General features: G+C 45.7%; 1 protein-coding gene and 1 pseudogene across 1 annotated transcript; both read right to left on the bottom strand.

Annotated features, from left to right (window-relative positions):
• Positions 1–47331: 47331 nt before the first annotated feature.
• On the bottom strand, positions 47332–130862 carry LOC126203463 (glucose dehydrogenase [FAD, quinone]-like). The gene is made up of 8 exons (XM_049937780.1): positions 130834–130862; positions 128753–128969; positions 96577–96726; positions 90978–91301; positions 88682–89026; positions 67744–68054; positions 55280–55463; positions 47332–47911 (listed from the first exon to the last, which is right to left on the bottom strand). Exons 1-8 carry the CDS (start codon positions 130860–130862, stop codon positions 47381–47383), a joined length of 2091 nt encoding a protein of 696 aa, XP_049793737.1. The 3' UTR covers positions 47332–47380.
• A 736-nt stretch (positions 130863–131598) lies between these two features.
• Positions 131599–131716, bottom strand: LOC126204494 (5S ribosomal RNA; annotated as a pseudogene).
• Between the last annotated feature and the right edge of the window lie 12463 nt (positions 131717–144179).

Below are 144179 nucleotides of genomic sequence, written 5' to 3'. Positions count from 1 at the left end.
CCATTTTGGTTTACGTTTGCTGTCGCTGCTTCTCGTGAATCAGTTTCGCCAAATGCTGCGGCTGTTCTTTCAACTAGACTAGTGGTTCCCAACAGGTGGTCCGCGGACCGCCAGGGATCCGCGAGCTATGCCACAGGGGTCCGCAAGATGCTATTAGAATAAAACATATATTAAATATATTTCGCATGATAACAGATTTTTTGTTTTGGCCGCTTATTTTTCACACATGTCTACTCAATGCAATTTCAACTGTAGTACACTTGAAAGACCAATACAATCAGTTTTAATTTTTTTCTTTCATTTTCAGTTCATACTGAATTTTTATTTTTTTAAGAATTTGTTATACTAAACACCTAGATTTGAAGACAAAGATTTTGAGCAATAATCAAAAATTTAACAATAACAATGGTGTCTAAATTGAAAAAGTTTTAAGCTCCTTATTTTTTCAATAAGGAATATGTCTGTTTTTTAAGTACCAAAAATAGAAAATGTGTAAAAAGACTCTTAATTTGGCTTTTTTAGGTACTTGATACTGTGATATGACAAGGTACCAGTCATGCTCGATGAGGGGGGGGGGGGGGGGTTCCTCGAGAAAATTTTGTTGGGAACCCCTGAACTAGACGATAAACAATTTCCTCCCTCCTTCCTTTCCTTCTACTCCCACCCTCCAGCATTCTTGGCCAGCTCAGTCAATGCTCTTTCCCCGACGAGCCCAAAACCCACGCACGTGAAACTAAACGGCTGCAAAAAAACTTTTCTATTATTATTGAATTAGGAACGCATCTGTAGCCCTGTTGTAGGTGGCAGGGGGCACACTTTATATCTACACACAAGAAGATGAACAACTAAATTTAACGTTCAGAAACTAAACTCGAAGTATGGAGAAATGAAAACTGTTAGACACCTGAAATGTCTTGATGTAATCCAAAAACCAACGAGGCTAGGACAAAAAACACACTATTCGATTATAAAAGCTCGATAGAATACAGAATGCACGACAACTAAAAAAAAAAAAAAAAGCATGCATGGCCACACAAAGATTACACATTACATCGCGGTGATCAGACCTGAAATTTTGTACAGGAGCGAAATTTTAATCGTCGACGGAACAGGCGATCTGGCAAACGCCCTGAAGGGAAAACGAAGGATGATAAGGGATCATTTTGGCCCAGAGAAAGTGAAATACGAATACTGACTGAAACCCCGTAAAGGAACAGAAATTTTCAAATCTGGCAGCAGATATCGGAATACTAATCGTAAAGTTTCATGGACATGCTCAGACTCCCAGCAATGAAGCTTACGGGCTACATTATAACATGCATCGGAAAATTAAGAAACATACCATGACTCTAATAAGTTAGAAAGGACCTCGAGAAACCCAGATAAAAGCGGTGGAATTAGTAGACAGGAGTCTGTTGAATGAAAATGTGAGCTGCTGGGCAGTACAGCCAGACAATGAGGTTCCAAAAAGACCAGGCACAAAGCAGAGCGAAGAAAGAAAAACAACCACGGGGAAATAATGAGATCCGCATGGAAGACCTGAAAAAATAATCTAAAAAAAAACAAATGGCATGGAGCCAAGTCCGGACTTGGGGACGACGATCGGTGACAGTGAAGCCAAGGCGTCGGACTGCTGCAGATTCCGCAGCGCTCGTGTGTGGTCTGGCGTGGTCACGCTGAACGAGAGGGTGCTCCATCGTTGACGAACTCTTCCAATTCGTAACTCACTCACAGTGCGCTGTTTCTCACGCATCTCATAGTTAAGTTACACACCGCCGTCTTACGGGCTACAATTCGGAAACTTCTAGCGGTGGACGGCCGCACATATGTGGACATCAAGAATTAAGATGTAGAATGTTAATAACGTTTGTTTTATTTCAAAAGCTTCGGGCGTTTTCACATTAAAAATTCGTTGCCATTACATTTCAGAACGCCCTCTTACGTCCATTATGTATTACGTTCTATAAACTGTGACTGTTAATTAAAATAACATCATACGCTGCAGTAGCCACCAAACCTTTACATCAACTACTACATATTTCGATGGTTACACCACCACCATCATCACCACCACCTGGTGGAAGGTATGTTTGAAACTGCCGTTTTCAGTGGCAAGCACATTAGGTAGCCGAGATGGTAGGCAGTCATTTGTCCTATTAATAAATAATTGAATTAGCCAGTGCAGCTATAGAAGTGACGTGGCAAGTAGTTTAAAGATGGAAAAGCTACTTACCGTGCACGAAGAACAGTGACAGACATCCACATGATTAGTTTGCTATTCAAAATAAAGTGCCTGGCAGAGGGTTCAATGAACCACTTTCAAGCTGTCTGTCTACCGTTCCACTCTCGAACGGCACGCGGCAAAAACGAGCACTTAAATTTTTCTGTGCGAGCCCTGTTTTCTCTTATTTTATCGTGATGATCATGTCTCCCTATGTAGGTCGGTGCCAACAGAATGTTTTCGCAATCGGAGGAGTAAACTGGTGATTTAAATTTCACGAGAAGATCCGGTCGCAACGAAAAACGCCTTTGTTTTAATGATTGCCACTCCAATTCACGTATCACGTGACACTATCTCCCCTATTTCACGATAATACAAAACGAGTTGCCCTTCTTTGTACTTTTTCGATATCATCCGTCAGTCCCACCTGATGCGGATCCCACACCGCACAGCAATACTCCATAATAGGGCGGACAAGTGTGGTGTAAGCAGTCTCTTTAATAGATCTGTTGCACCTTGTAAGTGTTCAATGAATCGCAGTCTTTGGTTTGTTCTACCCACAATATTATCTATGTGATTGTTCCAATTTGGATATTTGTAATGGTAATCCCTAATTATTTAGTTGAATTTACAGCCTTCATATTTGTGTGAATTATCGCGCAATCGAGGTTTAACTGATTTCTTTTAGTACTCATGTGAATAACTTCACACTTTTCGTTATTCAGGGTCAATTGCCACTTTTCGCACCATACAGATATCTTATCTAAATCATTTTGCAAGTCGTTTTGATCATCTGATGACTTTACAAGACGGTAAATGACAGCATCGTCTGCAAACAATCTAAGACGGCTACTCATATTGTCTCCTATATCGTTAATATAGATCACGAACAATAGAGGGCCTATAACACGTCCTTGGGGAACTCCGGATATTACTTCTGTTTTACTCGATGACTTTCCGTCTATTACTGCGAACTGTGACCTTTCTGACAGGAAATCACGAATCCAGTCGCACAACTGTGGCGATACTCCGTAGGCACGCAGTTTGCTTAGAAGACGCGTGTGAGGAACGGTGTAGAAAGCCTTCTGGAAATCTAAAAATATGGAATCAATTTCACATCTCCTGTCGATAGCACTTAGTACTTCATGAGTATAAAGAAAGAGCTAGTTGTTTCACAAGAACGATACTTTCTGAATCCGTGCTGACTGTGTCAATAAATCGTTTTCTTCGAGGTACTTCATAATGTTCGAATACAGTATACGTTCTAAAACCCCACTGCAAAGCGACGTTAGTGATTACTCCTACTTCCCTTTTTGGGTATTGGTGTGACTTGAGAAATTTTCCAGTCTTTAGGTACGGATCTTTCTGTCAGCGAGTGGTTGCTAAATATAGAGCTATTTTATCAACATACTCTGAGAGTAACCTGACTGGTATACAATCTGGACCGGAGGTCTTGCCTCTATTTAAGTGATGTAAGCTGCTTCGTTACTCCGAGGATATCTACTTGCATGTTTCTCATCTTGCCAGTTGTTCTTGATTGGAATTCAGGAATATTTACTTCGTCTTCTTTGGTGAATGAGCTTCGGAAAACCGTGTTTAATAACTCTGCAGTTTGTGCTGCGTTCCGATTGCGATTTTCCGCGTGAGAATGGGGACGCTTCTGTTGTCAGTGACTGATAGCCGCACATGTAATCCGTAAGTCCCGAACCTTTCTTTCGAAAAAGAAAACACCATAGATTCTCGTTCTTGAAACAAATAAGGTAACACATAGTTATCCACCTTTTTCGGATCCCGGCACACGTTGTCCTGCAGTGATCGGATGACGTTCTTCTTTGGTTAACGGTGTTGTAAGTATATACTGGAAGAAAGGTCGAGTTTTGAAAATAACTATACTAAAAGGTGCTATTAATATTGATACATTGCTAAAAATGAGTAACGGATGTATACTGTCCATTATTTTTTTAAAAAAATGGATTATTGATCATAGGCCTAAGCTTGATGCAGTGACTATTTTTCGAGCTAATATATGAGGGTGATTTGAAAAGTTCTCGGAATCACCACGAGAGGTCAGCGCTAGCGCAGCGAGTTGTTCACGTGATATTCATTGGACTGTTGGCTGTAAACACGAGCCACGCCAGTGCTCTTGGAAGAGAGCTGTGGCGGTGACGTGGCTCTGTTGTTGCTCCCGCGTAGTGATTTGCGAAGATGGAAAAAATCGAGATTTGAGCAGTGATTAAGTACTTCGTTAAACAAAAGTATGAAAGCAAAGGACATTCATGCCGATTCCCAGAATACACTGAGGGACTCTGCTCCTTCATATTCAACTGATGCCAAGTGGACAGATTAATTTAAATTTGGTCGGGAGAGCTTAGATGATGATGCGCGCAGTGGTCGGTCAGGATGTGTCACTACTCCAGAAATCATTGCAAAGTGCACAAAGTAGTCAAGGAGGATCAATGTTTGGCCCGTTTTTGGAGAAACGAACAATATTTTTTGCACCGGTTTGTCACCACAGATGAAACTTGGGTGCACTACTATACCCCAGAGACAAAACAACAGTCAGAGCAGTGGAAACATGTGCTGATTCTCCGCCACCGAAGAAAGCAAAGACAAGAAAGGTCATGGCATCAGTGTTATGGGATGCGAAGGGGATTCTGTTTGTAGATTATGTCCCCACTGGGCAAACAATTACTGGGGAGTACTATGCTAATCTCCTGGACAAATTGAAACAAAAGATGCGGGAAAAAAGACCACGTTTCGTAAGGAAGAAAGTCATCTTCCGTCAAGAAAATGCGCGCCCGCACACATGTGCCGTCACCATGGCAAAATAACACGAACTAAGAGATGACTTGTGCCACACCCGCCTTATTCACCCGATATGGCTCCGTCAGACTTCCGTCTCTTCCCAAAATGAAAATTTTTCTTGGTGGACGAAAATTCACTTCAAACGAAGAATTGATAGCCGGAGTTGACAACTATTTTGCAGGCCTGGAGGAAACTCGATTTGGGTAAATTCACTGGAACATAGTTGGACCAAGTGCATTAATGTACGAGGAGACTACATTGAAAAATAAAGAGTTTCGGTGATGTAAGTAATTCTTTTCTATTCCGTTCCCAGAACTTATCATACAACCGTCGTAATACGCCAGTTACCTGCTTTTAATAAGAACTCATCTCACTTAAAAGATGCAGTACCTGGTCAGAAGTGCCCAGACACCAGTGTGTAATGCGGAATTGACCACTAGATGCCACGAGAGGCGGATCCGCCAGTACAAAAGGAGGCAGGGGTGTTTTGTCGTCAGTAGAGAAGCAGTAAGAGGAGAGTGGGTTGGTGAGAAAGCTCTTTGACTAGGACCTCGGACTAGGCATTGGATGACAAAAGTTGTCTGGCTATGGTACCGCGCCATATTGTACATAACTACTGCTGGAGAAAACCATCATATGTGACCTGGTTGAGTTGTGCCTGACTTCAACGTACTTCAAATGGCAGGGAAAATACCACGAGTAGACAGACGGCGTAACAATGTGGTCTCCCCTATCTCCGCTGGCAGCCGATATATTGATGGATGCCTTTGAAGCAACGGCCCTCGGTTCAGCTCCTTTACGCCCACGTTGCTGGTTCAGATACATATACGACACATTTGCTACATGGCCTCAGGGTGAAACGGAGCTACACAAGTTGGACGAATATTTGAACAACATGCACAGGAAGATACAGTTTACGCTCGAAGTAGAGAAGGGTGGTGCAATTCCATGTCTAGACATCGAAGTATACAGGACGACGGAGGGCACACTGGGGCACAGAGTATATCGCAAGCCTGCCCATAGAGACAGGTATCTGCACGTCCAGTCCTACCACCAGCCGGCGCAGAACAACTGTCATCCGTTCTTTGGCAATTCGTGCGCAGCGCCTAAGTGATGCTCAAAACACCGCACCTGAGCTTAAAAGGCTACGCACAGCGTTTCTAGCCAGTGCCTACAGCCATAAGTCGGCCCACACAGCCTTGTCGACGGATACAAGTCAGCAGGAAAGCAATAAACAGACAAACTGTAGCCACCAGTGCGCTCACGTTAAGTGAAAAATGTTACTGACCGACTAGGCAAACATCTTCGCCGGGTTGGGGTACATAGTCTGTCTTCTATAGTGGTCGCAGGATCCTGGACGTGCTAGACTCCACTAAGGGCAAGGTGGATGCATTACACACTGCAGGCGTGTACAAGGTGGAATGCGAATTTGGAGAGGCATACATCGGCGAGACTGGCAGGCCAACAGCAACGCGCATTCGGGAACACGAGTGTTGTATTCGTCTAGGGCAACAGAACAAATCTGCAGTGGCAGAACATGAGCAACATTGCGGAAAAGAAATAAAATTCAGCCAAGTGTGTGTGTTGGCCAAGCAGCCGGTTATGACGAAACGCAAAATCAGATATGCCATAGAAATACTTAAACACCCTAAGAACACGAATAGAGGGGATGGACTCAGTCAGGCTTGCCCCACCTCGGCTGCCAGCAATCAGAGCCCAACAGACCGCACTGTCAACACGAGGCGCGAGCGCTGCCGGCGAGTAACTGCCGCCCCGCGGCCGACGTCCAGCAGTTGGTAAACAGCAGCCAACTTCTCATTCGCCGGTCACCACCAATCATGGCACGTAGCACAAGAGCCAATAGACCACAGAGGTTACGTCCCCCCCCCCCCCCTTCCACCGCAGTAACTTATTAAAGTTCCCTCTCCTCCTTCCTTAAATGACATCTACATCTACACCTTCATGAATACTCTGCAAATCACATTTAAGTGCTTGGCAGAGGGTTCATCGAACCACGTTCACAATTCTCTATTATTCCAATGTCGTATAGCGCGCAGAAAGAACGAACACCTATATCTTTCCGTATGAGCTCTGATTTTCCTTATTTGATCTTGGTGATAGTTTCTCCGTATGTAGGTTGGTGTGAACAAAATATTTTCGCTTTCGGAGGAGAAAGTTGGTGATTGGAATTACGTGAGAAGATTCCGTCGCAACGAAAAACGCATTTCTTTTAATGATGTCCAGCCCAAAACCTGTATCATTTCTGTGACACTGTCTCCCATATTTCGCGATAATACAAAACGCGCTGCCTTTCTTTGAACTTTTTCGATGTCAGTCCTATCTCGTAAGGATCCCACATCGCACAGCAGTAGTCTAAAACAGGACGGACAAGCGTAGTGTAAGCAGTCTCCTTAGTATGTCTGTTACATTTTCTAAGTGTCCTGCCAATAAAACGCAGCCTTTGGTTAGCCTTCCCCACAACATTTTCTATGTGTTCCTTCTAATTTAAGTAGTTCGTAATGGTAATACCTACCGCTTTTAGATTAGACTGATTTATCGTGTAACCGAAGTTTGAGTTCCTTTTCGCACTCATGTGGATGACCTCATACTTTTCGTTATTTAGGGCAAACTGCCCCTTTTCGCACCATTCACATACCTTTTCTAAATCGTTTTGCAGTTTGTTTTGATGACTTTATTAGTCGATAAACGACAGCGTCATCTGCAAACAACCGAAGACGGCTGCTCAGATTGTCTCCCAAATCGTTTATATAGATAAGGAACAGCAAAGGGCCTATAACACTACCTTGAGGAATGCCAGAAATCACTTTTGGTTTACTCGATGACCTTCCGTCAATTACTACGAACTGTGACCTCTCTGACAGGAAGTCACAAATCCAATCAGATAACTGAGACGATATTCCGTAAGCACACAATTTCACTAAAAGACGCTTGTGTGGTACATTGCCAAAAGCCTTCCGGAAATCCAGATACGGAATCGATCTGAAATCCCTTGTCAATAGCACTCAGCACTTCATGTGAATAAAGAGCTAGTTGTGTTTCACAAGAACGACGTTTTCTAAACCCATGGTGACTGTGTCAATAGACCGTTTTCTTCCAAGTAATTCAATATGTTCGAACACAATATATGTTCCAAAATCTTGCTGCATATCGACGTTAACGATATGGGTCTGTAATTTACTGGATTACTCCTACTAACCTTCTTGAATATTGGTGTGGCCTGTGCATCTTTCCAGTCTTTGGGTACGGATCTTTCGTCGAGCGAACGGTTGTATATGATGGTTAAATATGGAGCTAATCCATCAGCATACTCCGAAAGGAACGTAATTGGTATACAGTCTGGACCAGATGAGTTGCTTTTATTGAGTGATTTGAGTTGCTTCACTACTCCGAGGATATTTACTTCTACGTTACTGATGTTGGCAGCTGTTCTCGATTCGAATTCTGCAATATTTACTTCGTCTTCTTTTGTGAAGGCATTTCGGAAGGGTGTGTTTAGTAACTCTGGTTTGACAGCACTGTCTTCGATAGTATCTCCATTGCTATCGTGCAGAGAAGACATTGATTGTTTCTTGCTGCTAACATACTTCACGTAGGACCAGAATCTCTGGATTTTCTGCCAGGTTTCGGGATAAAGTTTCGTTGTGAAAACTGTTATAAGCATCTCGCATTGAAGTCCGCGCTAAATTTCGAGGTTCCGTAAAAGATAGGCAGTCTTGGGGGATTGAAATGGGTAATGAAATGAACTACCTTTTTTAAAATTATGACGTAATGGCATGCGCAGTGAACAGTAATAACAAAATATAAGGGACACTGCACAGCTAGAACGTACCAGTAGACCCAGAAGGAGGCCGCTGCAACCGTGGCCGAAACATTGGTTTTCTCTAGCAGTAGTTTCATACAATATGACGCTGTACTTTTATGTCTACTGACTCTGGCCGTGGAAGCCAAAGCAGTTACATTAGTCTTTGGATGTCACCGGGCTAACAGATTCATTAGGAACATTTCAACCCGTCACGAGAGGCGAATCCACCAGTACAAAAGGAGGCAGCGGGTACTGTCGTCAGTAGCGCAGCCGTAGCGCCAGAAATGGTCGATAAGGAGAGCTCAGACAGAGACTTGGACCGTGGAACAGTCTTTGGATGTCACGCGACTAACAAATCCAGCTTTTAAAGCTGGCCAAGTCGCCAGTTGGTGATGTGACTGTGAGGTGGGAGAGCGAGGGAACGACCACAGCGAAAGCCAGACTGGACAGACATCTTGCACTGGCGGAAAGAGGCTGTCGAGCGTCGCGGAAGGTACTTGTAGTGAATCGCACAAAATCGGCGGAAGCAGTCACTCACTGGTGAGTTGCGAAGTGGTGCTGCTCACGAGACACACACAGACACACACACACACACACACACACACACACACACACACACACACACACACACACACACACTTCTGCAGTCAGTGTTAGGCGACGCTTGAGGTGCGTAAAGTGCGACGCTGCTGGGCAGTCGATGACTGGAAGTCAGTGATCTGGAGTGACCAATCACGCAATAGCCTGTGGCAGACTCAGGGACGGGTTTCAGTTCGGCGAATGCCTGCAGAACGCTACCTGCCATCCTGTGTGGTGTCAACACTGAAGTGCGGTGGTGGTGGTGGTACAGTGTGGGGGTGTTTTCCGTGGTTGGGGTGTGCTCCTCGTACTGCACTTAAGAAAACTGTAAATGCGGAAAGAAACGAAGGAGGACAGTAGAGGAACAGTTCGGAGACGAAGACTGTTTCTGTCACCGTGACAGTGCACCTTGTCGGAAGGCTGCGCCTGTGAAGCAATGGTTTGTGAACATCATGATTAAAATGTACTGACCTACCCGTTGTCCAATCCTGAACCCAATGGAACGCCTCTGTGCTGAGTTTCAACGTCGCCTTCGCTCCAGACCCCAGCGTCCAACATCCCTACCTTCTCCAGTTTCGGCTCTTGAAGGAGAATGGTCTGCCACTACTCCACAGATACTGAGTCACCTCGTTGAAGGTGTCCCCAGCAGAGTTCAAGCCGCCATAAAGCCGAATGATGAGCACACCCCGTATAAATGTCTACTAATAGGTGTCTGGATACTTTTGATCGTACAGCATATTCAGAACTATGTTTTGAAACAAACAAAAAAAAAAAAAATGGTCCAAATGGGTCTGAGCACTATGGGACTTAACTTCTGAGGTCATCGGTCCCCTAGAACCTAGAACTACTTAAACCTAACTAACCTAAAGACATCACACACATCCATGACCGAGGCAGGATTCGAACCTGCGACCGTTGCGGTCGCGCGGTTCCAGACTGAAGCGCCTAGAACCGCTCGGCCACTCCGGCCGGCTGTTTTGAAACATGCATACAATTGTTCTTAATACTGCTGGGGCATTTCACCGCATTCTTGCGACGATTAATCTACATTTATATCTGCGCCGATATTCCGCATGACACTGTACGGTGCGTGGCGGAGGGTACCCTGTACCACTGCTAGTCATTTCCTTTCCTGTTCCACAGTGCGGGTAAACGAGTGCCTGTCTCTCTCCGTATGAGCCGTAACTCGTCGTTTCCTATCTTCTCGGTCCTTACGCGCTATGTTTGGTGGCGGCAGTAGAATAGTTCTGTAATCAGTTTCAGATGCCGATTCTCTATATTTTCTCGATAGTATGTTTCGAAAAGATCGTCGCCTTCCCTCCAGGGATTCCTATGTGAATTCCTGAAGCATCTCCGTAACACTTAGGTGTTGTTCGAACCCACGGGTAACAAGTCTAGCAGCCCGCCTCTGAACTGCTTCGATGTCATCCTTCAATCCGACGTGGTACGGATCCCGAACACTTGACCACTACTCAAGAATAGGTCGCATCAGCGTCCTATATGCGGTCTGCTTTACAAGTGAACAACTCTTTCCTAAAATTCTCCCAATCAACCAAAGTCTAGCATTCGCGTTTCCTACAACAGTGCTCAAATGCTCGTTCCACCTCATATCGCTTTGCAACGTTACGCCCAGATATTTAAATTACGTGACTGCGTCAAGCAGGGCACTAATAATGGTGTATCCGAAGACTACAGGTTTGATCTTCCTATTCATCCGCATTAACTTAAATTTTTCCTCGACTACGGCTAGCTGCCATTCATCACACCAACAGGAAATTTTGTCTAAGTTGTCTTGTATCTTCCTGCAGTCAATCAACTTCGACAGCGTATCGTACACCACGACATCAGGGGTAAACAACCGCAGATTGCTGTCTAGCCTGTCCGCGAAATGATTCACCATATGTATAGAGAACAACAACGGTTCTCCCCCCAGGGGTCCACAACTCTTTTGTGGATACGTGCGTGGCGAGCACGGGGCCCCGAGCCATTGCAGCCTTCTTTCTCTCCCGGGCTGCATTTCCTTTCCCTTCCCCTCCTTTCCCCTCCATGCTCCTTTCCCCTCGCCCCCTCCTCTCCCACTATTGGTGTCCTTGCTTATGTTGGCCCCGCTATCCTCCTGGTTCTGTTGGTTTTACACTCCGGCTTTGTTGCGTAATCATCTCCTCCTTTTGGCATTCCTTGGTCCCCCTCTGGGGTTTGACCTCCATTACAAAATTTCTCCTCCGTAGTGTGAGCCATTTGGGGAAGAGCACCTTACCTAGTGTCTCCGACGTGTGCCCTCCTAGTACATTCCACCTTTTCTTTCACTTCGTTGTCTGATGCTAGGGTGCATAGCCAGCACGGTAGCCAGCCCGTGTGGTGGGGTCGCTATGTACCCTTTTGGTTGAGCCCCCTGAACACACAGGGATCACACTTCTGATACCTGAGCTGTGACCACCTCGTGCATGCCTTGGAGTGGTTGCTCGTCATCCTGGAGCATCGGAACTCCCGGCAATGGCCGCCGTGCCAGACGGCCCTTCCTGTGGCTGGGTGGCGCCCGTGAGGAGAGCCCCTGATCGGAGTGGGTGGTATCAGGGCGGACGCTATGCAGATGAAACGCATACAGATCCAAAACGCTGGCCGTTATTCTGCGGCCGTCTCTCTGCGTGGAACTGATTCCTCAAGTGCTGCTTCTCTTGGCCCTTCGGCCTTCCCTTCCATGGCTACCCTCTGGGAAGAGGGTCAGGCCCGTCGTCTAGGAGCAAAACCTTTCCCCTGTTACCTAGTTTGCACCAGGACTGATGGAGATACTTTCACCAGTGTCAAACCTTTATTCTTTGTGGAACACATTGAAGACAAGTTTGGCGAAGTGGACTCCCTGAGCAAGATGCGGTCGGGTTCGTTGCTGATAAAAACTGTTTCAGCTGCCCAATCTGCGGCCCTTCGTGCCTGTACCCATTTTGGCACAATTCCTGTGTCCATTACCCCTCACCAGTCTCTAAATATAGTACAAGGTGTGATTTTTCACAGGGACCTCATCCTTCAAACTGATGAGGAACTGCGGGACAATCTCGGACGGCGGGGTGTTCACTTTGTTCGGCGTGTTCAGAAGGGTCCTAAAGATAATCGTATTGATACTGGTGCCTTTATCCTAGCCTTTGAAGAGGATACCCTTCCTGAGAAAGTTAAGATTATGGTCTATCGATGTGATGTGAAGCCGTACATCCCACCTCCTATGAGGTATTTTAAGTGCTTGCGTTTTGGCCACATGTCTTCTCGCTGTTCCCAGGACCCTCTCTGTGGTGACTGTGGACGTCCACTCCATGAGGGGAGTCCCTGTGTTCCCCCTCCTGTATGTATAAATTTTCATGGTAGTCATTCTCCACGTTCACCAGATTGCCCAGTATATAAGAAAGAAAAAAAGATACAGGAGTATAAGTCCCTCGATCGTTTAACCTACACAGAGGCCCGTAAGAAATATGCACGACTGCACCCTGTGTCCATGACATCTAGTTACGCCTTGGTTACATCTTCACCCCTTCCTCCCCCTTCCTTACCCCCATCCCGGACCCCTCTCCTCCCCCCCCTCCCCTGCGGCTCCCACACCTTCTCCTATGGGCGCTGCTCCCCCTCCCCAGCCGGAGAAGTGTCCCACTCCTTCGGCGTCTGCCGGTCAAGGGCGCCTCTCCCGCGATGCCCCTTCCCGGCACCTTCCAGGTCAAAGGTCTGCTGCCGCGCGGCGACCGCGAGAGCCGCGGTCTGTCGGCCCCCAGGTCGCCCGGTCTCTTTCTGTTCCTGATCTTGCTGCAGCTGGCTCCTTTATGCCAAACAGCCCTCCTCGATCTCAGCCTGAAAAGAAGAAGAAACATAAGTCCCGGGACAAAGAGCCTCTCGTGTCACCGGAGGTCCCTTCCCCGACTTCACAACCGGATTCTGACCTGTCGTTCATGGATATCGCCCCCTCCTTGTCGGTGACGGGTGGGGACCCGGCGGTATGACTGGATTTCGCGAGTTCAGCCCTCCTTTAAACCATCGTTCTGTGGTTCTCCAATGGAAGTGTAATGGCTACTATCGTCACCTTCCGGAATTGAAATCCCTTCTTTCGTCCTACTCTGCAGCTTGTATGGTTCTCCAGGAATCTCATTTTACTGATGCTCACTCACCGACCCTCCGTGGGTTCCGTGTTTTCTGTCGAAATCGGGTCGGCCCCTTGCGGGCTTCTGGTGGCGTTTGTACGTTGGTCCGTAGAGACATTGCTAGCACGTGGATTCCTTTCCAAACTACATTGGAAGCGGTTGCTGTTAGGGTCCACTTAGACTCTGCAGTCACGGTTTGCAATCTTTATCTCCCTCCTGACAGGACTCTTACACCTGCTGCCTTAACCACCCTTCTTCAGCAACTTCCTCCTCCCTTCCTCCTCCTTGGGGATTTTAATGCTCATCATCCTTTGTGGGGCAGTGCCTTTCCATCTAAACGAGGTCTTGTTATAGACCAATTTATTGCAGACCACGACCTGTGCCTTCTTAATGATGGCTCCCCTACTCATTTCAGTGCCGGTCATGGTACCTTTTCTGCCATTGATCTTTCTCTTTCTTCTCCCTCTCTCCTCCCTTCATTACACTGGTCGCCGCACGACGACCTTTGTGATAGTGACCATTTCCCGTTGATTATCACGCTCCCTTCCCGCTCCCCGATGGACAGGGTACCTCGTTGGTCTTTCCAACGTGCCGATTGGCCTCTATACACTGCACAGGTAGAGTTTTCTCCCTCTTTGTCGGGTTGTATCGATGACGTCCTACGTGACGTGTCTGACGCGATTGTTCGCGCTGCTAGCCTTGCTGTCCCGCGCTCATCTGGACCATTTCGTCGCCGGCAAGTCCCGTGGTGGAGTACGGCCATTGCCATTGCCATCCGTGATCGCCGTCGAGCTTTGCAACACTTTAAGAGGCACCCATCCGTAGCCAGCCTTACTACCTTCAAACGCCTTCGCGCTAAAGCCCGTTATTTAATCAAACAGAGCAAGCGGATATGTTGGGAACGATTCGTTTCTTCCCTTGGTTCCACTGTCCCTCTGTCACGGGTATGGGCTACACTTCGCTCTCTCCAAGGTTGCCATCGGCAGTCCACCCTCCCAGGCCTTCACCTCCCAGATGGCATTTGTACGGACCCATTAGTTATCGCAGAACATCTTGCGACCCATTTTGCAGTGGCGTCAGCGTCAGCCTCCTATCCAGCTGCTTTCCTTCATCAAAAACAGCTGGCTGAAGCTTCCACCTTATGTTTCACCCCTTGTGAGTCAGTATCTTACAACGAACCTTTTACTGAATGGGAATTTCTTTCTGCTCTATCTTCTTCTCATGATACGGCCCCTGGCCCAGATTCCATTCATAACCAACTGCTTCAACATCTCAGTGCTCCACAACGGCAACGTCTTCTTCGGGTGTTTAACCGTATCTGGCTCCAGGGTGACTTCCCTTCTCAGTGGAGGGATAGCATTGTGGTTCCTGTCCTTAAGCCTGGTAAGAACCCCTTATCTGTTGACAGCTATCGGCCAATTAGTTTGACCAATGTTGTTTGTAAGTTACTTGAACGGATGGTAGCCCGTCGGCTCAATTGGGTCCTCGCATCTCGGGATCTATTTTCCCCTTACCAGTGTGGCTTTCGAGAGGGACGATCTCCAATCGATCATTTACTTCGCTTGGAATCCGCAGTTCGGCAGGCTTTTTCCCAGCGCCGCCATTTGGTTGCAGTGTTTTTTGACCTTCGCAAGGCCTATGACACGGCCTGGCGCCATCACATCTTACTTACCCTTTATCAGTGGGGTCTTCGGGGCCCACTCCCGATTTTTATCCGCCAGTTCCTGATCCATCGGTCATTCAGAGTTCGGGTTGGTACTGCTTTTAGTTCTCCACGGACCCAGGAGACGGGCATCCCACAGGGTTCTGTCTTGAGTGTCCTTCTTTTCCTCATTGCTATCGATGGACTTGTGGCCTCTGTCGGTCCCTTGGTCGCCCCTGCCCTGTATGTGGATGATTTCTGCATTTGGGTTAGTTCCTCCTCGATGGCATCTGCAGAACGGCAGCTCCAGGTGGCTATACGGCGTGCCTCTGCATGGACCCTCTCACACGGGTTTCAATTCTCTCCTTTAAAATCGCGAGTGGTCCACTTCTGTCGCCGTACTGCAGTCCACCCTGATCCAGAGCTCTATCTCGCTGCACAACGATTGCCTGTGGTCCCACAGTTTCGTTTCCTGGGTCTTCTTTTCGACAACAAGCTCACTTGGCTGCCCCATATCAGACTCTTGAAGGTAGGATGTTTCCGTAAACTCAATGTCCTTCGCTTCCTTGCCCACTCCTCTTGGGGTGCGGACCGTTCCCTCCTCCTCCGTCTTTATCATGCTCTAGTTCTGTCTCGTTTGGACTATGGTTGTCAAGTTTATGGTTCAGCTGCTCCTTCCACACTGCACGTGCTGGATCCAGTCCACCATCGTGGTATCCGTTTGGCCACCGGTGCCTTCCCTACTAGCCCTGTTGATAGTCTCCTGGTTGAAGCTGGGATCCCCCCCCCCCTTTCTGTTCGGCGGTCCCAGCTTCTGGTGTCTTATGCCCTCACTATCCGTTCTTCTCCCACTCATCCTTCCTATTCTATTCTGTTCCCAGACCATGGACGTCGCCCACCCGACTCCCGCCCTCGGGCGGGTTTACCGGTTGGGCTGCGCCTTGCGTCTCTTTACCGTGATTTTCAGCTTCCTTCTTTGTCCTGTCTTCCTCGCTCCCTCTCCTCCACCCCTCCTTGGTTAGTTCCTCGGCCTCGAATTCGGATGGATCTCCGCCGCGGTCCGAAAGATTCCATCCCCCCGGTGGTGTTCCGTTCCTTTTTCCGCCAAATTTTATGGGAGTTTCGGGATGCTGTTGTTTTTTACACTGATGGCTCTAAATCTGCTGATCATGTTGGGTATGCCTTCACGTCCTCTGTTGGATCGGAAAATCATCTGCTACCACCTACATGTGGGGTGTTTACTGCGGAATTGATGGCAATTTCCCGGGCCCTTACCTTTATTAAACAATTCCCACACAACCGCGTTTTGTTATGTACGGACTCGATGAGTGGCCTTCTTGCTATTGACCGGTGTTTTTCGCGCCATCCCTTGGTCTCTGCCATCCATGACCATCACGCTGATATTCACCGTGCTGCTTGTTCCATTGACTTCCTATGAGTCCCTGGCCATGTGGGTATCCCGGGTAATGATCTCGCTGATCGTTTGGCTGGGGGAGCAGTTACTTACCCCCCGTTTTCTGTAACGCCTCCTGCAGCGGATTTACGGCTTCACATCAAATCCCACTTCGCACAGTCATGGGCCAATTCTTGGGAGGCTACTCCACTGTCTAATAAACTTCGTGCAATTAAGGTGACACCAGGCCCGTGGCGTTCTTCCTTTCGCCTCTGCCGAAAGGACTCGACCACACTGTGTCGTCTCCGCATTGGCCATACCAGGCTGACCCATGGTTTTCTTTTGCGTGATGAGCCACCCCCGCTATGTGGTTGTGGAGCCTTCCAGTCAGTGGCCCACATTTTGGTTGAATGCCCCCTTCTTTTGGCTCTGCGTGCTAAGTACAGACTCCCCCACACTTTACCTTTGATGTTGGCTGACGATTCCCGGATGGTCTCTCTGGTTCTCGGTTTCCTCCGGGAGAGTGGTTTTTATTCTCAGTTTTAAGGTTTTTAATCTCTCTCTGGTGTTGGGGCAGGGCGGTGAGTGTTTGGGTGTCTCCCACTGTAGGCAGTGTTCAGAGATTCCCGATTCACCTCCCTGACCGGAATCCTCATTTCTTCTCCTTTTACTGTTTTTACCCTTTTTTTTAAGGCTTGGTTAGTCTTTCTATTCCCATACGTACTTTCTGGATTATACCAGTTGTACCTTTTAAGTCACAGGTGGTCTTGCCTATGCTGCTTCAGCATAGTGTTGGGGTCGTTCTCTTGCCGACTTCCCTCATTTGTTTTTTACCAATGACAACGTGACTGCCCTTTTCCGTTTTTCCCTTTTTCCGTTTTATTGTTCTGACTTTTCTGAGATGTCCCGTTAGCAGAATGGAGTATATTTGAAACAAGGGACTGATGACCTTGCTGTTTGGTCCCTTAAACCTCAAACAACCAACCAACCAACAACGGTTCTATCACAGTTGCTTGGTGCCTCCTTACGATACCCTTGTCTCTGATGAAAACTCGCCGTCGAGGACAGCATACTGGGGTCCATTATTTGAGAAGTCATCGAGCCTCTCACATAATCTGCGAACTTATTCCATATGTTCGCACCTTCGTTAACAAACTGCAATGATGCACCGTGTGAAATACTTTCCGGAAATCTAGAAATATGGAATCTGCCTGTTGCCCTTAATCAATAGTTCACAGCATATCATGGGAGAAAAGGGCACGCTGAGTTTCGCACGAGCGATGCTTTCTAAAAGCATGCTGATTCGTGCACATAAGCTTCTCAGTGTAAAGAAAATTTATTATATTCGAACTGAGAATATGTGCAAGGATTCTGCAGCAAACAGAAGTTAGGGATATCGGTCTGCAATTTTGCGGATCTGTTCCTTTACCCTTCTCATATACTGGAGACACCTGGGCTTTTTTCCGATCGTGTGGGACTTTGTGCTGGGCGAGAGATTCACGATGACTGCGAGCGAGGTAAGGGGCCAATACTATAGAGTACTCTTTATAACATCGAACTGGGATTCCATCTGGACTTGGTGATTTATTTGCTTTAAAATCTTTCATTTGTTTCTCTGCACCAGGGATGCTTATTACTGTGTCGTCCATGTGGGAGTCTGTGCCATGGTCAAATGACGGCATGTTCGTAGGATTCTCCTGTGTGAACGAGAACGCGAAATTTAAAACTTCACCTTATTTTTTGCTATCTTCAGCTGCCACGCCACACTGGTCAACAAGGGAGTGAACGGAAGCCTTAGACCGGCTTAGCGATGTTACTTAAGCCCGCACGTGGGGCTGACGGTGCGGTGTGGGATGCTGATTCCATTTCCCCGCTTCATCAGCTTTTCCACGGACCAGGAACGCTCCCTTGGATGTCTTCAACGCCCACCGTTAGCTGGCATCGCCACCGGTGGGAACCTTGATGCAGTTTTGTGCACGATACACACCTTCCTTCCCGCACCGCACTATCACGGACGCCTGGTGACTGTACGGTGGCCGGGCTCGGGGAGAGTGCGCAGCGGGCGTGGGATGCGCGCCGACGCGCCGCAGCCGCCTCGTGACGGCATCCTAACTGCGCCTCTGTGACCCCCCTCCCCCCTGCCCCGCGACCTTCCGAGCTGCCGGTAGCAGCGCGCCGTCCGTCTTGCGGCGGCCGACTCGTCGCGAGCAAAACGGCGCCACTGTGACGTGTGCGACGCCACTATACGAATGTACTGCAATATTTCTAGACCATGCGGCATCGGACGTCTGGATAGTGGCTATCGCGTGTAATAAGCCTGAATAGCTTTGCTATGTAGTTCAGACTACTACGCGGAATTACTGAATAAATATTGGCGATGGCGTACAAGAAATAGAATTTTAAATGAATTCTGATTTTCATTCACAAAAATAACCTCTTTGAAGTGACTGAACAGAATGCACTAACTGGTGTACGTTAATCACGCCTAGCAGGCGAACAACATTTACGAAACACAACATACACACACATACGATAAACACTTGAACTTGCTGTAAGTTACATTGATCCACACCAACTGTCAGTAATGATTTTAGTGTTACTGAATTTCCGTTGTACTGAAGGTACAATGAGTACTGTGGTGGCAATAAATTCTTTGAAACTTCCTGGCAGATTAAAACCGTGTGCCCGACCGAGACTCGAACTCGGTACCTTTGCCTTTCGCGGGCAAGTGCTCTACCAACTGAGCTACCCAAGCACGACTCACGCCCGGTACTCACAGCTTTACTTCTGCCAGTAGCTCGTCTCCTACCTTCCAAACTTTACAGAAGCTCTCCTGCGAACCTTGCAGAAGTTTGGAAGGTAGGAGACGAGCTACTGGCAGAAGTAAAGCTGTGAGTACCGGGCGTGAGTGGTGCTTCGGTAGCTCAGTTGGTAGAGCACTTGCCCGCGAAAGGCAAAGATCCCGAGTTCGAGTCTCGGTCCGGCACACAGTTTTAATCTGCCAGTAAGTTTCATGTCAGCGCACATTCCGCTGCAGAGTGAAAATCTCATTCTGGAATAAATTCTTTAATTGAATAATCAGTGAACACTATAGAACTGATGGTTACTAGACATGTTAAAAACATTACCTTAGAATCATTTTGTTCTAATGAAACTGAATGAGTTTTTACGTTCATAATGTACTGAAAAGCCACCACATCGAGTTGAACTGTAATTAATGTGGCACAGTTGTATAATCTGGCGTTTGTTCGAAATTTTCGGCGTTAACTCCGATCATATCCTCTTGTTGCATTAATACTCCGATACTCAAGTAATATAGCTTTTTTACTGGTATTGCTGCGCGCACGCACGCACACACGCACGCACGCACACACGCACGCACACGCACGCACACACACACACACACACACACACACACACACACACACACACACACACACACACACACACAGTGATGGATAAGGGATAAAAATGAACTATTTTCTGTAAATAATTGATGACACTCGTGGAGTGCACATTGAATCACAAACTTATTATTTCACTCAGACGTTACACTGTAGAGAACTTGACTTGATAAATACATAAACTGGTTCGCTACGGATAAATGTACTTGTTATGGCGGCGGTATAAAATGCACTCTTCATAAAAACACTGTCGTACGATAACTACTAGTTCGTTGCTTGTGCTGGCGTGAGCTCATCAATGGATCTCATATGGTAGTAAGATCACATTGCAACATTAGCTGCAGACACTGGTCACTTCATACCCCGCTGCTGGTCGCTGCAGTCCGTCGTAAATTACGCAGACTTCCACAAGGCGTGCCATGTGCTTTTTGAACGAGAACAGCAACTATATTGCTCACAAGCCGTCTCCGTCGAAATGTTGCATCCCGCAAGCTTTATTGTCCATTTGACTTGCTGACACGCCATAAATCCAGTTCGTGTTTGTTGTAAGCTCACTTTTAACTGTCTATAAGCAACGTTTCTGTACCGCGCTTAAACCGTCACTTTCGCGCCGTGTAATCTCTGTTCTGCATCTGAACAGTCCCAGCACATCTCTCTCTCTACTGCCAAATTCACGCGCCAACCTGCATTGTCCGCGTTCTCGGGGATTTCCCTCACATTTAAAGATTAATTTACACTATGCCAAGTTCTCTATTTACAAATTGACATACCATAACTCTACCATATTCAATTACAGTCGTTATATACACTCCTGGAAATTGAAATAAGAACACCGTGAATTCATTGTCCCAAGAAGGGGAAACTTTATTAACACATTCCTGGGGTCAGATACATCACATGATCACACTGACAGAACCACAGGCACATACACACAGGCAACAGAGCATGCACAATGTCGGCACTAGTACAGTGTATATCCACCTTTCGCAGCAATGCAGGCTGCTATTCTCCCATGGAGACGATCGTAGAGATGCTGGATGTAGTCCTGTGGAACGGCTTGCCATGCCATTTCCACCTGGCGCCTCAGTTGGACCAGCGTTCGTGCTGGACGTGCAGACCGCGTGAGACGACGCTTCATCCAGTCCCAAACATGCTCAATGGGGGACAGATCCGGAGATCTTGCTGGCCAGGGTAGTTGGCTTACACCTTCTAGAGCACGTTGGGTGGCACGGGATACATGCGGACGTGCACTGTCCTGTTGGAACAGCAAGTTCCCTTGCCGGTCTAGGAATGGTAGAACGATGAGTTCGATGACGGTTTGGATGTACCGTGCACTATTCAGTGTCCCCTCGACGGTCACCAGTGGTGTACGGCCAGTGTAGGAGATCGCTCCCCACACCATGATGCCGGGTGTTGGCCCTGTGTGCCTCGGTCGTATGCAGTCCTGATTGTGGCGCTCACCTGCACGGCGCCAAACACGCATACGACCATCATTGGCACCAAGGCAGAAGCGACTCTCATCGCTGAAGACGACACGTCTCCATTCGTCCCTCCATTCACGCCTGTCGCGACACCACTGGAGGCAGGCTGCACGATGTTGGGGCGTGAGCGGAAGACGGCCTAACGGTGTGCGGGACCGTAGCCCAGCTTCATGGAGACGGTTGCGAATGGTCCTCGCCGATACCCCAGGAGCAACAGTGTCCCTAATTTGCTGGGAAGTGGCGGTGCGGTCCCCTACGGCCCTGCGTAGGATCCTACGGTCTTGGCGTGCATCCGTGCGTCGCTGCGGTCCGGTCCCAGGTCGACGGGCACGTGCACCTTCCGCCGACCACTGGCGACAACATCGATGTACTGTGGAGACCTCACGCCCCACGTGTTGAGCAATTCGGCGGTACGTCCACCCGGCCTCCCACATGCCCACTATACGCCCTCGCTCAAAGCCCGTCAACTGCACATACGGTTCACGTCCACGCTGTCGCGGCATGCTACCAGTGTTAAAGACTGCGATGGAGCTCCGTATGCCACGGCAAACTGGCTGACACTGACGGCGGCGGTGCACAAATGCTGCGCAGCTAGCGCCATTCGACGGCCAACACCGCGGTTCCTGGTGTGTCCGCTGTGCCGTGCGTGTGATCATTGCTTGTACAGCCCTCTCGCAGTGTCCGGAGCAAGTATGGTGGGTCTGACACACGGGTGTCAATGTGTTCTTTTTTCCATTTCCAGGAATATATATATATATATATATATATATATATATATATATATATATGATTCTTTTCGGACCTCTTGATAAGTATGGAGGTGTGATTACACATGTCAATCACACCGCGATTACGGGCAGCATGGGGTTCACGCCTGAGCCTCAGGACGTGCGCTAGCAGCGCATGTCGGGTGTTTCAACCGTCAACTTCGCGTCTCAATATCTTGGGATGTAATAGGAATACTGCGATGCAATCAACGCCAATGTGTATGTGCTTTGTCATGCTATGGATTGGTGAAGAAAAAATATGGGTGTTCCATAAGTCTGTGTTAAAAAACACATATGCTTTCTTTTTAGAATGTTTCCAAATATGTACATTCATGGACCCCACCCCTACATTGATACCGGTGGAAGTCGTTTTCCAATAGCTGTTATTGTTCCAGCGATAATATGGGTGGACAAGATAGCTGGGACACCCTATATATTTTTTTTAAACTAATATTAAGTTAATAATTTTACTATACGTAATAATATCCTAGTTTAATGCTTCTTCAGGCACAGCACTATTCAGATACTGTCGCGGAAGCACCTGTGCCTTTGTTTGCGCAACTACCCAACAGATGGCATGAGCGTTCACTTATTCAACTGCTCCGCCTTCGGTATGCTTCGTTGTGGCATTACACCTGCTCACTGAGATTGTGCATCTCCACACACCCACTAATGTTCACACCGTAGATGATACCCACGTCACTAATACACTGAAGCGCCGAAGAAACTGGTGCGGATTCATATTCAGAGATACGTAAACATGTGGAATACGGCGCTGCGGTCAGCAACGCCTGTATAAGGCAACAAGTATCTGGCTCAGTTGTTAGATCGGTTACTGCTGCTACAAAAACGGCAGGTTATCAAGATTTAAGTGGCGTTATAGTCGGCGCACGAGCGATGAAACACAGCATTTCCAAGGTAGCGGTGAAGTGGGGATTTTCCCGTAAGACATGAATATCAGGAATCCGGTAAAACAACAAATCTCTGACTTCGCTGCGGCCGGAAAAAGATCCGGCAACGACGACTGAAAAGAATTGTTCAGCGTGACAGAAGTGCAACCCTTCCGCACATTTCTGCAGATTTCAATGCTGGTCCATCAAAAAGAGTCACCGTGTGAACCATTCAACGAAACATCATCAATACGGGCTTTCGGTGCCGAAGGCCCACTCATCTACCCTCGATTACTGCACGACAAAAAAAACTTTACGCCTCACCTGGTCCCATCAACACCAACTGTGGTGACTGGAAAGATACTGCCTGCTCGGGCGAGTCTCGTTTCACATTGTATCGAGCGGATGTACGGGTATGGAGACAACCTCATGAATCCATGGTGCCTGCGTGTCAACAGGCGACTGTTCAGCTTGCTGGAGTGCAGTTGCAGTGATACGTCTACACACGACTGACAAGTGACACGTACGTAAGCATCGTTTCTGATCACCTGCATCCATTCGTGTCCATTGTGCATTCCGACGGACTTGGACGATTCCAGCAGGACAATGCGACACCCCACACGTCCAGAATAGGTACAGAGTTGCTCCAAGAACACTCTTCTGAGTGTAAACACTTCAACTGGCCACCAAACTCACCAGACACGGACATTATTGAGCATATCTGGGATGCCTTGCAACATGCTGTTCAGAAGAGATCTCCAACCCCTCACACTGTTACGGATTTATGGACAGCCCTGCAGGATTCATGGTGACAGTTCTCTCCAGCAGTACTCCAGACATTAGTCGAGTCCATACCAAGCCGTGTTGCGGCACTTCGTGGTGCACGCGGGGGCCCTACACGATATTAGGCAGGTGTACCAGTTTCTTTGGTTCTCAAGTGTAGATGCTGAATCACTCCAGTTACATTGTTTGATCTTGACGGGAAGTTTTACATCTACAGTGAGTTCCAGAAGGAAGGTGTACAAGTAACGCCCGCAGCAACGTCTCCGGTTATCGTTTCGAATCTGTAATCGAGGCGCTTCTGTGCAGTGTATAGATAAACGGTGTGAGAGTTGAATGTTTTGTTTTGTCGGTTCTAGTTTAAAATGAGTGCAAAATATCTGAAACGCCACGAGGGAGTGTTCGTTGTAAATCATCCTTATGGGATTAAGCTTTCATACGCAGCAGCTGCTAAAATTCTTCGAAAGTCAAATACATTCGTTGCGAAGTGGGTCAAACGATATTTAGAGGCTGGAAACGTGGATGATTTGCCGGTGAGAGGGCTAACGTGCGTGACAGCAAAATAGTTATCAGAAATGCCTTCTGAAGTCCGTTAAGAAGCTATTCGGTTCGAACGAGGCTAACTGGCTGCTTCAAGAGGATAACGATCCAAAATATCGCAGCCGTCCATGTACAGCGTGGAAACAAGACAATGATGGATTGGCCTGCAATGTCTCCGGATGCAATCCGATCGAAAATTTTTGGTCGTATATTAAGATGAATCTTAAAGAAAAGCCAATATATACTTTGAAGCAGCTGCCATATAAAATCCATATAAAGTCAGGATGTTATGGAGACCGTTAGCGAGAGAATATGCAGAAAATGTCGTGAAAAGCATGCCAAAAAGGTGCCAAGCTATAATCGATAATGGCGGCGATTCGAGAACTACTAGGTAATTGCACAATTAGTAATAACATGTCTTCCATTTTATACAGATAACGGCGTACACTTTCTTGCAGAACTAACTGTACATACACAGAGAGTACCAGATGTACAGCTATAATTCACTTGAATATAACATCCAAATTAATAACAAAATTCAGAAAACGCTGAGGAATCAGTCTGTTGCCTCCTCGGTTCGAAAGAGGACACGCAAATGACGAGAGGCAAAAGTTAGTTAGCATTCGTGCTTCTGTAAAGAGGTCGGTGGGCGAAGCATACAACAGGTACCACCACTATACTTAAGCAGAGGATCTTGCCGAGAACTCAAGAAAATTCTGGTCTTACTTAAAATCGCTAAGCGAGCTTAAGCTTTGTATCCAGTCACTCATTGACCAGTCTGGTGTGGCAATAGAAGACGGCAAAAGGAAAGCTGAAGTGTTAAGTTTTGTGTTTCAGAAAACATTCACGCAGGAGCATCGTACAAACATACCGTCTTTTGTCCATCGCACAGACTCCCGTGTGGAGCACATCGTAATACGCGTCTCTGGCGTGGAGAAGCAACTAAAAGAGTTGAAAGCAAGCAAGTCGCCAAGTGCTGATGGAATCCCGATTCGGTTTTAGAAAGAGCACTCTACGGCAATGGCCCCTTGCTTATCTTCGATTTATCGCGAATCTCTCGCCCAGCGAAAAGTCCCTAGCGAATCGAAAAACCAATAAGTAACTTTCGTGTATAAGAAGGGTAAAAGAACTGATCCGGAAAATTACAGATCAATACCCTAACTTCGGTCTGCTGCAGAATTCAACATCTTCTAACTTAGAATGTAATAAACTTCAGTCACATGCAGAAGTTTTTGTCTACAAACCAGCGCGGATTTAGAAAGCATCGCCCCCGCGAAAGTCAGTTTGTGCCCACATGACATCCTGCGAACCATGGATGAATGGCAAGAGGCAGATTCCGTATTCCTAGATGTTCGAAAAGCGTTTGACACGGTGCCCCACTGCAGACTCTTAACGAAGGTGCGAGCAGACGACGGCCGGCCGCGGTGGTCTTGCGGTTCCAGGCGCTTCAGTCCGGAACCGCGGGACTGCTACGGTCGCAGGTTCGAATCCTGCCTCGGGCATGGATGTGTGTGATGTCCTTAGGCTAGTTAGGTTTAAGTACTTCTAAGTTCTAGGGGACTGATGACCTAAGATGTTAAGTCCCATAGTGCTCAGAGCCATTTGAACCATTTTTTGTGGGAGCAGACGGAGCAAGTTCCCCAGCGTGGAAGTGTGGTAGGACGGCTGTTATTGTCTGTTTACATACAGGGTGTTTCAAAAATGACCGGTATATTTGAAACGGCAATAAAAACTAAACGAGCAGCGATAGAAATACACCGTTTGTTGCAATATGCTTGGGACAACAGTACATTTTCAGGCGGACAAACTTTCGAAATTACAGTAGTTACAATTTTCAACAACAGATGGCGCTGCAAGTGATGTGAAAGATATAGAAGACAACGCAGTCTGTGGATGCGCCTTTCTGTACGTCGTCTTTCTGCTGTAAGCGTGTGCTGTTCACAACGTGCAAGTGTGCTGTAGACAACATGGTTTATTCCTTAGAACAGAGGATTTTTCTGGTGTTGGAATTCCACCGCCTAGAACACAGTGTTGTTGCAACAAGACGAAGTTTTCAACGGAGGTTTAATGTACCCAAAGGACCGAAAAGCGATACAGTAAAGGATCTGTTTGAAAAATTTCAACGGACTGGGAACGTGACGGATGAACGTGCTGGAAAGGTAGGGCGACCGAGTACGGCAACCACAGAGGGCAACGCGCAGCTAGTGCAGCAGGTGATCCAACAGCGGCCTCGGGTTTCCGTTCGCCGTGTTGCAGCTGCGGTCCAAATGACGCCAACGTCCACGTATCGTCTCATGCGCCAGACTTTACACCTCTATCCATACAAAATTCAAACGCGGCAACCCCTCAGCGCCGCTACCATTGCTGCACGAGAGACATTCACTAACGATATAGTGCACAGGATTGATGACGGCGATATGCATGTGGGCAGCATTTGGTTTACTGACGAAGCTAATTTTTACCTGGACGGCGTCGTCAATAAACAGAACTGGCGCATATGGGGAACCAAAAAGCCCCATGTTGCAGTCCCATCGTCCCTGCATCCTCAAAAAGTACTGGTCTGGGCCGCCATGTCTTCCAAAGGAATCATTGGCCCATTTTTCAGATACGAAACGATTACTGCATCACGCTATCTGGACATTCTTCGTGAATTTGTGGCGGTACAAACTGCCTTAGACGACACTGCGAACACCTCGTGGTTTATGCAAGATGGTGCCCTGCCACATCGCACGGCCGACGTCTTTAATTTCGTGAATGAATATTTCGATGATCGTGTGATTGGTTTGGGCTATCCGAAACATACAGGAGGCGGCGTGGATTGGCCTCCCTATTCGCCAGACATGAACCCCTGTGACTTCTTTCTGTGGGGACACTTGAAAGACCAGGTGTACCGCCAGAATCCAGAAACAATTGAACAGCTGAAGCAGTACATCTCATCTGCATGTGAAGCCATGCCGCCAGACACGTTGTCAAAGGTTTCGGGTAATTTCATTCAGAGACTACGCCATATTATTGCTACGCATGGTGGATATGTGGAAAATATCGTACTATAGAGTTTCCCAGACCGCAGCGCCATCTGTTGTTGAAAATTGTAACTACTGTAATTTCGAAAGTTTGTCTGCCTGAAAATGTACTGCTGTCCCAAGCATATTGCAACAAACGGTGTATTTCTATCGCTGCTCGTTTAGTTTTTATTGCCGTTTCAAATATACCGGTCATTTTTGAAACACCCTGTAAATGATCCGGCGGACAAGGCGAGCAGCAGTCTGTGCCTGTTTGCTGATGATGCTGTGGTGAACAGGGAAGTGTCGTTGTTGAGGGACTGCAGGAAGATACAAGGTAACGGAGAGAGAATTTCTAGTTCGTGTGCTGAATCGCACTTAGCTCAAAATGTAGGAAAAACAATTCCGTAATATTAGAGTACAGTATTATTAATATACTGCTTGACAAAGTCATTTCGATTAAACACCTGGGCGTAACGTTGCAAACCGATATGAAATGAAACAATCTTGTAAGGGCCGTGGTAGGTAAGGATCTCGTATAGTACTCTGGTACGAACCATTCTTGAGCATAGCTGAAGTGTTTGGCAGCCGCACAAGGTAGCTGTTAAAGGAAGACATCGAAGCAATTCAGAGGCAGCCTGCTAGATTTGTTACCGATAGCTTCGATCAACCTGCGAATATTACGAAGATGCTTCAGGAGCTCAAATGGAATCCCTGGAGGCAAGGCGGCGTTCTTTTCTTGCAACACTGTTAAGAAAATGTAGAGGATCGCCACCTGAAGCTAACTGCAGAACGGTTCTACTGCCGTCAGAGTACCTTTTGCATAAGGCTCACAAAGATAAGGTAAATTAGAGCTCACACGGAGGCGTACAGACAGTCGTTTTTCCCTCGCCCTATTTGCGAGTGGAACAGGGAACGAAATAAATAGTAGTGATGCAAGGTAACCTCCGCCACGCACCATACGGTGGCTTGCGGGATATCTATGTAAAAGTAGAACAGAACCAGGGACCTCCAATAATGTTTTTTACTGCTGTAATCCATTGTCGGCACAGAAAGAGGCAGAACTTGGAAAGGTGCTCGTAGTGGCGAACATGGACAGTGATGCACTGATGCACGCGTTGGTTGAAAGAATTCATCACTGGTTCCAACGTTGCCCGCTGAAGCGTATTATAAGCAAGCGTCATACGTTCCGGCATGTTCTCTGCAGTCGTGGGAATATGGCGTCCCCAAAGAAGAGAGGCCGGAGGAGTTAAATCAGGACGCCGAGTAGGCCGTTCTACTGTTCCTCCACTACCAAACCATCTGAGAGGATACCCTCGGTTCAGAACACGGCGTGCACACACGGCATTATTTACTCGACATGCATCGTGTTGGTACCACAGAGGCATTCTCGTTCTTAGCGGCACTTCATCTGGAAGACGAGAAAGAATACATGTGAGAAAGTCGGCGTTTACCCCGCCGTTAAGATTTTGCTGCGGTTGTGGTCTTCAGTCTGGTCACTGGTTGGATGCAGCTCTCCATGCTTATCCTGTGCAAGCCTCTTCATCCCCGAGTACCTACTGCAACCTACATCCTTCTGAATCTGCTTACTGTACTCATCCCTTGGTCTCCCTCTACGGTTTTTACCCCCATCCCTCCCCACTCTTCCTTCCAGTACTAAATTGGTGATCCCCTGACCTCTTAGAATGTGTCCTGCCAACCGATCCCTTCTTCTAGTCGTGCCACTAATTTCTTGGCTCACCAGTTCTGTTCAGTACCTCCTCACTAGTTACATGATCTAACCCCCCCCCCCCCCCCTAATTTTCAGCATTCTTCTGTAGCACCACATGTGAAAATCTTCTATTCTCTTATTGTGTGAACTGTATCATCCATGCTTCGCTTCCACGCATGGCTACACTCCATACAAATACTGTCAGTAAATACTTTCTGAAACTTAAATCTCTACTCGATGTTAACAAATTCCTCTTCAAAAATGCGTTTCTTACCGTTGCCACTCTACGTTTTATGTCCTCTCTACTTTGGCCATCATCAGTTATTTTGCTGCCCAAATAGGAAAACTCATCTACTGCTTTAAGGTCTCATTTCCTAATCTAATTCCCTCAGCAGCACTTGATTTAATTCGACAACATTCCGTTATCCTGGTTTAGCTTTTGTTGATGTTCATCTTTACCCTCCTTTCAAGACACTGTCCATTCCGTTCAACTGCTCTTCAGCGTCTTTTGCTGTCTCTGACAGAATTACAATGTCATCAGCAAACCTCAGTTTTTATTTCTTTTCCGTGGACTTTAATTCCTACTCCAAATTTTTCTTTGGTTCCTTTATTACTTGTTCAATATACAGACTGAATAACGTCGGGGATAGGCTGGTTACAACCATGTCTGATTCCCTTCGCAACCACTGCCTCACTTTCATGCTCCTCGACTCTTATATAACTGCTATCTGGTTTATGTAGAAGTTGTAAATAACCTTTCGCTCCACGTAATCCACCCCTGATATGAACAGAACTGCAAATAATGTATTCCAGTCAACATTAAAACTTTCTCTAAGTCTACAAATGGTATAAAGGTAGGTTTGCCCTTCCTTAACCTAATCTTCTGTGAGAAGTCGTATGGTCGGTATTGCCTCGCATGTTACTACAGTCCTCTGGTATCCAAACTTATCTTCCTCGATGTCGGCTTTTACTACTTTTTCCACTCTTCTGTAAAGAATTCGTGTTAGTATTTTGCAACTGTGACTGATTAAACTGATAGTTCCGTAATTTTCACACTTGTCAGCACTTGATTTCTGTGGAATTTGCATTGTTGTATTCTTCCTGAAATATGAGGGTATTTCACCTGCCTCATACATCTTGCCCATCAGAGGGAAGAGTTTGGTCATGGATAGCACTCCCAAGGCTATCAGTAGTTCTAACGGAATGTTATCTACTCCCTGGTCCTTGTTGCGACTGAGATCTTTCAGTGCTCCGTCAAATTCTTCGCGCAATATCACACCTCCCATATCATATTCATCTACTCCTTAGATTTATATAATATAGCCCTCAGGTACACCTCCTCTGAATAGACCCTCTATATACTTCTTCCAACTTTCTGCTTTCTCTTATTTGCTTGGATTGGTTTTGCATTTGAGCTCTTCATATTCATATAGGTGGTTCTCTTTTCTCCAAAGGTCTATTATTTTTCCTGTAGGCGGTATCAATCTTTCCCCTAGTGGCATGCTTCTAAATCCTTAGATTTGTCGTCCAGCCATTCCTGCTTAACCATTTCGCACTTCCTGTCAGTCTCATTTTTTAGACGTTCGTATTCTCTTTCGCATGATTCATTTACTGTTTTTTTTTATATTTTCTTTGATCAATTAAAATTCTCTATCTCTTGTCACCCGAGGATTTGTGATGGCCCTCTTCTTTTTACCTACTTTATCCTCTGCTGCCTTCACTATTTCATCTCTCAAAGCTACCTATTCTTCCACTATATTCCTTTCTATCGTCCTGTCAATCGTTCCCTAAGGCTCCCTCTGAAACTCTCAACAACGTCTGGTTCTTTCACTTTATCCAGGTCCCATCTCCTTAAATTCCTATCTTTTTTGCAGTCTCCTCAGTTTAATCTCTAAAGTTCATAATCAGTAAATTGTTGTCAGGTCCATATCTGCCCCTGAAAATGTCTTAAAATTTAAAATCTGATTCCGAAATCTCTGTCGTACCAATATATGATCAGTCTGAAACCTTCCGGTGTCCCCAAGTCCCTTTGATGCATACATCCTTCTTTTGTGATTCTTAAACCCAGTGTTAGCGATGTTTAAATGACGCTCTGTGCAAAATTCTACCAGGCGGCTTCCTCTTTCAGTCCTTCCGCCCAGTCCATATTCATCTACCATTTTTCCTTCTCTTCCTTTTCCTAGTATCGAATTCCAGTCCTCCATAACTATTAAATTTGCGTCTCTCTTGAGTATCGGAATAATTCCTTTTACTTCATCATATGTTTCTTCAGTCTCTTCATCATCTCCGGAGCTAGTTAGCTTATAAAACGTAAACGGTTAGCATTGATAAAATACGTATTAATAATTGTATTACCAAGATCCCACACCAGACTAAACTCTGCACTAAAGCTGATGTTCCACTTGTCTAAGTCGTCGTGGGATTTCGATGAACTAATATATAATGTCCTTTGTGTTTACCTGTCATTGTGTTTGGGAAGGAACATAAATCGGTAAAACGTCGGAGAAGTATAAATAGTTGTGGTTGGCGAAGAGATACTGCTGTGCCCTCTTTCAGAACTGTACACATTTCTTCAAAGTATTCCCCTGCAATTTTTTGTGTAAGTTCACATGGTAAAGATGGAACTGGTGATGTGCTAGAAAGCGATGTACATTGGTCTTGGGAATGCCAGTCTCCTGTTAGAGCTGTCGTGTGCTCGCCTGGGGATTCATTGCGACAGAAGCGAGACCAGTGACTTCAGCGTCTCCTTCCGTTCGAATCCTACGACGACTGCGTTGCCTTGAGTTTAAAATGCGCGTTACTTGAAGCGCGTCATGAAGACGAAGAGACATGCGTCAGGAAGGCAGCTCGTGGCAGGATATCACTCTCTATGGAGCTATGTCTGCGAGAGTAACGTTACATTTAAATTCGACCACAGTAAATGTAGTGGTAATGATGCAGTTTTTCATCAAGGACTGCATTTGCTACCCACAACATATCGTTTAGTACATGTAACGGTATTAGAAAACATTATTGCAATTCTGTTCTTCATAGGTAAGCAGCATTGCTACCTTCTGTTCGTTGGTGTTGATTGTAGTAGCACAAACATTCAACTGAAGACGTTTCGTTAAACAAATGGTGTTCGTCAGCCTTGTGTTCACACCTGCTACGGTCTTCTCCAACAGGTGGACGAGTTAAGTTACCCAGATACCTGCACTGTGTGCCAGGACGGAGGAGTCCGTCAGTTTTGTGTCACATTCCCACTAATGTCTTGTTTACGTGAACGGTACACTGTGATACGTTTTTGAACAGGTCTTGAGGAGAGGAAGTGCATTACCGAATAAAAAATATAGGGTTCTATTTAAAAAAGACGTACTGCTGTTTATATCTTCGTAAGTAACAAAATTAAAAGAGAGGCACTTACGCTGGTTAATGTCCCTCTGATACCTAAACAACATTTGCTTCGTAGATTTTTTTTATTTTGCTTCTGGACAAAATGTTACATAGAGTCGCTAACATAAACCCGACAATCTGTATAGCAAAAACTATTATACAATGCACGGCGGAAAGTACATAGTACGAATATTATCAATTTCCTTTCCTATTCCGTTCGCATGTTGAGTCACGGAAAAATGACTCTCGGCTTGTCCTCATAATTCAAATCTTTACTTTATTTTACACTTCTAGTTTCGTAGGACGAAATTGAGGAGCAGATCTCCGTGATCATGGAACATGTGAGAACATAAAATTACAACAGAAAAGTAGTAATAGATAAAATAAAAGTTTATAAATTCTAAAAAGACGACAAGCTATAAGTTTATATAAACGCAGTCAACAATGTCACGCAGGAATGCCTTAATTTTTCAAGGAACTCCTCGCCAGAATAAGAGTTGACCATAAGGGAACTCTTCAATTTAGACTTCAAAGCGCTTGGATTGCTGCTTCGATTGTTGAATTCCTGTGGTAACTCATTGGAAACGGATGCAGCAGAATTCTGCATGTCTCCCTGCACAAGAGTCAAGGTGGTGCGCTCCAAATGCACATTGCAATCGTGTCTAGTATTAATTGAGTGAAAGCTTCTAACTTTTTGGAATAAGCTGATACTAATAACTATATATATATATATATATATATATATATATATATATATATATATATATATATATATATATATATATATATTTGAGAGGCCAATGTCAGAATACCCAGACTAATGAACGTGGGTCGACAAGAGGTTCGCGAACTTGCATCCCTTATTGCCCGAATCGCCCGTTTCTGGGCCAAAAATACCCTTTGAGAATGGGAAGAGTTGCCAAAAAATATAATACGATGCGTCATAAGCGAATGAAAATAAACAAAGTAGTCTATTTTTCGTGTCGAACTGTCACTTACATTAGATACTGTTCTAATAGTAAAAATGCCAGCATCAAGTTTTCGAACAAGATCCTGAACATGGGCTTTCCACGGCAGTTTATTATCTACCTGAACACGTAGAAATCTGAACTGTTCAGTCTCAATAATCATATGCCGAATATGTGTAATCAGAACGTCTGTCTCACCATCCCAGCGGGAAGTACACGACACGACGGTGGCAGCATATTGGCCGTGCAGTCTTCTTAGAGTAAAAGTTCTCTGTATGTAGACAAAAGTATTTCGCGAGAACTACGTCGTGTTTCTCCCACGGATTCCTATTTAATTTCTCTGAGCATACCTGAGACTCTTTCGTACGGGCCTGTAACGGCTGCAGCGAATGCGTTGAAAATCTAGGCGAACGTGTAATTTCTGTTTCGGTTTCCCTCTGTCATAAATACATCGCAAATTGAAAGTATCAAGAACGAAAATTTTGTAATCTGTATGGGTAGAACATACTTTTTTCCATGTAATTATTATGTGCTGAATGACAGTTTTCTTAAGAGTCCATATAAAGCAATGTTTGGGTAGCTTTTCCTTATTTTCATTTCTTTATACCTTTTCAGCAGGAATTTTGGTCATTACGCATTGTTTCTTTGCAAATTACACTTTCTTGATTTGAAGCTTTATTTGTAACTTAGGGAACTTATATGTGGCTGTTCGTGTTTTGCAATCAACGCTGCGTTGTCTCTTGATTCGTGTTCTTCTGTTCCGCATTTGATGCAGTTTTGTTGACGGTTTTTGTAGACTATGACCAAAGAATGTCTTAACTGCTGGCAACAAATTTCAGCTGTGGTGAACACGCGCTTTGCAAACTGCTCGCAGTACACAGCGCCGTTTGTGTGCCACCAGATGCAAAACATTACCTCTTCACCCTGCTCTTCGATTGAAGAGATGTCTTTTGTTAGAGCTTAGCCGTTAATTTCGTCTTCCTAAGATAACATAAAGGAATCATAACTCGTCAGGAGTAATGATACTGCTTAGGAATGCTTGATGAGCAAACTGATGATGTTCAAGGAAAAATTATTTTTGAAAACTTTGTTGGAGATATCGGCGATCATATTGGGTAAAATATTCCGGAGGTAAAATAGTCCCCCATTCGGATCTCCGGGCGGGGACTACTCAAGAGGATGTCGTTATCAGGAGAAAGAAAACTGGCGTCCTACGGATCGGAGCGTGGAATGTCAGATCCCTTAATCGGGCAGGTAGGTTAGAAAATTTAAAAAGGGAAATGGATAGGTTAAAGTTAGATATAGTGGGAATTAGTGAAGTTCGGTGGCAGGAGGAACAAGACTTTTGGTCAGGTGATTACAGGGTTATAAATACAAAATCAAATAGGGGTAATGCAGGAGTAGGTTTAATAATGAATAAAAAAATAGGAGTGCGGGTTAGCTACTACAAACAGCATAGTGAACGCATTATTGTGGCCAAGATAGACACAAAGCCCATGCCTACTACAGTAGTACAAGTTTATATGCCAACTAGCTCTGCAGATGATGAAGAAATTGATGAAATGTATGACGAGATAAAAGAAATTATTCAGGTAGTGAAGGGAGACGAAAATTTAATAGTCATGGGTGACTGGAATTCGTCAGTAGGAAAAGGGAGAGAAGGAAACATAGTAGGTGAATATGGATTGGGGGGAAGAAATGAAAGAGGAAGCCGCCTTGTAGAATTTTGCACAGAGCATAACTTAATCATAGCTAACACTTGGTTCAAGAATCATAAAAGAAGGTTATATACATGAAAGAATCCTGGAGATACTAGAAGGTATCAGATAGATTATATAATGGTAAGACAGAGATTTAGGAACCAGATTTTAAATTGTAAGACATTTCCAGGGGCAGATGTGGACTCTGACCACAAGCTATTGGTTATGAATTGTAGATTAAAAGTGAAGAATCTGCAAAAAGGTGGGAACTTAAGGAGATGGGACCTGGATAAACTGACTAAACCAGAGGTTGTACAGAGTTTCAGGGAGAGCATAAGGGAACAATTGACAGGAACGGGGGAAAGAAAAACAGTAGAAAAAGGATGGGTAGCTCTGAGGGGTCAAGTAGTGAAGGCAGCAGAGGATCAAGTAGGTAAAAAGACAAGGGCTAGTAGAAATCCTTGGGTAACAGAAGAAATATTGAATTTATTTGATGAAAGGAGAAAATATAAAAATGCAGTAAATGAAGCAGACAAAAAGGAATACAGACGTCTCAAAAATGAGATCGACAGGAAGTGCAAAATGGCTAAGCAGGCATGGCTAGAGGACAAATGTAAGGATGTAGAGGCTTATCTCACTAGGGGTAAGATAGATACTGCCTACAGGAAAATTAAAGAGACGTTTGGAGAAAAGAGAACCACTTGGATGAATATGAAGAGCTCAGATGGAAACCCAGTTCTAAGCAAAGAAGGGAAACCAGAATGGTGGAAGGAGTATACAGAGGGTCTATACAAGGGCGATGTACTTGAGGACAATATTATGGAAATGGAAGAGGATGTAGATGAAGATAAAATGGGAGGTAAGATACTGTGTGACGAGTTTGACAGAGCACTGAAACACCTGAGACGAAACAAGGCCCCCGGAGTAGACAACATTCCATTAGAACTACTGATGGCATTGGGAGAGCCAGTCCTGACAAAACTCTACCATCTGGTGAGCAAGATGTATGAGACAGGCGAAATACCCTCAGACTTCAAGGAGAATATAATAATTCCAATCCAAAAGAAAGCAGGTGTTGACAGATGTGAAAATTGCCGAACTATCAGTTTAATAAGTCACGGCTGCAAAATACTAACACGAATTCTTTACAGACGAATGGAAAAACTGGTAGAAGCCGACCTCGGCGAAGATCAGTTTGGATTCCGCAGAAATGTTGGAACACGTGAGGCAATACTGGCCCTACGACTTATCTTAGAAAATAGATTAAGGAAAGGCAAACCTACATTTCTAGCATTTGTAGACTTAGAGAAAGCTTTTGACAATGTTGACTGGAATACTCTCTTTCAAATTCTAAAGGTGGCAGGGGTAAAATACAGGGAGCGAAAGGCTATTTACAATTTGTACAGAAACCAGATGGCAGTTATAAGAGTCGAGGGGCATGAAAGGGAAGCAGTGGTTGGGAAAGGAGTGAGACAGGATTGTAGCCTGTCCCCAATGTTATTCAATCTGTATATTGAGCAAGCAGTAAAAATAAAAGAAAAGTTCGGTGTATGTATTAAAATCCATGGAGAAGAAATAAAAACTTTGAGGTTCACCGATGACAATGTAATTCCGTCAGAGACAGCAAAGCACTTGGAAGAGCAGTTGAACGGAATGGACAGTGTCTTGAAAGGAGGGTATAAGATGAACATCAACAAAAGCAAAACGAGGATAATGGAATGTAGTCGAATTAAATCGGGTGATGCTGAGGGAATTAGATTAGGAAATGAGACACTTAAAATAGTAAAAGAGTTTTGCTATTTGGGGATCAAAATAACTGATGATGGTCGAAGTAGAGAGGATATAAAATGTAGACTGGCAATGGCAAGGAAAGCGTTTCTGAAGAAGAGAAATTTGTTAACATCGAGTATAGATTTAAGTGTCAGGAAGTCGTTTCTGAAAGTATTTGTATGGAGTGTAGCCATGTATGGAAGTGAAACATGGACGATAACCAGTTTGGACAAGAAGAGAATAGAAGCTTTCGAAATGTGGTGCTACAGAAGAATGCTGAAGATTAGATGGGTAGATCACATAACTAATGAGGAGGTACTGAATAGGATTGGGGAGAAGAGAAGTTTGTGGCACAACTTGACTAGAAGAAGGGATCGGTTGCTAGGACATGTTCTGAGGCATCAAGGGATCACAAATTTAGCATTGGAGGGCAGCGTGGAGGGTAAAAATCGTAGAGGGAGACCAAGAGATGAATACACTAAGCAGATTCAGAAGGATGTAGGTTGCAGTAGGTACTGGGAGATGAAGAAGTTTGCTCAGGATAGAGTAGCATGGAGAGCTGCATCAAACCAGTCTTAGGACTGCTAACAACAACAACAACAACAACAACATATCGCTAGGCACATTTATTGAAATATTTGCGATCTTGGTTGTTATAATCATTTTCAACTAAAAATCTTTGGACTTACAGCATGCAGTACTCCTGCACCCAACTTCTGAACCTTGTCTATTGAATGAAAATTTATCACAAAAATTAAATGGTGAAGTTTATCACAGTTGCCAAGTATTGAGACTTCCTAAATGTGGTAAATCGTTTATGACAGAACGATCAATCTTGAATCAAGAAAACCATTTTCTAACGTGATTTCAACGGTAATACTAGCCTCAGAGGTAGCATAAATGTTTGGGGATGCCTCCGTTGCGTTGACCTCTCTGTTATTCCCAAAGCGAACAACTTGTTGCAAGTGTTAGACCTAATTCCACTTGAAATTGTATTTTATAACGCTTGAACAATGTTAGATTCGACTTGGCTCACGTTTCAGTATTCCTCGAGTCGTACCTGCAAGAGCAGTGTCTGCAGCGCTGTCATACTCCACGGCGTTCACTCGGTTTACGGATGTCCTTATCACGGAACATCAGACTACAGTAGGAAACCATTTTATGCCTCCAATGCGACTGCAGAAACGCTAGCAGTGTCCGCCGCGTTGCTATCACCGCAGAAACGTGGCCAAGGCGAGCTTAGTCGCTATCACATGGGCGCACTCTGGCTGGCCGGCCGCTGTGGCCGAGCGGTTCTAGGCGCTTCAGTCCGGAACCGCGCTGCTGCTACGGCCGCAGGTTCGAATCCTGCCTCGGGCATGGATGTGTGTGATGTCCTTAGGTTAGTTAGGTTTAAGTAGTTCTAAGTCTAGGGGAATGATGACCTCGGATGTTAGGTCCCATAGTGCTTAGGGCCATTTGAACCATTTTGACTCCGGCTGTACTGTTTTTGACGCAGGCAAGATCTCATTCGCAGAAATATTTCCGGAAGGTTTGCTGTTATCATTGGGTTAGCAAGTGAAGCTAATCATCTTCCGTGTTACTGATACTTCCAGCAGGCAGAAGTAACGAGATTTCTTTTTTTTTTAATTAAGTGATAAGTGGACGTGAACTCTCAGCTTCGCATCTACCGTGCGCAACGTTTACCACTAGACCACGAGCAGATACATAACTGAAACAGCTGGAGCGGAGGGCAACACTTCCTCCAGAAACTTACCTTCCTACGGTGTTGCCGTTTTATTGGCGCTGTAAAGTGAGAGACTCTGTCTTAGTTTGTGCCTGTATTAATAAATGTTGTATAGTTACTGGAACTTAACCAGTTTCTTCAGTGTCCACTTTCTCATCTATTAGTTAGGTGTTGGGTCCCTTATTATTCAAATGTTTTTTCGGCACCAAACGTGATTTTAACTTTTGATCATTTTCTGTATTTGAGATCTGCTGAATTGCATCATACTTCACATTCTTTGTTATATTTTAATCCCCAAATAACGATTATGATATTGGGTTGTCAAGTCGAAGTGTAAAGGCATGGACTTGGGAGAGATTACACTAATATATCATGCGTACCTGAAAATATGTATTTGAAAAATTCCTTGCAAGTGTCCAGTTTTCCAAGAAATTCTGCAGCACGCTGGAAAATTCAGTTGTTCTGTGCACTAGAAATTTCATCCACTTGATATAAATGAGTAAATATAGAAAAAGACAGAGGTGTCGTCGAAATGCAAAGAATTCGTCAGAAACAAACGACTTAAGTAAAATGTCTTGTACAGTCCATCTCTTGCAACAACGAAATATATATGGAATGACAGCATCCTTGCACCTCCTCCTAAAATTTCTTTATTTTTACGTCAAAATACAGGAGATGTTTCAGACTTAACGCTCATTTTCAATCGTTTCGCGTCCTAAAGTAAAAATGTGACTCTTTCTATACCGGTTACATATTGAGCCAATACATATGGGCAGGCGCAGTTTTATATAGTCTTTCGCACTGCCACGTACTAATGCAGAGAACATACTCACAGATGTACATGGGGGAGCAAACCATCACCACTTTAATGCGTGCATTGCAGTTACAGGTAACTGAGTTACATGTAGTTGACACTTACGCATGGACGCAAAGTTTGATGCACGTCTTGAGCTTTGAACTAAAAATAGACTAACTGCAGCGGGTGCGCTGGTTGGCGTTATTCAATAAAACTGCTTGTACAAGTTCTATGTTTGCTGTAGCTGAAATAGCTCGTTGGTCTCACCAAAAAAACTGTGCAGGGAAGTTAGAAATGTACTCAAGTACTGCAACCTGTAAATATTGAACATGGACAGAATGTAACGAGTACATAAAGGAGCTGCTTACTCCTAGCTTCAAACTCTCAACTGGAGATACGGTGTACTACGTTAAACAGATAAAATTTGAAGAAGACAGAAAAATAAATGAATTCCAAACACAATATTGCAGTTTAGTTAGCTATTCCTCAGACGTATAAAATTGTTACGAAAATTACTGTGCATTGCTGATAGATGAGGTGCAAGTCGAAAATGAAGTTCTATATGTGAGTGCCATACATCTTGCAGAAGGAAATGAAAATGAAAAGCACTCCACAAAGGGGCATTCAGTATCTCTCGGTCACTTTAAAAAATAGTTTTCTATCGCGGTATTTTCTATTGAGAATGTTATTGTAGTGCAATATTGCTTAGTTATGTCTCGCGGTTACAGTTGCATTTCACTTAGTAAGGGTATCTGGGAAGCTTCTGTAAACGCAGGACATCCTATGTGAATGCTGGATATGGATAAGGAAAGTCTCTTCGTAATTTTCCAGTTTCCTATCGTTTTGCGTACCGTAAATAAAGGTAATTAAAAGTCAGTAATTACAGATGAAGCATAAAAAGGTGAAGGAGTTCTTATGAGAACGGCCGTATCGTCGTGTTTATCAGGCTGCATGTTTCGGCAGTAGAATGAGTTGTCATCAGGCGTTTTGATGGTCTGGTGTCAGTCGGCTTGAGTGGCAAAAGACAGTCGTAGCGACGAGGATCCAACAGTAAGTAGCAAGCTGTCTGCGTTCAGTAGAGTTGGTTAGCGGCGTAGCACATTTAATTTTTGTGCGCCATGTCTTAGAGGTGAGTTTAACTTCCTGTGTGTTACACTCAGCTGCGCCCGTAAAAAGAAATCGCCAAAGTTATTTTTCTCCGTTGTCCACCGAAGCCAAGTTGTCGGTCACTATGAAGCCTGCTGTTGAAACTCCGTGACCGTATTTTCGGAGAAGGACCAATCAACTTGTTGCTTCCTTCTACGTCTGTCTCGCGAAAAGAGTGTGAAGGCAAAGTGACAGAGATCCGAGCTCACACGGTGAGGTTGCTCATGCGCACCATTCGTGACAGGAACAGGGAAGGCGGGAAACGGCGTCGGTGCACAACGTACCCTCCGCCAAACACAGTATGTAGGTGAAGTAGTGGCAGCAGCACTACTCAAGGGAAACTTCATTTTTGTTCATTTTCCGTCGTACTGTCCTCCATTTCTTCCACGCTGCCGAGCCGCGATATACGACGCTGTCCCCCCCCCCCCCCCCTCCCCACGCGATAATCACAACCGTCCTCTGTGTTGTTCCATTCGGCTGTGAAGTAAGGATTTGTCAATAACATGAAATAAGGAGCGATTAGTTGTGCGCGTATGTTTGCTTCCCAGTCTATTAAGGACATTATAGTACCCTTTCCTTAAGCATTTCGATCAGTTCAGTCAAATGATTTTTTTGCAGCAAAAAAAGAACTGACTCGTGCGAAAGCTTAGCTTCAGAATCGTTTGGCTACGTTGCTTTTAAAATCGAGACATAGTGAGTTACGCATTTTTATTAATTCAGGCGTAGTGAGCATTTTTAATACTTGAAACGATTGCTTTTGTTTGTAATGCAGGTGGAATTGTACGTAACGTTATTGTTAAACGTCACTCACGGCGTTTTGTGCCAATGTTCCTGGTTTCAAAAACACATTCCTTCCTACAATTTCCCAAATTTTATAGAACTTGCGAACTGCAACGTATTTGACGTATCGGAGAACTGCGTGCTTCGTACAAAAATTCTCTACTCCTCTAGTTCATCCAGGTGACAGATTTAGTCATTTAATGAGTGACTACGGCAGTAAGCTAGTCATGTTCGGATAAAATAAGATGAAAAGTGAAATGACACAATCTCAGAGTTCAGTGGTCTCATTAAGATATGGTTTTATGTATACAGACTGAAGCGGCGAATGAAAATGTGTACCAAGGCCGTGAATCGAACCCGGGTCTCCTGGTTACTAGGTTGCTATGTTAGCCACTAAGCTACCTCGGCATAGCAGTTCACACAACTCCACGGATTACCCTGATATGCCTCCCTCATCGATTCAAATCCTCACTGCCGCCTCAGTCTACTTTTAAATTCCCCCTTTGACTCCGTCTTGGTGCAAATTTTCACTCGCCGCTTCCCTGTACACTCATAAAATCGTATCTATATGAGATCAGTAAACTCTCTGAAATTGTCACCTGGGTTTTAGGCTTCATCCCCCGTCTACATTCGATGCTGAGGCGCTATTCCAGAACATGGAGAGCTTCGGCAATCCTGTTCGTGTCTAAGGATGGATTTAAAAGTAGACTGGGGCGGCAGTGAGAATTTGGTTAGACGGGAGAGGCGTGCCAGGGTAATCCGCGCAGTTGTGCGAACCACTGTGCCGAGGTATCTTAGTGGCTAACGTACGTGTCTGGTAAGCAGGAGACCCAGGTTTGATTCCCGGCCTTGGTACAAATTTTAACTCGTCGCTTCAGGCTAGACGCAAAAGATCAAAAGTGGACCATGAATAAATATCAGCCACAGCTTCCGATAAAATGCGATGAAAAAGAGGGCGGACAAAATTTGTCATCACTTAATACTAATGACGATTGCTGAAGCAAAAAAGGTGACTGGCTATTAAAATTTACATCTTCGGTGTTTGATCTTCCTCAGATTTGTAGATCCTTCCTATAACAGACTGGGTAAGTAAATTAAGATATTGGAGTAAGACTTGAGTTGAGCACAGCTTTACCTTGTCTTTACCTCTAGCGTTCTTCGCTCCTACATATCCTGTTAGCGAATTTGTTAAAGCGTAAAAATTGAGTCCTCTACTGTCGTAATGCTAATCGTATGATTTTATGTTGTAATGACCAGTGAAGCTATCAGAATGTGGACACATCTTCCATTGCAGAATGAATTTCAGTTAAAATTTTAAGAATGAAAATGTGCAGTTAAATTATATGGGCGCAGATGTAGATGCCTTAATTTGGTCATCATTAATAAAAGAATAAAATACTACAAGTAATTAGACAGAATTAAAGCAAGAAATTGGCTCCTGTTAAATTCACGTGATGGGTGTGGGTATGGTTCTCCGTATTGAATTGTTCATTCACGTTAGTGAGGACGACATGTAGTATTATTCTCAATTGATACATATAGTGTTTAAAAAACAAACTTTTTGTTTATTTGGCTTTATTGTGACATAATTCAGCCATGACAAAATGTTTACATACATTTTTGCTTTGGCTATTATAGTTTACATAGCTGTTTTAAAATAAAGATATTCATTCTTCTTATGTCCGTAATCGAGATTTAGAGGCAACGTGAAACAAGGGGTCCTCGTAAGTAACACGCTGATTGGAATCAAACTGCAGATGTTTCTTCTTCCGTCGGTGATCTTCATACAACTGAGAACTGGATACGTCCATCCTAGAAAAAAACCACCTAGGAAAACGTTGAACGTGAGCAGAGACATTCCTACTTTGTCAAAGTATGCTTTGTTGACTTCAGTGTCTTGAACACCCCAGTATCACATGGTTAATGTTCGAAAGTTCATCTGGGCGCGCTTCACGGAATTTAGATACCAATTTTTTCGTCACGTGCAGTTGTGGCGGTCAACATTTGTGTCCTACCCTGATATGAGCTACTGTAAACGTATCGCGTTTAGATAAAATGGCCCGAGAGAGCCATGGTTTCGAGGGATATGAAGTTGTATTTTTGCAAAGTGTCGCCAGGTTTCTTTCTATTCCTGTACTGTGTTCTTCTTGGAGATAGAGACAAGCTCATTTTGGGGTTATGTCATACAATAAGCGCGACCTTGCGCCACTCTGTTTCGCCGGTAAGTGTCTTATTTCATTCGTGTGACGTCTGATTGGCCATTGAACCAAAGTAATTGTATACGCTCATATTGGCACTCGTATTTGTGCAGGAATTTTCGAATGAGCAGTATATTTTTCTTCCATTTGTGATGCTCTATTAATCCATGACTGAGGAGAAACATTGTCGATCTACCAGCAGGATGCCAGGGGGCTTCTCTGAAAGGACTTCCACAGTAGAGAGAATGGCGCCTCCTGGAAGCTTGAACGTTTCCTCAGCAAACAGGAGAGAGCCGTGTCCGCGTAGGACCTGAGAGAGTGGGGGTCCTGTGGTAGTCGCTGTTAGCAAAATCTGGATATCGAGCACGGTGTGCGACTGTTTACAAACTGTGTGCCAATTACTATGGTGTCGTATACTACGCGCGCACTGGAAGTCGTAGCAGCTTGCCGGGTTATCAGCTGGCGCGGACGCTACAGCCTGAACTATAGATATTGGCCCACTTACAGCACTTGGCAGTGAGACATGTAACGTTTGCCCTTAAAACCACAGTACTATTCCTCTGTCAGAATAAGAAAGTGATTCACAGCTAGTTGTTCACAAGAGAGCTGCCACAGCAACAACGAATCGGAAATGAGTTTGCTCATGCCTTCTGTCCTGTTCATCGTTGTCAAATCGCTCTCCTACCTCCGGCGCCAGCACCCATAGTCAGTTTTAGACGACGCTTGCAGTCAGTAACTTAACAGTTTTTATTCGTTTTTTTAATAACTGCATTAGTTCTTTGCATGGCGTGTTTGTCTTACGACAGAATACCATACAATAGTTCCGAAAGTATTTGGAATAGTGATAACTGATAATATTAATACCGCCCTGCTAAGTGAACCCAATACTGCACAGTAGCCCTTTCAGCAACATTAGGGCCTATGTGCTCCACGGTAGGTTATTGAAGAACGAACGAGAATTTTCTGTATGTTGTTGCTACGTATCGATGACGCACTGATAGTAGCCTGCTAATAGTTTGCAGAATTCTCATATTTACAGATTCCATATGTAGGTTGTGCTGTCTTCGCATTTCACTATTAATCCACTGCTCCGCGTTGCCGCATGGAGCGAGTTCGCACCTACAGATAGGCAACCCAATAAGCAGATTTGCAAAGCGAGCTAGCGAAAAGTATTCACGAAATGTGGTACACAGTAATACCAGTATAACAGCAGCGTGAACTTCAGTATTACGTATGGAATAACGCTTGTACGTGCCTGAGATAAATTGGAGTGCGTGTCGTTATAATTACATTCAGTCTGCATGACTACTTATAATGGTATGTAATTGTGGAATTCTAATTGTGCACAACTGTGACATTGCGTTTGATCGATGTGCTGTTTCTATGTCTGATTTTTGTATTATTCATCTTTATAGCAGTGATGTTAGCTGCACTGTCAGTTGAAGTCTAGATCCGCAACGCAGTAAAAAAAAAAAAAAAAAAAAGCAGGTATTACGACAGATGCTGACCTCCTTTCTGTCCCGTGTTTCATCACGGCCGTGGTGCACAACCATTCCCATGCAATCGGCGATGATGAAATACTGGGATTGGATCTTACATAGCAGCAGCTATTTATTCACAACCGATACAAAATATTACATGTTTGAACCTGTTACTGTCCTTCAAAGTAGTCACCAGCGTGGTGTAGAACCTGTTTCAGGCGATGTGGAAGGGGCGTGATATACCGTTAGGAGAACCTGTTCTGTTGATGGTGCGAATGGAGCGGTCTACTGCATGTCCAATCTCTGGAACAGTTCTGAAGCGAATGCCACCGTCAGTGCACGGTATTACTGTTGGTTTTTGGAGCATCACCTGCGACCACCTTTGTGAAAGAAGCGGCGACACTTTCTGCGCAACCCTCCACCCATTTTGCACGACAATACGGGGGCGCATACAGCGCAATCTGTGACTGCTCTGTTTTGTCGATGGGACTGGGGTGTACTGTACCATCCACCATACTCCCCGGACTTACGTACTTGTGACTTTGATTTGATTCCGAAGACGAAGGCACCACTTCGTGGCATTCGCTTCAGAACTGTTCCAGAGATTGGACAGGCAGTAGACCGCTCCATTCGCACCATCAACAGAACAGGCTCTGCTAACGGCATACTACGCCTTCCACATCCCTGGCAACGGGATCTACACAACGCTGGTGACTGAAGGACAGTAACAGGTGCAAACATGCAACTCTTTTGTATCGGTTGTGAATAAATAGCTGCCACTATTTAAGTTCCAACACTCGTATATGTATTACATAAAGTAGAGTGTTCTATTCATTATAATTTGTTTTATAAGTTTACGTATGTAATGTACTGTTTGACTACATTTTAGTTCACATGCCACAGTTTTCTGTTTATCGGGCGCGCGCAATTATAACAGCAAGTAGGCCTACCACTTTTGTAATCGCTACATCATATTTTTGTAATAATTATATTTAACAGTAAAGTTCATGCTACTGTTACATAGATGTTGCTAGGTAGGAAATTTAACGAATACTTGCTGTTAGTTTGGAAAACACATTGGCTAATTAGTCGCATCTAATAGGTAATTTGACGAGTATGGTGTTACACTCGTTTTATAATTTGACTTTGAATGTTTATATTTTAAAGATATCTTCATTTTTATATGTATGAAGAGACAAAAATATGTATAAATAGTAAAATGAGACAAAATTTGAAGAGCACGTCACCAAGACTAGCGCCACCTGTCGATTAAAACTTACCTCTGTCCAAAATTTTTTGAAGCAAGTTGCTAGTTGTCGCCCCGATTAGGTATAATTTTCAGTACTGACGCAGAACCTTACTTTTTAAGTTCTAAGCTTTTTGAGGAGTGTACTTTAAAAATATTTCTGACGCTTTAATTTATTATCTTTTGTTAACTCGTTCTTGGGTCACAAACGTCTGTCTCCTTTCATTTTCCTTTCATCTTAATTGCAGATATTTGATGATGGAAGTAACCGAAAAGTCGTAATTAAAAAAATTTTAATACGCGATCTAGACAGATTTACAACTATAAAATATTCACAGTGATCACGGACTGAATAGAGGAAATTCATTTCCTTTATTAATAAAAAGCATATAAGTCTATTTTGATTATTTTAAGGGAGATTATTTCTTTGTGTTTGGCCTGAAGATGCACAAATGTAAATAGCCTTCATGTTGAGGGATGTAAGTGAGTCGTGTTAAACTGCCAAAATTGGACTTGTATCCTGCCGACCAATGAAATGGCTCTGAGCACTATGCGACTTAACTTCTGAGGTCATCAGTCGCCTAGAACTTAGAACTAATTAAACCTAACTAACCTAAGGACATCACACACATCCATGCCCGAGGCAGGATTGGAACCTGCGACCGTAGCTGCCGCTCGGTTCCAGACTGTAGCGCCCAGAACCGCACGGCCACTCCGGCCGGCTGCCGACCAATGAAGATCAGTCAGTATTTTAGGTACTTGTATGTTTCTACATTTGGAACTGAACAGCTAGGGGCCGAAAGAGATCGTGTATATATTTACACTTTGCGTGGCTAGCGCTTACATTTGATAATGGATCTAAGTATTAATTTTCGACACTTATTCCTTACATAAAAATATCGAATTCTGTGTCGCCTCTCATCAGTTTAAGTTTGAGTGTCGGCCTTTAGTACAGTTTCGATCTCTCTTCACGGCTGTCTTATGCTATATGCCAAGAATGATAAAGATAGAGTGCTGACGGGTGTAGTACGGGAGGCGGGTCGCCTAGGGCTGCCGAGCCCGTGCCGCCGTCACCGGCTGGGCAGACGTGGTCTCCGGGGCCGGGATGGCGCCCCAGTCCTGCTTGACCATGTCGGCGGCCTTCTCGCCGATCATGTAGGTGGGCGCGTTGGTGTGCGCCGTGGGCACGGTCGGCATGACGGAGGCGTCGGCGACGCGCAGCGCCGCGACGCCGCGCACGCGCAGGCGCGCGTCGACGACGGCGGCGGCGTCGCTGGCGGGGCCCATCTTGCAGGTGCCCGACTGGTGGTGCAGCGTGCCCGACAGCCGGCGCGCCGCACACTCCCAGTACTCGTCCGGCTCCTCGCCGCCGCCGCCCCCGCCGCCCCCGAGGTGCTCGCAGCCGGGCACCGGCGTGGCGTGCAGCCGCGACGCGAACCTCTGCAGCGGCGGCTTGCCGGCGATGCGCAGCGCCTCCCTGATGCCCGCCACCAGCACGCGCAGGTCGCGCTCGTCCGAGAAGAAGTTCCCCTCGAACAGCGGCCAGTGCAGCGGGTTCGCCGTGCGCAACCGCACCTGCCGGCACGCGTGTACTTCACAACACCGTCCTACATCTACATCTACATTTATACTCCGCAAGCCACCCAACGGTGTGCGGCGGAGGGCACTTTACATGCCACTGTCATTACCTCCCTTTTCTGTTTCAGTCGCGTATGGTTCGCGGGAAGAACGACTGCCGGAAAGCCTCCGTGCGCGCTCGAATCTCTCTATTTTACACTCGTGATCTCCTCGGGAGGTATAAGTAGGGGGAAGCAATATATTCGATACCTCATCGAGAAAGCACCCTCTCGAAACCTGGACAGCAAGCTACACCGCGATGCAGAGCGCCTCTCTTTCAGAGTCCGCCACTCGAGTTTGCTAAACATCTCCGTAACGCTTACCAAATAACCCTGTGACGAAACGCGCCGCTCTTCTTTGGATCTTCTCTCTCCCCTCCGTCGACCCGACCTGGTACGGATCCCACACTGATGAGCGATACTCAAGTATAGGTCGAACGAGTGTTTTGTAAGCCACCTCCTTTGTAGATGGACTACATTTTCTAAGCTCTCTCTCAGTGAATCTCAACCTGGTACCCGCCTTACCAACAATTAATCTTAAATGATCATTCCACTTCAGATCCTTCGGCACGCATACTCCCAGATATTTTACAGAAGTAACTGCTACCAGTGTTTGTTCCGGTGGTCACGTCCAGCGCCCCATCTGTGTAGGATCGCGTCGAGGCCAATACTGACAATTTTATGGATGCCGCCGCAAAACTCTCGGTCTCGTAATAACCGTGCTCCACAAGCCTCCGTCATATTCCTATAACATAGGGCAGTACTATGTGGGTAAGAAGGTCGTCGCTACTGCACTATATTCGCCCGAATTCTTTACTTCTAGTCTACTAGTCATTACGCGAGATGTATTTTGTCTTATATGCTGACATAACGGCAACTCTGTTTGACTAGCGACCTGTCCACCATCCTCACCGACGCCGACTCCAGCGTAACAAGAGTTTCAAAAATCTGTGAAATGTCTGCCCTCACCCTTAAAGTAATGAGTAAAGGTGCTCTACGACTTCGGGGTGCATAGGTCATGGGTCGACCGAGCAGTTCAGAATTGTTATTCATCGACCTTATATGCCATGGTTTAGTGTATCGTAAAGGTGTTTTTCGCAATTGCTGTATGGGTTTTAATACATTATACCAGGTGTAGAAGTATGAAACCGGAATTTCCGTATAGATGGTGCTAGCCGTCAGTGTAGGGCCCGTGAGGGCGCGTCTGCAGCGCCACCTGCTTCCTGTAACGGCTGACGCACAGTAACACACGTTCCGTACATCGGTATCTGTTTCAAACCCGTAAACGTGTCGACTTTTGTGCCTACGAACGAAGATCTGCGGGAAGCTTTGGTTTTCTGTAACCATTTGAAGAAAACTGCTGCAGAATCGCATCGAATGCTTGTCGAAGCTCTCGGCGGACATGCTCTCGCGAAAACAGAGTGTTTGGAGTGGTTAAAAAAATTCAAAATTGATGATTTTGGCGTGAGAAACGACGAGCGCGGGAAATTACCGAAAAAGTTCAAAGAGAACGAATTGCAGGCCTTATTGGATGTAGATGATGCTCAAACTCAACAGAAACTCGCGGAGCAATTGAATGTGACGGTTGGAAGTTATGGCAAAGGTACAGAAAGTGGGAGAATGGGTTCCGCATGAACTGAATGAAAGACAGCAAGCAAATGAAATGCTGCTCGCCAGATACAAAAGGAAGTCATTTTTCAATCGAATAGTGAAAGGTGATGGGGAAATGGTTATGTTTTGAGAATCCTAAGCATCGTAAATCGTGGGTGAATCCAGGCAAACCACCCACACAATCATATTGCTCCTTGATAAAGCCCCATCACACACAGCAAAACGGGTCAAGGAAACGATAGAGGCGTTCAGCTGTCAAGTAGTAGGGCATGCGGATCGTTCTCCAGGCTTGGCTCAGTCCGAGTGTCATCTGTTCGCGTCACTGGGACACGCTCTCGTTGAACAAAGCTTCAATTCGTATGAAAATGTACGAAAATGGCTCCCTGACTGGTTCGCTTCAAAAGAACTGTTTTTTTGGCGTGGCATTCATAGCCTGAAGGAGAGGTGGGTGAAATGTATAAATAGCAATGGAGATTATTTTGAATAAAATATTGTTTATCAGTTTCAAACAACACAGTTTTAATTATTGCAACCAAATTCCGGTTTCATACACCTGGTAAGCAACTGGGGACAGACACAGTACAAACACCCTCCCAAGACATCTGCACGCTGCCACCCAGCAAGGGTGCTGTCGAGCATTGAGCACTCCGAATCCGTTGTCATCACGAGACGTACGTACGGTAGACATCACAATTTCTTGACTCGCAGTGGCACTTAGCTTACAGAATTTCGCGACTTCTCACGCTCCGTCTACAAACTCATCACAGTTCTCGCAACTGCTTTTTGACGTTCCCTCTTTCTTTCTTTATTTCTTTCTCTCTTTCTCTCTCCTTCCCACCCCATCTCCCTGTTTTGGTGCTGATAACACTTGTCAGGATTCCAGGTCCGCGAAGAATACTGAATTCTCCTGTTCCTCCTTAGTGGTCAGAATATATTTCAAACATAAGATGAGTAGATATGCGAACCATGTACAGAGAAAACGAAAGAGAAATGTAGTAAAAACAATTGCAGAGAAGAACCACCATACTGAGGGGACGGGAGGGGTAATATACAGAATCAACAAGGAATAAAAATCTTTTCAGTGCTGGACACAAGTATAAAGGGGAGGCCAAAATAGTGTATATTCGTCGGTTATAGAAGATAGTAGATGTTGCTAAAGTGCGAAGAAGAAGAAAAAGAAGAAGAAGAATTTGGGATCCAGCAGGAACTAATGGCATCAAGCAGTCGGATGAGAGGCACTAAATCCAAAGGAGATTCAAGGCTCCTCCTTTCGTGTGCTCACAATATGTTTATCACTTTGATTTGGACGTGAAAATTCTACTTTGGCTTCGTCGGTGACTCTTATGCTACAAGCAAAGATCTACAATAGAAGCAAAATCCTGAAAATAATTTTATTTCAAGACTTAGTGTTGGCCCATAATTGTCTCGCGGCAATAGTTCTTCGCCGTGATGGTAATGCAAACCCCAAAAAACTGTTTAACTTTTCAGGCCGTCAAGGAAATTACCGGGGTTGACAAGATTTATTTGCAGAAAAACATCCCGCTTCCGATGAAGCTGGGTAACCTAAAGGGTAGGTGGTAATTTTGAAATTCATCCGAGGCCGTTTGGCGACTCAGTAATTTGTAGTATTGTCACACGGCTCGTTTATTTTTGTAAGACTGCGCCCGAATTTTATCGCGTGGCTGCAGTAAGCCTAACCCGCAATGAGGCAGTTAGCTGATTTGAAGTAATGGTATTCAGTGCAGGTAAACTGTTTGTCATCGAAGTGTTGCAGTGGCTGGTTGTGTTTCTTTAATATCTTCTGCCGATGTGGCTGTTGGGGAACCCCTCAAATGGACTAAAGCATCTTCTCCTCTTTGCTGGCTTTTATCCCGTATCTTCAGTTGGTCGGTACGCTAATTGTCGGATTTGGTAGCGTTGGTGGGATGCCCTTTCTGTCGCCTTCCTCGTGGATCAAACCGCGACTGGCGACCCTTATTTAGACTGATACTACTTGTGCAGCAGTGTGAAGAAGTCATCCAGGTTTCCCGATTAATCGGCGGAGCGTTACATCGCCACGAGTGCGTGGATTCTGGTCCCGGCCGCCTGCGTGATGTCGCGCGACGCCACTCAAGTTCCGAGGACAGACGAGAGGTGCGTCTCACTGTGTCCAGTTTTAGTGGTTCTCAGAAAATGGACTCTACCTTAATTTTTTTTTTAAAAACTGACTATATCCAATTCTGTGCACGGAATGGAGTCATACCGACAATTGATGTAGCACATGAACAGGGCTCAGTTAACAGGGTAGATTTCTCCAAATTTTTGGGTGTTCACATTGATGACAACTTGAACTAGAAGAAGCATATTACTGAGCTTCTCAAACAATTAAGTTCAGTTTCTTCCGCTCTCCGTATAATCGCTAGTCCTGGTAATAAGCAAATCAGCCTCCTAACGTACTTTGCATATTCCCACTCAGTAATGTCTTGTGGAATAGTTTTCTGGGGTGACTCGCCACTCAGACATGCACCATTGAATGCACAAGACAGAGCACTGAGAATAATTAGTCGTGTTCAGCCAGGGACGCCATGTAGGCACCTTTTCAAGGAGTTAGGTATTTTAACTGCACCATCAGAGTACATATACCCGCTAATCAAATTCGTTATAAATAATCCGTATCAATTCGCGAAGAACAGTGATGTTCATACGTAGAACATTGGAGGAAAAAATGACCTTTCCTATCCGCTACTGAAGCTGTCAGTTGCTGAAACAGGAGTACATTATCCAGCAACAAAAATCTTTGATCATTTGCCCAACATCATTAAGTGCATGGCAGGTAGCAGATCAAGTTTTAAATCTAGTTTAAAAACATTTCTTTTGGACAACTCCTTCTATTCCATGGACGAGTTCCTGTTTCAGAAGTGGTAAAAAAATTGTACTTCTAAATGTAGTTGCATGTGTAGAAAAATTTCAGCAATATTAATGTTAACACTATTCGTTTGTGTGTGTGTGTGTGTGTGTGTGTGTGTGTGTGTGTGTTTCTTGTAATCTGACACGTTCCATATCGTACCGATAAAATAATCGTGAAAATGATCTACGGAACATGACATAACTGAAACTAAACTGGAGAGTAATTCGTAACACGAAGAGGTGATTGTCTTACACTGTGCGACTAAAAGAAGCCGTTGGGAAACGTCACCAACTAATTTTACGCTGCTTGCTTAATCCAAAGAACAGTTTCAGTAATCAAGAACTAGTAGTGTTACAAGAGTTGTTGTGCTCTTCAGTCCTGAGACTGGTTTGATGCAGCTCTTCATGCTACTCTAACCTGTGCAAGCTTCTTCATCTCCCAGTACCTACTGCAACCTACATCATCCTGAATCTGCTTGTTGTATTGATCTCTTGGTCTCCCTCTACGATTTTTACCCTTCACACTGCCCTCCAATACTAAGTTGGTGATCGCTTGATGCTCCGAACGTGTCCTACGAACAGCTCCCTTCTTGTAGTCAAGTTGTGCCACAAATTTCTCTTCTCCCCAATTCTAGTCAATACCTCTTCATTAGTTATGTGATCTACCCATCTAATCTTCAGAATTCTTCTGTAGCACCGCACTTCGAAAGCTTCTATTCTCTTCTTGTCTAAACTATTTATCGCCCACGTTTCACTTGCATGCATGGATACACTCCATACAAATACTTTCAGAAATGACTTCCTGACACTTAAATCTATACTCGATGTTAACAAATTTCTCTTCTTCACAAAGGCTTTCCTTGCCATTGCCAGTCTACATTTTATATCCTCTCTACTTCGACCATCATCAGTTATTTTGCTCCCCAAATAGCAAAACTCGTTTACTACTTCAAGTGTCTCATTTCCTAATCTAATTCCCTCAGCATCACCCGAGTTAATTCGACTACATTGCTTTATCCTCGTTTTGCATTTGTTGATGTTCATCTTATATCCTCCTTTGAAGACACTGTCCATTCCGTTCAACTGCTCTTCCAGGTCCTTTGCTGTCTCTGACAGAATTACAGTGTCACTGGCGAACCTCAAAGTTTTTATTTCTTCTCCATGGATTTTAATACCTACTCCGAACTTTTAATTTGTTTCCTTTATTGCTTGCTCAATATACAGATTGAATAACATCGGGGATAGGATACAACCCGGTCTCACTCCCTTCCCAACCACTGCTTCCCTTTCATGCGCCTCGACTCTTATACCTGCCATCTGGTTTCTGTACAAATTGTAAATAGCCTTTCGCTCCCTGTATTTTACCCCTGCCACCTTTAGTATTTGAAAGAGAGTATTCCAGCCAATATTGTCAAAAGCTTTCTCTAAGTGTACTAATGCTGGAAACGTAGGTTTGCCTTTCCTTAATCTACTTTCTAAGATAAGTGGTAGGGTCAGTATTGCCTCACGTGTTCCAACATTTCTACGGAATCCAAACTGATCTTCCCCGAGGTCGGCTTATATCAGTTTTTCCATTCGTCTGTAAAGAATTCGCGTTAGTATTTTGCAGCGGTGACTTATTAAACTGATAGTTCGGTAATTTTCACACACACACACACACACACACACACACACACACACACACACACACACACACACACACAACCTCACGTATAGGGTATCCAAATTGGTATCAAGAAAGAGAACCGAATTAAAGTCAAGTGCCTTGCTTTCGCTGACGATATTGCAATTATCACCAATAACAGAACAGAAGCGATTCACGCGGTGGAAAAACTACATGAAATTTCACAAAAAACCGGATTACAGATATCTGATGAAAAAACCCAATATATGGAAAGGTAGCCAGAAAATAAATCCCCTTTAATAACAAAATATGGTAAAATTGCACAAGTCTGCCATTTTAAATACCTCGGTGAAACTATACAGTCCTCAGGATTAAACCGAATTGCCAATGAACAAAGAATCACCAAGCTCCAGAAGGCCTACAAGCTAACATGGGCGCATTACAACAAGAAGTGCATTTCGACAGACGCAAAATTAAGGCACTATACAACAGTGATTCTTGCAGAAGCAATCTATGCAGGTGAAACAATGGTGATTGATGGTCATTCAAAAATTAAGGAAATAGAAAAGCAGGAAAGCAAAATTCTCAGGAAGATTTACGGTCCAATCAACAAAAATGGCATTTGGATGAAGAGACCACAAAACGAACTCTATAGAAAGATCAACATAGTAACAGATGAAATCAGAAAGCGCCGAGCGAAATTTTATACACACATCTACAGGATGGAAGACTCCAGAACAGCAAAGACATTATTCAATATTATAACAAGGAGTAAATGTGGCACAGAATGGCTGAAAGAAGTCCAGAGGGATCTACAGCAGATCAACATAAAAAATCTCGAAGATCGCACCGAGTGCCGGCATAAAATCACAAGTGTGAAGTTTGGGGAAAGGACATCGCGTGAGCCTGGTAAAAAATGGGCAGAGGAACGGAAGAAGGAGCATTCTGAGAGGATGAGGAGGTTTTGGGAAGCAAAGAAGAAAAACATCCGAAGATGAAATTATGAATTCTAGTTCAATCGCTCTCCTAAAGGGGAACAATCGTTATATATACAATGTTCCCTGTTACGTCACCTTCGTCGCAGCATGGTGTAACGTCACATAGGCTTTCGTGTACAGAGGTATATGGGAAAATGAAGTGCCTGCAGAAGAGGAGAGTGAGGCTACAGTGCCACGAGACGGCTTGTACCTCGCGCCGTGCACGTACCCGTCCTCGGCTGCGCGGGTGCATGAGCAGCGGCCAGATGGTCCAGGAGTCCCTGTTGTCGACGGAGCGGTACATGCGCTCGTAGAACTCGTCGCTGATGCCGAAGCCCTTCCGCAGGGCGCCGCCGCCGTCAGAGTTGAGCGACCCCGACGCGTACAGCAGCTCCACGTCCGGCCGGCCGTAGCTGCCGGCAAGAGCGGAGCCACGCTGCTGTCACCTGTCGCTACAGATAGTTCACAACGACTTTCATCTTGACCGATGGAAATTAATTTTTGTTTAGTTTCCGTAGTTTTGAAAATGGTCAAAAAAAGTGAAACTCCCAGAAGGAGGGGAGGAAACGAAATGAAAATTCACGCTTTGAAAGCGCACTTGATGTTAATTCAGTGATTACGAAATAAAAGTCAAATTTACGAACAGCTTGGCAGTATAAGCGCACTCGTGAGTACGTTGTCGCATCATCCCTGGCCTCGATGCGCTGACTGGGTCGGAGAGAGGGTATCGTAAAGCCGTTGTACCGTCTGCCGAGGCACGCTGTCTCACAAAAGTGTTGTAACTGGTTCTCGATATCCTGGAGATGGAACTGACGTCCGAGCTGCCGCACAACACATTTCATGGAGACACGTACTGTTTGTCGACAAACATTGTCCTGTTGTCCGCCTCCGTGGCGTAGCGGTAGCGTTACCGCCTACCACGCACGGGGCCCGGGTTCGATTCCCGGCAGGGACTGGGTGTTGTGTGCCCTCCTCCGTCATTTTCATCATCATCGACTCGCAAGTCGCCGGCGTGGCGTCACCTACAAAGGACTTCCGATACGGCGGCGGAACATCCCCGAATGGGGACTCCCGGCCAACAATGCCGTACGATCATTTTCATTTTTCCCTTGTCCTGCTGAACGATGGCCCGACGATACTGTGGCCTGAAGGGTAACACACAGGGACACGGGATGTCCGTGAGCTGCTGTCGTGCTATCAGAGCTCCCTCAGTCACGGCCAGGCGTGGCCCGAAGTCGCACCAGGTGCCTCCCCACAGCATTATGCCAGCAGTGACAGCGCCGCGCCTCTGCCCAGGTCACTGTACTACACGCTGACGACGGTCATCCGAGGTACCGGCAGAAGCGCGATTCGTCGCCGGACACAGAGTGACGCCATTCGTCAGCAGGCCGTGCAGGTCAGCACTCCGAACAAAGCCGTTTAGCTTGCGGTGTCAGCAGTAGCCTGCACGTGGGGCGGTAATTCCGTAGCCCGGCTGCTGCCAGTCCTCGAGCAGTGGTGCGGGGTGAGACGGAACGTTGCAGGGGGCCCGCTACTTCTTGGCGGATGTGGAGGCGTCGCGGTGTTCCCGCTGACCCTCCCTTGTGGCTGTGAGGCGTGGTCGACCAGACCTGTGGCGACGAGTGGGCCCGTCTTCACGTTCCAACGCAGCCCAACATCGGACCACTGTCACATCGAAAAGCCGTACAAATCTCCATATTGCAAGATTCGGCTACATGGAGGAGGTCCACAATCAGACAGACCCCTTTCAAACTGTCTCGGGTGCCGATAGCGCTGTCCAACAAGAGTACGCGGCATCTTCGTGTCCTTCACAGCAGTTCTCAACGTCTGACACTGTTCACGTCCCTTGTACGACCTATCTATCAGTCCCGCGAACCACATTTAATACGGAAAACATTCATGCCTTCTGCTGGCCGCTCCACCTGTCAGAGACAATTGCAACTCTAATCGTTTACGTATCCACCGATGCTGTGCACGTGTACAAAGTTACATGGGCGTTTTACCATGCTTTATGGGCGCTTCAATTTTTTTGTCAGGCAGCGTATATGTGAAAATATGATTACTCACAAGCTTTAAGTCTCTCTATGTAAAGGGCAATGCACTGACTGACTGACTGCCTCGTCGTCGCCAAGCCCGAGCCGCTAAGGATGGAGACTTTTAAATTTGGGGAGGCTGTTGATCTTACACCGTAGGCTTCATTTAAGAAGGGGTTGTTCGAATTTTCACTCATAAGGAGGTGAAATAGGTGCTAAAGAGCTATTTGACAATATCTCGGTGTTAACGGAATTTTGAAGGTAGAACTACAAAAATTATTTATTTTTTTAGTCAAATAATAAAAAATGGTTCAAATGGCTCTGAGCACTACGGGACTTAACATCTCAGGTCATCAGTCCCCTAGAACTTAGAACTACACTTAAACCTAACTAAGGTAAGGACATCACACACGTCCATGCCCGAGGCAGGATTCGAACCTGCGACCGTAGCAGTCGCGCGGTTCAGGACTGAAGCGCCTAGAACCGCTTGGCCACAGCGGCCGGCAGATATAATAAAACATGTTTGTTACAAGATAAATGTGAATAAGCCAGCACACAAACCTTCACATTAAAGCCAGTTTTCCTTAGCTCGGTGAGGGAGTGACACGTCTAAAGGGACCCAGATCACAATAGCCGGAATAGTTACTGGTGGTCTACAGGGCCACAGCAGATCAGCCCGAAAACTTAATTACAAGCCACCATCTTCCCGTGTTACCCAAAACCAGAAGATGTAGCAAGGGCGGTGCCTGTACAGACTCTGAACCACAGAGACACACGACACCGACCCTAAATCACCCAATCAAGGTGTGAATGTCACATAAAAACAGTACTCAACTTCTCACACTCCAACACACCTCCGGGAACACGTTGCACTTCCAATTGCTCGTCAGAGCCAACCGCTGCCAGTTGTTTCAACGGCCGATAAGAAGGCGCTGATCCCCTGCACCACGGCTTCTAAGCTTCTTAAGCGACGTACATGCGGGTGAGGCAGACTCAGCCCCTGACAGCCGAGAGGTCGGCCAAAGCAGGCGGCGAGCAGTTGACGACCCCCACCAGCAGGGCCCCGCCCGCGCCACCACCTCTCTCGGTCACCGCCCACTACGTACTCCTCGATCGTCACTCGACCGTACACCCGCTCCACCTCCCGCCAGAGGGCGGTAGCGATCCAAACAGCGCGCCAAACCGAAAGCGCCTCCGCAAACACCAGACGCGAAGCGAAAGCACTCCGCCTGGCGCGCTTTTCGAAGAGCCGGACACAACTACGGCTCAATGTTTCAGCATTTTCAGAAATTCAAGCACTAACGGATTATTATAGATCGGCAGTTTGTTCGGAAAAAAAATCATTATCAGAGGACGACTAAAGCATCTTAAAACTACGTCTATGAAAACTGGTATTTTACTTATCTGTTGCAAATAAAAAAAAACTTGTTCCAGTGTTTTTGGAAATTCAACCCCTAAGGGGGTGAAGTACGGGATAAAAATATTTAAGAAAACATTTCCTTATATTAAAACATCAGAGGTAACTAACTGCATGAGAAGTTATTGGTAAGAAATAAACATGCTAGCGGATGAAACTTTCTAAGGAAACATCTCAACAAGAAATCAAAACGCAGGATTAACAATAGCTTACAAGATGTTGCAATTTGTGAACACCTTAAAAACACCATTAAAGAAAAATAAAAAGGTCTACGCGAGCGAAGTAGTGGGCCCTGATCTAGTTCTATGAAATAGATCGTGTCCAATCAAAATGTGTGCCTGGCTGGAACTCAGAACCGGATTTTTCCAATTACCACGTGCAGTCGCACTATCATTAGCCTATCAGTGCAAACCTCTACTCGTGACTCAATTTTTTCTTTGTCTTTTTCCACTTACGATTTCCCAACACAGTTAATAAGCACAACAAATTAATCATCCGCAGCTGAAGTTACACGGATACCGTGTAACTCCGTCTCTGCTCCCGATAATGGCCTTACTTCGGCGATGAAGTAAGTCCATACGTTTCTTCAGGTACTGCTCATCCAGCGGGAGCCGCTGATTAATCGTGGGATACCACATAGCTCCCAAATGCTGAACACCACGTTTAACTCGTTGTTTCTAACAGTACCATACCTTTTATGTTGAATTAAGAGACAGTGATTCAGCGGGCCAGTCGAGATGCGATGGGATTCCTCAATGTTTTTCAAACCGGGAACGTTTTCGTCCAGCCCAGTCTTCACAAGAGACTCGTCATGAATTTGTAAAAGAAAAGGAAACAGTCCCCACGAATGCTGAAGCTGACATTCTGTTTCATGATCTCGGTAACATGAATGAGTACGCCCAAATCGTGGTACGAAAACACTCCTATAATGTGACAGAACAACCTGTTGGTCCATTCGACGTCTTACATCATTTGGACAGAGGCAAAATCACGGCTCTTCTGAACACGCTACATGCTTCCAGTCACCTCCTATGCTTTTTCTCTGTCTGGCCCGTTGAAGACGTACAGCTTTGTAGATACAGTGACTGATTACCTTTGACGAAGTACCTGACTCCAAATGCCCTTTGAATGCAATTCGCTTCGCGGTGTCGCTCGGAAAGAGTTTGAGATGGACCAGCACTGAGACCAGTAGTTCCTGTCTGATTTGAAACCGATCAAGTTGCAACACTTGTCTTTGGTTCGTGCCGATGAGTATCTTCTACCACCATTTCTCCTTCGCCGTGTTACGTGGATACGAGCGGTACACCAGTCCTTATGAACGCGTCATAAAGACCAACAGCAACAACCCCAATCCTGCATGAAGGTTTTTATTCTTGGTAAGACTTGAATGTGACACCAGAGAACGATTCTTTAATTTGCGTACCCCACTGAAGCTGATGTGTGTGCACCACACAGTGGCAATCTCAGGAAACTGCCCTTTGACGGGGTGTTTTCGCGCGTTCGGCAGGAGACACGCCAACCGTCGAACGGATGTCATGTCCAAAAATTCGTATGCATTTTCGGCCACTGCGTACTGCCATCTCTACAGTGTTAGCGAGAAGTGCCTTCTGTCGCCGTTTACTGGGTACTGGTGGGGATTACTCACAGAGTCTCGTCAATTGTACAGGTATCTGAGAGCAATGGACGTCAGTCAATTCTTAACAATTCAAAACCCGGGGTAAGAGTTCTTTGATACAGCTTGTTGCTCCTTTTATTTATGTTTAACGTTTTAAAAGAACTATTGTTATTTTTTTAAAGAAGCAAATAATCATGTATCTCCGTAACATCCACTGCGCGCCGTATCAGTATTGGCTCTTCGGAAACATCGTAGTGTTTCAGCCACAGTCATGCCACTTGTGTGGAACGACTACTTGAATAAGGCTTGTCGTATATGTGAAACCGGTGTCTCCAGAGAACAGCAAACAGCAAAACAAATATCTACGTCTACATCCATACGTTATAAACCACTGTGGGGGTCCTTCTGCTCGCAAAAGGAGTGACGGTAAAACGACTGTCTGTGTGCTTCCGTAAGATCCCTGATTCATCTCGTTTTCGCTATTCTTACGCGTAATGTCCGTCGGGAGCTGCAGAATCGTTCTGCAAGCAGCCGCAAATTTCGGTTCTCTTAATGCTGCCAATAACGTTCCGCGTAAAGAAAGACTATCTCCATCCAGGGATTCCCATCTCCGTAATACTTGCGTGGTGATCGAACCAGCCGGTAACGATTCTAGCAGCTCGCCTCTGAATTGCTTCAATGTTTCCATTAATCCGGCCTCTTCTGGACCCGAACATTCGAACAGTACTCAAGAATGTGTAGTGCAAGTGTTCGCTAAGCGGTCTCCTTTATACTTGTAGATGAGGCACACTTTCCTAATATTCTCTGTCAACCAAAGTCTACCATTCGCTTTCCCTCCAACCGACTGCACCTGCGCGCTCCATTTTACGTCCCATCTCATTCCTTCCACTCATATCCCCTCTTCCCCCAGAGCATTCCGCACCACACACAATGGCACACGCGCCTACAAAACAAACCATTGGACATCGAAATACATACAGACAACACAACGCAAACAAAAGACGACCGAAAAAGACAGCGACAGTCGACAATACTACAAACAGTTTCAAAGTTCACACAAACTTCCAACACACGTTTTCGGTGAAATATGCTCCTACAATTCCATGGCGACACAGGTGAGAACAAGAGCCCCTCCCTCCCCCCCCCCTCCCCAAAAAAAGAAGGTAAGCAGAACCGAACAACAGTTTAACCTAACCTCACTAAAAAAAATGTAATAGTGTAGTGTAGCTGAAAACACGTTTATTATATACATAAAACATGTATTACAGACCAATAAGTGAGGGTGGTTTGCAAGTAAAAAAAGCGAAATGCGTTTGGCATAAAAACAAACAGCCTCTTATTTAGTTGCATAGGCAGATCCCGTCTCTAAGAGAATATAAATAACAGTATAGAAACAATTAAGGAACGACGGAAAGCATAAAAGAAGGTGCTAAAAGAAATATGCGTCAAACCACTGCAGTCACGTGAATGAAGGAATGTTGGTCGTTCATATTTACTGAGAACTGCCTAAAAGCTAGGTTGAATTTTTACAGAGGTGATAAGCAGTGAAAAACCGACATGGGCCGTGTTGATGCGACCTTCCCAGGTACAACAGTCACAAGTGCAGATTTTGATGTACTGGCTACTTGCAATTAAAGAGCAGCTACCCACATAGGTCCAGTGTGGAATGTAATTACCTTACGGCAGCGAAACTTGGTAGATAGTCTAATGGACCAATACTGAACCGATTTACACTGGAAAAAAAAATAATTCAAATTGTGGCCACCAGGCGCAAATCTGGTGCTGTGAATGCAAGGAAGAGTATAGAAATTTTTTCATATGTAATGGATTAAGAACGAGGCGTGAGCATAAGAGGTCAAACAAGTGAGGAAGGGGCAATGTTGATTTTATTATGAACCGCCGCTTACACAATTTGTTCAACATGAGCAACGGACACGTTGACGAGACGCTGTACAGCGCCAGATTTGCACCTAGTGGCCAGAACTGCAAAATTGGAAATAATGTTTTTGCAGCGTCAATCGATTCTGCATCAGTGCATTAGCATATCTGCCAAGTTTCGCTGCCGTACAATAATTACAGTCCACATCCTACCCCCGTGAGCAGCTGCACTTTAATTACAACGACCTGGTATAGTGCGTTTAATAAAGATCTTACCTTTGAAGATTTTTCGGGCCGTATGATTTTACTGTTGTTGTTGAAGACAATTCTCCGCTTAAAGTTGTATCACGAATACCTTGTCATTTTATTGTGTCTTCACAAAATTTGTTAGGATTCAGGTAGTCGCCTTTGAGAACAGTTGTTAGTTGTTAATATGAAAAGAGACTACAAACGTTGTTAAATAAGAATAGAACATACAATCTTAAACATAGTTGAAATTGCTCCGAGCAATGAGTTCTTCGAAACTTAAGAGTACAGCGAGGTCCGATCCAAACGCGAATTTGGAATCTATAGATTTGGTAGCAAATGCTTGAGAGCACGAGAAAAAAATTAATGTGAAAATGTCGATGTTAGCTATGAACATGTCATGATATAATAGTGATTCTCTTAGGACGAGGTCAGTAACGAAACCGATGGATTTTAATGTCTCGTCCGTCACGAAACGTAGCAGTCGGTACAGAGATTCACAGTCGTGGCCACGGGACTTTGTGATCTCAGTGAGGGAAACACGCCATCACTGCGCTTAAGTGATGCAGAGAAGCGACAGCCATTCTGAATCAGAATGTCCGGGTTGAGACTCTGGCCGCATGTCTGTTTTTGGAAGCGTAAACATTTTCACGCTACATGTTCGAGAGGTTGTCTCGTTTGCTCTATACAGGCGCTGACTAAAGGTAACGGTTGTGTGATTCCTGCCAGCGGGGATGTTTCTCTTACAACTACCGGAGACATTTATGGTACTCGCCTTACGGCCAGGCGGAAGAGTCTGCTGGCGGAGCTACGTTACTGCCTGGCGGCTGGGGAGTGCGGCGGAGTTCCCCGGGACGGGGTGGAAGTAAGACGGGCGCTCCTGCCCCCCCAGTAGCGGTGCTCCTTAACGGCCTTTGGACCGGACCCTGTTTTTGTGTCTGTCCAGTTTCCCTCGGCGACTGATGCGTTTCCCGTGGTAAACAAGCGTACGCAAGCAGCACGAAGACTGGCGCTGAAGCTCACCGCTGTCCTAGCGTTGTCTACAGCTTCCGTTACGAAACAAGCTTCACGACATTCTTCAGATATAACACAGACATCATCGGTATCGATTCTCAAGAAGCCTCCTAGCTGCGTGAGGCAGACGGTTCCACTGCGATTTCCGCGCTTTGGTGTCCCATTCGCGAATGATTCACGGGAAAGACAACCGACAAGCCTCCGTTTGAGCTATAATTTCTCTGATTTTTGCGTCGTGATCATTCCGCGAGATGTGTGTGCAAGGAAGTAAGGATGGGAAAACTGATACCCGTATGTCAACTCGGAATAAACGGTGTTTTCATTTGTCTGGTCTCGATTACAACAGTCTTCTTAAAAAATTTTTACGGTTAATCATCGTAAATTTACAATCTGATTGTTCGGAAAAATGTGGCGATGGTATTGCGACGTGGACTTTGTTCCAAAGTAATAGCATTTCTTAGCTTTAAAGATTTGCGGTTTAAAAAATGTGTTTGGCAACGTATCAGTTGCATACATAATAATGAGAACTTCCTAGCCTTTTTCATTAGGACTTTGTATCCTTTAAGTTATGCAGACTATAATGTTCAGCACAAAATGGATATTGCTGGTAAGGACTATGGGACCAAACAGCTGAGGTCATCGGTGCCTAGGCTTACACACTACTTAAACTAACTTACGCTAAGGACCACACACACACACACACACACACACACACATATGCCCGAGGGAGGACTCGAAGCTCCGACGAGGGGAGCCGCAATAACCGTGAATGACGCCTCAGACCGCACGGCTACCCCGCGTGGCTGTCCGACAGAATACCCAAGGAGAAGTTAAGCTTCTGCCACCATGTTGTGTGCTCTGTTAACTCGCGAGAATTCAGCTGGATAAATTCGTCAGCAGTCCGATAATTCCGCATGTAAATCTCTGTCATTTTAAACGCGCGAACTGGAGAAGACCCTAAAAGCACAGTAACTGTTACTTGTCGAGATATCGACGGTTTTCGACGTTACCGGTCAGTATTCTCTCGAGTTATTAGCAGATTATGGTTAATTGTTTGCTTGTTCAATATTATAAATGCGGTGTCTTACTGTAATATCGAGCTTGTTACTTAACACTGATAGGGCCGGTTAAGAGCGAAAGATATGGCAACTTACGGATCATTTTTACAACAGTCTTTCGCATTAGTCTTTTCTACCACTAATTCTTTTTTACACGCAGTGATTACACTTGAGTCACACACACACACACACACACACACACACACACACACACACACACACACACACACACACACACACACATTTTTAAAAATTCTATTGAGTTAAAGCATTTGTCAACCAAATACAATGATTTCGGATTTTGCATGAAGTTAATTTTGTTGTGAGTTAATTTTTTTAATTATAATGCAATTCAAATTGCAATAAATGGTAATTATTGCAAGCAGTTTTAATGACCTTGTCGCTAGACAATTGTCATTTTGACAAAAAATGTACTTCACGTCTTCACAGAGCTGCGTCAACTGTTCTCGCCTCCCGACGTCACGCAGAGTAAATCTGTGGAGCAGTGGACACAACGTCGTCAAGGCGTGAATGAATATTTCTCTCATGGCGACTGGTCGAAATTGCTTTTGATGTTTATTATTCCCCTTACAGATTTGAACGTATAATACAATGTACCGCAGGCAAACGAGCCTGCTGTCCGCCGCAACGCAGTTCGGCAACGTGCACTTAGTTGCCGTGGACTGTTTGCTCGCTCTCTGCTATCGCGCATGCGCAGTTCCCATCCCGTCTTTTAGAATTCTTTACATTGACGAAATGCTTAACCATTGAAGCCTGCGTAACTGTAACACGTTTTCATGATTTTGGGCATACATCATTCTCATGGAGCACTTTAAAACATCGTTGTTAAAACCAACCATTTGTGTTACAGGTTGCTTGAGATTTCGATGCTTTTCAGGCGACAGGAAACCAGCTGTTCTACAGTTCCTACAGCTCTGACAGTTTCGTGCGTCGGCGTATGCTACCTCTCATAGAGAAGCACAGTGGTGCCATTTATCGACAGCACAATGCTCATATACACCTGGCATGCATTTCGATGAATGGTTGCGGCGGCGCGGTTCTTTCCGTCCCTTTACGACGAAACTTCGCCTACCTGTGAACATTGTCTCAGCAGATCATCAGTAGGAAAGCCGAGTGAAACCTACTGTACTTCGAGGTGAACCAGGCTGCAATTAAAGTCACTAATCTACGTTTCGGGAGAAAGTTTTCACACGAAATGAAAGGTTGGAAATTTTGTACTTAATTAATATGTTCTGAAACTTAGGTGAACAAGTATCACTGCCAAGCCCGTGCTAGTCTTAAAACGGTTACTCACGATCCCTTTCACTCACGTTAGCAAGTTTACGGTGCTGCATTTCCCGAAAACGTAATAGCTACAAAAATACTGATTGTTTTTGTTTGAGAATGCTCAACAAACATTAAGTCTGTCGGTACCTAATACAGTCACAGCTTTTAGCCACCGACCTGCTCAATACGCCACGCGTAATTTATGTCTTTTCTCGTCACAAAATTCACTTAAAAATTCCAAATTTCTACACACCCGTCACTTTACAACACTTCTGATATATGAAACACTGGGAGATCCGGCAACTTATCATTTCCATCGGAACTACTACACACGTCCGAACTGTTTCATGGCTAGGCCCCGACTCCTCTCTAGAATACTCCAAGTCTTCTCTACCTGCAGAAAAAGGCGCGCGAAGAATATTGCTCTACCACTGGTCAGTTTACTCAACAGCCAATAGCAAAACAACATTCTCCCGCGTCAGTCCGCGCTTTTTATCAATAACCAACGGGAAAATAGTGAACCTAACGACTGCACTTTTTACCGACGTAATTATCTAATATGCTGAAGTTTTGCTTATGCATAAAGTTATTTGCTATTGTTATTTATACCTGAATTAACTTTCTCTTTACCATAAACTTACTTTACAAATGTATTCTACAAAAATCCCCTTTGTTCATATCCATACTTCTTCGAAATGTTCCCACACTAAATCCCACTACATAACTCGTTAAACAATTATCTTCATATTAACATTAATCCACACTCACCCATCATTCATACTGCTAAAACACATTTATAACATTTTACATACACAAAAAGACACAACACTTTATCCAGGATAACAGTTTTGGCCTGAGGTATGGGATACAAGAGCGTTGAGCAATCTTTCACAGTCGAATCAGTGCATGCAACCAGGACAGGGGAGACGGAATGGCATACTGATCAGTGGGCTCATACCGCCAATGTGTTCGTAAATTTTACTCGATTTTGTAGTCACTGTAACATTATGTACCATCACAACCGATGTAGTTCAATTTCGTTTCCACCTCCCCTTCTGGGTACTTCACTGACTGTCATACTCAGCTGCAGCCCACCTGGTTAGCTGTGCGGTCTAACACGTGGCTTTCTGGGCAGGAAGAAGTCCCTAGTCCCCGAGACGAGCCGGCCGGTGTGGCCGAGCGGTTCTACGCGCTTCCGTCCACAACCGCGCTGCTGCTGCTGCTGCTGCTGCAGGTTCGAATCCTGTCTCGGGCGTGGATGTGTATGATGTCCTTAGGTTAGTTAGGTTTAACTAGTTCTAAGACTAGGGGACTGATAACCTCAGATGTTGAGTCCCATACTGCTCAGAGCCAGAGTCCCCGGCACAAATCCGCCCGGCAGACTTGTGTCGAGGTCCGGTGTGCCGGCTAGTCTGTGGATGGCTTTTAGGCGGGTTTCCATGTGCCTCGGTGAATGCGGGCTGGTTCCCCTTATTCCGCTTGAGCTACACTCTGTAGGCAGTTGCTGCGCATACAAGTTCTCCACGTACGTCTATACCATCTTTACTCTGCCACGCAAACACAGGGGGTTACACTTGACTGGTGTGAGACATTCCCTGGAGAGAGAGAGAGAGAGAGAGGGGGGGGGGGGTCCACCGGGGGCCGAACCGCTCAATAACCTGGGTTTGATGTGGGGTGGCGGGGGATGAAGTGGACTGCGGTAGTCGTCTTGGGGTTGTGGACCATTGCGGCTGCGGCGAGGACAGAGCCTCTCCCGCGTTTCTAGGCCCCCAGTTAACATACAATACACACTCAGCTGAGAATGGCATGCTGTTTTGTTTGGTAGAAAGTCTTCGTTTAGTCTCGTGCTGGAATATTAAACAGACAGATAATTAGATTACTAGGCGATGGCGTCGAATTGTATTGAAAGGTTTTTGGAAGTCAAGACACACAACCCAGCGCGGGCCTGAATTTGGCTGTCTACTACGTTCTTGAACTGACGAACGTGCAGACAAGCTGGGTTTAAGAAGTTGGGTGCTCGTGTAAAGTGTGCCGATATCTACTTAGGAGTAGTTCAATCTCCAGAGAAGTAGGCTGGCTGGGACGTGGCCAGGCGGCGTGCTAAGATAAGAGACGCGTGCAGACTGGGGACGGCGCTGTACTCACGGGTCGTCGTCGAGCGGCGTGTGGACGTAGCCGACGGCCTCGACGCCGCCGGGCACCGTGAGCGGGCCGGTGCCGTTGAGGAGGTACTGCAGGATGAGGGCCGGCTGCTGCATGCGGCTCTCCACGAAGGCGACGCTGTCGTTGACGAGGAACGTGAGCCCCAGGTAGGTGACGTGCTCCTGCAGGTTCTCGCCCACGCCGGGCGCGTCCACCACCACGGGGATGCCGAGCGAGCGCAGGTGGTCCGCGGGCCCGATCCCGGACAGCATCAGCAGCTGCGGCGTGTTGAGCGCGCCCGCCGACAGGATCACCTGCGGGCGCGGGCGTCCCAGAAGTGCGCTACTGATGCTCAGCCGTCGTGCTAACAAAGGAGCCACGAGGCGTGCATATCCACGGGCATACAGAAAGCTGAGCAAATCCTCTCCGAATGTGGAGGTGACTCGGTACAGTCGAGGGCAGTGCTATATTACACGTCCCGATCAATGCATTTGGGCTAGGCGGTGGCATCGCTGCTACATTTACAATCTATTTTAGAACACAGAATGAGATGTTATGTCACGATCGCATATATAGATCTGACCTCAAATCGAAAGAATTGCGAAAAGTGTCGAGGGAATAGATCTACAGGGTGTTGCAAAAAGGTACGGCCAAACTTTCAGGAAACGTTCCTCACACACAAAGAAAGAAAATACGTTACGTGGACATGTGTCCGGAAACGCTTACTTTCCATGTTAGAGCTAATTTTATTACTTCTCTTCAAATCACATTAATCATGGAATGGAAACACACAGCAACAGAACGTACCAGCGTGACTTCAAACACTTTGTTACAGGAAATGTTCAAAATGTCCTCCGTTAGCGAGGATACATGCATCCACCCTCCGTCGCATGGAATCCCTGATGCGCTGATGCAGCCCTGGAGAATGGCGTATTGTATCACAGCCGTCCACAATACGAGCACAAAGAGTATCTACATTTGGTACCGGGGTTGCGCAGACAAGAGCTTTCAAATGCCCCCATAAATAAAAGTCAAGAGGGTTGAGGTCAGGAGAGCGTGGAGGCCATGGAATTGGTCCGCCTCTACGAATCCATCGCTCACCGAATCTGTCGTTGAGAAGCGTACGAACACTTCGACTGAAATGTGCAGGAGCTCCATCGTGCATGAACCACATGTTGTGTCGTACTTGTAAAGGCACATGTTGTAGCAGCACGGGTAGACTATCCCGTATGAAATCATGGCGGTGAATCGAGGAAGTACTGTACATACTGACGAAACTAAAATGAGCTCTAACATGGAAATTAAGCATTTCCGGACACGTCCACATAACATCTTTTCTTTATTTGTGTGTGAGGAATGTTCCCTGAAATTTGGCCGTACCTTTCTGTTACACCCTGTATATTGACCGAATATAGAGCCGAATTTCGTCAAAGACTTTATCTTTTGGTTCGCGCCAAACAATTTGTATATGGGACCAGGTATGCTGTAACAGGGGGAGTCCGGGAAAACGTAGACATTTAAACGAAGCGAATAAGGGGGCAGTCAATTTCTTCCTATTGAGGCTGGATTATACTGTATGTCTATTGAAGCACTAGTCATTCTGGATGCATCAGTCACGTGACATAGCCTGCGTTCTACTCATATACAGCTAAGTGTTCCGTATGTGTTTTAAGGCACTGTCTGCCGCCCGGACTGACCGAGAGGTTCTGGGCGCTACAGTCTGGAACCGCGCGACCGCTACGGCCGAAGGTTCGAATCCTGCCTCGGGCATGGATGTGTGTGAGGTCCTTAGGTTAGTTAGGTATAAGTAGTTCTAAGTTCTAGGGGACTGATGGCCTTAGAAGTTAACTCCTATAGTGCTCAGAGCCATTTCAACCATTTTTAAGGCAGTGTCTACTTGCGATCGTTAACGGTAAACCTGTCGGTCATCAGAGGACTTCCATCTCATGTGTGAAGAAACTTGACACACTCCTCTAAAGGAGCTTTGATTTATGCGATCGCCCCTGTCGCAACTTGGGTGTAAAATAGAGACTTCGGGGTCATAACTAACTTAGCGGTAAGAGCTTGTGATGCGCTGCAATCCCTGTGTACACATTTGCCCGACTGATGCGCTGTTTAAAGACTTATTGACGGAATGACTTGTAATTTTCACATGTCGGACGCTGCTGCTATGCATTTGTGTGTTTCCTTGTAGAATGTATCCCCCGCTACTATCATTTTATGTAGGCCTTACGCAGGCATCGTATAGTTTCTGAACCGTGGGCGGATGTGAACAGTGGACACTATACGTTTCCGCAAAGCTATCTTGCGCTCCTATCATGCAAAGAAAATGTCTGACGATTCCATAAGATGGTTCAGCGTAGAGAAACTGTGAAGAAGGATGTATGTCTGATTGGCCGGAAAGGTATTCGTTGTAACATTATAGCCCGTTTTTAAGTGTGTGTGTTTATGTTCTCTCTCTTAGGAATACCTTCCAGTTACAGATCCTAGACTCTAGAACAAGAATTTACAGTTGATAGCTTCGTTGCTTTAGGTAAAAATGTGTCCAACTGAATTTGTCACGAACTCCGTCGCGTATAAGAATAAGTCTTTTCTTGTTCTTCTTAACTGTACGGTATTACATTATGCCACTTTGAGATCTGTTACTATACATCAATAAGGAGTGCTAAGCTCCTCGGCATGGTCACATCTCGAGAAATCTCGTGCACTTGGATGGGTTGGGACTTAGACAGCTATATTCATTCACGAGATATTGAGTGTAGCGCTCTTCTTCTGATTGCTTGGAGATTAATTCTCTAACGGTGCTGCAGGGTGGGTTGGTCAATGACTGCGTGAGGTTGGTCTTTTACCCTAAGATGGGCGGAATACTCTGTGACTCCCATACTCTGAGAGGTAGATCATAAATTATACACTATGCTCGAGGTGATCTAAATATGTAGAGAGCTGTCTCGTGTAGTTTGATCATTTGTGTGTTCGAGAATTAAGAGTTAATAGACGTACTGCTCACTCATCTATCGATGTTCGCAATGATACTCGCACCGTGGAGAGGGCATGGCTGAGCTATGATACTGAAATAGCGGAAACATGCTGTCACAGCATTGGCCGGTGCTGAACTTGGTGTAAAATTCTTCGCACTATCTTGTCTGTTGCTTAATACTACAGTACATCGACGGTGTCTTTTCCACCACATCCGCGCATTGGTTATGACATAATGATTGAGTGACATAGCTTGTTTGGTTGTTTGAGTTGGGGAAGAAGTTTTGTGGATGGGTGACAACTTCTGAGGGTTGCTAGCAGCTAAACAGCGATAGCGTACATGAGTACAAAATTATGAATAACTCGAAATCTACTCCCTCAGGGTGACATGAATTTAAATATAGAGGTCATGAATCACTTTCGGACGGTAATTTGGAAACCTTCCACAACGCGACCAAACTCTTCTAGTTTCCTTATGTTGTAAGTGTGTTTTATTTAAAAATCATTCAGTGTTATGTTATCCGTCGTAAGAATGTGATATACATCATGTGATGTCTAGCTTTCTGTGAGAGGTCGTGGACCAGAGCGTCTTAATGTCAGTTTGGAATATGACACAGACCTCGACGTCGTGGCGGAAAACGGAACATTTGGCAATGTACAAAAGAGTGTTGGAAAACAGTGCTCGAAACAGGAGCAAAGGGAGCGTCTCATACGATAATTCGCTTAGAGTATAGGTGATGAAAGTTTAAAGTAGTCTTTGCCATGTTCGTATATTTAATATGATCGTCTTCACATAGGCAGCTGTGGTTTGATGTGTCGGACTTGGTGAACCGTTAGGAATGCCGGGGTGGCTGCGCCCTACGCTATTCTGGGGAAGTATTGTGAAATGTCTTTCTTCGTGCTGGAGGCCCACCGTAGCTGTACGTCATTGCGCCCACGTCGACGCCTAGGTGACTTGTAAATAGGATGAGCTTTCATAGTTGGGGTGGGTATAGAATAACGAAGATAGCACGTTGGGGATCTGTAGTACTTGTATCTAGTTTAGGTGTGCACCACATTGCGTGCATTTCCACTGAATGCTCAAAACATGGCCCTGTTGCAGTAACTGGGCTCCATCTATTTCTAGAGGGGTTGCAGAAGGTATAGGATATGTGTTTCTCCGACTTAAATTGGAACTAGCACTTGTGGACTTGTGGAAAGCTGTAGAAATGGGTGCGACTGGAGGGTGTGTAGGGCTTGATTAAAAGGAGGTTGTAATTTTACTGTAGCAGATTGATTCGAGGAAGGTGACTCGTTTAGAGACACGAGAGTGCGTGAAATATGATTGACTTGTGGGTGTGAGCATATGCAAGTATGTGTTTGAATGGATGTAATTTCTAACATCTAGCGTAAGGCTAGAGATCTCAGAAGTTAGTGTATATTTTTCTTCTTAGGACCTCAATCAGCACATCATCCACTACTACTGTCTGTCATCGCCTATAACTCAGCGTATATATCGCGGAACACCTGATATGGTCTCGAGACAGAATGCGTTGCAATAACTAATAAAATATGTAGTTGCGTGCGGTGTGATGGAGTTGCAAATAGCGATTGCATACCACGTTCCTTAGCTCAATGACTTTCAAAGTTCATCGAGTTTATCGCGAGGTTGCATCGTAGGCTCTTAATACAGACATTTCTACAATCACTGTGACTGTTTTTCCAGAAAACACCAACTAACTCAGAGGTAATGTCGTACCTCGATTCGTAAAGCGCTTATAGGTTTTAACATGGATACTTGGATGCACCTGTAGAACCATGACTGATTGTGAGAGTAACATAGAGTAGTTGTTGGGATGGGGATTTTTTCTTTATCATCTGCTAGATTACGTCTAGGACAAAATGGTAGACTCGAAAGAAGAACTTAAGAGACATGCACACAGATGGTTGCTCTCGATCAGTATTATTTGGTATGGTATGCATACAGTTATTGACGAGGTAATGTCATACTTAGTATTAGTGCTGGGTGTGTGATATGTTGGCATTTGAGCATCAGGTGTTTGTGTAAAGGAAATGTCTATGTGCTGTTGTAGGGAGGGTATGGATTTGACTTGGCGTACTGTAATAGCGAAGGGAAGAGTATGTCTAGTTGTAAGGAGGGTACAGCTATTTCCAGAGCCACTGCCAACAAGAGGGTGCATTTCCGATACTTCGCTCATTCTCGAATACCGTTCAAAAATGGTTCAAATGGCTCTGAGCACTATGGGACTTAACAACTGAAGTCATCAGTCCCATAGAACTTAGAACTACTTAAACCTAACTAACCTAAGGACATCACACACATCCATGCCCGAGGCAAGATTCGAACCTGCGACCGTAGCAGTCGCGCGGTTCCGGACTGAGGCGCCTAGAACCGCTCGGCCACCGTGGGCGGCAATACCGTTCAGTTGAAACGTCTATCGTGAGATTTAATTTTAAGTATAATGATAAAGATATATGCGACTGGTTTTCCGAAATGAATCCGGGTATGAAAAGTCCGTGGTGGTATTGATTCACGTTCCCGTGTTAATGGTAGCAGTCTTCCTAAAGCAGAGGCCTCTTGGAGTGTAGGAATGTATGATAGTTAACTTTACCATCTTCTAGACGACCGAATGGCGAATTTAGTATGTGCTGGGCGGCTTTCGTGACAGTGTAACTTTGAGAAGATGGTGCGCTTGTGGTGGGGCGTTATTCCCTCCAATGTAAATTGTTCGGTCGATTGCTTCTGCACATTTGGTGCCTTTATTTAGTTGAGGGGACATCGATTGTGGTGTGCTGGACAAACGTTTGCCTGTTGTCTAGACGTGGGAAAGACCCTAGTTGGTTTGTAAACAATATTGATCATTTTGAATCTGTTACGTCACTGACTTCGGTATTCGAAAGTGCAAATATCATTTTACTGTATTTATTTCTAGTTATTCAATGGTTTACAGCACGTTGCACCTCGCTAAAGTTTGGGGTTTGTGGAGAAATAATTTCCAGTCTACATCTTGTGCATTGTGTCGTGTTAGCGGTCTGGAGGCTACTGCTGTGTGCTTCAGATCGAGAAGTACGGCGAAAATTGTATAATATTATGGAGCAGATATGGTTGTTCTTATAATAGACGAGTCTGGAGATGTCTGTAGAAATGCGAGCAAGAAAGCGGAAAGAGTAACGCGTTTGTGCAGGGGTAAACGAGCCTCTCTTGCACATCAGTTCTGAGAGAGTGACTTCGGTTCGCTGGTGTAAAGGGGATGATTTGGTATGGTATGGTAGGGGATATGGACTGCATGTTTACTAGATCGAGACAGTACTTGGAGATATATTCCCTGGTTTGAGATCGGTTTGATGCTCCAATATTCTTGCGAGTGTAGTATGTATTTGATGACCTTTGCATACCACCACACCCCGCCAAGGAGACAAGGACGGACGGACGAACGGTCGAACAGCGATAAAAAAGTACTGCCAACTTACGGAAACCGCACTTGAAAAATTCAGATGTGATGCGCACCTCCGAACACTCCAGCACATGGCGAACATCAGTAATAATTCAGCAGAAAAGAGGGTGCGATTCTGTACTAGAAATGCATTATTGTTAATAGTAGCACTGTGTTCAGAATGGCCTGTTTCCTTCACTGAAAATAGCTACTCATTCATACAGGAGAGCGTAAGTCATAACTATGATTCCTCCCGTATAGAAGACTTCCTTGCCAGACTGTCGCGGCTGTATCATTGTTTCAACAGTGTATATCAGTGTTCCTTTCAGACAGTACCTATAACGGTGGAACTTTGAGATAGAACGCTTAACAGTTACCTCCCTCCTCCTATTTACTCCATTCACTTTTTACCTCCTCTGCGAATTTAAATGAACTTCCGTCACGCTCCCGAATGGCGCAGTGCGCTGTAATTTCCGGCGTCCACTTCGCCTCGTTGACACAACAAGAAAATCAATGACCTCACGGGGTAATCTCAGGCTTTGATCCGCTGTCAGCATCAGAGTGCGTATATTAACTCGCTGTCTTCAAAGACTTGGAGCTAAAGTGCTTCAGCAGACCGAAAATGTCCGAAAAAGGAAAACAATTTGTTCTTAGTCTCTTATTAATAAAGGAAATAAATTCCTGGTAGTAGACAGTGCTCATTATGAACTTTCACAAATAATGGCTTTGCTATATATGATGTTTTTTACTAAGTAAACATAACCAAACAACAAAATTAAAACGTGAACTGCCAGACTTAAAATTCTGAAAATGAATTTCCTCGTCAGTACACATGAAATACCATGCCGAATCCAATTCGCCTCGAACTGTCGTGGGAGAGTGTACCGTATTGTGTTGAACGTATGCTGTTGCGGATGAATGGAAGGGGAGAGTGTGAAATCCTAGACGGTTAAAAGTGCCACGCGAATATGGTATGTACATTGTTTACACTTTAAAACGGACGCCAAGTCATATTTATATGTGCATGACCAGAAAAACGGAAAGATATGTTTTTCTCTCTAGCACCGACTTTCGGCTGTCACTTCTAACTGTACAAAGAATGAAGCCAACCTGGCGGCTGACACTGTGCTTAGTTGCAGCATTTCCTGTATATTCACACCGAACTTCATTTCGCAAGTTCTGAGTTTGATGGATGATTCTGGACTGATAATGTATACTTCGAGGTTCGCCGATGACATTGTAATTCTGTCAGACAGCAAAGGACTTGGAAGAGCAGTTGAATGGAATGGATAGCGTCTTGAAAGGAGGATATAAGATGAACATCAACAAAAGCAAAACGAGGATAATGGAATGTAGTCGAATTAAGTCGGGTGATGCTGAGGGAATTATATTAGGAAATGAGACACTTAAAGTAGTAAAGGAGTTTTGCTATTTGGGGAGCAAAATAACTGATGATGGTCGAAGTAGAGAGAATATAAAATGTAGAGTGGCAATGGCAAGGAAAGCGTTTCTCAAGAAGAGAAATTTGTTAACATCGAGTATAGATTTAAGTGTCAGGAAGTCGTTTCTGAAAGTATTTGTATGGAGTGTAGCCACGTATGGAAGTGAAACATGGACGAAAACCAGTTTGGACAAGAAGAGAATAGAAGCTTTCGAAATGTGGTGCTACAGAAGAATGCTGAAGATTAGATGGGTAGATCACATAACTAATCAGGAAGTATTGAATAGGATTGGGGAGAAGAAAAGTTCGTTGCACAACTTGACCAGAAGAAGGGATCGGTTGGTAGGACATGTTTTAAGGCATCAAGGGATCACAAATTTAGCATTGGATGGCAGCGTGGAGGGTAAAAATCGTAGAGGGAGACCAAAAGATGAATACACTAGCAGATTCAGAAGGATGTAGGTTGCAGTAGGTACTGGGAGATGAAGAAGCTTGCACAGGATAGAGTAGCATGGAGAGCTGCATCAAACCAGTCTGAGGACTGAAGACCACAACAACAACAATGTATACTTCACGTTTTCACTTCAGTTTTCTTCTTAATAACCGAGTCCAATGACAGCAGTTGGTGCAGTGTCGTAAGACATAACGTAATAGACAGGAAAAGTTGAAAAAATGCAGTTTTGCAAAATGATTTGCCGAAAAGTGAGAAATGAAATATGCTAGAGCAACATTCAACGACCCTTTAAACGATATTCGAAATCATGTACAGCAAACGAGGCGTTGATTCATCACTTAAATATCAGTGCTTACCTTACAATTCTAAAGAGTTCGAGAGGATATTTCTCTGGTGCAGTACGTAGACTGTACAGATTGCTGACCTGTGCCCTACACACACTTTCATCATCTATCCCCGAAGTTTCGGCAAATCTTAAGTCTCAAAAATTTTTTCAGTACAAAATCCTTAAAGTATCAGGAAAGAAAATGCGCATTCTCAGTAGACATCTCACTTACTGCAGATGGTTTCGAGCACCTTTCAAAGGCGCATCAAATGTTTCTCTGATATCTTTCATTTCATACTTGTAGACAAATCATTTCACAAAACATTTGCCGCGCGGGATTAGCCGATCGGTCTAAGGCGCTGCAGTCATTGACTGTGCGGCTTGTCCCTGTGGAGGTTCGAGTCCTCCCTCGGGCATGGACGTGTGTGTTTGTCCTTAGGATAATTTAGGATAAGTAGTGTGTAAGCGTAGGGACTCATGACCTTAGCAGTTAGGTCCCATAAGATTTCACACACATTTGACATTTTCACAAAACATTCAACTTTTTTCAATTTTTAATTTAGTTTGAAGTTTTGGTCATAAAGCTGTTTTTGAAATCCACTAAATTTAGTACTTGATTGGAGGGAAGCGATTTTAAAAATGAAATGTCGCACCAATGCACCTTTTTGTACGCAAAACACCTACACCTGAAAGATGTACTTCTTCCCACGTCATTTGCTTCCTAGCGTCTTCCCTCGAAATATACTGACTTCATTACGTGGTCCGAAGGAAGCCATTGCGACAGATAAAATATTACACCAATGGAACTTCTTTTTACGCGGGAAGCAGCTAGGCCTTGAACAGATGAACTTCTCGACACTTCATTTGCATATGTAGCAGCAGTTGTTCGTGAAATACACCTACAGAAAAAAATTGCAGCACCAAAAAATAGTTAATATAGAGTAATGAAATTTCGGGAATACTTTTGTCCAGGTAGTATATTTAAGCGGTTAACATTGCAGTTCACAGGCAGTTCTTCTCATTTTTAAGCGCGAGGTAAGTCACTGCCGATGTGAAATGCTGGTATATTAATGACTGGTGTAGCCGCTAGAATATTCAATGCAAGCATGCATGCATTGTATTGTACGGCCGCCGGATGTCAGTTTGTGGGTTGGCCTTCCACGCCTGTTGCACTTGGTCGGTCAATACAGGGACGGTTAATGCTGTTTGTGGATGATGCTAGAGTTGTTGACAGGTGTTGTCCCGTATGTGCTCGATTCGAGGCAGAGCTGGTGGTCGAGCAGGCCAAGGCAACACGCCGACACTCTGAAGAGCATGTTGGGTTACAACAGCGATATGCGGACGACCGTTATCCTGTTGGAAAAAAAAACCCTGAAATTTTGTTAATGAATGGCAGCACAAACAGGTCGAACCATGAGACTGACGAACAAATTAGCAGTCACGGTGCGTGGGGTAGTCTCGGGAGTGGTTCTGCTGTCATACGAAACTGCTCACCAGCCCATAGCTCCAGGTGTAAGTCCAGTGTGTCTGGCACCAGACAGGTTGGTTGCAGGTCCTCAACTGGCCTTCATCTGACCAACACACGGCCGTCACTGGCACCGAGGCAGAACCAGCTTTCATCAGAAAACACAACAGATCTCCTCCCTGCGCTCCAATGAACTCTGTACGTGACTCCACACTAGAGGGCGTCTGGCACTGAGCTGTCCTTGAAATAACTGATTTGTAACAAGTCTTTGAGCCATTGTGGTGTCAACTGTCGCTGCAGATGCAGTACGACGCGTCAGATCCATAGGCGGAAGCAGACAGCCTTCCGTCTCTGTGGTGCCACATGGGCGTCCGGAGCCCGGTCTTCTATTCTCCCTACTGTACACTCTCGCGACCACCGCTGCCAGCACTCGCCTACAGCTGCTACATTCTTGCCAAGTCTTTGTGCAACACCAGAGAACGAACAGCCGCTTCTCGTAGTCCTGTTGCACGACTCGTTCAAACTAGTGAGGTGTTGATAATGGCGTCTTCGCAGCCTTAAAGGCATTCCTGACTAACATCAACTCAGCATGTCCAATCTCATAGGTAACCAACGCTCGCGGCCGTTCCAGGGTATATTTAAAGCAAACCTGACTTTCATCCTCACAGTGGCACTGCTAGTGCCACTCTCTTAAGCGTCTGGCGCAAAGTTGAGTGGACACAGTCTTTCAGATGTAGAAACACGCTTACCAACTTCCGTTTACGACGCACAAGTTCTTCTTGGTTATGCGTTTTTTTTCCGTCAGTGTATTTCAAATTTTCCTGAAATCGCTAATCTAGTTTTTCTTAATTACCTTGATTCATGTAAAGCAGACACGATGCTGCTCAATTTGATACTATTTTGTCCATTTTCCACTCATCCTTTGGCTATGAAAATTCGGTCAAAAACCCATTGTGTAACTCATAGGGAGTCATAATTTCGTTGCACTCAAACATCTGACCAGAAACCAGTAAGCGATGACGACGTAAAGTCCCATCTCTAAAACAAACAAGTTACGGTTGTCGACAAAAATTTTTTTTATTTGATTTAATCTACAGATAACGCGTTTTGCGAAAATAAAACAGAATGGTCGTAAAGTTGTAAGGTAGCAGATTTTGCACCTTACATGATGCTAAATCAGTACTAATACACCAAATAATAATTGATAATAGGGCCACCGGTAGGAGAGAATGGACACAGAAAAGGAAGTTGTGTGTGTCATGTCAGACTAACGGGACGGGCCCAGAGGCTGGAACACGGCCGGAACCACTGAGGAAGGTGTTTATGTCGTGTCAAACTAACGGGATGGCCGCGGCCGGACCCCTTTGTCGGCTGGCACTGCAGACCACCAAAGACGCTCGGAGAGGCTGGGCCATCACAACAAGAAGCGAGAAGGAGCTATATGCGAAAGAGAGAAAGACGATTTCGCGCCACAGTGGAAAATTTGCGGAAGACTGTGACGGGATTGGCGCAGAGCGCGTAGAGATACGCGTTAAAAGTTTGGCGGCAACAGTAACCGCGGGAGAATTGTGTGTCGTGGTTGGGTACAAACGCGCACGGATACGTGGAAGTCTGTGTCGTGATTGGCTACCAACGCGGACGGATCAGTGCGGCGAAGAACGGCCAGGTTTGCAAAAACTCTGAAGGAGGACTCTGGGGTCGGTTGTGGAGAAGAACAGTCGCGGTGTCTGGCTGCCCTGCCTGGAGAGCGTGGAGAGAAGTAGGTTGGACAAGTTACCGGCATTGAGTCCAGTGGTTACTCTCCAAGTCTGAATAGTTTAGAGCATTATCTGTTCCTCTGAGGAGAGAAACAGATTTGTACTAGCTTGTGGTGGTCATATGCAATCTGAAGTGTACCTTTGCTGCCGCGCACTTGAGTCGACCAACTACTCTTGGCATATGTGCAAGTAGCTTGAGTATTGACTAGTCCTGGACTCCGCAATTGAACACTTACGTACAGGAGTTTACGGGCGCAAACCACGTCCACGTTGGAGATTAAAGCCAAGCTCGCTCACGGGAAAGACGGCATCACGATGTTGGCTGGGCCGACCGTCGTCATTACGGAGAATTACGGTGATATTAGTAATAATCAGCCAAAGTAGGGCACTGTAATTCTAAATGAGTTCGTATTCCGCTAGCTCTTTGACTGGCGCTCTCTGAGTCTGTGTCCGTTCAGGCAGAACTGCAATAGTCACTTGCTGGTTCAGTGTTGCCTTAAGTAGTTAGGAAAAGAGAATGCATTGTGCCAATGATGGGCTAGTTAGGTTAGCGAGTGTATTGTATTGTCATGTTAGGCTAGAAATATTGCTCATCCTGTTTTCTGAATAAATCCTAATTTGGTATCATATGCTAATCACCGCATTATTGACTTCGTAGCTAGCAATCACCATATTTTTGTTTAATAATTAGAGTGTAATGGTAATTTCGATGCAAATGATTCTGGGGGCATAACCGCACGTTTAAACAGAGCCAACTTAAGTCAGATAGCAACTCATGGTCGACTAAGACTACCAATAGATATTTTTTCAACATATTGATAATTATACAATAAACCCCCGTACGTTGCAAAGTAATCAACAGTCCACCGTTGCTCCTTAGCAGTAAGCACTAGTGCGTTACATGTTGTAGGTAATACTACGGTATATTGATAATTTTCACTTGTGGACCGTCTGACAGCAACTGAATAAAACACAATTTTAGTGCCATACGCGTTTCGCCTTTATTTTCTGCAAGGCATCATCAGTGGCAGGTTGCGTAGACAGTTTCTTACATATTACGCTCCTGTTGCATTTTTGGTGTTGTTCTTCTTCCTACGAGCGCCAGTGCATAGTGCTGTGGAATGCGGAAAAAACAGCAAATTGGCGCTCATAGGAAGAAGAACAACACCAAAAATGCAACAGGAGCGTAATATGTAAGAAACTGTCTACGCAACCTGCCACTGATGATGCCTTGCAGAAAATAAAGGCGAAACGCGTATGGCACTAAAATTGTGTTTTATTCAGTTGCTGTCAGACGGTCCATAAGTGAAAATTATCAATATACCGTAGTATTACGCGCAACTGAGGATGACAGGACCACAAAAGTTGAAGATGTTGTAGGTAAGACTGACCGTTTACCACTGAAGCTGTATCTAAGATATTGTTTCCTTTGGTTTCAGGTAAGCCACATTGGATGATCACCGTACAACACACTGAGCTACTGTCAAATGATGGCAAAGCGGGGGTAATCCAGCTGCAGCGGCTGACTGTAAGCTGTTGCCGGTCTGTGAATCCACTGAAACAGATTACCTCAAACTAGCCACGTGCAGGTACTGTGCCAACCGACGTAATCGATGGCAACGCGTCGATCGCTGGTGAATTCGGAACGACGTTGAATCTCCGCGTGAGAGAGGTAATGCAACAAAAAAAGAAGGTAAAGGGACCTGGTTAATGCTAGTGGAACTACTGAGAAAAGAAGACTTTGTTTCACGGCTTTCGACCAGGCGGACTTTGCACATCTGAAAGAACACATTTGCTGCTTTATGCAAAGTTTGACGGTATTGTCCTGTGTGCTCTGCTGGAATGTTACGTGTGATGATACGGTACTGTCAAATTTAGATGCTTAGAACAAAAGAGAAGCCATGAAAATGGAGCCACACAGGATTTCCATGTCGAAAGAATCCGCAATATTTACATTTTACCCAGAATTCTTATGAAATTGAAGAGTTTTTTTTTCTGTTTCGTATGATCTCTTGAACGTGGGGCGACCGGTGACAAAGAACGATATTGTCTGTCCTTCAACACTTGTGCAGGCTGAAGACGTGAATAAGCATTACGACAACACAAGGCCGCATGCTAAACACAAAACGTGTCAGGTGGCCAAATGTCGTGGACTGGTGGCACAACCACACACGATCTGGACCCAGCGCCGCTGGATTTCTTTCTGTCTGGTAGACGGGGGCTCACCTTTGTTGTGCGTTGGACAGCGAGTGACAAAGAATGGCAAGCTGTAGCGCAAAAAAATCTCTCGGCTGGAACATTAACGACTAAATTATCTATTTGCAAAAATTTACTTTTCTTTTGCTCGGCGTTAATGTTTGGTCGTGTGCCGAGCTTTACAATTTCGATCGAACTTTGGTTTTCCATTGGTTGTTGCTTTTTATTACGATATAAACTTTGCTTGTGTGAGCTACCTCATTGTCGCTTAAGGAATTGTGAGCAGTGCGTTGCAGAGAAAATCACGTTAATTAGGACGTGCATGATGTCCTGGCGTGCACCCAACGAGACGAAATATCTGAATAGTAATCCCACTCCCATCAAATCAAATTAGCAAAGAACATTTCAGCTCAACAAGATACTGGCCTGTGCTTGTCAGGTGGTAAAAGAATATGAATTTCATCTTAAACTAGCGTTCGGGGAATAATGATAGTGAATGCCTTCGCCCCGACGTTAGAAAGACAACGGTTAGAACTATTTGGTAAAAAAAAGCTTAATTAATTTCGCTTGGGTTTCACAACGAAAGCCGTATATTACGCATCGTCAAAATTTTAATTGATTAATTTGAATGCAGGACCTCTACTTGAAATGTAGTACAGGAATTAAGAGTACGTAACGAATACTTATAAACAACCGTGAGAGCGCTCTTTGTACCACAGTGACGTGCGTAAACGCAGAGGGCGCGTTTGATGATTCTGTAATAAATTGCGCTGTGTCTTACGAAGTGTTAAGAGTGTATGTTAGCATATTTTGAGGTACGCTAAAGTGCACATGCAGATGGAAGGCCTGAAGATCATGTATACGCAATCCATTGAAACTTTGCGACTAGAAGACGATGCCACTCGGCTGATAACCCGTGAAGATTCCATAATCAGTTTTGTTCCACGTGTTTAATAACGCCATGATTGCGTGAATGATACGTAGTGACAGGTACTGAACAGGTCTTGTGCAGAGGAAGTGGCTTACCGAATAAAGAATATAGGGTGGTATTTAAAAGAGACATAATGGTGTTTAAGAATGGCAATCGTGATAAATGTCCCCCTTGTAGCTACATAACATTTGCTTGATACATTTTTATTTTGCGTCCAGTGTATTACAATACATATTTCCGACCTCTTACAAAGTGACGGATGTATGTTTGGAGATGCTTAGCGCCAATCAGCATTAGGTAATGCGTCCCCGCTCCTCCCCCTCCGAGACCCCTAGAGTCGCAGCAAGCTGCCTCGCATTTGAAACTCCCTCTACTTTTACACTAACAAGGGAGCTCTCGAGTGTGAGGTCGCAAGTTCAGTCTTTAGTAAGGCTCATTTGAAAGTGTTGTCTTAACGACTATGACAGGAAAAACATCAGCTGTTAATGACTTAGCATGCGCCTCAGGAGGGCGACAGAAAATGAGTGTCCGGGAGGTGCAGACATTAACCTTCTATAGGACGAATGTACTACACTTCACAAAATGGACATTGTCGACATTTAAGAAATGTTCAAACAAACCATTAACTTGCACCATAAACAACAAATGAAAAATGGCGCGCCAAACTGATCACAAAGGTTCGCACCACCAAAATCGAAAGCGAACTCCTTGGGAGTTACAGACCGTGCCAGGGCTTTCAGCTATGTGTCCACTGTCAAAGAACGCATACAGAATCCTGTCGGTGTAACGTAATGAGGAGAGCTGATGGAATGTGATGGCGTGCAACCTAATGCCAAACAGTGTAAGTGGGTGTCTTCCAAGTCGTAGCTGCGGATAGTCCGATAACATGTTTTATAGGCACGGGAAGAAACGAACATCTAGAGGCTGAATTTGTCCGGTAGTTCCAGGCAGTATGAACAGCAATGTCACAAACTCTCCAGAAGGGATCGTTTGCTCTAAAAGAGTATGATTCTTATACAACGACCAGAAATCAAGGAAAAGCAAGTTACTTCGGCCAGCTATTAGTCAAAAGCGGTGCTTATACCATGGCTGTAGTTATCTTACGCCCATTTTCCCAGTCTTGCTTGCTGTGACGTAAATAGTCCCCATTGCCCTTGCAATATCTCGTGCGCGAGAAAGAATCTAAGGGGGCAGAGCACCTCTAACTTCTCGCAGCACAATAAATAACCTTCCAGCCAATTTACCATCCAGATTAACAGTCGGCATAATTGTATACGACTGCGTTAAGGGATTGATGTTAGCTGACCGTAATAGACCTCTATTGGTACCTCTAAATTCCGGGGTTCCTTTCGTATCCACTTCCTCTTCAAAAACCGATTGGTCGGAGTTGAAAACAAATTCCTTACTCAACGATGGGATAAGTTCATCTCATCTATAAATTTTCGGGCCGAGTCTGCCGTTCGCTGTGCATCTTCTAGTTTCAGCTTTGTTTGGAACTTCGTTACCTTCCATTTTCCAGTTCTGTAGCACCGCTTGAAGTTGTGCAACCATCCACTGCTTCGCTTGAAATCAGTGTAATCTATGCCGCGGGCAATTTGATGTGCATAACGTAGTAGGTCGCAATGACGCACATCCTGCAAATTGTATCGAGCGTCCTTGAAACGCGCAAACGCCTTGCCTTCACTTCAATATCTGTAGTTTTTCTTACGCACTACGGTCATATCGCTGCGTGCTTATTCGAAATCTCTTCATATTTTTTTTATTATGCTGCGGATGATGTTCCATGTTATATTTAGTAGCCCATCCTTGCACAACGATTGTCGTTTAATACGTTTCACTGGAGACGGGCTTTGTGGCTCGCTCTCCGACAAGGGTGATGAACTACATGGCTCGACATCTGTTTCAGTATAACTTTCACTTGTTGAGCACGTGCCATCATTGTACTCTTCATTAACATTGTCCGCACAACGATCGTATACGACACCGCACATTCTACTGCTTCATCTTGCAGAAATGCTAATGTCAACTTGTGCAACTGCTGTTGTAGATACAATACAATGTTTGCTTTGTTTGTTGTTGCCATTGCTGTGCTCGCACTTTTCTGAGGCACCGTACTCGTCGACTAAGTAGTTCAGGTACGCCCCGTAGCCTCACGCTGACAAAGAACTTGAAGATGCTCTCACAGATTGGCTGCAGTGTTAGCTGATAGAATTTGAAGCAGAGGAAATAAGTCAACCCTTTCCGGCATAATAAACGCTAAAATCTGATCGTTGGTTGTGTAGAGAAATAATGCAAAAGAATAGCTCCTTGCCGTTTAAGTATTCTGTTATTATGCACCGAAGAGACAAAGAAACTTGTGCAGCTGCCTAATATCGTGTAGGGTCTCAGCGAGCACGCAGAAGTGCCGCAACACGACGTGGCATCCACTCGGCTAATGTCTGAAGTAGTGGTGGAGGGAACTGACACCAGAAATCGTGCGGGGCTGTCCATAAATCCGTAAGAGTACGAGGGGGTGGAGATCTCCTCTGAACAGCACGTTGCAAGGCATCCCAGACGTGCTCAAGTGGCAGTGTTTAAACTGAGAAGAGTGTTCCTGGAGCCACTCTGTAGCAATTATGGACGTGCGGGGTGTTACGTTGTCCTGCTGGAACTACGCAAAATCGTCGGAATGCACAGTGGACATGAATGGATGCACGCCATCACACAGTATGCTTACGTTCGTGTCACCTGTCAGAGTCGTAGCTAGAGGTATCAGGGGTCCCATATCACTCCAACTGGAGACGCCACACACCATAACAGAGCCTTCAGCAGCTTGAACGGTCCCCTGCTGACAAGCAGGCTCCATGGATTCATGAGGTTGTCTCCCACCCTTACACGTCCATCCCCTCGACACAATTTGAAATGAGACTCGTCCGACCAGGCAACATGTTTCCAGTCATCAACAGTCCAGTGTTGGTGTTCACAGGCCCAGGCGAGGCGTAAACCTTCGTGTCGTGCAGTCATGAAGGGTACATGAGTGGGCCTTCGGCTCCGAAAGCCCATATCGATGATGTTTCGTTGAATGGTTCGCACGCTGACACTTGTTAATGACCCAGCGTTGAAATCTGCTGCAATAGGTGGAAGGGTTGCCCTTCTGCCACAATGAATGATTCTCTTCAGTCGTCGTTGGTCCCGTTCATGCAGAATCTTTTTCCGGCCGCAGCGATGTCGGAGATGTGATATTTTACAGGTGCACTGTACACGGTACAGCCGTGAGATGGACGTACGGAAAATCCCCACTTCATCACTACCTCGGCGATGCTATGTCCCATCACTCGTGCGTCGACTATAACGCCACGTTCAAACTCACTCAAATCTTGATAACCTGCCATTGTAGCAGCAGTTATACAGGGTGTTACAAAAAGGTACGGCCAAACTTTCAGGAAACATTCGTCACACACAAAGAAAGAAAATATGTTATGTGGACATGTGTCCGGAAACGCTTACTTTCCATGTTAGAGCTCATTTTATTATCATCATCATCATCATCATCATCATCAATTTTATTACTTCTCTTCAAATCACATTAATCATGGAATGGAAACACACAGCAACAGAACGTACCAGCGTGACTTCAAACACTTCGTTACAGGAAATGTTCAAAATGTCTTTTGTTAGCAAGGATACATGGATCCACCCTCCGTCGCATGGAATCCCTGATGCGCTGATGCAGCCCTGGAGAATGGCGTATTGTATCACAGCCGTCCACAATACGAGCACGGAGAGTCTCTACATTTGGTACCGGGGTTGCGTAGACAAGAGCTTTCAAATGCCCCCATAAATGAAAGTCGAGAGGGTTGAGGTCAGGAGAGCGTGGAGGCCATGGAATTGGTCCGCCTCTACCAATCCATCGGTCACCGAATCTGTTGTTGAGAAGCGTACGAACACTTCGACTGAAATGTGCAGTAGCTCCATCGTGCATGAACCACATGTTGTGTCGTACTTGTAAAGGCACATGTTCTAGCAGCACAGGTAGAGTATCCCGTATGAAATCATGGCGGTGAATCGAGGAAGTACAGTACATACTGACGAAACTAAAATGAGCTCTAACATGGAAATTAAGCGTTTCCGGACACATGTCCACATAACATCTTTTCTTCATTTGTATGTGAGGAATGTTTCCTGAAAGTTTGGCCGTACCTTTTTGTAACACCCTGTATAGGCGTTGCCGACCGCAGCGACGTAGTCTGCATGTATCTGTATTTGAATACGGATGCCTATACTGGTTTCTTTGGCGCTTCGAGTGTAGTGTTCGCATGGCTTTGCAGTAACTCCGAGAACTAAAACTATGTGATCGGGAATGGTCTTGTGCACATTCAGATATTTCAGGGCCCCGTATCGCAATTTTAAACAAATAGTGCAGGAAGGGACCATCACCGTCAATAAAATGTCAAATCAGGAACGCCTTCAGCCGTATATATTTCTAATTTTGTTTTATTTATACGACCAGTTTCGGAGTTTCGCTACGCCGTCTTCCGGCTCCCTGACCGATGTATAGGAAGAATGCAACCTCGTGTGCATTCGGAATAGGGGCCAGCATTTAGAGACTGGTATCCGTAGACTTCTTCTTTAACAACGGAACCCCTTTGTTCATCAAGGAATCTGCACTCTCCAAGTGACGAACGACGGGATCGCCTTGTTAAGAAAGAAATCTCCGTATAACAGTTACTGAATGCTGGCCCTATTTCGATTGCACATGAGGTTGGATTCTTCCTGCACCTCGGTCAGGGGGCACGGAGATAGCATAATGAAGTGCCCAAACTGGTCACATAATTAAAACGAAACTGGAAATATTGACGGCTGAGGGTGTTTTTGATTTGACATTTTATACTGAACAGCCAAAGTCCCTGAACCATCATATACATAGATGGACATACAGATCACCGTTGATAAGTTAAACTTCTGTTAAATTGATTCGGTTGTATAACGAGATTTTCACTCTGCAGCGGAGTGTGCGCTGATATGAAACTTCCTGGCAGATTGAAACTGTGTGCCCGACCGAGACTCGAACTCGGGACCTTTGCCTTTCGTGGGCAAGTGCTCTACCATCTGAGCTACCGAAGCAGGACTCATGCCCGGTCGTCACAGCTTTACTTCTGCCAGTACCTCGTCTCCTACCTTCCAAACTTTACAGAAGCTCTCCTGCGAACCTTGCAGAATTAGCACTCCTGAAAGAAAGGATATTGCGGAGACACGGCTTAGCCACAGCGTGGGGGATGTTTCCAGAATGAGGAGAGCTTCTGTAAAGTTTGGAAGGTAGGAGACGAGGTACTGGCAGAAGTAAAGCTGTGAGGACCGGGCATGAGTCGTGCTTCGGTAGCTCAGATGGTAGAGCACTTGCCCACGAAAGGCAAACGTCTTCATTCGGTTATAGTTGTTTTGCGATATCTGCGAATATAAAAGTGGTTCAAATGGCTCTAAGCACTATGGGAGTTAACATCTGAGCTCATGAGTTTGCTACACTTGGAACTACTTGAACCGAACAACCTAAGGACATCACACATATGAATGCCCGAGGCAGGATTCGAACCTGCGACCGTAGCAGCCGCGCTGTTCCGGACTGAAGCGCCTAGAACCGCTCGACCACAGCGGCCGGCCTCTGCGAATATACCTTGGTTTTTTCTTCTTATCATAGTAAGTTCGTCCGAATCTCGTTGTCAGAGTTTTACTGTACCTGTCCGTGGTTGTGAAATCTGTAGGATGGAAGTTATACTAATCAGCAACAAATTTACAGACACACACAGTAGATGGTATAGACAAATGGTTCAAATGGCTGAGCACTATGGGACTTAACAGCTGAGGTCATCAGACCCCTAGAACTTAGAACTACTTAGACCTAACTAACGTAAGGACATCACACAGATCCATGCCCGAGGCAGGATTCGAACCTGCGACCGAGCTGCACAGCAGAGGATCGCGTTACCTCCTTCCTGGCGCGCACGCGCAGCATGCGGCCCCCGCGCAGGAAGCGCACGGCGGCGGCGCGGCCGGCCTCCACGTCGACGCCGGCGACGTGCGCGTGCAGCGCGACGTGCAGGTTGGGGCGCTGCGCGGCCGGCCGCACGAACGCCTTGTTGGCGGAGCAGCGCGAGCCGCGCCGCGTGTTGGACTGCACGTAGCCGAAGACGTCGTGGCGCGCGCCGTTGTAGTCGCGCCGCGACGGGTAGCCCGCCTCGGCAGCCGCGTCCAGGAAGGCCTCCACCAGCGGCGTGCGGAACGTCGGCGTCTCCACGTCCAGCGGGCCGTCCTCGCCGTGGAAGCCCGCGTCCTGCGCGCGCACCGACAAGTGTTCACTGCGCTGCCGCATCGCGGTCCGTGGCACGGCGACGTCGTCCCCTACTTAACACTGTCTGCTCACGCTTGCCTGGTCGAATGCGCATCTTTTGTTTACGGTTATTAGTTCAGGCTCTAACGTAATTACTCCGGTGACGACGTCACTTATACGACAGGAATCGGTATGCAAGCGACATACGTTCCGAAACGCCGCGCATAAAAGAAAGTTTCCGGTGCTCATACCTCGCCTTCTGTTGGAGATGAAAAGCTACGATCAAGTGTTCAGGATAGCCCTTGGACTAGAGACCATTTGTGTACGAAAACAGAAAGATCGTCTTACTGTCGTTATCGTACACTTTGTCTTGCTTAGGCAAATGGAGCAAATCGCTGGATTCTTTTTAACATTTGATGTGGTATACGGTGGGCTTGCTGCGTCTTAGGGGGCACCATTAGTTCACGGGCCGTTCCTGGGAAAACCTCACAAAAAGGTTCTTCTACTACATTTTCCGCCGTCACCAGCGGACCAAAACGGAGCCCACGATTCCGAGATGGCTATGCACAGAAAGAGGCTGAAATTATTGCCGATACATACCTACGATCCTCATCTCTAACATCCTTGAAAATTTTCCTCATAACTTAATCGGTTTCCGAGAGGCAGAGGTCTAAATTTACGGTACTTGTAAACGTAAAATACCTACGTAAAATACTGTGTGAAGCTTAAACATAGTTAACAAAGCTTTACAGCACGGAGAAACATGCAGTTAACTGTTTCTGTTATCATATGAGAACCCCATGTTGGGGTGCTGAACCTCATGTAAATTTTTTTGCACGTAAAATCTGGTCTGTTGTGCTACATTAGTTTTGTGTTGTTTCAGTTTCACACAAGTAAACTATCTACAAATACGTTTCTTTTCATAAACTTACATGCCGAACTGCAGCAGGGAAAAGAAGGGAACGAGCGGAAAAATTCTCCTATTCGACCACAAAAAAAAGGCAGATATGTTCCTGATTATTTAAAACATTCTGACTGTAAAGTGGGGCACTGGCTATCTTATTCTACCTTCCTCAGCTCTTTTTAAAATTTCTCCCACAAATTTTGGCAGCAAACGTATTCGCTCCTTATTGTGCTGAGAGGGGAGAACACAGAGGCACTGGCAAATGGATGGAAAAGTAATAAATACTGGAAGATATTAGGTAGTAGCTGTGTTACAGAAAGAGTGAAGAAGACAATGGCAGTATGGCAGAAAAAGAGGGACAGAGTGGCAGTGGAACACAGATGGCAGTGACAGAACAGTGCTAGGAAAAGAGAGGAGGAATAGTGCCAGTGGGAGAGAAATTACGAGGAGGAGAAAGCGGAAGTGGGTGAGAGCCAGTGATAATGAAAGATTGAATAGATGACAGTGACAACGAGGAAGAGAGAGATAGTGACAGTGAGAAGAGACAACAGCAGTACGAAGGAAGGTGTGAGACAGTAGCAGTAAGAGGAAACAGGAGGCAGGCAGTGGCAGCGAGAGGAGGCTGTAGTAGTAGGACGGAAGGGAGGGGACCGTGGGTGTTACACACGGGACTATGACAAAGACACACATGGGGATAATGGCAATGAGTTGGGCTGAGTGAGTGAGTGAGTGAGAAAGGACAGCTAGGTGGACGGGTATGAGCGATTTACAGCGATGGACTAGTGGGTGTGAGTGAGTTAGTTACAGTTACGCGAACGTGGGGGAGTTTGAGGTGAGTTGCATGTTAAAAAAAGCGCGGATATGTTGGTAAGCCAAAATTTTTGGGATATTTTTATAGTTGCTGCGGGAGATAGAATTCGGCAGCTCGTACAGCACTTCTCTTTTAAACAAACACGAACACAGTCGCACGTTTTGGTGCTCCGTTAGGAGCATTTTTCCTCAGGTAAAAAGTGTGAGAACTGTTTGGAAGGGCAGTGTAGGTGGTCCCACCTTGGTGCGCAGCCGGCGCGCGTTCTCGGACTTCTTGAAGTAGGGCAGCACGTCGCGGTAGCCCCAGCCGGGGTTGCCCATGTCGCGCCACGAGTCGTAGTCCCCGGGGTGGCCCCTGGTGTAGATCATGTAGTTGATGACGGAGCTGCCCCCCAGCGCCTTGCCGCGCGGCCACTCGCAGCGGCGGTCGCGCATCGCCAGGCAGGCGCCCTGCTGCGGCTGGACGCGGTAGCCCCAGTTGTAGTTGGTCAGCTGGAAGTAGCCCACGAAGATGGGGATGTCCGTCAGCACCGACTCGTCCATGCCGGCCTCCAGCAGCAGCACCTGCCGCGGGCACACAGGCACACGCTGGGGTCCAGTAGAGACCGGCGGCAACACTACTAGTCGAGCACAGTATCACTGCACCTGGGAGGGAGGGCGGCTCGGTCGGCTTATCGCGAGTTTTTATCGTCATATTTCACGGGGACGCGCTGAAACACTTAATAGCATATTTACAGTTTGTCTTGAAGTCATTCACAATGCGCTGCTATCTCTTTTGATTTTATTTCAGCAGGGAAGCTAAAACAGCTTCGGTCTGGAAACATCCCCCAAGCTGTGGCTAAGCCATGTCTCCGCAATATCCTTTCTTTGAGGAGCGCTAGTTCTGCAGGGTTCGCAGGAGAGCTTCTGTAAAGTTTGGAAGGTAGGAGACGAGATACTGGCAGAAGTAAAGCTGTGAGGACGGGGCGTGAGTCGTACTTGGGTAGCTCAGTTGGTAGAGCACTTGCCCGCGAAAGGCAAAGGTCCCGAGTTCGAGTCTCGGTCCGGCACACAGTTTTAATCTGCCAGGAAGTTTCATATCAGCGCACACTCCGCTACAGAGTGAAAATCTCATTCTGGAAATCTTAGATCTTGTTACAGGACTTGACAATTATTTCACGGCTGCCGCTATCAGGAAATAAGTACCAAACTATAGCGTCCCACTTAAAAAAGCAAATTTGACCTCCATATCCCTGAGGCGACCCCACCTAGCAACAAAAAACCAGCGTCATATTATCTTGTCCCATGCAACATTTCTCTCACAATCTTATCAGCTAGTATCATACTTAGGGGTTATTCTTGGTGGCAGTAGTTAGTGACTCACCCTGCACAAGTAGTGCTTCTGCATAGTTAATTAAGGAGTCTGCAAGCATAAGCGCTATGCAACAGGAGAATTTTGAGCACTTAAAGTAGGGACGGAAAAAACCGACCGTTTGATACCGATAACGGTATTTTAGTTCTGAATAAACCGTATATTTCGGTAGTTGTTTTGTGTCGATTGTAACAGGTGAGTTTTTGTTTTTATTAGTAACCGATGAAACGTCCCCTTAGAGCAAAACTGAACATACTCAGACATTACTCTGTTTACTCATTCTGACCAACACTGAACTGACACACAATATCTTTAGCGCAAGGCAATCTGACTTTGAAAAATCCCTACAAAAGAATGGCCCTGACTAACATTAACCTATACCTTTCACGAATCTCTTAACTCACAAAAATCTTAGTTACTCGTGATAGGCATAGTTAGCAAATGAAAGATTTTGATAAAGAACAAACAATGAATTTACCTTAATAATATTCAAAAGTCATTATATATAATCTCAGTTTATGACATCCAGTCTTACAAATTTACTCTCTCTAATGGACACACGTCCAGATCATCCGCTCTCAAAACTCCGCCATCTCTCTCCCCACATCCACCACTGCTGGCGGCTCACCTCCAACTGCGCAACGCTATGCGCTGTTCACATACCAATTTAAAAACCTAAACAGCCTACTTACACCGAGTAAGAAAGCTATCATTTGGCAATAGTACTAATGGTAAATTTTTTGGTTTGTAAATCAACCTTTTTATTAAAAAAAGAATAATTTTTATTTGTAAAATCTGCATTGGTTTGAAATGTTGTGTTATTATACACTCCTGGAAATGGAAAAAAGAACACATTGACACCGGTGTGTCAGACCCACCATACTTGCTCCTGACACTGCGAGAGGGCTGTACAAGCAATGATCACACGCACGGCACAGCGGACGCACCAGGAACCGCGGTGTTGGCCGTCGAATGGCGCTAGCTGCGCAGCATTTGTGCACCGCCGCCGTCAGTGTCAGCCAGTTTGCCGTGGCATACGGAGCTCCATCGCAGTCTTTAACACTGGTAGCATGCCGCGACAGCGTGGACGTGAACCGTATGTGCAGTTGACGGACTTTGAGCGAGGGCGTATAGTGGGCGTGCGGGAGGCCGGGTGGACGTACCGCCGAATTGCTCAACACGTGGGGCGTGAGGTCTCCACAGTACATCGATGTTGTCGCCAGTGGTCGGCGGAAGGTGCACGTGCCCGTCGACCTGGGACCGGACCGCAGCGACGCACGGATGCACGCCAAGACCGTAGGATCCTACGCAGTGCCGTAGGGGACCGCACCGCCACTTCCCAGCAAATTAGGGACACTGTTGCTCCTGGGGTATCGGCGAGGACCATTCGCAACCGTCTCCATGAAGCTGGGCTACGGTCCCGCACACCGTTAGGCCGTCTTCCGCTCACGCCCCAACATCGTGCAGCCCGCCTCCAGTGGTGTCGCGACAGGCGTGAATGGAGGGACGAATGGAGACGTGTCGTCTTCAGCGATGAGAGTCGCTTCTGCCTTGGTGCCAATGATGGTCGTATGCGTGTTTGGCGCCGTGCAGGTGAGCGCCACAATCAGGACTGCATACGACCGAGGCACACAGGGCCAACACCCGGCATCATGGTGTGGGGAGCGATCTCCTACACTGGCCGTACACCACTGGTGATCGTCGAGGGGACACTGAATAGTGCACGGTACATCCAAACTGTCATCGAACCCATCGTTCTACCATTCCTAGACCGGCAAGGGAACTTGCTGTTCCAACAGGACAATGCACGTCCGCATGTATCCCGTGCCACCCAACGTGCTGTAGAAGGTGTAAGTCAACTACCCTGGCCAGCAAGATCTCCGGATCTGGCCCCCATTGAGCATGTTTGGGACTGGATGAAGCGTCGTCTCACGCGGTCTGCACGTCCAGCACGAACGCCGGTCCAACTGAGGCGCCAGGTGGAAATGGCATGGCAAGCCGTTCCACAGGATTACATCCAGCATCTCTACGATCGTCTCCATGGGAGAATAGCAGCCTGCATTGCTGCGAAAGGTGGATATACACTGTACTAGTGCCGACATTGTGCATGCTCTGTTGCCTGTGTCTATGTGCCTGTGGTTCTGTCAGTGTGATCATGTGATGTATCTGACCCCAGGAATGTGTCAATAAAGTTTCCGCTTCCTGGGACAATGAATTCACGGTGTTCTTATTTCAATTTCCAGGAGTGTAGAAAATGCGAAAAGCCATCAGTGCTATCTCAATAATAATGACGACAGAAGCGGGCAACACAAGACATGGAATAAGAACTGATACAATATTGCTGAGACAGTAAAGGCCCTGTTGACGTGTTCTGTGGCTTAAGGCACTCGGGAACGTGCGGTGTGCAAGACCGAGGCCCGCGAGAAAGACAGGCGGAGACTCGCACGTCACAGTGCGCGACATCGCAGGTAGTGTGACGTCATTCACTGGTTACCGGGGGGGGGGGGGGGGCATATTTATCGTCGGCACCGAACATCCGTTGTATTGCGGAAAGGCACCAACCGTAGTCTGGAAATGTTCGTACGAAGTGATGTAGCAATTAAGTAAAAGATTAAAGATTCGTCTGCTATTTCAGTGAAATAGCAAAAGAGGAAGAAAATTATTAGTAACAAGAAATGCAGCCCTTGAAAGCGGACAAACACGAGGAACAGTTCTTGAACTTCAGTGTTCACTCCTCAACACTGACTATATGTAATATCCAAATAGTAGTACGATCCGCAATTGCAGCATGATTTTTCAGCACGGTTTCAAAAAATTAGCGTCAGTAGGAGAATACTAGTCGTTTTTTGTAGTATTGAGGTATTCATCACTTTTCGAGGAAAGCAGCGATCTGTGAAAAGAAAAGGTTTCCTTTACTTGTTTATTTAATTTAATATTTTGATTCTGTGTGTCTTTTAACTGAGCATGTCAAAATTTTTCAGTCTTTATTCGATTTCTACCATTATTAGAGGAAAAAAGGGGAGTAGAAAACCGAAAATCCGTTATTTCAGTTTTAGCAGTGTGGTTAAACTTGAGAGTAAAAGAACCGATGTAACTGGAAACTGGTTGTTAGAGGAACAACCGCCAGCCCTACATTAGCGTACACGTATTATACAATCGCGCTAGACAGATCGATTGTTGAGGATATGAGACGTAGCGCCGTATAACGATCCTGCCTTGGAGGCGGTTTAGTGGGAGATGTGTCTCAGAGCTGGACAGTGACAGATGGTGGCGCGAGGCTGGACGCGCACGTAGTTTATGTATCAGCCGATGGAGGGCAGTATTGGATAGGGGACAGTGATTTAGTTTCGATTGGTCCCACTAGAGTGCAGTAAAGTAATAGAATGTTTTTCATAAACCGTTCTAGTATTAATATGAAGATAATTGTTCAACGAGTTATGTAGTAGGATTTAGTGTGGGAACATTTCGAAGAAGTATGGATATGAACAAAGGGGATTTTTGTAGATCAGATTTGTCAAGTAAGTTTATGGTAAAGGGAAAGTTAATTCAGGCATAAATAACAATAGTAAATAACTTCATGCGTAAACAAAACTTCAGCATATTAGATAATTACGTTGGTGAAAAGTGCAGTCGTTAGGTTTACTATTTTGCGATTGGTTATTGATGAAAAGCGCGGACTGACGCGGGAGAATGTTGTTTTGCTATTGGCTGTTGAGTAAACTGACCATTGGTAGAGCAATATTCCTCGCGCGCCTTTCTCTGCAGGTAGAGAAGACTTGGAGTATTCTAAAGAGGAGTCGGAGCCTAGCCATGAAACAGTTCGGACGTGTGTAGTAGTTCCGATGGAAATAAGATGCCCGATCTAGCAGTGTTTCATACATCACAAGTGTAGTAAAGTGACGGCATAATTATTCCGATGGGCTTGTAGAAATTTCGGAATTTTTAAGTGAATTTTGTGACGAGAAGAGACATATATTCCCCGTGACGTATTGAGCAGGTCGGTGGCTAAAAGCTGTGACTGCATTAGGTAGCGACAGACTTCATATTTGTCGAGAATTCTCAATCAAAAACAATCCGAATTTTTGTAGCTATTACGTTTTCGGGAAATGCAACACCATAAACTTGCTAACGCGAATGAGAGGGATTGTGAGTGACTGTGTTAAGACTAGCACGGGCTTGGCAGTGACACATGTTCACATAAGTTTCAGAATATATTAATTAAGCACAAAGTTTCCAGTCTTTCATTTCGTGTGAAAACTTTCTCCCGAAACGTAGATTAGTAAGTTTAATTGCAGCCTGGTTCACGTGGAAGTACAGTAGGTTTCCCTCGGCTTTCCTACTGATGATCTGCCGAGACAATGTTCACAGGTAGGTGCAGGTTCGTCGTAAAGGGACGGAAGGAACCGCGCCGACGCAGATAGACTTGGGTGGGAAACACCTCTAGGCTGACGAGTAAAGCCGCGGCTGCAGGGTAGCGCCGGCGCTCACCGTCCAGCCGGCGACCTCCGAGAGCCTGGCGGCGACGACGGAGCCCGCGCTGCCGGCGCCCACCACCACGAAGTCGTACTCGGGCAGCAGCAGCGCGTCCGGCCGGTCGGGCGCGTGCCACTCGACGTAGCCGGTGGCGGCCGACGGGCCCTGCCGGTACAGCCGCGACACCGCCTCCAGCAGCGTCAGCGCCAGCCCGTCCGCCCCCGCCGCCGCCCACAGCGCGCACACCGCCAGCCGCAGCGCCGCCGCAGCCGCCCCCGCCGCCATCTCCTGCAACCACACCGCCCGCCTCTGCTCACTCCTGTCGCGGCTGCTCTCACTTCACTCGTTACATTCAGAAGTACACCTTCCTACTCGACAAGCTACCACACAGTGCGTGGCGGAAAGTAGCCTGCACTTCTGACACTCACTCCCTCTCCTGTTCCACTCGCAAATGAAGCGAGAGGGGGGGGGGGGGAACAATTATCTATACACAGTGACCCAGAAACATTGCGACGAGCTTAGAGGGGCTGTAGAGGGCGTCCTGAGAAACAGAGGAGAGACATTTGCGTCTGGAGACCTCATCCGACGACGCTACAGAGCGCCGGAGTTACATTCGCCTGCGCCCGCCACTAGGCCACCCCTCCGACAGCAAACGTGACTGTACGCTGACGGACCGTAGGCGGAATGTCTCGTAATGTCCCCCCAGGGGGCTCGCCAGTCTCTGTCGGGTTCGTGCTTGGCTACCACGGGGCCCCAACCTTCGCAGCGCTTTTTTCCCTTCCGTGCTGCATGTCTATCCTCTTGCTGTTCTTTTTCCCCTCCCTTGGAGAACATGTCTAGGATAGTATTTGGAATGTTCTGCATTGTCTGTCGCTGACGTAAGAACAAAAAAAAATGGCTCTGAGCACTATGGGACTTAACATCTGAGGTCATCAGTCCCCTAGAACGTAGTACTTAAACCTAACTAACCAAAGGACATGACACACATCCGAGCCCGAGGCAGGATTCGAACCTGCGACCGTAGCGGTCGCGCGGTTCTAGACTGAAGTACCTAGAACCGCTCGGCCACCACGACCGGTACGTAACAACAGTTTCACCTTTGTTCCAGAATGAGGATGTCACTCTGCAGCGGAGTATGCGCTCATGCGAAACTTCGTGACAGATTAAAACTGTGTCCCGCCTTTCGCGGGCAGGTGCCCTACCAACTGAGCTACGCAAGCACGACTCACGCCTCGTCCTCACAGCTCTACTTCTGCCAGTACCTCGTCTCCTACCTTAAAAACTTCACAGAACCCCTCCTGCGAACCTTGCAGAACTAGCACTCCTGAAAGAAAGGATATGGCTTAGCCACAGCCTAGGGGGTGTTTCCAGAATGAGGAGAGCTTCTGTAAAGTTTGGAAGATAGGAGACGAGATACTGGCAGAAGTAGAGCTGTGAGGACTCGGCGTGAGTCGTGCTTCGGGAAGTTCAGGTGGTAGAGCGCTTAGTCGTGAAAGGCAAAGGTCCCAAGTTCGAGTCTCGGTCCGGCACACAGTTTTAATCTGCCAGGAAGCTTTTCACCTTTGTTTTTGGCTCTCTTTTCCTTTATTTGTTTCCTTCTCCTGTCGTTCCTTCGCTTCCGTATTCGAGGATCCTCTTTTCGCTTCTTTCTTCCTGTGCGCTCCTCAAGGCCGGCCCACGCGTGTGACGCGTAACAGGTGACTGGGTATTCCCAGCCCCGGGTCGACAGGTAGGGTTCGCACGTACCCCCTGGTACAGGCCAGGGACAGGGACGGGTGATGGGTGATTGCCTGAGCTGTAACCTTCCCAAATTGTCGATTGGTGCCTCTGTCAGGTGTGTTCGGGAGGTGTGACCTGACGTGTGAACAGTCACCTAAGGCGGCTGCGCCCCCTTATTAAGGGAGCCCACATTTGGAAGGAGGACGCCATTGGAGACGCTGGCAATCGTGGGAGATTTTCTAGCAATGAGTCAGTCATCTTCCCAATCACGTATACAAAACGTAAACGTAATGAGGCTAATGATTCAAAGACCCTTCCCGCCGCACCACGGTTCCTCGTGGTCTCACGTAATGAAGACGGTCAGTGCTTTGCCACAGTAAATCCGTTTATTATTCAGAAAGGTGTAGATGCAATTGCCGGCCCTGTGAAACCCTGCTCTTGTTTGCGAAATGGCACTTCGCTTTTGGAGACTACTTCTGATGCTCGAGCACAACAACTGCTTGCTGCCGGCCGGAGTGGCCGAGCGGCTCTAGGCGCTTCAGTTTGGAACCGCTCGACCGCTACGGTTGCAGGTTCGAATCCTGCCTCGGGCATGGATGTGTGTGATGTCCTTAGGTTAGTCAGGTTTAAGTAGTCCTCAGTTCTAGGGGACTGATGACCTCCGATGTTAAGTCCCATAGTGCTCAGACGCATTTGAGCCAACTGCTTGCTGCCTCAGTTTTCCACGGCTACCATTTTCGTGTCGAGGCCCATAGAACTTCGAATTGTTCCCTTGGTGTAGTTAACACCAGGCTGCTCGACGGTCTAAGTGAGGCCTAAATCCAATCTTACCCGTCTGATCAGGGTGTCATTCCCGGTCATTGTGTAATGAAAAAGTTAGTTTACTCCTTGGTGCCCACCTGCACCCTTTTTCGCCACCTTTGATAGAGTGGTGCTTCTGTCCAAGATCAAAGCAGGCTATGAAATTATCACAGTCCGGCAGTACGTTCCGAACCCGATGTGCTACTACCAGTGTCATCGTTTCAACCGCACTAGAACGTTTGACGATACCGAGCCAAATGTGTAAAAGGTCTCATACTTTTGTTAATAAATTACAGTTCTGGTGTACTTAATTTTGTTGTCTCAGTCGCTTTCCACTCCCCAACCAGCTCTCTACCTTTTCGAACACTAATGCACTTCAAATGGTTCAAATGGCTCTGAGCACTACGGGACTTAACATCTGAGGTCATCAGTCCCCTACAACTTAACTACTTAAACCTAACTAAGCAAAGGACATCTCACACATCCATGCCCGAGGCAGGATTCGAACCTGCAACAGTAGCGATCACGTGGTTCCAGACTGTAGCGCCTAGAACCGCTCGGCCACACCGGCCGCCACTAGTGCACTGTGGTGGCTGTTCTACGTGTCACAGAGAATCGCTACTGTAATCATTTGCGTTTACGAAGTTACTCAGACATCGAAGAACCATGTCTTCTGGCTGCTTCACTCTTTTATGAGACAGCGTAGTTGCCTCAGTAAACGCAACGCGTAGTTTTGTTCATTCTCGTCGGTGTATATGCGAGCTGTAATTGGTATGTATCATTTATCGGCGACACCTGTGAGTGGGTATGCAGTATTTTGTCTCACGCTGACGACTGCGTGACACGGCTGCAGCGTGCGCCACCTCGGCGTTCAGCTCCCCGCGCTGAGCCTTTCGTACCAGCCCCGTCGATAGTCTACTGGTGGAGGCCGGGGTTCCCCCGCTGCGGATTCGCCGCCACAGGCTGCTCGCCGACTGTGCTGTCCACGTGCATTGCTCGCCGGGCCATCCCAATCGTCGCCTGCTTCTCCCTGTCACGGTCCTCCATCTGCCCGACCGGCGACCTCGGTCTGGGCTTTCCATAGCTGTCCGCGTCCAGTCCCTGCTGTCGGAACTGGGCTCCTTCCCTCTTCTGCCTCCCTTCCGGGTCCGTGCACCTACGCCTCCCTGGTGTTTGCCCCGGCCGTCCGTCCGTCTGGACTTGGCACAGGGACCCGAGGACTCGGTTCCCCCTATGGCCCTCCGTCGCCGTTTTCTTGCGCTCCTCGCCTCATTTCCGGGCTGTGAGACTGTCTACACTGATGGTTCCCTGGTTGATGGTCGCACTGCCTACGCTTTTGCTCACGCTGACCATGTTGAACAGCGCTCCTTGCCGGCTGGCTGCAGTATTTTTACTGCAGAGCTGGTAGTCATATTGCGCGCTCTTGAGCATATGCGTTCCTGCTCAGGTACGTCCATCGTCATCTGTAGTGACTCCCTGAGCAGCCTTCAGGCCATCGACCGCTGCCATACCTCTTCTCCTCTGGTGTCCTCGATTCAGGACTCTGTTTCCGCCATTGCCCGTTCTGGTCGTTCGGTGGTCTTGGTTTGGACGCCAGGTCATGTTGGCATCCCGGGGAACGAACGTGTTGACAGGCTGGCCAAAGGGGCGATCGACGCCCCAGCTTTGGAGATCGGCCTCACAGCTCGCGATCAGCAGCTGGTGTTGCGCCGTAAGGTGCTTGGGATGTGGTCTGCTGAGTGGCGAGGCATGACAGCCCCTAATAAACTGCGGGCTGTCAAGGAGACGACCGACGTGTGGCGCTCCTCCCTGCGGTCTTCTCGCAGGGACTCTGTCATCCTGTGTCGGCTCCGCATCGGCCATGCCTACCTGACGCACGGCCATCTTTTGCGTCAGGAGGATCCCCCCCCCCCCCCTCCCCCTGTGTCGGTGTGGGTCCCGGCTGACGGTCGCCCACATTTTATTGGAGTGTCCCCGACTGCGCACCCTCCGGCAGTCTTTTAATCTCCCGGGCACTTTGCCTTTGGTTTTAAGCGACAATGCCTCCATGGCTGATGACATTTTAAATTTTATACGTGTTAGTCCTTTTTATGGCTCCATTTAGGGAGGTCCTGCTCCTTTCCCTTTGTGTGTCTCTTGTCCTCAGGTCTCTCATATTTGGTTGCAGATTTTGGTGTGTCGTCGATTGGTTGACTCTTTCCCTTTTTTGTTGTGGTCAGTCAACCAGTCTCCGGTCTTCTTCTTTTGTTCTGTTTCTTTTGTCTGGTGTCTTCGTGTCTGTAGTGTTCGTTACTGCATTTGTGTTCTTTTAGGGCCTGGGGGGGAGTCTCCTTCCCCTTGGGGTTTTACCTGCTTCGTGCATTTCTGTCTCGCCTGTTTTTGGAATGGGGGACTGATGACCTTAGCTGTTTAGTCCCCCTTAAACATCCCAACAACCACCGCCATCCCCGCGCTGACAACCCTTCTGATGGGCCCTTGCTCCAGGCGTGTACGACCTTTACAGACAAGTTGACAGACAGAGCACTGTACACGGGCCGCACTGTCCAGCTTACCATTACAGACACAACGTACACTAATGAACTGCAATGGGAAGCCACGTTTAGTTTTACTTCCATTTCACAGATGGCTGTACTGATCTGTTGTCAAATGCGTACTGAGGAACCAGTTCCCTTTGAAGAAAACAGAAACGAGGCAAGTCATGAAGGTGACTATATTTTTTTTAGCATTTATCTTACATAGTTGCTCAGATAAGACGAGTATTTGCGTCAGATTTGCCACTGGCTGTTGTATACAGGGAAGTGTTGTTGTCGGTAGATAGTAAGTATATCCCGAAGAACTCTGACAGCATTGCTACTGAGCGTGCTCTAAAGCAGCAGGTTTTTTTGAATATAGAAAAATGCGAGTCAGTATGCGTAACAGAGCGAAAGAACGCAAACATCTGCGGTATCCCATGTACAGTGATCAGCCAGAACATTATGACCACCTGGCTAGTAGCCGGTATGAAATGAAATGTCGTGTGGCGATGACCTCCCGCCGGGTAGGTGCCGGCCTCTGTAGTTGACGCCACTTCGGCCACTTGCGCGTCGATGGGGATGATACCATGATGATGAAGAAGACACAACACCCAGTCCCTGAGCGGAGAAAATCTCCGACCTAGCCGGGAATCGAACCCGGGCCCTTTTGCTCAGCATTCCGCCTCACTGACCACTGAGCTGTTGAGGTGGACATAGCCGCTGTGTCCACCTGTGGGACGAATAAGAGCTGCAGCGCGTTACCGGTTGCTAGCTAGATGGCACCTCATCTGCACACACAAGTCATTTAATTCCCGTAAATTTCGGGGAGAGGAGGTATAGCCCTGATGCCACGTTTAATCATATCCCAGATGTGTGCGATTGGGTTCAAATCTGGTGAGTTGGGGGGCCAGCACGTCAATTGGAACTCGCCACTGTGTTGCTCGAACCACTCGATGACGCTATTAGCCGTGTGACATGAGGCGTTATCTTGTTGAAAAATGCCACTGCCGCCGCGAAACATGATCGTCATGGAGTGGTGTAGGTGGTCTGCAACCAGTGTACGATACGCCTTGGCCGTCATGGCGCCTTGCACGAGCTGCACTGGACCAATGCATGCCCACGTGAATGTTCTCCAGAGCATAAAGGAGCCGCCGCCAGATTGTCTCCGTCCCGCAGTACAGGTGTCAAGGAGCGGTTCCACTGGAAGACGACGGATCCGCGCCGTCCCGTCGGCCTGATGTTGAAGGTATCGGGATTCGTCAGACCATACAACGCTCTGCCACTACTCGAACATCCAGTGCCGATGCTCAAGTGCCCATTTCAGTCGTAGTTGGCGATGTCTTGTTAATATTGGCACATGCACGGTTAGTCGGCTGGAGAGGCCCATCGTGAGGAGTGTTCCGTGCGCTGTGTGTTCTGACACGTTTCTACCCTTTCCAGCATTACAGTCTGACGTTAGTTCCCGCAATTCGCCGCCTGTTCTATTTTAAGCTGTGTGACCAGCCGACGACGCCTGACACCTGTAATGAGGGTTGGCCGCCCTAGCCCACGACGTCTCGACGTGGTTTCACCGTGGTTGCGTCGCGTGTTGAACACACTCTCCACAGCATTCCTCTAACACCCGACAACTCGTGCAGTTCTCGAAATGCTCGTTCGGAGCCATCGCAATCTGTAGTCGGTCAAACTCAGACAGATAGCGCGCGCCTTCCGCATTCCACACACGGACAGCACGCTCACCGACCCTACACGCGTCGTGCGTGTGTCAGACAGACAATCATCCGTCGCCAGGTGAGGCTGCTGTCGCTTCCACGGATTTATAACGACAGCAGGTCGGTGGTCATAATGCTCTGGCTGATCAGTGTAGAATATTTCGAGATAAATCTGCGAAGGAGCACAGAATGAGACATGCAGAATCAGTAGTACGAAACGTTAATGTAATTGTTCGAAGGATTCTGGAAAAATGCGACTCATGTCTAGACGTTAACACGCGCTATACAGGGTGTTACAAAAAGGTACGGCCAAACTTTCAGGAAACGTTCCTCACACAGAAATAAAGAAAAGATGTTATGTCGACATGTGTCCGGAAACGCTTACTTTCCGTATTAGAGCTCATTTTAGTTTCGTCAGTATGTACTGTACTTCCTCGATTCACCGCCGGTTGGCCCAGTTGAAGGAAGGTAATGTTGACTTCGGTGCTTGTGTTGACATGCGACTTCTGCGAATGGTTCATTCAACAATGTGTCAATCCTCATTTCAGTGCAAATGTTCTCTTTACGGATGCGGCTTCATTCGAACGTGATTAAATTGTAAACTTTCACAATCAACATGTGTGGGCTGACGAGAATCCGCACGCAATTGTGCAATCACGTCATCAACACAGATTTTCTGTGAACGTTTGGCCAGGCATTGTTGGTGGTGTCTCGATTGGGCCCCATGTTCTTCCACCTACGCTCAATGGAGCACGTTATCATGATTTCATACGGGATACTCTACCTGTGCTGCTAGAACATGTGCCTTTACAAGTACGACACAACATCTGGTTCATGCACGATGGAGCTCCCGCACATTTCAGTCGAAGTGTTCGTAGGCTTCTCGATAACAGATTCGGTGACCGATGGATTGGTAGAGGCGGACCAATTCCGTGGCCTCCACGCTCTCCTGACCTCAACCCTCTTGACTTTCATTTATGGGGGCATTTGAAAGCTCTTGTCTACGCAACCCCGGTACCAAATGTAGAGACCCTTCGTGCTCGTATTGAGGAAGTCTGCGATACAATACGCCATTCTCCAGGGCTGCATCAGCGCATCAGGGATTCCGTGCGACGGAGGGTGGATGCATGTATCCTCGCTAACTGAGGACATTTTGAACATTTCCTGTAACAAAGTGTTTGAAGTCACGCTGGTACGTTCTGTTGCTGTGTGTTTCCATTCCATGATTAATGTGATTTGAAGAGAAGTAATAAAATTAGCTCTAACATGGAAAGTAAGTGTTCCAGACACATGTTCACATAACATATTTTCTTTCTTTGTGTGTGAGGAATGTTTCCTGAAAGTTTGGCCGTACCTTTTTGTAACACCCTGTATAGGAGTGCGTGTTACTCTAGGGTTCACTGCTGCTCCAGTCTTTCACGACTCACTAAGAACTCTTGATAGTACATGTTGAACGTGCTAGGACTTCGAGGATTGCAACATCGGTACAGCTGTAACACAATGCGTCAAATATACGCCTTGCTTGGCAGTGAAGCTACGTGCACCTTCCGGTAGGTCGGTGTCAATGCACGTTCGAGAGACCCGTCCCAGGGTTGCTTGTTGGCTCGAGGCAGAGACGTAGACATTTGTACGGTAAAGGTGCTAGTCGAAGACACGTGACAAGTTGGCAACTGGACCCGGAGCTATCAGGTACGGGAGAAACTGAATTTAACCCGAGATATTGATGTCGGACAGGAACTCCTTTCGTAGTGCTAGTCTTTGTAGCGAGGGGAAAATAGGGCGCTATGCACCAACTGCGATATCTGCTATCCAATAATTTGATTCGCTAGAAGACGAATCTATTTATAATCTATTTATAATTTGTACAGAAATCAGATGGCAGTTATAAGAGTCGAGGGGCATGAAAGGGAAGCAGTGGTTGGGAACGGAGTGAGACAGGGTTGTAGCCTCTCCCCGATGTTACTCAATCTGTATATTGAGGAAGCAGTAAAGGAAACAAAAGAAAAATTTGGAGTAGGTATTAAAATCCAGGGAGAAGAAGTAAAAACTTTGAGGTTCGCCGATGACATTGTAATTCTGTCAGAGACAGCAAAGTTGAACGGAATGGACACTGTCTTGAAAGGAGGGTATAAGATGAACATCAACAAAAGCAAAACGAGGATGATGGAATGTAGTCGAATTAAGTCGGGTGATGCTGAGGGAATTACATTAGGAAATGAGACACTTAAAGTAGTAAAGGAGTTTTGCTACTTCGGGAGCAAAATAACTGATGATGGTCGAAGTAGAGAGGATATAAAATGTAGACTGGCAATGGCAAGGAAAGCGTTTCTGAAGAAAAGAAATTTGTTAACATCGAGTATAGATTTAAGTGTCAGGAAGTCATTTCTGAAAGTATTTGTATGGAGTGTAGCCATGTATGCAAGTGAAACGTGGACGATAAATAGTTTGGACAAGAAGAGAATTGAAGCTTTCGAAATTTGATGCTACAGAAGAATGCTGAAGATTAGATGGGTAGATCACATAACTAATGAGGAGGTATTGAATAGAATTGGGGAGAAGAGGAGTCTGTGGCACAACTTGACGAGAAGAAGGGATCGGTTGGTAGGACATGTTCTGAGGCATCAAGGGATCACCAATTTAGTACTGGAGTGCAGTGTGGAGGGTAAAAATGGTAGAGGGAGACCAAGAGATGCATACACTAAGGAGATTCAGAAGGATGTAGGTTGCAGTATGTACTGGGAGATGAAGAAGCTTGCACAGGATAGAGTAGCATAGAGAGCTGCATCAAACCAGTCTCAGGACTGAAGACCACAACAACAGAAGACGAATCCGAGATGCTCAGTCAGAACGAGGACCCGCCATTGTTTGACGGCTGTAGCGGAAAGGACCTCAGTATACAACACATCGACGTTCGTGTGTGACACTTAAATGTCAGGTTCCGTGATCGGCACTCCGCTGATAGTTCCAGTGTACTCGTAAGTCACGCGAACTACAACTTGGAGGCCTCTAAGTACCCTACCCTACCCTACCCTACCCTACCCTACCCTACCCTACTCTTGTTTCCGAGTACAGTGCTTGGCAGTAGATGACAGCAAGTAGTGGTGTGACTGCGCCCAGCTCTGGCCGAAGCTGCAGCGCGCGGGTCACCTGCTTACTGCCTCCACACAGCCCACAGGGGAACGCCTGGCAACCAGCGTGCGCTCTCACCTGACGCTGTGTGTAGACGAGCTGCACCCGAGTACCCCCATCATTTTCTGTCACACATCCTCAGGCGTAGCGCCTTCGCATCGCTCCTGTCACTTGTTGGGACGATATCGTTATAGGTATGAGTCATCGACAGATGTCACCAGCTGACATGGACCTGAGTTACGGAGCTGCACGTAGTTGTACTAGTAGGCGGCAGAGGTCAGCAGTTGACGGACACTGCTAGCAGTAGTAGTCAAAACAATGTTGTAAAGTTATGTTTGACTAATATTTAATGTATTTGCATAATTATAATTGTTTTATATGTGTAGTAATTAGCAGTGTGAGTGTTGTATGAGTGAAGAAGAACAGAAGTAAATGAAAATTGTTTTGTTTATTCACGAAGTACCAGTCAAACTATACACGGGATTTACTATAATTAAATGTGCAGTCAGTTTATGGTACTAATAAATGGTGAGTAGAACACAGATTAATCGGTAATTTCGGAAGGAGTAATTTTATATTTGATACTTTTCTAAATTTATTTATTTATTTAGCAATTGCGCTAGAAAGAAATGTTTTACTATGATTGGTCATTGAAGTAAATCGCGGGTTAGCGCGGGATAATACTGCAACTTGATTCGCTGTTTGTGATATCAGCCAATCAGAAAAATGCAGGCTCGCGCGAATCTATGCTGAGAACAAGGCCTTTGATGTGATCTAGGTCGGTCCGGGCTGAGGGTTCGAACTAGTAACATGTCATTGAAAGCAGCTCCGACGAAAGTACTGTAAAATCGCGAAAAAATGCTAATTACGAGTTCTCGAAGTAGTACAAAGTGTATTTAAGTGAACGGTATAGTGGAAGTCGTGTGGAATTTCGGACGGAGTATCAAAATTATTGCTTTTGACTGTTAGTTAAAAGCGCGTGGCGTGTTGTGCGATCTAAGACTGGAACATGTGTTACGTGTAGAGCAGAGTGGACAACATTTGAGCGAGCATTTTCATAACTAAACGATCCGGTGAACTCTATTAACTTCGGTAACGGGTGTAAATACCATAAACTGGCTACGTGTGTGATTGTGATGTGCGTGTGAACTTTACATTGTGTTGCCACTTAGTACGGACTTGGCAGTATTAACTGTGATCTTTATCGTAAAAATACACCTGAAAATTTACATTGCCAAGTTAAAACTTGTATTTCGGTACTAGCCACATCCCGTTTACCGAACAATTCTATGTATGTTGCGACCTGCAATAGACAGTAGTGGTCTAGTATTTTGTACTACAGCTTTTAGCTAGACAAATGAACATTGCTGGACATTGGCAGGGCGGTAGGAAGAAATGTGCCGCGCCGCAATCCCTTCGTCTCAGCACAGTAACGTAAGCCCAGGAAAACACATGGTGGTATTCACATATTGTTTTCTTACTTTTATAGTAGTTACGGGAAGACATCGTTTAAAATCTGTTTTTTCCAAAGATAAACGAAACATTAACCGTCGCCCAAAAGTGAAAATTTTGTGGAAACAAAAGTGATGCAATGTACTCGGGTCACATTCCTGCGGGTGGTGCGAACGATGCAATCAAGTTTCGTTACTTCATAATTAATAAACTGTTCGTTCCCCTTCCCCTTATCTCGGTCTAATTTATTTTAAATCTCGTGGCCGGATGCCTTTCCCGACTGCACAGTGGTCGAGGTAACCTAAAGCCGTCCAGACACGTGGCGAGGCAGCTGCCGATCAGGTGGATTTCAGCTTGGACGGGGCGTCCGACCCCCACGGCAGGGCCGAGCTGCTCATCGTCACCCGTACCCTCAGCACTCTCCAGCGGCCGCCGTCGGCTTCATTTGGCTCGCAGACCACAAAAGTTCTTTACGAAAATAGGCACGCGTGAAATATCTGCCTCAACTCTGGAGAAGAACGCAGATAATGCCGAAGAGGATTCTGGACTCGGTGATGGCTTGAACAGTGAACTGCTGGTAGAGGAAAACTGCATAACGAAATGAGATACACACTAGCAGAAATTATTCGTTAACTCATTTGAATTTTCATCTCATTTTGGATTTTAAAATGAATGTAGTTAGGATATTGTGAGTAACGTGAGTCTGACATGAATAATATCCATGTTCTCGACATTCCATTGATTACCAACACACTCAAATAACGTACTCGTCCTTCATCACTTAGATTCCAGCATCGAGATTCGTTTCCTAATCTCATTTTTTCGTAGCTTCTCACCAAAACAGAAAAATATATTTATCAACAAGATACACCGTGGGATCAAAAGTATCCGGACACCTGGCTGAAAATGACTCATAAGTTCGTGGCACCCTCCATCGGTAATGGTGGAATTCAGTACGTTGTTGGTCCACCCTCAGCCTTAATGACAGCTTCCACCCTCGCACTATACGTTCAATCATGTGCTCCAAGATTTATTGGGGAATGACAGCCCATTCTTCACGGAGTACTGCACTCAGGAGAGATATTCATGTCGGTCGGTGAGGCCTGGCACGAAGTCGGAGTTCCAAAACATCCCAAAGGTGTTACATAGGTTTCAGATCAGGACTCTGTGCAGGCCAGTCCATTACAGGGACGCCACTGTCGTGTAACCATTCCGCCACACGCCCTGGATAATGAACATGTGCTCGATCGTGTTGAAAGATGCAATCTCCATCCCCAAACTGCTCTTAAACAGTGGGAAGCAAGAATGTGCTTAAAACATCAATGTAGGCCTGTGCTGTGATAGTGCCACGCAAAACAAAAAGGGGTGCAAGACCCCTCCAGGAAAAACACGACCACACCATAACATCAACGCCACCGAATTTTACTGTTGGCACTACACACACTGGCAGATGACGCTCACCGGGCATTCGCCATACCCACACCCTGCCATCGGATCGCCTCTTTGTGTACCGTCATTCGTCACTCCACACTATGTTTTTCCATTGTTCAATCGTCCAATGTTTACGTTCCTTACACCAAGCGAGGCGTCGTTTCGCTTTCGCGTACAGACATATGACACAAGTGACACCCAATCACCTGACCACGTTCGAAGTTCGTGAGTTCCCCGGAACGCACCATTCTGCTCTCTTACGATGTCTCATGACTAATAAGGTCGCTGATATGGAGTACCTGGCAGTAGGTGGCAGCACAATGCACCTAATATGAAAAACGTATGTTTTAGGGGGTCGTAACTGCCGTCTGCGTCACGTCCGCTGTGTAGCGAGCTACATTAATTTAAGTATTAACTGTATTTTTCTTACTTGTCACTTCTTCTTCCGTGTGTTTTTGCTTTTAGGAAGCTTTAATTGTCGAGTGCTAGTAATAGTGTTCCATAGATTTCGTGCTTGTTTTGAATACAGTCAGAGAGTCCCTTTAGTCAGCCATAGTGCCAGTAGTGGTAGTGTTAGTTTTGAATACAGTCCAGAGACAGGTAGTGCTATTTTCATTGTTTTCTACAAGAAGTGTCTAGTAACCACAGTTTAGTCAACTATCAGCCGCCTTTAGTGAATTAGCAGTCTAGTTAAAAGTTCATTAACTCTCTACAGTAAATTGATTTCTTAGAATGGATAGGATGCTGCTGCCTCGGAGTGTAACGGCAGTGGGGAGTCTGGTGCGTCCCATGGTACACCCCAGGTGTACCGGGCGCGGTTGGGCCACCCACTCCCCAAGGGGAGTGGCGGGTTCAGCGGCGTTCGCGGCACACGAGGCGGAGGGTCAATGTGGAGGCTGGCCGTCTGGCATCGCCCGCTCAGCCTGTCAGTGGACATGTGGCCGGTCCTTCAGCAAGGTCCGAGCAGGCACACTGGGGGAGGGTTTTATTAGTTACTTGGAGCTCCAATGTTAGGCGGGTGATGGAGCTCCTTAGAGAAATAGCGGAAAGGTCGGAGAAGAAGGCCAGTGTTCACTCTGTCTGCTTTCCGGGAGGGGGCTCTCATCCGAGATGTGGAGGAGGCCCTGCCGGCGGCGATAGAGAGCACTGGGTGCACCCGACTGCAAATTGTTGCTCATGTCGGCACCAATGACTCCTGCCGTCTGGGTTCAGAGGTCATCCTCTGTTCGTACAGGCGGTTGGCGGAATTGGTGAAGGCGGAAAGCCTCGCTCGCGGGGTGGAATCTGAGCTAACTGTTTGTAGTATCGTTCCCAGAACCGATCGCGGTCCTCTGGTTTGGAGCCGAGTGGATGGCTTAAACTAGAGGCTCAGACGATTCTCCGGAGATCTAGGGTGCAAATTTCTCGACCTCCGCTATCGGGTGGAGAAATGTAGGGTCCCCCTGAATAGGTAAGGCGTGCACTACACGCAGGAAGCGGAGTACGTGTGGAGTGCACATGTGGGTTTTTTAGGCTAGAGAATTCCCTCTCTAGGCCCGACAAGACGCCTCCTTAGAAGCGGCAAGGTAGGAGTAGGCAAAATGCAACAGGGAATAACAATATTAATGTGCTAATAGTAAACTGCAGGAGCGTCTATAGAAAGGTACCAGAACTGCTCTCATTGATAAATGGTCACAATGCCCACGTAGTACTAGGGACAGAAAGTTGGCTGAAACCAGATGTAAACAGTAATGAAATCCTAAACTCAGATTGGAATGTATATCGCAGAGACAGGCTGGACAGTGAAGGGGGAGGCGTGTTTATAGTGATAAGAAGTGCTATAGTATCGAAGGAAATTGACGGAGATCCGAAATGTGAAATAATTTGGGTGAAGGTCATGGTTAAAGCAGGCTCAGACATGGTAATTGGATGTCTGTATAGGCCCCCTGGATCAGCAGCTGTTGTGACTGAGCAAATGAAGGATAATTTTGAAAATATTTAGAGTAGATTTCCCCACCATGTTACAGTTCTGGGTGGAGATTTTAATTTGCCGGATATAGACTGGGAGACTCAAACGTTCATAACGGGTGGCAGGGACAAAAAATCCAGTGAAATTTTTTAAGTCCTTTATCTGAAAGCTACCTTGAACAGTTAAACAGAGAACCTGCTCGTGGCGATAACATATTAGACCTTCTGGTGACAAACAGACCCGAACTATTTGAAACAGTTAACGCACAACAGGGAATCAGCGATCATAAAGCGGTTACTGCACCGATGATTTCAGCCGTAAATAGAAATATTAAAAAAGGTAGGAAGATTTTTCTGTTTAGCAAAAGTGACAAAAACCAGATTACAGAGTACTCGACGGCTCAACACAAAAGTTTTCTCTCAAGTACAGATAGTGTTGAGGATCAGTGGACAAAGTTCAAAACCATCGTACAATTTGCGTTAGATGAGTATGTGCCAAGCAAGATCGTAAGAGATGGAAAAGAGCCACCGTGGTACAACAACCGAGTTAGAAAACTGCTGCGGAAGCAAAGGGAACTTCACAGCAAACATAAACATAGCCAAAGCCTTGCAGACAAACAAAAATTACGCGAAGCGAAATGTAGTGTGAGGAGGGCTATGCGAGAGGCTTTCAATGAATTCGAAAGTATAGTTCTATGTACTGACTTGGCAGAAAATCCTAAGAAATTTTGGTCTTATGTCAAAGCGGCAGGTGGATCAAAACAAAATGTCCAGACACTCTGTGACCAAAATGGTACTGAAACAGAGGATGACAGATTAAAGGCCGAAATACTAAATGTCTTTTTCCAAAGCTGTTTCACAGAGGAAGACTGCACTGTAGTTCCTTCTCTAGATTGTCGCACAGATGACAAAATGGTAGATATCGAAATAGACGACAGAGGGATAGAGAAACAATTAAAATCGCTCAAAAGAGGAAAGGCCTCTGGACCTGATGGGATACCATTTTGATCTTACACAGAGTACGCAAAGGAACTTGCCCCCCTTCTTGCAGCGGTGTACCGTAGGTCTCTAGAAGAGCGTAGCGTTCCAAAGGATTGGAAAAGGGCACAGGTCATCCCCGTTTTCAAGAACGGACGTCGAACAGATGTGCAGAACTATAGACCTATATCTCTAACGTCGAGCAGTTGTAGAATTTTGGAACACGAATTATGTTCGAGTATAATGACTTTTCTGGAAACTAGAAATCTACTCTGTTGGAATCAGCATGTGTTTCGAAAAAGACGGTCGTGTGAAACCCAGCTCGCGCTATTCGTCCACGAGACTCAGAGGGCCATAGACACGGGTTCACAGGTAGATGCCGTGTTTCTTCACTTCCGCAAGGCGTTCGATACAGTTCCCCACAGTCGTTTAATGAACAAAGTAAGAGCATATTGACTATCAGACCAATTTTGTGATTGGATTGGTTCCTAGATAACAGAACGCAGCATGTCATTCTCAATGGAGAGAAGTCTTCCGAAGTAAGAGTGATTTCAGGTGTGCCGCAGGGGAGTGTCGTAGGACCGTTGCTATTCACAATATACATAAATGACCTTGTGGATGACATCGGAATTTCACTGAGGCTTTTTGCAGATGATGCTGTGGTATATCGAGAGGTTGTAACAATGGAAAATTGTACTGAAATGCAGGAGGATCTGCAGCGACTTGATGCATGGTGCAGGGGATGGCAACGTAGACAAGTGTAATGTGCTGCGAATACATAGAAAGAAAGATCATTTATCATTTAGCTACAAAATAGCAGGTCAGCAACTCGAAGCAGTTAATTCCATAAATTATCTGGGAGTAGGCATTAGGAGCGATTTAAAATGGAATGGTCATATAAAGTTGATCGTCGGTAAAGCAGATGGCAGACTGAGATTCATTGGAAGAATCCTAAGGAAATGCAATCCGAAAACAAAGGAAGTAGGTTACAGTACGTTTGTTCGCCCACTGCTTGAATACTGCTCAGCAGTGTGGGATGCGTACCAGATAGGGTTGATAGAAGAGATCGAGAAGATCCAACGGAGAGCAGCGCGCTTCGTTACAGGATCATTTAGTAATCGCGAAAGCATTACGGAGATGATAGATAGTCTCCAGTGGAAGACTGTGCAGGAGAGACGCTCAGTAGCTCGGTACGGGCTTTTGTTGAAGTTTCGAGAACATACCTTCACCGAGGAGTCAAGCAGTATATTACTCCCTCCTACGTATGTCTCGCGAAGAGACCATGATGATAAAATCAGAGAGATTAGAGCCCAAACAGAGGCATACCGACAATCCTTTTTTCTACGAACAATACGAGACTGGAATAGAAGGGAGAACTGATAGAGGTACTCAAGGTACCCTCCGCCTCACACCGTCAGGTGGCTTGCGGAGTATGGATATGGATGTAGATGCGGATAGTTTTGATAACATAGTGTACAAATGTGAGCCACTCCGGGAACCCAGAGATAAGTGTATATACAGTTTCATAATAGTAAAAACTTCCATTCTGTAATTTAAGTTTATTTTCATAGACAGGCGGTCATGTTCAGATTTGTGGCCAATGGGGAAACATTTAAGTCGTTGGCGTTCATAACAAAATTGCACCAAATACATTATTTACAGTAAATAACATCTACTTTTGAGGTGATATTTGAAAAGGAAAGACCCAGAATCTTTTAGGGAACAAAAGGTGAAAAAATGAGGAAGGAGGTGGTCGGGATCCTGGTGCCTTACTGCACATGAGGCCAGACCTCTCGATGCTGTCAACTGCGCTGCAGCTTCAGCAGTGCAACTGTGCCTCCGTGTAGGGTGCACACCATGAAAAGACTGTATATACGAATTATATATAATATGCAAACTGTACCAAAAAAAGACGCGATTTTCAGAAATCATTGAACCGTAGCACTGAAACGGTATACTTTCGTAGCGCGTAAGTTAAAACACTTAAAAAAAATGTACTAGATGAAGCCTTTACAAACAGAAATGTAGATTCCTGTCATTTTATTATAACAAATCTTAGCTAAAACGATGTGCTTTCGAGAGACGCCCAGTTTGCTGATGGTTTGAAACGGCTTATATTCGTACCACTTACTCTATGACAAAGAAAACCCAACAAATGTATGTTTAGCGCCATACAATATGGCGGCCCTTATGCTTGAGACGTAAAGCGATGTCGCATCTTATTGGCCACATTCCCCTCCACGACACAAAAATCTGACAGGACTCATCCTTTATTTCACTTTTCGCAGTGCTGTGGTACGTGGGGTGGAATTCCACGCTGTGACGTCACCAGCGCGTTTTTACGTTGTGTGAGAGTTCGGCTTACGAGCAGTTTTTTTTATAGCTGATAAATGTAATAACATTAATCAGTTTGGGAGACGGTAAATGTAAGTCTTCGAAGGAATGATCGTTGTCTTCTTACAGAAAGTTCTGGAAAAATCTAGTGTTTAGCGTTTTTGGTCTATATTGTAGCTGAGAGTTATACTGGTAAAATACAGACCGAAAAGGCCTACAGTCACAAAATCAAGCTTTTTATTGAAATGCACGATGCATTTCGAGGCGTGAAAGCTCGTCTTCAAATAAACGACGGAATTGTTATTGTTTGTACATCTAGTCTCCAAGGGTCCTGTTGTACGTTTACAACTAAGTGCGTTGGTGATGGTTCTATCACTAAAATAAAAAGCATATACCTCTAGTGTTTCAAGCTGGTCAGCGGGCACTGGGTTACATTCCGTTACGTGCCCAACAACTTGTTGATGTTGCTGTTGAACATGCAGATATACAAGGCAAGCCTATTGCACAGTAAAATTTTTGGCTAAAGCTCTATTGTCCAAGCTACGGGTCGGGATTGGTCTATGAGGTTGTCCTAGTCCTGAGGCAAATGCCACAGCTGAATATCCCCTCTGAAATTTTTTTGTAATAGTTATCGTTTCTTTCCGAAGCTAACAATGACATCCGATAACCCATTCTTCCCCCTTTAATTTCTGTGTTTGTCTGCGTCCCTCATATCGAGCAGTAGTAAATTTCGGTGACTCTCACATGGTAGACTGAAATTTCTTACAGTGAAATATTAGTCCGAGAAAGCCTGTATTTGATTGTCAATCTATGTTTCTCGGTTCTGACAATGTCGATCTGGCGAACACCAGACGAGTAAGCGGGGTGAAACATCCGGTTTCAACAAGTTGTGTCTGCTTCTGCGGCGGGACACCTGTTGCCGCCACCTGTTGGGGGCGCCTGCCCTCCCCTGCAGTTAAAAAAAAAAAAAAAAAAAAGAAGCAGGTCAGAGGCGGGGCGCGAATTCCAGGCCACGGCGGAAACAGGCTGTCTGGCTCGTAGGCAGCCCCCCAGACCCAACAGCGCGCAGTTGCCTCGCGTCGTCACTGTCCACTCTGCTTGATAAGCTGACATTGAAGCTGAGGTTCTGAGCGCCACTGACTAACGGAACAGATTTCCTTGGGTTACAATATAGTAACACGTCATTAAAGTACTAGTCTAACATAACACATGAAAAGCAAATCTTGAAAAGCAGATAGCTTTGGCAGAAAAAAAAGGAGATAGCAAAGAGAAGTAATAGCGATTAGCGCGCCAGGGTGAGGCGAAAGGGCTCTTGGTTACGTCCGTATCGTGGCAGCACAACAGAGTGACGACCGCTAGTACAATAGTGTGCAGGCAGGTCTGGAGTCACGTAGTGGGTTGATTTCCCATCTCTGCTTCAGAAGAAAACACACAACCTTGAAAAACGAATGCAGGCCAAACAAATGTAGTAAGATCTGCGCTCTCTCGTCCCTTATGGTAACAGAGGGTTGCAGTGACAGGGAAGGCGCCTGAGCGCAGAACTGAAATTCAATCAATCAATAATAAATGAAATCAGAATTTAATCGTAAGCGGGTGACTACATATGGTGATGAGGAGACGAAGTGGTACTGCCGAGCAGATGCGCCAGTAGTTTTCCACAGAACTGTTGGAGTATTTTAAAGGACTTTTCATTTTTCCTTGGTTTTAGAAATTTTCGTGATCAGATTCCGGTACGTGGCGACAAGAATATTGTCAAATCTATAAATTAACATACCGGACCCGTGTCGATACGCAAAACATTGCCAGAATTAGAGACGTGAAAGTAATAGAAAATTTTTGATGTTAATGTTGTTTGTCGTTACAACTACAGGGAAATGTTTTTCTCACCAGACGTGTTTTGCTTTATTGAAGTAAAGTATCATTAGTGGCCCGTAATTAAATATATTTACAATGTAGTTTGTCTTGTATATCGAAAAAAATGTTCGTTAACAAATTTTTGATTTTTACTTACTGTAATTGTTTTTTTTTTTTTTCCTACATCACGAAATGCCGTCTGCTTTCACGTTTTTGGTTCCTTTCTTCGTTAGGCACTGATAATTGTGGTCTAACTTTATGCTGCTCTTCAGAACTGTGCAGTTTGATTTCTAACACAGCACAATCTCGTACAACACTGTTAACTGCTTATATGTATACTTCTAAGTGTGCATCGTGTTTATATTGTTGCCAACATTGCCATAAGTTTTTCTTCCATCTATATTTTTCTCTGTCTATGTAGAGAGGGAGGGCGAGTGAGGGAAGCAAAGATGAGTAGAGAGTTAAGTGCATAATGGTGTGATGGAGAGTGAGTTGATGGAAAAAGGTGAGAGGCAAGAGGTGAAATGAAATGGGGGGGGGGGGGGGGTTGTTAGAGAAAGAGGGTGAAGGATGGAAAAGTGATTTCTTCAATTATTTTATACAATATCTGGTTTCCGATATTTATTTGGTCATTGAACAACTGTTTATTTTGTGTTAATACCTTTTATATGGAAGTTTTCTTGGAAAGGGAGTACGGGGGAATACTTGTGTGTCCTCACTGATTCTTATGAGATTCATATCTTTTTCAGTAGTGCTTGGTGTGTGGTACTCCTGTTTAAGACTATCTGTAGGTGTTGAATGGCTTTTACTGTATTTACATGGTCCGATGTGTTCTTTATATCTTGTGTCAAATGTCCCGCCAGTCACCCATGTATCTTTTTTCACAGTCTTTGCAACTGAGCTGATGATACAAGATTGTTGGTATCTGTCTAGTTTTGATTTCCGTTTTGGGATGTGTATTTGTTCTTTGTTTTGTAAGCAGTGTTAATGACTCTTTTTTTTTAAAAAAAATGTTACCTATTTTATGTGCGAATTTGTCACTGTATGCCATTCTATGTGGTTGGGTAAGTTGTATGTGTTGATGTGGTTTGGTTAGTTTTTTCATTATTTATGTCTTCATTTTTCTGTTTAGTTTGTCTACAACTGTTTTGTGTCCATTTTTAATGCTGTTTGTTATAATGGCCAGATCTTTTTGGTAATCAAATGCGTTTAGGGGGATCCATTTTCAGACTGGCTAACATATGTGTGGTTGCAGCCTGTTTCCGATTTTGCGGGAGGTTTGAGGTTGCATTTAATATAGTGTCACTTCTTGTGAGTTTTTTGTATATGTCAAACGTGCGATTGTAACTGCCTTTTCTTATCGTTATGTCTACAAAGTCGAGTGTGTTTTCTTGTTCTTCTTGTATATTATTTATGTCTATGTGTAGTTGTATTTTGTTTTTGTTTCATCTACCATGCCTCGTATGTCACCCATTTACCTATAGCGGTAGATAATGATGCAGCTACTCTTTGCTATTACGTCTTCACATACTAATTTTTCTGTAAGATCAGTGGAAATCTACGCTAGTGTTCCTGAAATAGGTGAGCCCGTGAGTAAAACACCTTCTCGTATGAAGTGTTCTTGATTGAATTCAAAATAGTTTTGTTGTGTTATTAACTGTAATATTTTTTTTTCGTTACAGTTGTGTGTTCATGTCAGTTATCAATTTTGAATCTAACCCCGTCTCTTCGAACTTACGGGTAGCTTGTTGTCACTAAAAAATTGTTATTAGCTCTTCTCATTGCCATATCCTTGAATGTAGTTGAATCACCACTCTTGTTAACTTAGTCACATGCTTTCTATAAAAGGAACGCACTTCTCATGCTCGTTAAGCTCGGTTTTGTAAGCGTGTCCTTCAAAGTAACTTGATCACCTCGCTTGTTATCTTTCTTCTTATTGCAACAGAACATGTCTAACATCGATAATTTTTATATCTAGAAACTTTTTGACGAAATGTTTCTTCCCCCCCCCCCCCCCTCCCACACACAAATACGATACGAAACGAAGAAACTAATAATGAAATATAAACTTCAGATGCTGATGTAAGAATGAGTTCTCATGTCGACGCTAACGCAAAAAGAAAAAAATTAGTGTCTATGTCTAACTCTGCGGCTAACTGCTGCACGATTGGTGGAGAATGCTGTTTATTTTGCCTTCTGTCGGGTAGTCTTTCCGTTGCCTCGTGGATAGAGCATGGGAAGAATGACTGTAAGCACCTCTGTTTAAAACCTGTTGTGTGCGTGATCTCTGCGCCATAAACACAGAAGGGGGCTGAAGAATAGTCATAGTACCTGCTGTGAAGGATGGTTTTTGGAGCTTCCTTAGGATGTTCTCGCGACACTTCATTAATGGCCGTATCAGGGCTACCGTTTGCCGTGGTCCGAATCTGATTCCTCGAGGATGGTAAAAGGAGCAGGGTTGCGGCGCCGGGGTGTGTTTGTGCCACGGGCGTGGTGAGAGCCAGTGGCCGTGTGGCGCAGGGCGTCCACTCCTGAGTGAGTGGTCGCGCTGCGGCGGCATTCACGGCGGCTGCGTGCAGTCCGATACCGCAAGTGGGACGGGCTGTACTCAGCGTCGGGATTCCAGATTTAGGTTCAAATGGCTCTGAGCACTATGGGACTAGAACTTAGAACTAGTTAAACCTAACTAACCTAAGGACATCACACACATCCATGCCCGAGGCAGGATTCGAACCTGCGACCGTAGCGGTCTCGCGGTTCCAGACTGCAGCGCCTAGTACCGCACGGCCATTTCGGCCGGCTCCAGATTTAGAAGCTACTATATTGAGGGGTAGCGGCTCCAAGGTCGAGATAGCCGACCCCGTGCCCCTCCATACAGCATCTCTGGGGTCCTGGCCACTCGTCGATTATAGGGTGCCTAAAGGATGCTGCGTTCTCGGATAGCTATACGACAATTCAAGGAAATCGCGTTAATAGTTCTTATTACCATAAAGAAGACTGACAATTCTTAACTTTGGAATTGCAAGAACGTGTCGCAAGCTACGGGGGACATGCAAACAATCAAAGTCCTTTGCTGTATAGAAGGTTGACGCAAGCAGTTGATAGGGGTCACACGCCACTGCTATCGTAGGGCTCTCCCTAGGCGGGGTCTGGTGCTGTGCTGTACTGTGCGGCGAGGCTGGCAGAGGCGCGGCGCCCACATTCTCTCCTTGCAGAGGCCGCCCCTGTCATCGGGCTGCTGGCTGACGACGTCTCACGGCGTTCCCTGCTCTCGAGTTCCTCGCCTTCGTGCCGGCGCTTGTCGTTACCCCGGACCAGCATCGGCATGACGAAATTGGCGGGAGATGAACGGCGGTGGGTCGGTTCCGATTGGCCCATCTGGGGCACAACGCGGAGCTTAGACTTCGCAATATTGTTGAAAATGTTTATATGCGTTTTATCGAGAGAATAAATGCCGATACTTTCAGATCTTTGGATGACACGTCGTTTTCTTTGTTCTCAGTAGTATTTAGCACAGGGAATTAGACAAGGACTTCTACTATGAATTTTTTGTTTAGTTCGTGAACCGATGCTATTATCATTGCAAGTTACTGAATTTTGTTACTGTATTTAGATTTTTTTGTAAGGAGGGTGGTTTCTCGTAACGTCATTTTCATTGTTCAGGTGCCGAACTGCAGAACAGATAGTTCTCATGAGACACCCAAGTTTGGGTCAGATGTGTAAACAGAAAATGCCGCTCGAGACAAGTGAAACACAGTACAGAAAACTTCTGCAGTGACACTGCAGTAAACTCACTTGCAACGTGCAATCGTTTGGGATAAGAAAATGGTTGCAATTCTTCATCGGGACGCCACGTACGGTATCCAAAGATCAATTGTAATGCTGTGCGGAAGTACCGCGTACGGCAGATGACACAGTACATGGAAAGCCTGTGTTCGTGTAGGGGTAAGCCACACCAAAGTGCGAGCAGCCGTCTTCGGTTGTTTGCAGATGACGCTGTCGTTCATCGACTAATAAAGTCATCAGAAGATCAAAACAAACTGCAAAACGATTTATAAAAGGTATCTGAGTGGTGCGAAAAGGGGCAGTTGACCCTAAACAACGAAAAGTGTGAGGTCATCCACACGAGTGCGAAAAGCAATCCGTTAAACTTCGGTTACACGATAAATCAGTCTAATCTAAAAGACGTAAATTCAACTAAATACCTAGGAATTACGATTACCAACAATTTAAATTAGAAGGAACACATAGATAATGTTGTGGGAAAGGCTAACCAAAGACGGCGTTTTATTGGCAGGATACTCAGATGAATCTGGAAACTTATAACGCCCCCTTTACTATGCGGGAACTCGAACGTGTGCTTGCACTGTCCCGGTCCTCTGCTCCGGGGCCAGATGCCATTCACGTTCAGATGCTGGCACACCTTTCTCCGGCGGGCAAAAGCTTCCTTCTTCGTACCTACAATCGCGTCTGGACCGAAGGTCAAGTCCCCATGCGTTGGCGTGACGCCGTTGTTGTTCCTATACCCAAACCCCGGAAGGATAGACACCTTCCTTCTAGTTACCGCCCCACTTCTCTTACAAGCTGTGTCTGTAAGGTGATGGAGCGCATGGTTCATGCTCGGTTAGTCTGGATTCTTTAATCTCGACGGCTACTTACTAATGTCCAATGCGGCTTTCGTCGCCGCCGCTGCGCTGTTGACCACCTTGTGACCTTGTCGACATTCGTCATGAACAACTTTTTGAGAAGGCGCCAAACGGTAGCCGTGTTCTTCGACTTGGAGAAGGCTTATGATACCTGTTGGAGAGGAGGTATCCTCCGCATTATGCACAGGTGGGGCCTACGCGGTCGCCTGCCCCTTTTTATTGATTCCTTTTTAACGGATCGAAAGTTTAGGGTACGTGTGGGTTCCGTATTGTCCGACGTCTTCCTCCAGGAGAACGGAGTGCCTCAGGGCTCCGTCTTGAGCGTAGCCCTTTTTGCCATCGCGATCAATCCAATTATGGATTGTATTCCACCTAATGTCTCAGGCTCTCTCTTTGTCGATGACTTCGCGATCTACTGCAGTGCCCAGAGAACATGCCTCCTGGAGCGCTGCCTTCAGCGTTGTCTAGACAGCCTCTACTCATGGAGCGTGGCAAATGGATTCCGGTTCTCTGAAGAGAAGACGGTTTGTATCAACTTTTGGCGATATAAAGCGTTCCTTCCGCCATCCTTACATCTCGGTCCCGTTGTTCTCCCATTCGTGGACACAACTAAGTTTCTAGGGCTCACGTTGGACAGGAAACTGTGTTGGTCTCCACATGTCTCTTATTTGGCGGCCCGTTGTACACGTTCCCTTAATGTCCTCAGAGTTCTTAGCGGTTCATCTTGGGGAGCGGATCGCACTGTTCTGCTTCGCTTGTATCGGTCCATAGTCCGATCGAAGCTGAATTATGGGAGCTTCATCTACTCGTCCGCTCGGCCATCCCTCTTACGCCGGCTCAACTCCATCCACCATCGGGGGATACGTCTTGCGACCGGAGCCTTCTACACTAGTCCTGTCGAGAGTCTTAATGCTGAAGCTGCCGAGTTACCATTGACCTACCGGCGTGACGTACTGCTGTGTCGGTATGCCTGCCGGCTGTTGTCTATGCCCGACCACCCCTCTTGCAAGTCCTTCTTCGCCGATTCTCTCGACCGTCAGTACGGGTTGTATGTGTCTGCCCTGCTGCCCCCCGGAGTCCGCTTCCGTCGCCTGCTTCGACAGTTGGATTTTGCCCTCCCTACCACCTTCAGAGAGGGTGAGAGCCCGACACCACCTTGGCTCCAGGCTCCGGTTCGTATTTATCTCGACCTCAGGTCACTCCCAAAGGAGGGTACTCCGGCTGCAGTGTATTGCTCACGGTTTGTCGAAGTTCGTGCTCGACTTGCCGGTCACACCTTCATTTACACCGATGGCTCCAAAACTGACGATGGTGTCGGCTGTGCCTTTGTCGTCGAGGCCGCCACCTTTACATACCGGCTCCTCGACCAGTGTTCCAGCTTTACGGCCGAGCTTTTTGCTCTCCATCAGGCCGTTCAGTATGCCCGCCGCCACCGCCATTCATCGTATGTACTCTGCTCTGACTCACTCAGTGCTCTTCAGAGCCTTGGAGCTCCCTATCCGGTCCATCCGTTGATTCAACGGATACAGCAGTCCCTCCATTCTTTCGCTGATAATGGTGGTTCTGTCAGCTTTCTGTGGGTTCCCGGCCATGTAGGAGTGCCTGGGAATGAGGCTGCGGATGCTGCAGCCAAGGCTGCAGTCCTCCTGCCTCGGCCAGCCTCCCATTGTGTCCCGTCATCTGACGTTCGTGGGGATGTATGTAAGAGGCTTGTGTCGTTGTGGTGGGATGCTTGGTCATCCCTCCAAGGAAACAAGCTCCGGGCAGTAAAACCGCTCCCAACTGCTTGGACAACATCCTCCCGACCATCTCGGCGCGAGGAGGTCCTTCTGACCAGGTTGCGGATTGGGCATTGCCGGTTTAGCCACCGCTACCTGCTCTCCGGTGACCCAGCCCCGCAGTGCCCTTGTGGTCAGGCATTAACAGTGCGCCATGTTTTATTGTCGTGTCCCCGTTTTAGTCAATTTCGTGTTGTCCTGTCCCTGCCATCTACTTTACCGGATGTTTTAGCTGATGACGCTCGAGCAGCTGCTCGTATTCTGCGTTTTATAACTTTAACTGGCTTGTCCAAAGACATTTAACCTGTTTACTTACTTTATCTGCATATTTGTCAGGTCCTTCTGGTGTCCCCCCATCCCCTTGAGTTTTACCAGATTCCATGTGCTCTCACAACAGTGACTGGGCGCTAATGACCTCAGCAGTTGAGCGCCCTTAAACCCAAACAAAAAAAAAAAAAAAAAAAAAAAAAAAAAAAAAAAAACCTCAGAAAATATAACAGACATACTAAGGAGATTGCCTACACTACGCTTGTCCGTCCCCTTTTAGAATACTGCTGCACGGTGTGGGATGCTTACCAGATAGGACTGACGGAGTAGATCGAAAAAGTTCAAAGGAAGCCAGCACGTTTTGTATTATTGCGAAATATGGGAGAGAGTGTCACAGAAATGATACAGGATTTGGGATGGACATCATTAAAAGAAAGGCGTTTTTCGTTGCGACGGAATCTTGTCACGAAATTCCAATCACCAACTTTCTCCTCCCAATGCGAAAATATTTTGTTGACATCGACCTACATAGGAAGAAACGATCACCACGATAAAATAAGGGAAATCAGAGCCCATACGGAAAGATACAGCTGTTCGTTCTTTTTGCGCGATATACGACGTTGGAATAATAGAGAATTGTGAAGGTGGTTCGATGAACCCTCTGCCAGGCACTTAAATGTGACTTGCAGAGTATCGATGTAGATGCAGATGTAGAGAGTGGTCCGTACAACACCCACTTGTAAATCGGAAGGGTGCCGCAGTGGATATATATATATACAGCGGCACGTGTTAAGAGTAGCGTGCCGACCGCGGCCCGCCTGTGTAGTGGGAGGCCAGGCGGGCTATTTGCAGACGGCTGCGAGTGTCGGCGTGCGGCGTGCGGCTGCCTCCGTAAATACGACGCCTCTCCTCTCTGCCGGCCACTTGCCGCTACCACCACGCCCGCTGACGTTGCGTCTGCTTGCGTGCGCTGCCGGTAGACTGTGTACCGTACTCGCTCGAGTCGTTTGCGTGCCTCGTCAGCCTCCGTGCCGCAGCTCTACCGGCCAAAACTGAACGCTAACTACACTACTGGCCATTAAAATTGCTACACCACGAAGATGACGTGCTACAGACGCGACATTTAACCGACAGGAAGAAGATGCTGTGATATGCAAATGATTAGCTTTTCAGAGCATTCACACAACGTTGGCACCGGTGGCGACACCTACAACGTGCTGACATGACGAAAGTTTCCAACCGATTTCGCATACTCAAACAGCAGTTGACCGGCGTTACCTGGTGAAACGTTCTTGTGATGCCTCGTGTAAGGAGGAGAAATGCGTACCATCACGTTTCCGACTTTGATGAAGGTCGGATTGTAGGCTATCGCGATTGAGGTTTATCGTATCGCGACATTGCTGCTCGCGTTGGTCGAGATCCAATGACTGTTAGCAGAATATGGAATCGGTGGGTTCAGGAGGGTAATACGGAACGCCGTGCTGGATCCCAACGGCCTCGTATCACTAGCAGTCGAGATGACAGGCGTCTTATCCGCATGGCTGTAACGCATCGTGCAGCCACGTCTCGATCCCTGAGTCAACAGATGGGGACGTTTGCAAGACAACAACCATCTGCACGAACAGTTCGACGACGTTTGCAGCAGCATGGACTATCAGCTCTGAGACCACGGCTGCGGTTACCCTTGACGCTGCATCACAGACAGGAGCTTCTGCGGTGGTGTACTCAACGAAGACCCTGGGTGCACGAATGGCAAAACGTCATTTTTTCGGATGAATCCAGGTTCTGTTTACACCATCGTGATGGTCGCATCCGTGTTTGGCGACATCGCCGTGAACGCACATTGGAAGCGTGTATTCGTCATCGCCCTACTGGCGTATCACTCGGCGTGATGGTATGGGGTGCCATTGGTTACACGTCGCGGTCTCCTGTTGTTCGCATTGACGGCACTTTGAACAGTGAGCGTTACATTTCAGATGTGTTGCGACCCGTGGCTCTACCCTTCATTCGATCCCTGCGAGACCCTACATTTCAGCAGGATAATGCACGACCGCATGTTGCAGATCCTGTACGGGCCTTTCTGCATACAGAACATGTTCTACTGCTGCCCTGGCCAGCACATTCTCCAGACCTCTCACCAACTGAAAAGTCTGGTCAATGGTGGCCGAGCAACTGGCTCATCACAATACGCCAGTCACTACTCTCGATGAACTGTGGTATCGTGTTGAAGCTGCATGGGCAGCTGTACCTGCACACGCCATCCAAGCTCTGTTTGACTCAATGCCCTGGCGTATCAAGCCCGTTATTGCGGCCAGAGGTGGTTGTTCTGGGTACTTGATTTCTCAGGATCTATGCAGCCAACTTGCGTGAAAATGTAATCACATGTCAGTTCTTGTATAATATACTTGTCCAATGAATACCCGTTTATCATCTGCATTTCTTCTTGGTGTACCAATTTTAATGGCCAGTAGTGTATATTAAATACAGAAAAAGCGACAGTACTGTGTAAAAAGGCCAGCGGGGTCGCGAGAGTGAACGCCTTGACCGAATGCTTCCTAACTACTCCTCCAGTAGCTGCGTGCCAGTGTGGTGAATTGATTAAATTTCAAGCTTATGCGAACTTATTTTCGGCACAGCAAAAATAAGTATTCCTACGTGTGAAGGATGGTGTGAGTACGTGACGGCTATCCAGTCCTTCTAACACTACTGAAACTTTCCAGAGGGCGTAGCAGTACCACACCGACAAATCGCGTACAGACAATTGGTTCTCGTGCAATGGCTGTAGAACGAGCGGTGACAGAACAGCTTCGGGGCAAGATTATGGCAAAAACAACAGGCGGAGATCCTTCCAGAAAGGTTGTACGAGAAAATCGTAGGATTATTCGACTACCTCAGACAGAAAGTTGACAACAGTTAAAATGTGTGCAGGGGTTACAGGCTCAGTGTCAACACGAACCATTCGAAGCAGATTGCTGAAAGCCGGATCGACATGTCGAGTTGCCGTATGCCGTTCCCCGCTGACACCATACCGTGGACGAGACATTTCAATGATGTAGAGCTAGAATCAAATGGAACACTGAGTTGCATTCTGCGGTGTTCAACGACGTCTTGCTTCTCCTTGTGGTTCTCACATCGACGCCAACGTGTCGGCAGACGCCTCATGAAAGGCTACAGCAAGCAGCGATTCTAGAGCTCCTGGAAACATGGTATGGGGCGCTATCCCTTATTGCAACAGAACGGGTAGTGGGTGTAACACTTTTACTCTAATATCCGTGACAGTGTGGCTGATGGTGACAGCCATGCAGTACACATGAGGGGTGCTGTCAGCTCTCTTCAGCGTCAGGCACACATCCCAGACCTCTGTTTGCACACCTTGGTATGCCCCGCGCAGAAGCTCACGCGCGGTTGTGGTCCCATTTATGAATAAGCGCTGAAACTGTTACGGGAAAAATTTAGGTTTTTCTTTCCGATAAAAAACGTAAATTCCTTTTCGAGGAAGGCCATTAATTTATTCAGCGTTAGAGTCCGTACAACAACATTGTTGAAAATACAAGCACGAAATGTAACACAACGTTCCACGTGACTGACTGCTTCGTAAGCCACGAACTTACACTCGTTAAGTGTAACGGAGGTCACAGTTAAATAATACTGAATAATAACGACAATTAATAACCATTCTGAGCAATGAAGACGCTTCTGCTCAAAATAGAAATTACCGCGATCCGTAACGTTGCACTCAGGACCGCTCACATTGGTGGACACAACCGAAGTCTTCGTCAGAGGTAGTGGAGTCTGTGTCGGAGCTTTCACCAGTCATCGGCCAGGAAAAGCAACGCTACCGTACAAGGCCACGCTACGACCAAAGAGAAATGCAGAAGCTGCCTCGAATTGAACCGGTGCCCCGTAACTCATGACCACAGTGCCAAAACGACGGAATACGCTAGCCAACGGAAAGGCGTGACACACACCGCACATCGTTACATCTCGCCAGGGGCCAATGTGTTATAACCGATACAACGGTACCAAATGGCATATTTCAGCAGGGAGACGACACAGCAGAGTTTACAACACCGACACCTTGAGCAAAGTGTGCGGATCATTCCTGGCTTGCCCATCCCCTGATTCGTCAGTTATACGTCATGTCCGATAAATGCGATGGGTTGACGCTTAGGGGAGAGCGGGGCGCAACGGTCTCTGTCGTCTAATTTCGTGTATAGGCGCTGGGGTGCGCTCAGACTGTCGTATAACAAAGCAATGTCTGGTACACTTTACTAAGGTTTATCTGTTGTCGCGCGCGAGTTGCGTAGTCTGCCTACAAAAGTGAGAGAATTCGGTGTTACAACTTTCCAGGGCTATTTTCAACTAAAGGAAGTCTGTCATTTTCTTTTTCTTCACACTCAACCCTTAATCCACCTAAATCAGCATGTTCTTAGCTATCTTTCTATAAAATTCAGTTGGAAAAGATGTTTCTGGTGATTACTGAATATTTTCTCAGTAGATAGGCGTATGTGGCGGAATGGTCTACTGGTATAGTTCCTTCGTACCCGATCGCTTTTTATTCTTCATTTGACGAAATCTACCGCATAATTTGCCTTTCTCGTTTGCAGATGGTACGTCATTGTGTACGGAGAGACGAAATTGATCCACAAAAACGTGGTAAAAGCTGTTGAATCGGTAATTAATAAAACGATGATCCACGAAAGACCATCGAAAAAATTTGTGGAGCCTTTGACAACTTCAAACCGATACGTAACAGAGAAATAGGACAATTGCCGTGCAACAACTGACAGAATATCGGTGTGTTTTCAGTGACGAGCAAGAGATAGAACTTGTGAAATAACTTAATTGTCTGCAAAAGAGATGTCTCGGTATGACTACGAAGGAACTGCGCAGATGAGCGTATCACCTTGCAGAACGAAACAGTTGCCCACACCCATTCCACAATGAAACAAAAATGGCTGCAGAAATTGGGTCCTTAGATTTCTGGATCGCCATCACGATTTAGGTTTAAGGTAGTGGTGCAAACAATGAGCTCATATATCGTGTGCAGACGTAGAGTGCGAGGACTATGAAGGCTAGCTTACTTGTAAGACGTGTCATCGAAGAAAGTAAAAAGGACTCCGTTCCGCCCCGTGGTTATTTACTTTATTGACATAACAAACAAAATTCATTTGCATATTTTATTACAAAAAGTCTGAATTAACGGTTTCTAATTTTTGTAAAAACGTTTTTGATCACTGAGACCTCCAGTATTGCTCCAAACGTTAAGCGGGTCGTTCCGACCCGGTCCCCTGTATTTCCGTACACGATGATTTTCAGGCATGGCAAGCAATTCCTCAAGGCGATGACATTTGGGAGCTGTTGAGTCTAAGCCACGATGAATAGACGTGTGTGTACGTGCCTGTGGGGGTCACACCTCATATGATAATGATGATTATAGCGACAGTTTCGAATGGAGTGAGAGTTTAATGATTTAATTTACGTTGTGTGGCGAACATTCCCACAAAGTTGGAAAGATATGGGGTAACATTTTCATTTCCGTTAATATCGCTGAAGACTGCAAGTCCTTCAAGAGCTTAGCTAGCAGAGGATGTCGAGCAGCTAGTGGTTGAGATGTAAACTAGCGTGCGTACCGACTGTAAGCGCGCGCCGCTGCCGGGGTGCAGGGAGCTGTGCGTGACACGTGGAGCGGCGGCGGGGGCGGCACGTGCCCGCCTCCAGCCGCATCGACCGCCGGCTCCACCGCCCCCTCTGTCGCCGCCAACAGGTTGCCTCTGGCGTACAATTACGCCCGCACCCTCCGCTGTTTTCCCTCGCGCTCTCCGCGGCGCTCGCGGATTCCTTCCGCCGCTGCAGTCACGCACCACGTAATGACAGCGCCGCGTTGAAACGTAGTACTCGCTGCCTCTCACTTGGCCGCTGCCATTAGCGCTTGTGACGATAGAAAAATCGCTCCTCCTCCTCCGTCTATCTGAATTTCCACGAGGGCTATTCAGAAAGTAAGGTCAGATTAGGCGCAAAATAGAAACCACAGTGAAAATACGATGAAGCTTCGCACAAATGTGTTGGGCTGCGTCTCTAGTGCGTCCGTCCTTCGCGCCACGTCTCTATTTTCCGTTACGAGCGCACACTTAGCACGTAAAGATGCAGCCCAAATAACATAACTGTCATGCGTTTCTTTGTTTATGATAATTCTCGGCTGCGTTCTGCACGGGCAATGAAGATGCTTCTACAGCATTTTAGGTGGGAACTGTTTGGTCACCCACCATACAGGCCGTAATTGGTTCCCCCTGAGTTTCATCTCTACTCACTTCAACCGCTGATTATAAAGACGACGTTATGGCACGGATTACGAGCTGTAGGCCAGCTTAGAGAATGGCGGAAAGCACAGGCGGCTGCCTTCTATGACGAGGATATTGGAAAGTTGGTTCAGCGCTACAACAAATGTCTCAGAGGTGCGCCGACTATAAAGAGAAACAGCTAGAAGGTGTAGCTAGCCGGCCGCTGTGGCCGAGCCGCTCTACTCGCTTCAGTCCGGAACCGCACTGCTGCTACGGTCGCAGATTCGAATCCTGCCTCGGGCATGGATGTATGTGATGTCCTCAGGTTAGTTAGGTTTCAGTAGTTCTAAGTTCTAGGGGACTGATGACCTCAGATGTTAAGTCCCATAGTGCTCAGAGCCATTTGAACGAAGGTGTAGCTAGCTTTTGCAAATAAAACATTTTTAGTTTTCACAGTAGTTTCCATTTCGTGACCGATCTGACCATACTTTTCGAATAGTCCTCGCAAATACAGCTCTGACAGTTATAAGGGTAATAGTGTGTCTGATACAGGAAATGTAATGGACTCGGGTCTCTTTACAGTTATGTCGAAGTTTCACTGTCTAACAAAAATTAAAAAATCAAACTGCTGTCATATCCTGGGGGCGTTATTCTTGTGCTCAACTGAATGCGCAGAAGGTTTTGCCTGCCGTGGTCCACTGTCCAGTAGACAAACGTTCAAATGCCTCACTATTAACATCAGGGACTTGCAAAGCAGATAGTTCGTACCCTGTCGGGTATCAGACGATTATGAGAGGGAGTGATTATTTCTAATGACGACCCGACTATTAGCAGGAAGTCGGAAGATACAAGGAAGAGCGTTTGCTCTCTTGCGGTCAGTTCAGCGAGTATTGAAGATCTACATATGTACAATATATAAAATTTATCGAATAGAACTTCGCACAGAGCTGTTTAGGCGTCCATATTGTACCGTCCGTCATAATCACCGAAGAAAAAGGCGTTGAATTGCAGTTTGTCCCAGCTGCCGTACGAAATAATTGGGATTCACTATTCACAGTCCAAAGCCCTAGACATCATCGCGTAGGAATTCAACAGCTAGTCAGCATACCTCATCGTTTACCCGCTTCTATACATTCTCATCCTTGGACGGGAGTTTTCTAACGCTATCATCTGCTCTCACCTCTAACTCAAACCCGACTTTCGTAGAGCATACAACCGACGAATAATGATCCCAATAACCGTAATCAATACTGAACCCAGTAAATCTCTCTTTTGTATTTTTCGGATGACGTGGTACTTCGCCCTTTAAGCATGATGTGAGCATTCTAAGGACTCGCTAATACCTGGAAAGTTCCCTCAACGCTAGCCTTGAAGCAGGTCAACCAGTATTCTGTGACCTCGAGCCGGTGGCTGTGTGGCTCTTCCTTGCTCACCCTGCCTGCTCTGGTTCAACAACCCGCATCTTACATGCTGCGAGTAAACTGTACAAAATTACCTGTGTATGACACCAATTTACATATATACGACACTGCACAATCAGGTCTGTCATTTGTAAAACGTAAAAGCCTGATTCAGTGTTACAGCAATCTTTATAGAATGCTTTGATTCCAGTCGTAAATAAATGGGGAAAAATGTAACTAGGGAAAGGAAATCGAAGTGCTTTTAGAATTTACGCAGAAGTTGCCCACTGGTGTTGAAATGGCTGAAAAGAGTTTCATATCGATCCGGAAACACTGGTAAAATTAAAGACCGAAATGTAAACAAACACTACTGTTGTCTCAGAACTGCTAAACTCAAATATTCCTTAATTGAATCATCGGTCGGTGCTCGTCAGAATATCATAATAGGCAAGTCTTGCTAATGTTTTTGCAAAATTATATTTATTTCGTCACGAACCGGCTCTCGACTTCTATAGAGGTGACAACTGAATGTCGCAAACGAAGATAAAATATTTATGCAGAAGATACAAAAATGATAAGATACGGAGTGTCCACGTAGCACTCCGTCTTCAGGCCACAAGTGGCCCATCGGGACCATCCGACCGCCGTGTCATCCTCACTGAGGATGCGGATAGGAGGGGCGTGTGGTCAGCACACCGCACTCCCGGTCGTTATGATGGTTTTCTTTGGCCTGAGCCGCTACTGTTCGGTCAAGTAGCTCCTCAGTTGGCATCACGAGGCTGAGAGCACCCCGAAAAATGGCAACAGCGCATGGCGGCCCGGATGGTCACCCATCCAAGTCCCGGCCACGCCCGACAGCGCTTAACTTCGGTGATCTGACGGGAACCGGTGTATCCACTGAAGCAAGGCCTTTGCCAGTGTTCACGTAGGAAAGTATTAATTTTTTTGTCATGGGAAAATAGTTCCATTAACTAAAAATGGAAAAAGTTTATTACGTGGAGACATTTAACTACTGATAGAAAAATAAAGTTGAATTTACAATTTCAATCTAGTATTTGTAGCTAAAACTTAATTTAGCACAGGGGAATAAGGAAATCGAGTTTTATCGTTCAATACTGAGCCGGCATTCTGTGTCATACGTTTGTTGATTTCCAGTATTTCCAGCCAGGCCATCTTACTGGTTTTCTTAAGAGAATGTGAAACTTCTCATCGCATATCACATGAGTCGTTCTCTGTTAAAGGATGATCGGCAAAGGTTGAATCTTTCTCTTTTAATCTCCAGTTTGCCTCATTTTCGGCTGACCTCATTGTCTGAACTTTTCACTGAGCTAATGGCGCGCGCCCAAGTGCGCACCCTTTCTGCGGACACACACGTTGTGAAACCAATGTGTCAGTCCCACAAAAGAGCCTTGAACCAAACACTTGAAACTTTGGTGAAAGATAAAAACAATGTGCATCGGAAATCGTGCTCATGTATAGGGAATGTATGATACATATCGCCGAATTAAGAATTTCAAATATGAAAGCACAACACGGCAACTAAATAACGCTAAATAAGCATATACCACGTTTGTTCGAAAATAACGGGAGTTTTTTAATAATAATTTTAACTATCCGTTTACATCAGTGTTATCCTCTACAAAACAGTACTCGTTAGATGGTATACCTTATCCCAGCGCTTTTTCCAGTTCCCCGATATACTTCTGAAACTCTATCTTTGGGATAGCTTTTAGCTCTCTGTGATGAGTTTTACCTCATCTGTGCTTGTGAAACGTTGGTGCTTTTAGAGCTCCTTTATTTTTGGGATCAGGAAAAGTGAGATGCGACATTGTCTTCTAGCTAATATGAAGCTAGGACACCGTTGCAGTATTAATTTTGGCCATAAAGTTACGAACAAGCAATGAAATGTCAGCAGATGTGCAATCGTGGTGAAAAAGCCATGAATTTTTTCAGCACAAATCTCCACTTTTATCCCGCATTGTTTTCCGAAACGGCGTTGAACTTACAAGTATTACAGGAGCATCAAAGTAATGTAGTCTCTGCCATGGCGATATTCGTTGGTCATATATCGGCTCATTCTGTTCTTCGAAGTCGTGCCTAAACATTTTAAGTTTACAGTGACTTGTTCACTTATAAATAATTAAATCGTAATTTTTTTTTGCTTTTTATGGTGAAATGCCCTGCCAAATACCAGAAGAGGTACATATCCGTCGTCGTATTGCGCTTCGCAACAGTGGTAACGCAACAGTTGCTACCAAAAACATGTGCTATGTTTATCCAACTGCATTAGACGACCGTAATAAGTTCAGATGTGGTAACTTTGATCTGTTACATTCGCGTCGATCAGGAAGACCAACTTCAGTGACACGCTAAGGGCGGCAGTGGAAGCAAATCCGTGTCAGACAATCGACGAACTGTTGGACACTCTTAACCAACCTTGATTGACCATCCAACAACATTTGCGGCAGATTGATAGAGACAAACAAAGTTAACAGATCCACCACATACAACGTATTGCTTCAGTAGCACAGTACCGGTCGCTTCATCACTGGAGATGAAAAATGGGTCATCTAAAAAGAATGCAAAAAGCGAAAGGTAGTGGCTCAGTCTGAATGAATAGCCACGAAGTACAGCTAAGCCAGGTCTACACACAATAGAAGGCGCTTTTGTGCGTTTGGTGGAGTACTCGTGGGAACGTTCATTTTGAAGTGCTGAAACCTGGACGAGCAGTGAATGGCGATCTTCATTGTGAACAGCTGAGCCGAGTAAATCACTCTTCAGTTGAAAAGTGTCCAGCGATTTTCAACAGAAAAGGCGTTAGTCTGCAACACGGAAACGAAGACCGCACTGCGGAAAAAATTAATCAAGCGCGGTGGGAGGTGTTGGCTCTCCCACCATTCTCGCTCGATATTGCGCCACCTGATTTCGAATTACCCCGAGCGCTACAACACTTTCTAAGTAGCAAAAAAATTGAAATTGTTTATGTCCACAATGCCGTCGCCGGATGTTTTGCTCAAAAACCTATTGATTTTTATCGATTAAGCATTGAAAACTTGCACTCCATAGGGCAAAAGGTTGTTGATAACAACGGTTATTACAGCTTCGCTTGAAAATGAAAACTTGTTAACAAGTTATCTGTTTGAATTTAATGAAAAAAAGTTACGGTATCCTTCGGTCCCCCTAATACTACACGTTACTGACGGTTCAACATTCTGGCAAGAACTGATGGTGCATTGTGCCGTCAAAATCGAAGGACACAATTAGCATAATGTTCACGTTTAACCTCACTTGTCGAACTTACAATTTCGTGGAATGTCAGACGACATGCCATGTGTATGTAATGTTTGATGTTTACCTTCGGAACCCACGGTCTAAATGGAAAATTTTGTATCGACTTCAGGAGAAATCCGTGTATTTCTAGTAATGTTTGCCCCTTCTCTCTCTCTCTCTCTCTCTCTCTCTCTCTCTCTCTCTCTCTCTCTCTGTGTGTGTGTGTGTGTGTGTGTGTGTGTGTGTGATCTAAAAGAACTACTGTCGCCAGTTACCATGATGTTATCGTCATCTGTTATCTCCTGTTGTATAATCTGTATGCCCGACACAAATTGTAAATATATGTACCACTTATGTAATAGATTACTGTATAACTATCTAGCTAGTATGTACGCTATATTCCAATAACAATTTAAAAACATAAATTCCTCTCATCGGAAGAACACTATCGTAGGAAAGTGTTAAGATATTTTGTTACTGTCCGGGATATAAATGTGGTACCTAATCCCTGTTGGTCCTGACACATTTATGATAGCATGCGATATTGGAAATAGTGAAGATCCCGTGTTACTGTGTGTGTGGGGGGTGGGGGGGCGGGGGCGGAGGAGGGAGGTGCGCGATAGCTTTTGCGGAGGAAACAATTTGCAAACAGTCAACACCGCTATTAACTGGCTCCGCACGTAGATCTCCAGAGAGAGCGGTAGCACTTCAGAATAAACTGATCGTATTTCCTGCCCATGCAAGGGGACGGCGCCATGCGGAAATAGCACCGAACATCTAATTATAGCCATGCCACTACTCTGCCGCCGGTTATCAAAGGAATTTTTTCTTGGCGCGCCCCGCTTCCATTTTAATGGCCTTGGATTTAAAACACACCTTTAACAGCTGCGACAGAAACTTACTCCTCTACTGCACCAACCGTATGGTCAGCTGCTATCCACTGTCCCATGCACAAGTGTACAGTGAGCTGGTTAGGTGGATCATCTACCAGCGCCTAATGAGTGGGCGTTGCTAATATATAATTTGTATGTAACTCAACATTTTTTTCTCTATCGCACAGTAAACGTCTATAAGAATGGAGTATTATACAGCTGTCGTCAAAAACTGAAATTTCATTGGGAAAGACCTGACCCTGAACAGCTATGTAGATATAAATTAGATGTGAGTCTTTTGCTGTTCGTAGAATACGGGCTGTGTTTTGATGTATGAATTACGTGTCGAACTGGCAGACGAATCCAGGTCTATTCATCAAGCTTTTGTATTTATATACAGCTGCATGCGATACAGGGTACTTTTCCGGGTCAATATTCTGTAAAAATCAACACCTATTTCTTTCAGGCACTGTTTATGATGTATGTTTTACAGATTTTTTGTTGATATCAGGTAATGCAGCACACTTCCTAAACAAATTAGAAGTATTTTGAATATTTTTGAACCTGCTTACGGTTATTAAAAAATTACAGAAATTGATGCAGTTTTTTTCCAAAATGCTTCTTCCTCAAATTGAGGTACCATTTAATCCAATGGTATACATTTGAAGGAGACCAAATTTTTATCAGATATGCATGACATCATGGCTGAGGTACTAGGCATATTTAATTCAACCTATCATGTATGTTACAAGGATGATAAATATCACATCTTACATTTAAATTTTTATAATTTTTCCTAGTAAAAATGTTATTTTTTCTATAATTTAGTTGATTCTGCAATAAAGTTTAGGTCTGCTACGAAAGTATGAACTGTTGCAAGCTACAGAAAAAAATTAGAGCAAAGCTTTATAAACTTCGGGAAATATTTGTACCTGAATTCTGAAAAATACAACTTCAGAGAAATTGCGAATGAAGATATGAGTCCAATTAAACTGTGCATCAAAACATTCCTGAAGCATAGTCTTCATCCTGCAGCATTTCATCATCTTCAAGCTTCCTCTTGGCTTTCCTTTTAGCACTTCTTGCTTCTTTGGCAACTTGAACAGCGAATCTTTCAGCTTCGTGCACTCATCTGTCACATGCAAGCAATTGATCTTCCATATTAGAGCCACATTTTATGCCTAAATTTCTCAGGACTTCCAACCTTCCTATCACTCCATCATTGAAACATGTAACTGCATCTACTACACCAACTTTTAATGTATTTAGTCGTACAAAACCATTCTTGAGTAATCTTTCTCATATGCAGTGGTTGAAACTTTCATTTGTATTCTCAGTGCCCCCCTGAAGACATTTTCTAAGCAAAACAGGGTCACTCAGGTCTCTAAAAATTGGTTTTATTTCATTCATAACAGGCTGAGGAAGAGAATGTTTATGATGGTACATTTGACCACTTTCTTTTGCTCGTGATGACTGGGTGTTGTGTGATGTCCTTAGGTTAGTTAGGTTTAAGTAGTTCTAAGTTCTAGGGGACTGATGACCATGTATGTTAAGTCCCATAGTGCTCAGAGCCATTTGAACCATTTTTTTCTTTTGCTTTTTGGTAACCACATAAACAAGCTGCTTCTTTAGGGCAGGGTGATTATCTGTGGACAACTTACGAGAGTAGGTGGCCCATACAGCTTTCCTCATTGCCGTAACATCATTCAGAGTTGCTGTTCGTCTAATGGCCAGTCCATAATAACTCTGAAGGAGGTCTCTTTCAGTTTCTGTCAATCTGCCTCGGGCAGACAGAGATTTTTCCATCAGGTAGCAACTTTGCTTTCATTTCTCTTCATAGCTTCCCCAAATTAGCACCCATCTTGTTTTTCATATGTCCACAACACTTCAGTTTTGTTACCAATGTATCACCATAAACATTGAACTCATTAATTTTATTGAAAGCTTTAAAGTCCCCATAGCCTAGGCACTTCGTATATCTTACATTTTAAACGGGCACCGTCCTCTGAGATATTTGAAGAGCTCCATCATACTGCATACCTCAACTGTAACGATCATAATTCTTAAAACACTGATGTTCAGTATGTCCTTCAGTGTTACCATGAGAGGTGTGGCAGTACTTAGATAAGCACTCAACATCAACAACTTTTCCCTTCTCCAGAGAAGTAGCACTTAAAACACCATTCAAGGAACGATGTACTCCATGTTGCCATGTCCCATCATGTGCAACCGCACTGTCCCTGGTTCCACTAATGCTTACAGGTTCTTCTGCTGCACGTTTCATAGTTGCTTTAGACACAACTGTCAAGGCGCCTAAAAGTATTTTTAAGTACCTGCTGAACATACTGGGAGGAGGAGGAAGGTCCATCAGACCACAGAACATTTGAGCAGTCTTTTTTTGCTTTTCCTATTGCACGCATTGCATACACTAACTTCAAATTTACATCATACGAATTATGCACAATGTTCGAAGTAATTTTGGAGCTAGATTTATTTCAGGATCTACACAGAACAACTAATTTTGACGCTAAACACTTCCTGCTACTTTGTTGTTCAGTTATTTCCTGACAGACTACAACATCATATTGTTTACATTTCGCCACTTCCTTTATCAAAGAAGACAGGATGCCCACACTAACAACAAAAAATCCACTACAAGCAGTGCCATTGTTAACACAAAAATTTGAATCACCAGGTGGTGTCCCATGTGGGAGCTTCTTGCCTGAAGAACTGATGCATAGGTTAGTTTCAGAGTGTGGCTTCCTTTGTCTGTGAACTGGTTACCACGGAATTTAATTTTATTGAATTTCTTGATGCATGGCATGGTTCGTATTTATTGCACAGTAAAGGATATGTACTTCCACAAACATAGGTAGTACTTGGGCAACAAAAATTCAGTAACACGTTAACAAACTGCTTCAGCGAAACAAAAATAAATGCTAGAAAAGACAATCATTTCCAGACACTAGAAACCTGCACTGTTACCAACATATACAATCTATCATACGTATAATCGCTGGAAACAAAGTTCACAATTCTTTTCGAAATAATACTGTTTTGTGTAACAGAAATAAAGGGAGCGTGGCGGCATACATGACCGTTTATTTGTTATATAGATCATTTTTTAGTTAAAACCCTATAAAGTATATATCAATGTAATTAGGAAAGACTATAGAATTTAATGAAGTTATGAAAAATTTCGATTTTTGCCCACCATTTATAAGTACACTGAGGTGACGAAAGTCTTGGGATAACTCCTAATACCAGGTCGGACTTCGTTTTCCCCGGCAGCAGCTCGACCTGGCATGGATTCAACAAGTCGTTGGAAGTCCCCTGCAGAAATATCGAGCGATGCTTCTTCTACAGCCGTCCATAACTGCGCAAGTGTTGCCAGTATACGAGCTTGTGCACGAACTCGCCTCTCGATTGTGTCTCATGGGATATGTCGGGCGGTCTGGGTTCGAATTGTCCACAATGTACTTCAAACCAGTCGCCAAGAATTGTGTCCCAGTCACTTGGCGCATTGTCGTCCATAAAAAATCAATCGTTGTTTGGAAAGTTCATTAATCGCTGCAAATAGTTACCAACTAGCCGATCATAGCCATTTCCAGTCAATGATAAGTTCAGTTGGATCAGACGACCCAGTCCGTTCCATGTAAATACAGCGCACACCATTGTGGTAGAACCGTGACCAGGTTGCACAGTGCCTTGTTGACAACGTGGGCGCACGGCTTCGCGGGCTGTGAGTAACAGTCGAACCCCACCATCGGCTGTCTCCAAGAGGACATCGGGACCTGTATGACCAGAGGCCACGGCTTTCCGGCACTCGCATCGGTCGTCTGCTATCACAGCGCACTAACGCCAAATTTCGCCTCACTGCCATAACAAATACTTTCTTCGTACGTCCCACATTGAATTATCCGGGTATTACAAGCAGTGTCGTTGTCTGCTAGCACTGACAACTCTACGCAATCGCCGCTGTTCTACGTCGTTAAGTGAAGGCCGTCGGCCGCTGCGTTGTCTGTGGTGAGAGGGGATGCCTGACATTCTGTATTCTCGGCACACTCTTGACACTGCGGATCTCGGAATATTGAATCCCCTAACGATTTGCGAAATGGAATGCCCCATGCGTGTAAGCTGCAACTACCATTTCGCGTTCAGAATCTGTCAAGTCTCATCGTGCGGCCATAATCACGACGCAAACCTTTTCACTTGAATCTCCTAAGTAACAATGACACCTCTGCCAGCGCACCGCCCTTTCATAGCTTGTTTACGCGATACTACCGCCATCAGTACATGTGAGGATCTCTACCCACATTTTTCTCATGCCATTGTACTCGTAAGTCGCTGCACAGTGCACGGTTAAAGGTATTTCGGACCAGTGTCAGCGACTTCTTTCCTTTTACATTCACATGTTGAACTAGGAAAATACGTCAGTTTATATTCCCCAGCGAGCTTCTTAGTCGTTACCTGATCACTAGTCGAGATGTTCCATAGAGGCAGCAGAAATATAGGATTCTTCCTCGAATACGGCTTCTCTAGCACGCTACCGAATGCGCTCGACGTCCACCCCGCCGCTTACCCGAGAACAACTCCAAATACTGGAGCAGTACTCCAGAACCGGTCGTACTAGCGCCTTGTATGCGATATCTTTTACATATTCCCTACTCATTTCCAGTAACCTTTAACAGATCTGTATCTTCCATTCCTCTTTCTCTATACTGAATTCATGCGGTTGCCCCATTTGGTATTACTTGTTAGAAGAGCAAACCCGCCCTAATGTCGCTGTCTGACACAGTCGAAACTACGCAGAGGCAAAGAAGGATGAAAATAAAGGGACACCTGTTTTCGCGTAGCTGCCGTCACTCGCTAATTTCCGAGAAAATGACAATCAAAATTTCGGCCCTGCTTTATCAGTACGCGCACGCGGCCTCAAACTAAGCGAGCTGGTAGTGTAGTCGCGAAGAGTTGTGAAATCTTATGGGACTTAACTGCTAAGGTCATCAGTCCCTAAGCTCACACAGTACTTAACCTAAATTATCCTAAGGACAAACACACACACACCCATGCCCGAGGGAGGACTCGAACCGCCGCTGGGACCAGCCGCACAGTCCATGACTGAATTTTTGTGGCCCATGTTCAAAGACAACCTCATGGTTTCCTTATTTTTACTGTCGCAGAAATGTGTGACATTAATACTGGCAAAAGAAGTCGTTTCAAATCTAAGTAAAAACAGTTTTATCATTAGAAATGTAATATAGTGTTAAATACGAAAATTAACAGTAGTTAAATAAGACAAACGCATAATTTTAGTATTTCAGTTTTTGGTTTGATGATTACTTTTTAGAGTTCCGAACCATCAATGCGTTCCCGACGGTGACACCTAACATAAAAACAATGAAACAATAAATATTCGCAGCACTACAAAGCAACGTGCGAAGGCACACACAGTCCCATCTTTCAGAGTTTAATATCAATAGCGAAAGCAACCCCGTTAATGTTGCCAAATACTTCGTAAACTGAAGGTAATTTCGCGGCAAACCAAACATATCGAAGCATTTTCTCACAAGCAGGAGTCTAAAATTGATTATGGACCAGGGCGTGTGTTTTAACCACGTCGCTTCTACTTGAGATTTCGTTTTGCTGCGAGTGAGAACAGGACACTTGCCTAGTTGGCGGATGCAGTTAGTGCTTGACCTGTCGGTAAAAGTATACGCCTGTGGGTTAACAGAACGGCGTAAACTTCGGCGGAATTACTTTCAATGACCATGTCGGTATTCCGGTTTCATCAACAAAAAATCCAACGTATAACCATGGATCGTTTTCCCCACCCCACGTCTCAGTAATGTACAGAAACGGCTCCATTTTTACGCAATTAAGTTTTCTTGAAGTCTCCCTGTTCTTGAGGTGGAAAGCACAAAACAGAGTTTTTTAGGGGTTCGGGTTTAGATGTTTAGCCTTATTACGGTTTGTGCCTAGTTCTTTCAGAACACCGTCAAGAATGAGTTCTGCCTATTAAAACTTTTCACCTTGAGAGCCCAGGGCAACATGGTCAGTACAGATAAAACCTCATCCTTTGTCAGGAAGTGGCTGGTCATTTCTATTAACAGTAACGGAGCCACAACGCTTCCTTAAGACGGACGAGTTCTCTGGATTCTCCACTTCCTATTCACAAGCATCTATTGCTTGTAATGATAGTCAACATTGTTTGGAGAAGTGTTAACACGTCTTCCAACTAGAAAGTTATTTTGTGGTATAGAGATGGTATTTGATTTTGAGTATAGTCTCTTACAGTACATATTTTACAAATCGTATAAAACTTTACGAGCGTTAACCAATCAACCCACTACACTAAGAACGGATGAATATAGATGTAAAATATTTTTCTAACTCCTTAATTATTAGATGTTCAAAATAATTCTTCACTCAGTTTGATTCATCAGCAACGGCTATTTTTGAGCAAAAAAGTAACGTCGTACCGTATGGAAATAGTAAACTCATTATTTCGGGGATTAATAGGTGTGAGAAAATATATTTACCACTGTTTCGTCTACCTTGCGATTATTCATATACGTGAAAACATATTACCATTATCTTTAACGTGCAAAAAGATATGAAGTGCTCATAATATTTGCAACAAACTTTTGCTTTTTGTGAAGAACATACACTAACTGAAAAATATCGCAACAGCAAAAAATAATTGCTATAGAGTAATGAAATTTCGGGAATACACGTGTATAGGTAATATATTTAAGTGATTAATATTGCAAGATCACAGGTTAATGTAAGCGCGAGATAAGCCATTGTAAATGTGAAATGCTCCTACATTACACCAGAAATAAACAACAAGCAGGCAAACGTGCGTGCATTGTGTTGTACAGGTGCCGTATGTCGGTGTGTAGGATGGAGTCGCATGGCTGTTGCACTCGGTCGATCAATAGAGGGAAGCTTAAAGCTTCTAGAATGAAATTTTCACTCTACAGCGGAGTGTGCGCTGATATGAAACTTCCTGGCAGATTAAAACTGTGTGCTGGACCGAGACTCCAACTCGGGACCTTTGCCTTTCGCGGGTGAGCTACCCAAGCACGACTCACGCAATATCCTTTCTTTCAGGGGTGCCACTTCTGCGAGGTTCACGGGAGAGCTTCTGTGAAGTTTGGAAGGTACGAGACGAGGTACTGGCGGAATTAAAGCTGTGAGGACGGGATGTGAGTCGTGCTTGGGTAGCTCAGTTCGTAGAGCACTTGCCCGCGAAAGGCAAAGGTCCCGAGTTCGAGTCTCGGTCTAGCACACAGTTTTAATGTGCCAGGAAGTTTCAAGCTTAATGCTGTTTGTGGATGATGCTGGAGTTGACGTCTGATGACGCCCAGTATGTGCTGGACTGGAGACAGATCTGGAGATAAAGCAGGCCAAAGCAACATGTCGACACTCTGTAGAGCACGTTGGGTTAGAACAGCGGTATGTAGACGAGCAATATCGTGTTGGAAAAAGAAACCTGGAATGCTGTTCGGCCGAGCGGTTCTAGGAACTACAGTCTGGAACCGCGCGACCGCTACGGGCACAGGTTCGAATCCTGCCTCGGGCATGGGTGTGTGTGATATCCTTAGGTTAGTCAGGTTTAAGTAGTTCTAAGTTCTAGGGGACTGATGACCTCAGAATTTAAATCACATAGTTCTCAGAGCCATTTGAACCATTTGAATGCTGTTCAGCCCGCATCTCGTGGTCGTGCGGTAGCGTTCTCGCTTCCCACGCCCGGGTTCCCGGGTTCGATTCCCGGCGGGGTCAGGGATTTTCTCTGCCTCGTGATGGCTGGGTGTTGTGTGCTGTCCTTAGGTTAGTTAGGTTTAAGTAGTTCTAAGTTCTAGGGGACTGATGACCATAGATGTTAAGTCCCATAGTGCTCAGAGCCATTTTTTGAATGCTGTTCATGAATGGCAACACAACAGGTTGAATTATGAGACTGACGTGCTGTGAGAGCGTGTAATAACCACGGGAGCACTCCTGCTGTCGTACGAAACTGCACTCCAGACCGTAGCTCCAGGTGTAGGTCCAGTGTGTGTAGCACGCAGACAAGCTGGTTGCAGGCCCTCAGCTCGCCTCCTCCTAACCAACACGAGGCCGTCAGTGGCACCGAGAGAGAACCAGCTTTCATCAGGAAACACGACAGCCTGTCCTCCAATGAGCTCTCGCTTGAGCCCACTACAGTCACAAATGGCGGCGGTTTTGGGATCAGTGGAATACACCCTACAGTGTGCCCGACTCGGAATTGTCCCTGAAGGAACTCCTTTGTAACAGTTAATTGTTTCACAGTGGTGCCAACTGCTGCTCAAATTGCTGCTGCAGATGCAGTGTGATGTGCCAGAGCCATCCGGAGCCATACGCTGAACACGTAACTTATGACGAGGTACTGGATAGAAGTGATGAGGAAAGAAATTTGTCGTACAAGCTGGCTAGAAGAAGGGATCGGCTGATACGACACGTTCTGAGACATCAAGGGATCAGCAATGTAGTACAGGAGGGAATCGTGGGGATTGACAATTGTAGAGGGGGACCAAGAGACGAATACAGTGAGCAGATACAGAAGGATATAGGTTGCAGTAGTTATTCGGAGATGAAAAGGCTTGTACAGGATGGAGTAACATGGAGACATGCATCTAACCATCTTCGGACTAAAGACTACAACGACAACGACAAGCTGAACGGAAAGTGTATGGTAAAAACTGTGAGGGAAGACAGAGGTTGGGAACATGCAGCGAATAACTCAGAACATACGGTGCGAGTGCTAATCAGGGATGGAGAAGTGTGCGCAAGAGAGGAATTTGGGGCTTCACCGATGGAGTCAGAAGGCCGATCATTCACAAAACAATAAGCTAAACGTAGCAACGACAGCAGTAGTCTCGTCACGGGGATGTCTGACTTCGCTTCTGGTTCAGATTTGTCCAGGGTAATCCGTGTCGGGCATTCCTGTCAATTAACGGTCGGTATGCGCGTCTGACGAATGGGATGCCAACGCAGGAGGGACGAAAAAACGCAGCGCTGCGGACAGCGGAATGTGTCTCGCACCCACACTGATGCCCTTCGTTAGTTTGCCGGCGCGGCGGTAATGCGGAGCTGCGAGTTTGGAGCCGTCGCCGCTGTTAGCGTGGTGCTGCTCTGATAAGCGGCCTGCTTGTCCTGTTACGCAATGCAGGAAACTTGTTTGGCTGTAAACTCGAACGCTAGAATACAGACGCGGTA

This window comes from Schistocerca nitens, chromosome 9 (genome assembly GCF_023898315.1).
Source record: "Schistocerca nitens isolate TAMUIC-IGC-003100 chromosome 9, iqSchNite1.1, whole genome shotgun sequence".
NCBI classification, from domain to species: domain Eukaryota; kingdom Metazoa; phylum Arthropoda; class Insecta; order Orthoptera; family Acrididae; genus Schistocerca; species Schistocerca nitens.
This window is presented reverse-complemented; position numbering and strand designations above follow the sequence as displayed.

Excerpts from the sequence above, each read along its gene's own strand:
- LOC126203463 (XM_049937780.1), bottom strand. The coding sequence starts at position 130,862 with ATGCGGGTTGTTGAACCAGAGCAGGCAGG. Across the intron at positions 91,302-96,576 it reads CGGAGGTCGCCGGCTGGACG|GTGCTGCTGCTGGAGGCCGG; the intron begins GTGAGCGCCGGC and ends TGCCCGCGGCAG. Across the intron at positions 55,464-67,743 it reads ACGCCGCTCGACGACGACCC|CTACGGCCGGCCGGACGTGG; the intron begins GTGAGTACAGCG and ends TCTTGCCGGCAG.